The sequence below is a fragment of the Tasmannia lanceolata genome, unplaced genomic scaffold, assembly GCF_043159265.1.
Source record: "Tasmannia lanceolata isolate RefF3 unplaced genomic scaffold, GAP_Taslan_0.1 ptg000002l, whole genome shotgun sequence".
NCBI classification, from domain to species: domain Eukaryota; kingdom Viridiplantae; phylum Streptophyta; class Magnoliopsida; order Canellales; family Winteraceae; genus Tasmannia; species Tasmannia lanceolata.
This window is the reverse complement of record NW_027518679.1, coordinates 48,707,420-48,851,125: the sequence shown is the minus strand read 5'-3', so window position 1 is coordinate 48,851,125 and position 143,706 is coordinate 48,707,420. Positions and strand designations below refer to the sequence as shown.

The 143,706-nt window shown below is 38.0% G+C and overlaps 9 protein-coding genes, 1 long non-coding RNA gene, 1 other non-coding gene and 2 pseudogenes across 14 annotated transcripts in view; 8 read left to right on the top strand and 5 right to left on the bottom strand.

Annotated features, from left to right (window-relative positions):
- The first annotated feature begins 8,825 nt into the window (after window positions 1-8,825).
- On the top strand, window positions 8,826-12,996 carry LOC143876507 (putative metal-nicotianamine transporter YSL9; annotated as a pseudogene). The gene is made up of 6 exons (XR_013250406.1): window positions 8,826-9,202; window positions 9,810-9,907; window positions 10,002-10,136; window positions 10,225-10,414; window positions 10,957-11,071; window positions 11,260-12,996. The product of XR_013250406.1 is annotated as a putative metal-nicotianamine transporter YSL9 (transcript).
- An 8,638-nt stretch (window positions 12,997-21,634) lies between these two features.
- Window positions 21,635-22,552, bottom strand: LOC143876486 (uncharacterized). The gene has a single exon (XM_077378194.1). The coding sequence runs from the start codon at window positions 22,450-22,452 to the stop codon at window positions 21,841-21,843; it is 612 nt and encodes a 203-aa protein (XP_077234309.1). The 5' UTR covers window positions 22,453-22,552; the 3' UTR covers window positions 21,635-21,840.
- Window positions 22,553-31,016: 8,464 nt separating this feature from the next.
- LOC143876418 (serrate RNA effector molecule-like) lies at window positions 31,017-48,939 on the bottom strand. Of its 2 annotated transcripts, none has more exons than XM_077378118.1 (12): window positions 48,424-48,939; window positions 45,037-45,164; window positions 38,411-38,471; window positions 37,852-37,926; window positions 37,646-37,720; window positions 37,507-37,554; window positions 37,207-37,275; window positions 35,822-36,637; window positions 35,676-35,724; window positions 32,587-32,696; window positions 32,135-32,329; window positions 31,017-31,474 (listed from the first exon to the last, which is right to left on the bottom strand). In XM_077378118.1, exons 1-12 carry the CDS (start codon window positions 48,765-48,767, stop codon window positions 31,414-31,416), a joined length of 2,031 nt encoding a protein of 676 aa, XP_077234233.1. In that variant the 5' UTR covers window positions 48,768-48,939; the 3' UTR covers window positions 31,017-31,413. The 2 variants fall into 2 exon arrangements, with proteins under 2 accessions (XP_077234233.1, XP_077234230.1); XM_077378115.1 differs by having other exon boundaries at window positions 32,407-32,696; window positions 48,424-48,937.
- A 4,741-nt stretch (window positions 48,940-53,680) lies between these two features.
- Window positions 53,681-58,850, top strand: LOC143876496 (cytochrome b5-like). Its single transcript, XM_077378202.1, has 4 exons — window positions 53,681-53,743; window positions 53,836-53,924; window positions 58,030-58,096; window positions 58,316-58,850. Exons 2-4 carry the CDS (start codon window positions 53,838-53,840, stop codon window positions 58,564-58,566), a joined length of 405 nt encoding a protein of 134 aa, XP_077234317.1. The 5' UTR covers window positions 53,681-53,743; window positions 53,836-53,837; the 3' UTR covers window positions 58,567-58,850.
- Window positions 58,851-63,317: 4,467 nt separating this feature from the next.
- On the bottom strand, window positions 63,318-65,526 carry LOC143886233 (putative 6-phosphogluconolactonase 4, chloroplastic). The gene is made up of 3 exons (XM_077390183.1): window positions 65,110-65,526; window positions 64,904-65,039; window positions 63,318-64,089 (listed from the first exon to the last, which is right to left on the bottom strand). The coding sequence occupies exons 1-3, from the start codon at window positions 65,466-65,468 to the stop codon at window positions 63,622-63,624; spliced, it is 963 nt and encodes a 320-aa protein (XP_077246298.1). The 5' UTR covers window positions 65,469-65,526; the 3' UTR covers window positions 63,318-63,621.
- A 5,930-nt stretch (window positions 65,527-71,456) lies between these two features.
- Window positions 71,457-81,507, top strand: LOC143876412 (embryogenesis-associated protein EMB8-like). The gene is made up of 8 exons (XM_077378110.1): window positions 71,457-72,100; window positions 73,916-74,044; window positions 75,957-76,088; window positions 76,447-76,589; window positions 76,714-76,811; window positions 76,934-77,028; window positions 78,429-78,482; window positions 80,958-81,507. Exons 1-8 carry the CDS (start codon window positions 71,768-71,770, stop codon window positions 81,102-81,104), a joined length of 1,131 nt encoding a protein of 376 aa, XP_077234225.1. The 5' UTR covers window positions 71,457-71,767; the 3' UTR covers window positions 81,105-81,507.
- A 6,273-nt stretch (window positions 81,508-87,780) lies between these two features.
- On the top strand, window positions 87,781-92,132 carry LOC143876409 (large ribosomal subunit protein eL42). The gene is made up of 5 exons (XM_077378106.1): window positions 87,781-87,936; window positions 90,757-90,868; window positions 91,002-91,069; window positions 91,156-91,230; window positions 91,884-92,132. Exons 1-5 carry the CDS (start codon window positions 87,934-87,936, stop codon window positions 91,941-91,943), a joined length of 318 nt encoding a protein of 105 aa, XP_077234221.1. The 5' UTR covers window positions 87,781-87,933; the 3' UTR covers window positions 91,944-92,132.
- Window positions 92,133-97,997: 5,865 nt separating this feature from the next.
- LOC143876400 (ubiquitin-ribosomal protein eL40 fusion protein) lies at window positions 97,998-101,359 on the top strand. The gene is made up of 5 exons (XM_077378103.1): window positions 97,998-98,177; window positions 98,895-98,981; window positions 99,129-99,231; window positions 100,852-100,918; window positions 101,033-101,359. The coding sequence occupies exons 1-5, from the start codon at window positions 98,075-98,077 to the stop codon at window positions 101,057-101,059; spliced, it is 387 nt and encodes a 128-aa protein (XP_077234218.1). The 5' UTR covers window positions 97,998-98,074; the 3' UTR covers window positions 101,060-101,359.
- Window positions 101,360-104,704: 3,345 nt separating this feature from the next.
- Window positions 104,705-104,784, bottom strand: TRNAL-UAG (transfer RNA leucine (anticodon UAG)). The gene has a single exon. It is a non-coding gene; the product is annotated as a tRNA-Leu (tRNA).
- A 66-nt stretch (window positions 104,785-104,850) lies between these two features.
- LOC143876392 (mediator of RNA polymerase II transcription subunit 10b-like) lies at window positions 104,851-108,413 on the top strand. The gene is made up of 5 exons (XM_077378096.1): window positions 104,851-105,046; window positions 105,175-105,255; window positions 105,348-105,450; window positions 106,418-106,507; window positions 108,119-108,413. The coding sequence occupies exons 1-5, from the start codon at window positions 104,874-104,876 to the stop codon at window positions 108,188-108,190; spliced, it is 519 nt and encodes a 172-aa protein (XP_077234211.1). The 5' UTR covers window positions 104,851-104,873; the 3' UTR covers window positions 108,191-108,413.
- Window positions 108,414-110,387: 1,974 nt separating this feature from the next.
- Window positions 110,388-112,744, bottom strand: LOC143886224 (homeobox-leucine zipper protein ATHB-12-like; annotated as a pseudogene). Its single transcript, XR_013253716.1, has 2 exons — window positions 112,239-112,744; window positions 110,388-112,111 (listed from the first exon to the last, which is right to left on the bottom strand). The product of XR_013253716.1 is annotated as a homeobox-leucine zipper protein ATHB-12-like (transcript).
- A 5,030-nt stretch (window positions 112,745-117,774) lies between these two features.
- On the top strand, window positions 117,775-121,596 carry LOC143876384 (uncharacterized). The gene is made up of 2 exons (XR_013250377.1): window positions 117,775-120,665; window positions 121,219-121,596. It is a non-coding gene; the product is annotated as an uncharacterized LOC143876384 (long non-coding RNA).
- An 11,858-nt stretch (window positions 121,597-133,454) lies between these two features.
- LOC143876376 (CDPK-related kinase 3-like) overlaps window positions 133,455-143,706 on the top strand; it is a 22,108-nt gene continuing 11,856 nt past the window's right edge. The window contains exons 1-5 of the mRNA XM_077378085.1: window positions 133,455-134,231; window positions 140,104-140,234; window positions 142,249-142,290; window positions 142,413-142,521; window positions 142,799-142,877. Coding sequence (XP_077234200.1) covers window positions 133,725-134,231; window positions 140,104-140,234; window positions 142,249-142,290; window positions 142,413-142,521; window positions 142,799-142,877 — 868 coding nt within the window. The 5' untranslated portion in view covers window positions 133,455-133,724. The remainder of the gene's footprint in view (window positions 134,232-140,103; window positions 140,235-142,248; window positions 142,291-142,412; window positions 142,522-142,798; window positions 142,878-143,706) is intronic.

Below are 143,706 nucleotides of genomic sequence, written 5' to 3'. Positions count from 1 at the left end.
CTTGAGGTGGGAGAGATGGAGTTGGCCGAAGGGAGGGTTGACCGGAGATGGTGAAGAATTTGGGAAGAGGAAGAAAATAAGGCCGATCGGAGTTGCAGAGATGATGGCTAAGGTGGTGGCTGGGCGAAAATGGGGTTTGAAATGGGTTTTTGGGAAATCTGCAAAGGATGGTGGATGAAAGGAGAAGAAATGGGGTTGGGGATGATGGCTTGGTGGAAGATGGTGGCTCCGGTGATGGCGGCTTTCTGGAGATGGGTTTGGCCTCGCCGGATTCCGGCTGGCCGTGGTGGTGGAGAGGATGGTGATGGGTTTGAGGTGGTTTAATGGAAGTTGGGTGGTGGAGGCAGTGGTGGTGGTGAATGGTGGAGGTTGTTGTGGTGGAGGTTGTTGTGGTGGAGGAGGAAGAGGGAGAGTGGCTGTGGGTTTCCCTCTCCCCTTCCCCTCTTTTTTTTTTTGGTTTTCCTTTCGTTTTTTTCTACTGGTTTCCCTCCCTCTTCCCACTGTCGTTTTTTTTTTCTTTTCTTTCCTCTGGTTTTTCTTCCCTTGGTTTTCTTCGCGAGAGAGAGATCAGAAGACCCATCATGAGTCATCATGATGGGAGAAAATGAGAATTTTTTTGTCCCCCTCTTGTCCCCCCCAAATTTCATCATATTTGCCAAAAATCATCATTCCATTACAGACATCATCATCATCCCCCCATTTTAATAATCTACCACTCACCAATAGTGGATGGAAACCACGTATTCAAGATACCTTGCACAAATGTCCAAATTGGCAATGATGAGTCCCATTAAAATTTGTCTAAATGCCTTGAGCACATGGTAGGCCCCATCCCATGGCACATGGGCACCCCTTAGTGCAGATAATTCATCCCCCTTCGGATTTATACTGCGCACCCACTCTCAGCTCGTCCTATCTGCCAAATCAAGTTGGATTTTATCGAAATTTTACGGGGACCTCGGTGGGACCATAAGCTGCTTCAGGGTTCAATTTGGGACCCCAACTCACTGATTTGACGAGACTCGCACAGACAACGCAAACTTGGGTCTGGTCAAAATGGGGTGTCTACAATATGCTGATATATTTTCTATCTCTTTTTCAATGTCCCGCCTCGGTTGCTAAACGCATCGAACAAATTCAGAGACGCTTCCTGTGGGGCGGATCAGGGTCTTCCAAGGGGATCTCCCTGATTAAATGGAGTATGGTCTGCTTGCCTACTAAAAATGGAGGTTTGGGTATCAGGAGAGTTCAGAGTTTTAACCAGGCCCTTATGGGCAAGTGGCTGTGGAGATTTGGCGAAGAACAATCCTCTTTGTGGGTCCGGGTCATTGGAAGTAAGTATGGTTCAGATCATGGGCATTGGGACTCTGTTGATAATTTTAAACTCAAAGGTCTCACGGTTTGGAGGGACATCTTCAAGTTGAAGTCGTTATTTGCTCCTGGCGTCTGATTCAGAGTATATAGGGGAGATCGGATTCGGTTCTGGCAGGATCCTTGGTGTTCGGACGATCCTCTTCAAGTGATGTTTCCTGACTTATTCATTGTTTCATCTCAGAAAGAGGCCTGGGTATCGGAATGTTTTGCAAGGGAACATGGGAAGGTGGCTTGGTCTCCTAAGTTTCGCAGAGACTTCTTTGTTAGGGAGTTAAACTCTTACAGCGCCCTCCTCTCCTTATTGGATTCTTGCTTCATCAAGTCTTCGGGGTAGATCGTCGGATTTGGATTTGGAATCCTTCGGGGATATTTTCAGTCAAATCTTTTTATAACCATCTGATCCCTTCTTTAGTGGAGCATGTGTCCTCCTCGGTTTGGAGACAATCTTGCCTTCCGAGAGTTGCTTTCTTTGGGTGGTCGGTTAGCTGGGGCCGCATTCAAACTATGGATTTTTTGAGGAAACGAGGAATGTGATTGGTAGATCACTGTCCTCTATGTTTATCCGATGGGGAATCCATTGATCACCTTTTCATACACTGTAAGGTTGCTCGCCATATTTGGGGTCTTATTTTTTCTCGTTTTGGAATCAGTTGGGTCCCCTCCAACTCTATGGCTGAATTCATTCAGAGTTGGGCCTGGACTCCTTGGAAAAGGAAAGGCAGAACGCTGTGGAAGATGTGTCTCCTGGCCTCATGGTGGTTCTTGTGGAAAGAGAGGAATGCTCGTATCTTTGAAGGGAAGGCTAGATCTCCCTATTGGATTTATATTCAGTTGATAGCTGCGGTCATATCCTGGGCTCGAAGCCTTCCTCTGTTTCGTTTTGTTTCAGCTTTCGACCTCTGGGAAGGATGGTCAATCATATGCTTGGAATCGGCTACCAAAGTGAAAATCCTCCCCTCCTGGATTCCTCCTCCTCCGGGGTCCCTGAAACTTAACTTTGACGGATCGTCTATCGGCAATCCAGGAATGGCAGGAGTAGGGGGGTTATGTAGAAACCACAAAGGGGAAGTCCTCTGGGCCTACTCGGGGCCTATCGGAGTGGCAGACTCAAACGAGGCAGAGGTCCGAGCAGTTCATAGCGGGCTTCTCTCGATGCCTCGTCTAGAGTGCGACAAAATTATCGTCGAAGGGGATTCCTTAAATGTTATTCGCTGGCTTTCGGGTAACGCTTCTCCCCCTTGGCGATTTTTGCCTCTCTTAGAGGAAATAGAGGACAGAGCTAAGGGCTCCTCAATAGTTTTTCGCCATGTCAGGAGATCAGCCAATGCGGAAGCAGACACCCTTGCTAAGAAAGGAGTCTTTCGGGCCGCGTTTGAGTGCTTTGACTATCTACCTCCTTGAATTATTGTACTGCTATCTTTGTATTATCTTTGTTCCTTCAGGACCACCTCGGTTCTGTTTTTACATATATATATATATATATATATATATATATATATATATATATATATATATATATATATTCTGTTGCCCTTTTCAAAAAAAAGAAACCACTAGATGAACACCAAGATTTTACGTGGTTCGGCCAAGCCTACTCCATGGGCGAGAAACACGATCTTCCACTATGAGAAAACAATATACGAGGATTACAATGGATTAATCTCAAACCCACAAACCCGCAACTCTTTCCTTGCTTCTCAAACCCAAGACCGTACAAGAGTAACCCGAGAGAAACCCACAAGTGAAAACCCAAGAAAAACCCAAGAGAAAACCCCGAGAAGAAACCCCCAACAAGAATCCCACGTCCGCTTTCTTCTTCTCTCTCCTTTTCTCTATTTTCTTCTCTTTCTCTTCTCTCAATTCCCCAAGAGGTAGCCGACACACCCAATCACTCTTGCTTTGCCGCAACCCAAGAGAACAACACTTCTCTTTTTATAGTTTAGTGGTATTTTGAAGGGAATCTAACAGGTAGAACTCACCCCTAAAAGCTAGTTGTTAGAGGGAGGGTGCCCATTCCCTTATAACTCATCATCCATTTCACATGTCAGATGTGGGACTATTGCTTTTGCGTGGAACCCCATCAATCTCCTCCTCCACGCGGAAGCAACGTGGACCATCTCGCCCCTCCACGCGGTGGCTACGTGGGAACTACGAGATCTTCTCCGAGAGTTACCACGCCCCAGCTCTGATACCAATTGTAGGGAATTTAACAGGGTGTGGAGGGGCGAGATGGTCCACGTTGCTTCCGCGTGGAGGGGGAGATTATTGGGGTTCCACACAAAAGCAAATAGTCCCACGTCGGAAAAGTGATGGGGATGGGGCTGGGTTATAAGGGAATGGGCACCCTCCCTCTAACAGCTAGCTTTTAGGGGTGAGTTCTACCCGGTTAAATTCCCTACACCAATAATCAGTTTTGGACTCAATCGGTTATCAAAATACAAAACAAGCAGGTCCTTGGAATGCTGAGTTGCTTAAGCTAAAGTTAATTTGCAGCAGTGTTTCAAAATGCAGATGTGGGTCTCAACTCAGCATGACATGGTTGAGTACTCGGTTGATACGGCTGAGTACTAAGTTGATGCAGTCATAAACTGGGAGAGACAATGGAGTTTTGATGACTTTGTAGGCCAAAAAAGACTCAGACAAGAATGCGGCCAAGGGAAAAGGGAGTCCACATTGGAGAGAGTCCACATATATGGGTATTCCCCAAAACTAACAAAATTTTAAACCCAACTAAACCTTCATTCAAAATTTAAAATGAATCCTAATAAATACAAGATGAGACAAAATACCATCACATATATGGTTATTCCCCAATACATGACATACTTCACCCAATCTAAAAAACCCAGAAAACCAGAAGGTAGGAAAAAAAAAGAAGAAAAAAAGAAAGAAATGGAAGGGTTTTGTAAGAATGATATTATTCATCACAGACCTAAGTCTTTTTGCCATAAGCTTGGTTATTATTTTGTATACAAAGTTGCAAAGCAAAATTGGCCTAAATATATCCAGAGAAGATGCGTTTTTACACTTCGGAATGAGGGTAATATGTGTGGCAATTGTTGGAAATGATCTTGGGGTCAAGTAAATTAGTTCAACAAAATTAGTGATATATTTAATTGAACTGAAATAAAGAAAGGATTACCTTTGATGATCCCAAATGTAAACCGCAAATTCGTAAGCAAGGATCAAAGAAAATATGTAAGAGAATGAAAAGAGTTTAGTGGTAGAGGCACGTTACAGAGTAACGCTACCCTTAAGATAGATTATCACCCCCACTATAAACGGTATGCAATTGGGTTCTCTTGCGACCTATCTCCAGGATACAACACCACTATCTTTGTCATTGACGGTGTGCATGCACCGGCTCGGACCTTGCGAACACGAACGATGCCGATCAAATTTGCCCACTTGAAAGAAAGGTTGCAAAACTTAAAACTTGTAAAGTTCTTGAAAGAATAATACAATTTTAAGAAGAAGAAGAAAAATCAAATACATGTGCTATTTAGAATAACATGTAGTGTTGAGCTAAAAAGGTGTGCTCTTGTATACACTAAACAAGTGTGTATGTACTACACCCTCAACGTCTCTTCCCATAAATCAAAAACCGTTTTCAAATGACAACTAAAGGTAAAACATAAATAGCATTAAAAATTAATAAATATCATAAAGAAGGGACGTTGCAACTCTAGAAAATTTGAAATTGATTCATAAAAAGTCAAAGCCTTTAATGCTTTAAATATTAAAATATCCAACAATCCCCCACATGAATCAAAATTCAAATCAAATATGTTAAATCAAATATGGGCAACTTTGAAATATCATGCAATGCGTGAAGGTGTCTTGTGGACTTGAACCTCCACTTAGTGTTTATATATTTGAGTCTATTAAAGTTCTAAGTGAACTACGTCTTGAACTAAGAACCTTGAGTCATAGACCTTCATATATTACACACACGATATCGGCAATGTAACCGTGTTCTATCGGGGTAGCACATTTCGGCCATGCACTGATCCTGTTTCATGAGCGCTCTAGAGAACAAGCCTTAATTCTCATAGGAAGCGGCCCCACTTCCACACTCATATAGGTGAGTCCATCAAGGGTACCTGTAACCACGCACCCCGCTTATAAACCGCTATAGACCCATTCAGAGCAAAGCTCTTCCTCCATATCGTTACAGTTAGCACTATTTACATCTTAGGGATAGGCCAAGAGAAGTCTTTCATTCTCTTGAAAATTTAAATACAGTGTTTTCACCGATCACTCGAATAACTTATTTTTCCCATTGAACCTAGTTCTTTGGATCTCCAATCATATAGGTTGGGTTGCCTTTATTGGTGATTCTATTTGATAGGCTTTAACCCCATCCCTCTTGATGTTTCAGCCACTAGCTTTTTAGCTAATCCTTTGGTCAGTGGATCTGCCAAGTTTCTCTCTGACCTTATAAAGTCAATTGCAATCACTCCATCTAAAAGCAATTGCCTCACATTATTATGCCTCAGACGTATGTATCTGGATTTACCATTATATGTTCTGCTCTTAGCCCTTGCTATTGTAGCTTGGCTATCACAATGAATAGAAATAGCTGGAATTGGCTTGCACCACAGAGGAATATCTGCTAACAGATTCCTAAGCCATTCCGCTTCTTCACCTGCTTTATCTAAAGCAATACATTCAGATTCCATGGTGGAAGGTGCTCTACAGGTCTGCTTGGTAGATTTCCAAGCGACAACACCACCACCCGGAGTGAAAACATATCCACTTGTGGATTTAGTTTCGTCTGAATTTGAAATCCAATTTGCATCGCTATATCCTTCTAATACAGCGGGATAACAACCATAGTGGAGTCCAAACTCCACTATGCCTTTCAGATATCTTAAAATTCTGATAAGTGCATTCCAGTATTCTTGACTAGGGTTACTAGTGTATCTACTTAGCCTACCAACTGCGTAAGCTATATCTGGTCTAGTGCAGTTCATTAGATACATTAAACTGCCTATAATTCTGGAGTTTTAATCTGCCTGTATGTAGATGATATGTTAATCATCAGTACGTGTCTAGATGTTATAAATGACACCAAGAATCTTTTGTCAGAGAATTTTGACATGAAAGATCTTGGATTGGCAGATGTAATCTTCGGGATTAAGATAATTAGAAATTCAGAATGAATTATTTTAACACAATCTCATTATATTGAAAAGATCCTTAGAAAATTTAACAAATTTGATAGTACTCCTTTGAATGTACCATATGATCATAGTTCAAAACTTAAGAAAAATACTGGAAAAAATATTACCTCAGATAGCAGAGTACCTTTTTTTGAAGAAATTCTGCACAGCTTCACTAACATCATCTCCTATGAGATACCAGAATTTCTGGAAGAAGTCCTCTTTGAATCCATCTGGCCCTGGGGTTTGGTTACCATCCATTGAAAAGACAACCATCTTAATTTCCTCATATAAGACTGGCGTGGTAAGCATATCAGCTTCCTCCATATATAGAAATCTTTCTAAGAGGATTTGGCAGGCTATTAGGATCAATCTCCAAACCAGTGTTAAGAATGCAATGGACATCTTCCTCCATAAAAATATTGGACTATACAGTCGTATACCTATGTTTTTTCCCAAGAAAATAAAAATTTTATTTATAGAGGCTATCACAACCAACCCACCACGCCCCCACCCGCGCCCCCCCCCCCCCCCCCCCCCCCTCTCTCTCTCTCTCTCTCTCTCTCCCTCTCTCCTCCCCATGCACGTGCATTGGACGCTCCAATCAGTAGCACTCAGTATCATGAATTTTTATATGGTGTAAGCCCTTACAGTCCCTTATTTTCAAAAAGTACTCCCCAAATATCAATTCCACAGGATAATCCTATCCCTCCGATCTATGAGGTTTTGATAAGATGCGGTTCCTCAATAGATCGGAGGGTTGGGATCATCTAAGGAAATGATTTTTGGGGAACAACCTATTTACCTTGTGGTCCTTCTTATGGACGGTTTGGATCAGTCTATGATGTGGACCGTACAGTACTTTTTGAAAAATAAGGGACTATAAGGGCTTAGGGCTTACACCATATAAAATCTCAGGTCCACAAATGCTAACTTATGAGGATGAATTTACAGGGATTTGCTAGCGTGACTAGCGTCCATCGCAGAAGGCATTTCGTTGGTTGTTGCATGTGAGAGCAGCGACAAAGGCTCACTTTTGCAGCAGATTTTGTCTTCATTCATGAGGTGGCTGCTTTCAAATGCAACAGCCCATCCTCAAAATGTCTTCTGCGTGGTGTCTACCAAATCCTGAATTTTGAGAAAGCAAGGGGATTAAAAACATCAGCATCAACAGAAAATAACTACTATTTCTCTCTCTAGGATTCTCCGTCCGTGTCTGCTCTTTCTTCCAACAAATATTTTTTAATTTCACCTTCCAATAACAACCAATCTTTGCCACAAAACAGCCATTTCTGCAAAAGACATGAGTATTCATTACAAAATTAAAAAAAGATCTCTCACATTAGCTTTGAAAGCTTTCCCTTTTTTTTTTCAACTCAAGTGTTTAATGGTGTACTACAAATGGGCTGTTGTACTTGCACAGGTACATTTGAAAAATTTCCAGTTTTTTCTTTTGTTGGGTAAGTTTTTTTCCTGTGTTTTTAATATAGTATGCAGGTTTGGCCCTGCAAGTGGCAAAATTTCCTTGGAGGATGGAAAAAAGGACTGAAGGTGAATAAATTGAGGAAAAAAGAAGAAGACCATTTGAGATTTGAAGGAGTTTTTATGGTTTATGCACTTGCACTGCTGAAATCAGAAAAAATGAAAAAGACCCATGTGAGATTTTCAATTGAGACACTGAATCATTCAAGTTCTGCAAAAAAATTTGTGATTCCAGTTATAAAATTTGTAATTTCAGAATGAAGAAAGAGAAAGACCCATTTGAGATTTCAATGAGTTTTTATGGCTTCTGCACTTGCTTTACGGAGATTAAAAAAAAAATGAAAAAGACCCAGGTGAGCTTTTCAGTTGAGATACTGCATCATTCAAGTTCTGCAATATTTTTTGTAATTTCAGTTCTAAAATTTGTAATTTCAAGAGTAGATGACTCAGTTTTTTCTTCTTTATGGCTCCTTCATTTCTAATTCAATTATACTTTTAGTTGGAATTCTCAAATGAATGAAGAAGAGGAAGGATCTAACAATCCAAATCATTGACTTTGAAGTCATAGAAGAATAAAAAGAAATGAGTGAAATTGAGGAATTGGATTTAGAAGACAGGAAGGGAATTGAACAAGTTGCTAAGAGAATTCTGCCATGGTCAAAACAGATCACGATTAGAGGATTTGTTGCAAGTTTTGTGATTGGTATTATATACAGTGTGATAGCTATGAAGTTTAACCTCACAACAGGGCTAGTTCCTTCTCTCAATGTCTCCACTGCCCTTCTCGCATTTGTCTTTCTTCGAACGTGGACAAAGTGAATGCAAAAGATCGGTTTTGTATCGAAACTTTTCACTCCTCAGGAGAATACTGTTGTTCAGACTTGTGCAGTGGCTTCTTATAGCATTGCTGTGGGAGGTTGGAGGCTTTGATTTTGTTAATTTGGAAGAATTTTGATTCATTTGGATCTAGCATGCTTTTTTTATGTTTGTTTTTCTCTTGGGTTGTAGGTGGATTTGGATCTTATTTATTGGGGTTGAGTAAGAAGACATATGAACAAGCAGGGGTTAATACAGAGGGTAATATTCCAGGGAGCTATAAGGAGCCTGGGATTGTTTGGATGACTAGCTTTCTTTTTGTTGTTAGTTTTGTTGGGCTTTTGGCTTTGGTTCCTCTCAGAAAGGTAATCTGTTTACTTTCAATGCTTTGCAGTTGGTGAGACAAATGTTTTGAAAATTGGAACAGTTTGGAAAAAACAAATCAGTAAATAAAAACAAAAAATATATTAGAAGTTTCTTTCTTAGCTGAACTTATTCTCAAACTTGTTAAAAATGCATGTGATTCACAAAATCCATATTTACTAAAAAATGTTAATTTTTTGAATTATTTGTTAATCTGAAAAGTTTAATGTTTCTTTTGTACGTGGGGCTTTATTTATTTATGGTAATCTACTGTAAATTGAATGGGACTAGTTTTTCTTAAGCTTTGTATTTGTTATGTTGATTAAGTTAATCTGCCACAATCTGATTTGAAGATTATGCGGGAGATATGCTTCTTAAAGGGGATTTGGTTTGTCTCCAAATTGTTTTTATCTAAAGGTCTCCTCATGTTGTATGGTTTTGATGATCATGGTATAATACTGTAATCTAAAAACCAGATGATTCTTTCACGGAATTAGTTTTTTCTGATCATGGAAATCTTGTTTCCTTTCATGAATTTTTTATCTGTATTTTCAATCATGAAAATGCATTGCATATTGATAATTTTTTATCGAGTCTGTTATTTTGCAGATCATGATAATTGACTACAAGCTAACTTATCCAAGCGGCACAGCCACTGCTGTTCTCATCAATGGATTCCATACTTCTCAAGGAGATAAAATGGCCAGGTACTCATCTGACCTTAGTTATCTTTTTCTTTTCTTTTTTTGAAATGTTCTGACCTTAGTTATCTTCTTCCTGAAATGACCGGCCCATTTGCAGGAAACAAGTCCATGGGTTTGCGAAGTCCTTTACATTAAGTTTTGTTTGGGCTTTCTTCCAATGGTTCTACTCTGAAGGAGATGCGTGTGGGTTCTCACAGTTTCCTATCTTTGGGTTGAAAGCTTGGAAGCAAACGTACTTCTCGGCAACTCTATTTAGTTGAATTTAGTTTCCCACGTGTTTGATTCTTTCTTTTGTACTGATTCAAGTTCCTGGGTTGCAGATTTTACATTAATTTCAGTATGACCTACATTGGAGCAGGGATGATTTGTTCCCATTTGGTGAATCTGTCTCTGCTTCTTGGAGCAGTGATCTCATGGGGGATTATGTGGCCACTAATAAGTGAACTCAAAGGAGACTGGTATTCTGAGAGTTTACCACAAAGCAGTATGAAAAGTTTGCAAGGTTACAAGGTTTGTTTGGCAAGGTTATAGAGTAATTGAAATTAGAATATTATCTGATCTTGGATTGTTGTTTCTCATCCATGTTGTTCCAAGTTTTGAGAATAGAAATATAGATCTTTTAAATACCCAGAATTTATTTAGGAACCCAGGCCGGCACCTTTTCTTGATATTAAATAAAATATAAGAGGGCATGCCCTCTAGCCTCAAAGCACATAGAAAATGAGAACAAATTAACTACAATGGATACTAGGAATACCCAATGAGTCACATCTCATAGCCCCCCTTGTAGATCTAGGGCGATCCTTCCCAGATTGTTAAGGCCCTGTTCATTTTTGGATTTCAAGAACTTATTTTGAGTCCAAAACTGATTATTCAACTGAAAATTGCATTTGATTTTGAGTCCAATAATCAGTTTTGGACTCAAAACCAATTCTCAAAATCCAAACCCTAAATAAAATGAAAATCACTGCATTTTCCATTTCTGAGTGCTGCGGTTGCTTATGTTGGTCTACAGTGGAAAACCAGTCATGGTCTTCTCATGGTTTTTGCAGGTGTTTATCTCCATCGCTCTCATTCTAGGTGATGGGCTCTACAATTTTTTCAAGATACTTTCTTTCACCATTAGAAGCATCCATGTCAGAATGAAACAAAAGGACCACAAAATTGGTAAATGAAAGACCAAAACTCCTCTCAACCCTACAACATCTGAGGATTATGACAACCAATTGTGAGTGCCGAACCTATTATTGGACTGAAAACTAAGTTTAATTTGAGTCCAATAGGTTATCATAATCTTAAACGAACATGGCCTTAAACATCTACTAACTCAGAGATCACCTTTCCTTTTGTTGCAGATCACCACAATCAGCCCCGTGACGATCTCCAGCGAAATGGAACTCTATTAAGAGAGAGCATTCCTATGTGGATGGCATGTTCAGGCTACGCACTCTTCTCCATAATTTCGATAATTGCCATTCCTCGTATGTTCCCCGAAATGAGATGGTACTATGTAGTCATAGCTTACATATTTGCACCAGCCCTTGGATTTTGCAATGCTTATGGCGCTGGTCTAACCAACATGAATATGGCCTATAACTATGGCAAAGTAGCTCTCTTTGTGCTTGCGGCTTGGGCTGGGCAAGACTCCGGTGTTGTCGCCAGTTTAGTCGGCTGTGGCCTAGTAAAATCCATAGTTTCAATCTCAACTGATTTAATGCAAGATTTCAAAACAGGCCATCTCACTCTCACGTCCCCTCGCTCTATGGTCCTTAGCCAAGCTGTTGGGACCGCCATGGGTTGCGTGATTGCTCCTCTCAGTTTCTTTCTTTTCTATAAAGCCTTTGATGTGGGCAACCCAGATGGGGAATTCAAAGCTCCAAATGCTTTGATATATAGAAACATGGCAATTTTGGGTGTTGAAGGGTTCTCGGCCCTGCCTCGTCATTGCTTGCAGCTTTGTTGTGGCTTCTTTATCTTTGCGGTTGGAGCGAATTTGGTGAGAGACTTAACACCGCCGAAATTTGGGAGATGGGTTCCTCTTCCAATGGCCATGGCAGTGCCATTTCTAGTTGGAGCCTACTTTGCTATTGATATGTGTGTTGGGACCTTGGTAGTGTTCATCTGGCACAAGCTTGATAGTAGAAATGCTGCTTTAATGGTCCCTGCGGTTGCATCTGGTTTGATCTGCGGTGACAGGCTATGGATCCTTCCTTCGTCCATTCTTGCTCTATTGAAGATTAATCCTCCCATTTGCATGAGATTCGTATATACTAGTAAGGGAACAACCCAATTCTTGGAAAATTATAGCCCTGAATTTGAAGGCTTCACAAAACGAGGAACTGTTCATGGTGACTTCTGATCTGCTATATTAGATGGGGATACCAAAACTAAGGGCTGCTCTTTGTAAAATAATAATGCAGCCTTAAAGCACAAGGTTGGATATGATTTATTTGAGCTCAGTTGGTAAAAAAGACGGTTACTGGCACGCGAATTATCCACTTTTCTATGTTACTTAGCAATTTCGACGAGGATGGGATGAAGAATCAGATAGTACATGAGAATCAAAGGGGCTGTTTGGATACGCGGATTTTAGAATTCAGGTTTTAGTTTGAAAACAGTGTAAAAGAGGGTTCATGATCAAACTGTTGTATGCTGTCCTGACAGTGTTTCTTGGATTTTAAGTAAGAAATCCAGGTTTTAGAAACCTCTCCCACATCTTGAGATTTCTAAAACCTGGAAACATGAGACGATCTGCTGCTTTCTTGCTGTCGGAAAGAAGGGCGAGAAATCTGAAAACGACCGCCGGTCTCTTTCTTCTCTCATCTTCCATCTAAAATTTTGAGGAAATCCAAGATTCTTAAATCCGCATATCCAAACGGCCCCTAAAATTTTGATGATGGGCTTTGCAGTTCAGATGAGGTTCATATGGCAGCAGAGCTATTCCAGGCATGGGTTTAGATTTCCCTGAACTGAAATATTTCCATTTCCATCCCCACCAAAACAAAATCTACATGAAGTCCTTCCATGTCATTATTTCCGTTGAAATTCTTGAAATTTTGATCAAAATTTCTGAAATTTGACCGAAATTCAAACGAAATGGTAGGAATAATAAAAAATGGAAAGATGTTATGATTTGCTTTTCATTTCATTTCACTAATGTAGATAATGATATTTGGTAGACAATATCATTGAATTGCATAATAAAGTAATTGTATCTTATGCCTTGGATGTCAGTTCGGCACGTGACGACCACATGTCACTAGGTGTTGATGTAATTAAGCCATTATGGACGGCTTTCTTCCTTATGTGCTGGTTTCTAAGTATGTGTCTATACTTATTCTAGCATTTCCTAAAGTCTCATCTTAAAACTTCATCATTTGCATATGCTTCCATATGTTTCCATGATTTTATAAGATTTCCACTGAAACCAACAAAACCGAAACCGAAATTTAAAATCTTGCATATAGGAATAGTGATCTGATTGCTAATGCAGTAGCGACTGTTTACTATGGACCAAATATGAAAGTATGTATGAAATCCCAACTCTTCATTTCTATTTCATATAAGCATCAGTTACATTCCTTTACATGAGTGTTTGCAGAGCTTCTCATGTTTGGTTTCCACACAATCATCAATACATCAAATTCTTAGAAGAGAAGGAATAGTTCAACTACTAATAATCCACCAAGTTATGCAAAAAATTACTCAGCATAAGAGAACCTAAATAAAAAATATATACTTTTTTGGACAACCTGAACTAGAATGGATATAACTCATCTCATCTCAAAGAACATCTTTGATTTGGTCTTTCTCAAGTGGTTTAATTGCAAAATCCCATTACACCAAAGCACAGAGAACCCTCATTTAAGGAATTTAGCTTTCATCAATACCGTGGTAATAGTCATTAACAAAAGATGGTGGTTCAGATATCAGTCCCCGTCCTAAAATTACCATCATTTCCCCAAAATGACTTCAATTTTGTTTCTCCTGTTAGTGCATAGCATCTCCAAGGTGGCCTCATTGCAAGAATGGTCCGATGTAGGTGAGCCCTCATAGTTGCTAGGAAGACACGATCATGTTACCATTTTTTTTTCTTCTTAGTAATAAAATCTGACACACTTGATAACCGATTGTGAGCCCAAAACCGATTAGTGGACCCAAAACGTAAATTTGAGCCTAATTATCACTTTTGGACTCAATCGGTTCTCAAAATCTGTTTAGGCCCTGTTTGCTTAAGATTATGACAACCGATTTTGAGTGCCAAACCGATTATTGGACTCAAAATTATGTTTAAATTGGAGTCCAATGGCACTCACAATCGGTTGTCATAATCTTAAGGTCCCGTTCGTTTAAGATTATGCCAACCGACTGTGGTCCCGTTCGTTTAAGATTATGCCAACCGACTGTGAACAGGGCCTAAATGAACAGAGCCTTAATCTGTTGGATTTTGAGAACCGATTGTGATTCCAAAACTAATTATTGGACTCAAAATTATGTTTGTCTAACGGTGGATAATCGACTATTAAACACCCATGAGATGGGGTGTGGTCATAGATGGGGTTTAGAGTCAGGATGGACATCATAGAGATGGTGGAATATATGACGAACAGGCCATCGAGATTGACTTTCTTCATTTGGAATCTGGGTCCTTCTACTTATTTATTTTCTTTGATTCTTTGTTTTCGATTTTTTTTCCTTCTTTTCTTTTTATTCACTTCCATTGTTCCCTAAGTTACATCAAGTTGATCCAGGAGAATTTGATCCATTTTCTCATCTAGCTAACAATTCATTTCCAATAGAATATTAAAAAAGAAGAGTTCTTAAAAAATTGAAGTAATCAATTATAGAACAACTGATTTCCAATAGATTATTTAAAAAATAAGGGGTTTTAAAATTAAATTAACTTTTTCTAAAAATTTAAGAGCTCTTAGTGGTAAGTTCCATCGTGAAACTGATGAGCCATCCCTGATCGGTATCAAAGCAAATAGAAATAGGAAGGATTGATTTGTTAAATCCAAGAAGTGGCCAGAATGTGAAGGACCATGGTCTTGACGTTAAGTTACACATTTCACCTCAAACTCACAAGGACTAGCAGAGGTAGATGACAATATGAGTTTATGAAAACCTTGCTTCTTCACATCTTCCTGTTATGTTCATTTTCAAAGCAGCATGTAAAAACTGTCTCTTTAGATGATGAATTCTCTACTTACCTCTTGTTGTTGTTGAAGATGATGGTCATTTGATTTTCAGAAGAATGTGGTAATGTGTTCAGGTGATACCAACCAAAGAATTATGATGGAGTCATATAAAAAATCAATCTTTGGCTACCTTTATGTTCATCTTTTTCTTTGTCAGTGTTACACCACTTCTACATCAGGGAATTTGTCTCAGGGCTCATTTTTTGACAGTGATAGAGCAGCAGTAAGTAAGAGAATTATAAGTGTGAAAATGGATAATTTGACAATTAATAATAACGTGTGAGCTAAATTGAAAAGGGAAGTTGTTGGATTGTTCATGTTTAGACAACTCTAATTTTCATTTTTATTTCTAGAAATTTAATTTATTTTATAACATCGTTATCATAGTCCTTAACAAAAGCCTATTAGATTTTTAACCTATCACCAAAAGATAGAAAAATATGTCAGACCTCTGTCCTTGAACCCAATTGTTGGCATCTATTTTCATGAGATTACTAGACAAACCACCAAAATGAAACACTCTACGAGATGTTGTTCAATTTCCATAAGATTTTATTAAGAAAGCAACTACCATTCTCCTAATAAAGCACTCACATCTATCATAACTGCTCCAATAATAGCTCTACTGAAAAATGCTGAAAGAGAAAGTTGTGTAAGACAGAGACTAGCAAAAGCCCAAGGAACAACAAATTTGTTGTCTGAATTCATGCAAATAAAGCAGTGTAAAATTATCTATATGAACATATACTCATAGTACTACTAATCTGAACATGTTGAGCAGTGTCTATACTTTGTCTTGTTTGCTCACCCACATGTAAAGAAGAATCCATGTACATTAAAGAACCTTTCTATTTAACTTGTCATTCCTCCACTACCAGTCAGGATACCCCAGTTAATATCAGAAAACACAAAAACCAAATGAATCTTTAGAGTATAAATGCCTTTTTTTCCCCCTTGGATGATGTATTCAAATCCCCTTATGTCATTCATCCACTACCACTCAGGATAACTCCAATTACTATCCAAACACCAAATTAATCTTTCTAGGAGACTAGGAGAAATGATTTTTTTTTCCTTTGAATGATCTCCACCACACAAAATATGGTGTTTGAAGCCCTCTTTGAGGGATTGGCTTTTGTATGGAAGGCCATGGGAGATAAGAGTCTCATTAGAGGTTTACGTGTAAGGCTTCATATCACTTCCAAGATATGCACTTCTTGGTTTATTTAAAGTATTTTGTGACACATCATCCACAAAGTATCTAGTTGATCGATCTATAGAACATGTAGCATCCTCCAATTGGCAAAGACCTATTTTCAAAGGCATGGTCTATTCCCTTTAATGAAAGAACTTTAACTATGTTTCAAAGTCTTCGCCTTTTAATAGTCATTGAAGAATTGATGGAATGTAGAAGATGCTTCAGCCTTGTCATCTGTGCAATGACTAAGACATTAGAAGTGTTGACCTTTCAAATGTGTAGAGGCATTTCTCTTTAATTTAATAAAGTATAGTTTATTTACAAACTAGAAGAAAACTACAAATTGTATGGAACATGATGCTATGATTTCACCAAGTTTGGATTTCAGCGGAAATAGGTTCTGGCTACGGATTTCACATCAATGTTGTGCACTTGAGTGGGCTAGTGTTTCGAAACGTGGAAGCATGTTAAAATACAGCCAAAGCAAGTCCTAATTGACTCAGCACGATGCGGTCGAGTACTCGGTTGATACGGCTGAGTATTTGGTTGACGCGGTCATAACTCGGGACTTGGGAGAGTGAAAGGATTTTTTGTTAACTTTGTAGGCAAAATGTGGACAAGGTAAAACAGGGTCGACTCCAGGTAGCCGATGATGACACGGAGGAGTTTTGAAACTATGGAGTCGGTTATAAAGGTTTTGACGATGATGCGGAGGAGTTTTGAAACTACTGAATGGGTTTATAAAGGTCAATGTTGAACTCATGACATTTTTTTTTTTACGTAGATGAAAGAATCAACCAAGTTTGAAATTGAGTACATATAGGCTTCCAAAAGGTCTTAGGCAAATATAGTTTAAGATACCGGAGGAAAAATGATTACTGGTAAACTACAAGAAGAATAATTATGACATCATCTCATAACCACTGAAGAAAGCAATTAGAAAGATGGAATTCAGAAACCTTGCTTATAGGGAGTTAGTAAATACACAAACCTAAATACTGCATTAGTTAATAAATAAGCCAAGAAGGTGAAATATACCTCATCAATTGTAAAAAATAAGTCACCAATAAAACCTCCTTGTTTTGGATATTGATAACTGATTGTGAGTCCAAAATCTGATTATTGGCCTCAAATTTACGGTTAATTTTGAGTTCAATAATGAAATGAACAAATGGCTGAAAAAAATAAATCCAAAACAAGCTGGGCCTTGGAATGCTGAGTTGCTGAAACTAAAGTTAATTTGTAGCAGTGTTTCAAAATGCTGATGCGAGTCAAAACGCAGCCAAAGCAAATCTTCGTCGACTTGGCACGACGTGATTGAGAACTCAATTGACACGTCTGAATATTCAGCTGATGCGGTCATAAATTGGGAGAGACAATGGAGTTTTTACTGACTTTGTAGGCCAAAACAGAGTTAGATAAGAACGCGGCCAATGTAAAAGTGAGTCGTCTCGGTGGAGAGTCCACATATATGGAATGGGTATTTCCCAAAACTAGCAAATTTTTAAACCCAACTAAACTTCAATTCCAAATTTAAAATGAACCCTTTTCCTCTTCATCTAAAGCCTAAGAAATACAAGATAAGACAAAATACCATCACATATATGGTTATTCCTCAATACATGACATACTTCACCCAATCTAAAAAACCCAGAAAACCCAAAGCTGGGGAAAAAAAGATGAAGATAATTACAGTTGCATAAGTAAAAAAAACAAATTGAAAGGTTTTACTCAAGAAAACCTGTCTTCTGCCAAACAGCATTCCTTACACGACGAAGATCTCTTCCTTTGAGTGTTCTTCCCACCCCTTCAAAAACAGAAAAAGTCCCCATTTGCGACCTCACTATCATCTCATGAGGTGGAATCATCTCGCCATCCCCTTCATCAAAAAACCCTAATTTCTCCTTCCCCGAATTCCCCTTCAAAAAGACGGGAACATTGACAGGCGCCGACTGGTTAAACTTCACCGGAGACTGGCAGGAAAATTCCTCCGGCCGTGGTACCGGCGGGATTGTCCAAGCCGCGGTGAAGGAAGGGTTTCTCTGAAGGAGAGGGCGTGGTGGTCTTCGGAGAAGACAGTAGAGAGTCCGAATTTCTACGGACGGAATGGGTTCCGGCGAGAATTCGCCGGAGGATTTGAATTGGGGGAATCGGAGGAGGGAGACCAGAATAATTCACTTTCTTCTAATTCGAGGGAATTGGAATCGGAATGGGAATCGGAATCGGGGGGTTATTTTAGAATGCCCATGAATCGAATTGAAGAGAAGGAACGGATGTTTTTGTAGATGGAGGATTGGATTCTCTCTTCTTCCATGGTTGGGCTTGGTATAGGGTTTTCTTTCATTCTAACAGAGAATTAGGGTTAGGGTTAGGGTTAGGGTTAGGGTTTTATGTTTCGGAATCGAATTTGAAACCACGAGGCGTAATGAAAATGATGTCGGTACTCCGTAGATGAACATTAATTGTCAGCCCTATCCAATTAAGTAATCCACGTCACGCTAAACGATAAGATTCCCACGCCACCCTCATTCCCACACGTGTCAAATCCTCTATAAATACAATGTCTCTCCCTTTCCCTAACAGAGAATTATGATGGAGTCATATAAAAAATCAATCTTGGGCTACCTTTAAGTTCATCTTTTTCTTTCTCAGTGTTACACCACTTTTACATCAGGGAATTTGTCTCAGGACTCATTTTTTAACAGTGATAAGAGTAGCAGTAAGTAAGAGAATTATAAGTTTTGCAATGGAGCCATATCCTCATGTCGCAATCAACCTTTCTGACATTATTTATCAGCCTTTGTTAGTGGAACATTTATGGAAAGATATCTACTACGAATATGGATAATTTGACACTTAATAATAATGTGTGAGCTAAATTGAAAAGGGAAGTTGTTGGATACACTTCCACTTGGTGGACAGCTTGTTCATGTTTAGACAACTCTAATTTTCATTTTTATTTCTAGAAATTTAAATTATTTTATAACATCGCTATCATAGTCCTTAACAAAAGCCTATTAGATTTTTCAACTATCACCAAAAGATAGAAAAATATGTCAGACCTCTGTCCTTGAACCCAATTGTTGGCATCTATTTTCATGAGATTACTAGCCAAACCACCAAAATGAAACACTCTACGAGATGTTGTTCAATTTCCATAAGATTTTATTAAGAAAGCAACTACCATTCTCCTAATAAAGCACTCACATCTACCATAACTGCTCCAATAATAGCTCTACTGAAAAATGCTGAAAGAGAAAGTTGTGTAAGACAGAGACTAGCAAAAGCCCAAGGAACAACAAATTTGTTGTCTGAATTCATGCAAATAAAGCAGTGTAAAATTATCTATATGAACACATACTCATAGTACTACTAATCTGAACATGTTGAGCAGTGTGTATACTTTGTCTTGTTTGCCCACCCACATGTAAAGACGAATCCATGTACATTAAAGAACCTTTCTATTTAACTTGTCATTCCTCCACTACCAGTCAGGATACCCCAGTTACTATCAGAAAAGGCAAAAACCAAATGAATCTTTAGAGTATAAATGCCTTTTTTTCCCCCTTGGATGATGTATTCAAATCCCCTTATGTCATTCATCCACTACCACTCAGGATAACTCCAATTACTATCCAAACACCAAATTAATCTTTCTAGGAGACTAGGAGAAATGATTTTTTTTTCCTTTGAATGATCTCCACCACACAAAATATGGTGTTTGAAGCCCTCTTTGAGGGATTGGCTTTTGTATGGAAGGCCATGGGAGATAAAAGTCTCATTAGAGGTTTACGTGTAAGGCTTCATATCACTTCCAAGATATGCACTTCTTGGTTTATTTAAAGTATTTTGTGACACATCATCCACAAAGTTTCTAGTTGATCGATCTATAGAACATGTAGCATCCTACAATTGGCAAAGACCTATTTTCAAAGGCATGGTCTATTCCCTTTCATGAAAGAACTTTAGCTATGTTTCAAAGTCTTCGCCTTTTAATAGTCATTGAAGAATTGATGGAATGTAGAAGATGCTTCAGCCTTGTCATCTGTGCAATGACTAAGACATCAGAAGTGTTGACCTTTCAAATGTGTAGAGGCATTTCTCTTTAATTTAATAAAGTATAGTTTATTTACAAACTAGAAGAAAACTACAAATTGTATGGAACATGATGCTATGATTTCACCAAGTTTATGGATTTCAGCAGAAATAGGTTCTGGCTACGGATTTCACATCAATGTTGTGCACTTGAGTGGGCTAGTGTTTCGAAACGTGGAAGAGGGTTAAAATACAGCCAAAGCAAGTCCTAATTGACTCGGCACGATGCGGTCGAGTACTCGGTTGACACGGCTGAGTATTTGGTTGACGCGGTCATAACTCGGGACTTGGGAGAGTGAAAGGATTTTTTGTTAACTTTGTAGGCAAAATGTGGACAAGGTAAAACAGGGTCGACTCCAGGTAGGCGATGATGACACGGAGGAGTTTTGAAACTATGGAGTCGGTTATAAAGGTTTTGACGATGATGCGGAGGAGTTTTGAAACTACTGAATGGGTTTATAAAGGTCAACATTGAACTCATGACATTTTTTTTTATGTAGATGAAAGAATCAACCAAGTTTGAAATTGAGTACATATAGGCTTCCAAAAGGTCTTAGGCAAATATAGTTTAAGATACCGGAGGAAAAATGATTACTGGTAAACTACAAGAAGAATAATTATGACATCATCTCATAACCACTGAAGAAAGCAATTAGAAAGATGGAATTCAGAAACCTTGCTTATAGGGAGTTAGTAAATACACAAACCTAAATACTGCATTAGTTAATATATAAGCCAAGAAGGTGAAATATACCTCATCAATTGTAAAAAATAAGTCACCAATAAAACCTCCTTGTTTTGGATATTGATAACCGATTGTGAGTCCAAAATCTGATTATTGGACTCAAATTTATGTTTAATTTTGAGTTCAATAATGAAATGAACTAATGGCTGAAAAAAAAAATCCAAAACAAGCAGGGCCTTGGAATGCTGAGTTGCTGAAACTAAAGTTAATTTGTAGCAGTGTTTCAAAATGCTGATGCGAGTCAAAACGCAGCCAAAGCAAATCCTCGTCGACTTGGCACGACGTGATTGAGAACTCAATTGACACGGCTGAGTACTCAGCTGATGCGGTCATAAATTGGGAGAGACAATGGAGTTTTTACTGACTTTGTAGGCCAAAACAGAGTCAGATAAGAACGCGGCCAATGTAAAAGTGAGTCGTCTCGGTGGAGAGTCCACATATATGGAATGGGTATTTCCCAAAACTAGCAAATTTTTAAACCCAACTAAACTTCATTTCCAAATTTAAAATGAACCCTTTTCCTCTTCATCTAAAGCCTAAGAAATACAAGATAAGACAAAATACCATCACATATATGGTTATTCCTCAATACATGACATACTTCACCCAATCTAAAAAACCCAGAAAACCCAAAGCTGGGGAAAAAAAGATGAAGATAATTACAGTTGCATAAGAAGTAAAAGAAACAAATTGAAAGGTTTTACTCAAGAAAACCTGTCTTCTGCCAAACAGTATTCCTTACACGACGTAGATCTCTTCCTTTGAATGTTCTTCCCACCCCTTCAAAAACAGAAAAAGTCCCCATTTGCGACCTCGCTATCATCTCATGAGGTGGAATCATCTCTCCATCCCCTTCATCAAAAAACCCCAATTTCTCCTTCCCCGAATTCCCCTTAAAAAAGACGGGAACATTGACAGGCGCCGACTGGTTAAACTTCACCGGAGACTGGCCGGAAAATTCCTCCGGCCGTGGTACCGGCGGGATTGTCCGAGCCGCGGTGAAGGAAGGGTTTCTCTGAACGAGAGGGTGGTGGTGGTCTTCGGAGAAGACCCCGGAGAGTCCGAATTTCTCCGGACGGAATGTGTTCCGGCGAGAATTCGCCGGAGTATTTGAATTGGGGGAATCAGAGGAGGGAGACCAGAATAATTCACTTTCTTCTAATTCAAGGGAATTGGAATCGGAATCGGAATCGGGAGGTTGTTTTAGAATGCCCATGAATCGAATTGAAGAGAAAGAACGGGTGTTTTTGTAGATGGAGGATTGGATTCTCTCTTCTTCCATGGTTGGGTTTGGTATAGGGTTTTCTTTCATTCTAACAGAGAATTAGGGTTAGGGTTAGGGTTTTATGTTTCGGAATCGAATTTGAAACCACGAGGCGTAATGAAAATGATCACCGACAGTGTTCCTCTTCGTTGGAAGGGAATGGGAGAGACTTTGTATTTATAGAGGATTTGACACGTGTGGGAATGTAGGTGACGTGGGAATCTTATCTTTTAGCGTGACGTGGATTAGATAACTGGATAGTGTTGACAATTAATGTTTATTTTTGGGTAGAGGGGTTGTTTTTAACGGACAAAAATTACGGTTGTATTTTGTTTCCTAGGACAGGCCATTGTAGTGTAAACGAGTCATTATAAATACACTAGAGGCGGCTGTTTCAGGAAAGAGAAGGGGGGGAAATATATCAGCTCAGTCTATTTGGATGCATGAGGGTCGAATAGTGGGCAGGTGAGTTTTTATATGGCGCGAGACCCCACCTTAGGATGATCGAAACCGTGGGCCACAACGTAAATAGGTTTTTTCCGAAAAAAAGAAAAAGAAGAGAGATGATATTTTCACCCCCCCCTGCATTATGCGCAGGCTCCCCTTATAATGTGAGTTATCAGGGGAGCGCATGCGTAATGCAGGGGTGAAAGTATCATCACCTTTTCCATAGGATGATCCTAGCATATGATGGAAACCTCCATAGATCATCCTATGGACATGATTTTTTGGGGCACAACCTATTTACGTTGGTGTGGTTCGTCAGATGGACGCTTTGGATCATCCTATGGTGTGGGCTGTACATCAAGTAGTTTTTGAAAAATATTGGAATATACAGGCTTACACCATTGTAGGATCGTGGTGCCACCGATCGACTATCCCAGAACTAATTGGAGATAGGAAAGGTGCAACCATTATTTTAATAAATAGCACCATCGTGGGGTTGGGAGGGCACACATGCCTACGACCACACGGCCAACCTCCGATTTGGGTCCTAGTGCCCAAGCTAGGACCAAGCAACTAGACTCCAATCTGGGTCCCAAGGGGCAATGCAGACACACAAGCCTAGACCACGAGGCCAGGCTCCGATCAAGGTCCCAAACGGCATTGCCAATACTAGGGTTGCAACTTGTGTCGGGTTTTACCTGACCTACGTTAACCCGTCCCAAAAAAACTATAGGCCAAGTTAAGGAATTTTGGGTTTTTTAAAAAATAAACTGACCTGAGATAAGGCCTCATATCGTTCCATTGGCCCTGGTTCTTCCCCCTGAAGCTGTTGGAAGGCTTGTTCGTGTAGCTGGGAGGCTTGTCAATTGTCTCCTTTCTATTATTGGTGGCATCATCCGCTACGCAATCTAGTAGCTTTTCTGCTGCAGTCATTGCTTCCACAAGATTTTGAACTCCCCTTCTCTTAAGCTCTGTTTGTGCCCAGGGTTTTAGTCCTTCTAGGAATTGAAAGAGTTTATCCTCCTCCAACATGCTTTTTATATCGAGAATGAGCTGAAAACTGCTTCACATAATTCTCTCTCTCTCTCTCTCTCTCTCTCTCTCTCTCTCTCTCTCTCTCTCTCTCTCTCTCTCTCTCCACATATTGATAACGATACTCCCTACTACTACTCTATGTGGTTAACAATCAAACAGTACCTACGGGTGTTCTAATGCTTTTCTCCTCCCTACTGAGTGCTGACTACATGCACTACTACTCTATGAGTAGGGCTGCAAGTTTGGCCCTGACCCGCCTTGAGCCCGAACAGGGTCAGGGCTGGATTTTCCAACCCTGAGGGCGGGTCAGGGTTCATTTTTTTAGACCTTGACACAGGTCGGGTCAGGTTCTGGGTTAATGTCTCGGGTACCCTTACCTGGCCCGACCCTAAGTTTTCTATTATAGAATTGAACCATCTGTGCATGTTTTTTTTGCTAATGTTTTCTATTATCTTGGATTGATATTTCTTTAGATTATTATTAGTATTAATTGTCCATGTTGCCCGTCATGTTGTTGAATTCATATTGTCTTATTTTGTTCTATTTCTCTGTTTATTGATCATTTTGTTCTATATGATAAGTGGTTGCTTTATTTTTGGCACTCTTAACAGGTATTTTTGCACTAGGGTCAATTAGGGCCAGCCCGGCCCGACCCTGCCCAATCATGGTCAATCAGGGCGGCCCAGGGCCAGCACTGAGCCCTGTAGGGCGGGCAATGCAGTGAGGTTTTTCGGCCCTGAGTCAGGGCCGAGATAATGGGTTCCAGGGTTGGGTTAGGGTTTTGAAAAACCCGACCCTGTTGCAGCCCTATCTACGAGGTACGTGAATTTAAATTTAACAAACACTCCATACAATTGGGGGACGCAATCATGGATTGCCCGTTAGTTAATTGATCCAACGATTAGAATGGTTCTATTAAAGCGACTTTAGGCCCATAGGATAGCTAAAGTGGGCCCCACTATGTCCAACTAGGGGCCAGTAGGTCCAACTGCTCAATAGACTAGTGTCACGGGCCAAATATTTGAGCAACAGAATAACCCAGCCAAACTCTATAGGAGGAGTTGACCCGTGACTCTAGCCTTGCATCATTAAACAGGTAAGTAATAATTGATTGGAATCATTTTCATTATTAAAAGTTCATGAAATCTGCCACATATTTATCTATAAGATTCATTTGATGATTTGATTTGATTGAATTGTAGCTTGTTTTATTTAATCGATTTTTTTTTTATTTGAATTGAGTCGTTTTCTTTGATAATAATAATTCACACAAGAACAAACAAGCGGCTATAGCAAACGTCACACTTTCACTAGCTTCTAATTTCATTATGTTCTTTAAGGAGGGTGTTTGGATCTAGTGAAAAAAATATTATGGAATTTTTTCCATGGAAAAAATTAAGTGGACGTTTGGATGTAGGGAAATTATTTTTGGAATTTTTCCCATGATAAATGAATTTTCCAGTGCTTGGCACACTCATTTTCACTGGATTTCTTTTCCAATATAAAAAATTCTCCTTCTTTTTCAAAGAAATCTACAAGCCTACTACACCCTGGAATTTCATTTTCAGTATAATATCTTTTCCATAGAAAATAATATTTTCCATAACTTTCCTTTGATCCCTAGATCCAAACACCTCTAAAGACTCTTAAAGACTCTAGTTGGTTTACCATTTTCCTTGAAACAACAAAGTTTTCAATTTTGGAAAAAAAATCCATGAAAAATGGGATTACCAAACACTGGAAAATTCAATTTCAAAAGAAAAAAAATTTCAATAAAAAATTTCCATTCATCCAAAGAGTCCTTAAAGTTGTCTATAAAAGTATGAAACTAATGTCTCTTTCCAGTAGTCAGTTCCCCTTTTTTTTTGCAATATATTAAGTTTTTAGTCGTATCTTCCCATCAATGAGATGAGTTTGTCATAGTTCCTAACCAAGGATTAGTTAATTTTAATTTTGATTCGTTTTGTTTTTCTTTTCTCTTAAAAAACAACTGCAATCTTCCATGGAAGAACCTTTCACTGGGGGACTGGATTTAAAACTTGGGATTGGGCCCACCCATCAACATAATCCAAAAATTTATATGGTGGGTCTCATGTAGATTGTTCACAAACAATAAAAATTCTCTATGATCAAAGAATCCTACCTACCATGTAGCCTTCATAAGGACAATCATAAGCAATTAGAGTAAAATTGTTTGCTTTGAATGCATAAAGATCCTCTTATCATCTGCTTAAAAATAGTCCCACCAAAGCCATTTTGTTAGGCCATGGAGAATTAATGGACTGGGGTCAATGGTTATAGGAAGAGAAAAGAGTGGCTCAAGACATAATTTCAGATGTCTTGATTAGTTTTCTGAATCCTATCAGAAATAATTTCAGATCCTATCACAGGGCCCAAAATTTATTCAGTGATCTGCGGTGCAAATGTGGTTAGATATTTCAAACTGTTCATTTCTTATCAAGAAAAATCAACGACAGTTGTTAATGAAGACAAATCTAAGTTGTCATAACCATTAACCAACTAGAGGACACCCAATTTAACAAAGCTCGGAAGCTCCCCATGGAAAAAAAATAGTAGAAATTGAATGACCCACCTCAACATTTGTTGCTTTTTTCCCTTTTTTTCTAACAATCACAGGCACTCACTACAAGGCCTTCCCTTCCCAGTAGAAAATTTCCATCTATGTCATGTTGATCATGGTTTAAAATTTCGGTTTCTGTACCGGTTTCGAACCCTGAATTTCGGTCAAAATTTGGTAATAATTTTAAAAGCTTATTTAATTCATTTCGAAATTTCGGACAAAATTTTTGTAACATTTTTTTATTAAAAAAAAATTGTATTTTCTCAAAATTTTGGACCGAAATTCGAAATTTCGCCAAATTTCGGTTTCAGTCCCCGCCGAGATCCGAAATTTCTGTCCGCACCGAAATCCGAAAAAATTTAAAACCATTATGTTGATGTGGACACAAAAACAGCCGACCATTACCTCTTCAATGAGTAAAGGCGACGAAAAATCCCCTTATTTTACTTCACTTGAAACAACAGACAAGGGACCCAACTTAAATTTCAATACAGACATGCAGATAGAATGCTGTAGTGCAATTGGGTCTCTTTTATTTAATTGCTTGTGGTTGGCAGTTTGATTGTAACTTGAAAGACGACATCGTATCTAACTGGATCTTGAAACTTATTGAGGTTCTACATATCATATTATTTTTTTGTCATATTTTATTGGTTTGAGAGTGTAAGGTTTAGCCGTTCCATAGAGGTTTGATTCGGGTGTGGACAATTTTGCTGCTGGTTGCAGATTCGTTTGGAAGTATTTGGATTTTAGTGAGGGGTTGTTAATTTGTCTACAACCTCCACAAGTTTTCAATTATTGTGGAGTAAAAAGTGTCACAACTTTTCTCTTTATCTATGTTTTTTTCTTTTCCTTCTCTTCTTTCTTAGTTCTAATCATTTGGCTCCACAATGAATGGGTCTCTTTCTTCTCTACTTATTGTGGAATTTGTGATTATAGATCTAAACCATTTATTCATGGATAGGCTATGCGCCTAAGATCTCACCTCTTTGGATGGTTCTAACTTTCAAAGATTTCAAGAAATCCATCAGGAAAATCCGATCCGATTGTGTTCAAAAGAAATAGAATGATAAAAATAAAAGGAAACCACAATATGAATGCACAGAGATTTTATGTGGTTCGGCCAGATGCCTATATCCACGGGCGAGAACATGTTCTTATACTAAAACTCTTCTCCTGTGGACACTGAGACATTGCCGAACCATGTAAATCTTATGTTCTTGCTTTTGTGTGATTGTATTTCTTGCATCTCTTCATAACGTTGGTTTTACATCATGATTGATCCTATTTTTTAAGATTATCAATTTTTCGATTTTCTAAATGTCTTTGTACCTCTCAAATGCATCTCTTTTAGAACTTGAAGGACATCTCGCATTTACGGCTGTGAAGCGTTGATATGACATCCCTGAACCCCCTACATTGATCTTGGTAAGAAATCATAAAAATCCATTAGTTGTAGGGTCCAAACACCTTAGTGGGCCCAAAGCGATTAGGATTTAAACACCTCATTGGGCCCAAAGCAATCAGGCCGACCCATTAAGCTTTTTTTGGTCGTTTAGACCATTTCGGTCAAATTTCGGAAATTTTGTTCGAAATTTTAAAATTTCAACAGAAATAATGGAGTGAAACAAATTTGTTGAGATTTCGTTTTGGTGGGATGGCAACGGAAACATTTCGGTTGTTTCGTGTCGGTTTTGACAGAAATTTGAAACAATGATCACTAGCTACCCATGTTGAATAATAAATGGATACAAATGCGTTGTAATCTATGCTGCTACAATGGGCTTACTGGGTCAAATGAGCTACAGTACAAAATTTGAGAGTGACTGTATGTTTGTAGTGCATCACATGGATATCATACATTGAATAGGGCCCAGTTATAGGACCCACTAGACATCATGAGTGATCATGCATATTATAACAATATGACAAGCTATGGAGGGGTGAGTCTTGATTAGAAAACAAAATACAAGGATTAGAACAGGCGCAGTGTCCTCAAAACTGAGATTGTACACAAGAATAATCCGAGAAAACCCCAGAAGAAAAACCAAGAAAACTCTCTCTCTCTCTCTCTCTCTCTCTCTCTCACACACACACACACACACTCACTTTTTTGACATGCCCCATGCAAAGGAGAAAATCTCCCTCACTGTCATCTCTCCCTCTTGCCTCCTCTTTGCTGGCGCCCCACAAAGAGTCTCCTTGGTCGTAGGTTAATGAAAATCACTCTATCTCATTGGTTTCTTTAACTAGCTAGGTTTTTCCAAAGGGAAGTGATATATCCGCCCCTTTTGATCACTAGGAACACCCCCTGTCAGTGTTTGTGGCAATCAGGGGCATTGAATTCTTCCGACATATCAAAAGGGGCGGATATATCATTTCCCTTTTCCAAAACCTAAGTTTTTACAAATAGGCATTAAGGAAAAATTGCCAATGGGAGACACAAAAATACGAGAATTGCCAATGGGGGACGCTCTTTTGAAAAATTATAAATGGGGTCTAAAACGGGGTTATCAAGTAAGTAAACAGTGAAAATCTGACCAATATGCCCCTAGGGGTTATCAAGTCTAAAAAGGTTTATCAAGTACGTAAACAAGGATTATCAAGTTCATAAAGACTTGATAACCCCTATTTATACTTCATAACCCCTGACTCAATAACCCTGTTGAGAACTTGATATCCCGATTTAATAACCCTGTTGAGAACTTGATATCCCGATTTAATAACCCTGTTTAGGTTAGAGTTGTTAGATCATATTAATTTAGACATGTTAACCAATTGATAACCCCTTTTTAAACTTGATACCCTTAGGAGATTTTGGTCAGAGTTTCCCGCAAATTCCGTTTTTGACGCCCTTTTATAATTTTCTCAAAAGAGTGTCCCCCTTTGGCAATTCTCGTATTTTTGTGTCCCCCATTTGGAAGTTTTCCCCATTAAAACTGTGAGAACAACTCCCAACAAAAGAAATGAAAAGCAGCAATCATGTACGCTGCTCTTTTTTCTCTGGTGAGGCCGTTCTCCAGTATTAAAATATTGTGCAAACTTAAATGGGATTTATATTGGGCGATGATATTTTCACCCCCTTCAGTACTCATGCGCCCCCCTTTTAACCGTCAAAAAGCGTCAAAGTTGCCCGCTGTTCACGTTATAAGCAGGGCGAATGCGTACTGCAGGGGGTGAAAATATCATCGCCCTTTATATTTGATTTATTTATTGGGCAGTGATAAATCGGCTCCCCAATTGGATAAATCGACTCCCCATGTGTCTATCTCTCTCCTCTTTCTCTCCCCTATTTATTTTATGTACATAGTTATTTTGGTCATTTGTTATAGGGTTATTTTTATAAATAAGCGGAAGTATTAAAAAAGAGGAATGTGTTCCTGCACTTGAGCTCTAACATCAAATGGTGCGCTTGAGTGCACCAATCACATGGGTCCCACAATTTCTGTGAGGATCCAAACCATTCATTTCCAAGGCCCTATCATAGATAGGGTGTGTACCAAAAATCAGCTCCATTGAATCATCCTAACCCCTCCAAAAGTGGAGGGCAAAAATGGGCAGATTTGTGGTCTGTCCATTTTGACCTCCACAAATGGATGGGTTAGGATGATCCTATGGAGCTGATTTTTTGTACACACCCTATCTATGAAAGGGCCTTTCAAATGAATGCTTTGGATCATCCTAACAATGTGGGCCACATGGGTTTGAGAGCTCAAGCGCACCATTTGATTGGAACGCTCAAGCTCACAATCCTTTTTCTCATTAAAAAAATAGGGAAAAGTGTCATTTTCTAAAAGTCTCTTGAGTAAATGTTTAGAAATAGGTGTAGAAATATCCCCAAGTTCTATGTACAACTAGAGGGTCTTTCATTCAGAATTATAGCTAGAAATTAAGCTCTAAGAGTATACATCTATTTAATTGAAAAGAATTTATTCATATTGGGTTTCTCTATCCTGTGCTTCTTCTTCTTCTTCTTCTTCTTCTTCTTTAAGATATAGGCATTTGTCTTCTACAATCTTGTGCGTGTGATCTAGGATGAGAATAGGCTTGGAAGCTACATACAGATCTTGAGAATAAGCTTGCCTCTATGTTGTAAGAAAGATGATTGTAGCTCAATATTTTTCAAACGTTAAAGAATGCTCGAACTGAGATTTCAAGTTTCTATATGGATATTATTGGACAAACCAATTAGCTAGACAAGTTCAACCTTTGGCTACGCAGATGAAACTTTATGTTTTGAAAACTGAAAGAATATTGATAAAAACCAGAAGTTCAGTAAAGTGAAGAGATCTCGAAAGGAAGATGAATCTCAAGATAAAGATGAATTGATAACCACATCCCCGTATTTTCCACGGTTCTAATTAGCCTTTAAAAAGTCCCCCACATGTGCTTAACAACCAACCAGAAAGTGTTTAACAAGTGTGAAGTGCCATTATCAAAACAAAGGGAGTGCAGATATCATTTCGAAAAAGAAAAGTAGAAGCCCCCCCCGATTGTGCAGTTAGGATAAACCAATAACTACAGTTTCCGGTCCATGACACATCCACAATACTCAAAAACAGTAACACCATCCCTTCAATCCCATTGAATCATTTCCATGTTTATCAATTCTTAATCACTCAGATAATCTTCCCTAAATGTACAAATGTTTTCTCTAAAATACATTTGATACGAGAACAAAGCACAGATGCCCCAAAGCACCATAAAATCAAGACGCTGCCTGCATTTTATCTCTCTTCTAGGCCCAAAGCAACTCTTATGTAACACTCGCAGTTTATACGTGTCTATATTACGAAACAGGAGAGGACTTCTTACAAGAAAACATGGATAGCCCTAAAAACCAGAGGAAGAAGTGCTCACCCTTTCTAACCAGCAAATCCAGTAGGACTTCCATTTGAAACAATTGGTTGGATCCTTTGACCGCTCTTATAGGGGATTGAATTTGTCTACAAACTCCGGTAGTCTATAACAGTGACTTCATCTTCTGGGGCGTCAAGGTCTTGATAACTGCAGCCATGGAGAAGCGGATATCAGAAGACCTGAACAAGGTGAAAAGATGAAGAAATAGCAACAAAGAAGTCTTCTAAATCACCCATCAGTAATCAAACATTGATTTGAAGACTACAAAAGATTTAACAAATCTAGCAAAGATAAACAGGCCAACAAACAGACTACTGAAATACCCATTATCGCAAAAAAAAAAGGGAATACGTAGAAAAGAGAGATTAGCCCAAGTTACCGTATATCCAGACATCAAACTAGTCAAGGAGTTTTTTTTTTTTAATGGTAAACTAGTCAAGGTGTTAAGAACCCGAGTTTGATTTGATCAGGTAATGGCAAGCTCCCATAAATAATGACAAGCCCATCAAGGGAAATGATATCAGCACTACCATATTTTGATATTTCCACTAAAGCTTCTTGCCTTTTAGTACTTAAAGGGCTGTCAAAAGGTTATTCCAGTTCCTCTCACGAGCCAACTAAAAATGAAAAGACAAGCTAGCACCGTGCAACTATAAAAACATGGTTGTGCTGATATCATTTCCCCTCACCCATCATAAAAGACTGGCAATGCAAGGAAAGACTTCTTATAAAATCAGAGCATGGATTCGAAAAGTGTCAAACAGCAGATAAACAGACTTGGGTCATTATATCTTTTGGAAAACTCACCTTCGAATACGTCGAGGATCCTGTTGAAAAGCAGGTGAGAATGAAATGATTGGTCCTGGACCGCCCATCTGAGGGCCGGATCGCCCTTTCCTACCACGTGAGCCCCCATTGGCTTCATAAGGGGAGGGCCCACCCTGATCCCTCAACATGCGCATAGCAACTTCAGGCGGAGCAGGTACAAAAGGTCCCAACGGACTGCAAATTATGCCAACTAAATAAGATACAGTCCTAGCAAATTACTACCTATGGAAATGAACAAACTCTAAACCTACCCAGCACCAGGTACAGGCATCAATACTGGTGGAGGGGGTATATCTGAGGGAAATGGGGCAGCCCCACGCACGCCTTGTCCACCATAAGTATCATACAAGGGTTCATCAGGATTCCCCCCTTCTGGCTCCCCACCGTTGGATTGGAAATCACGAGATGGAGAGTTCTCAGTCCTATCATACCTTTCTTCATCATTAATTCTATCAATCCTGTCAAGCTCTCTGCGGCCTCCACGATCATCTCTCAAACGGATATTATCTGAACTTGGTCTACGCCGTTGTGATTTGTCTTTCTGAGAAAAGGAAGGCAAGAATAAAAATGAGAAAATAACCAAGGCATATGATTTTGTATTGATTTGCTATTAAGCTTTCGAAAACAAGATTTTTTGAGACATGATCATGTTTATCCTGTGCGCTTGATGGCAGATTCTTATGACAAGGCAGAAATGTTCCAAGAGCTTCGAAACAAGTAAACCATTTGGCAAAAATAATCTTACAAACGTAAGTCATTTATCGTCAACTGCTTGTAATAGAAAAATTTAGAAAAAAAAGAGAGCAAAACCCATAAAACATTAGAAAGTAACCAAACTAAGGAAACATTAAAAGAAAAGAAATTAACCATTCTTAATCTTAGGCTTTATAGCAGAGGAATTGTTGTCATGTTATAGGAATCTAACCAAACAAAACCCAAGGCATGACGCCAAGGGGTTCCTACGCATTGCACCTTGGCAAGGAATAGACATCACATCCACACAAGAGAAAAAACTTCAAATCTTTATTCATTCATCATTCCATCCATCTATAAAAGAGAAGTGCTACAAGGATACGTATATATAAGAAAAGAAAGAGAACTAGAATGTTCTAAAACCCTAACAAAAACCTAACACTTTTGGATTCAATTACCCTCCAATTATGTAATACATGCTAATATAGTATACCACTAATATACTTACTTTTTGGTTTTGGTATGCATCTCGGTTTTGTTATGAGTTTCGGAGGGAATAGAAACAGAAACATTTCGGCCATTTTGTGTCAATTTCATCTGAAATTTAAAATTATGTTATTAAGCCCAACAACACCATTGTTGTTATTAACCCTTGATGATGAAACATCGTCGGTACTACTTGTCGACATGATTTTCAAAGAAATTTGAGGTAAAAACAGGCCCACACTAGCACAACTTCACCAACACGGTTGATCCACACACAAGCCATGATAAATTGATGAAACAACAACTAATACAAGTGATCTCCACAATTCACCCTTACAATAACAAGACAACTACCATGTCATCCCCAAGGTGTAGAAGGTGTTTCTAAATTAATGTGAGCACCTCCAAACACACATTAAAGTGCACCAACATAAAAAAAAACGTGTTAACCCTCGAACAGAAAGAATATGACAACAAAAAAGGGTTTCACCGAGAGATGAAAGTTGGTGAAGACCCCTCTCTATCGGTCCTTTTTAAAAAAAAACCCTTGATCCGATACCTAGTAGAAAACTAGGGTTAGGGTTTGTGGAGAAAAGGAGAGAAAGAAATGGGTGGGGAAGAATTTTTGTATGGGTTGGTTCTCACCCCATGAAAATCTTCATAATTACAAAGAGGTCACTGGTAACTTGGTAAGTGACAAACATATTTACATAGAGATCCCTGATAAGTGACAAACATAATTACAAATAGGTGCTTCCAATGAAAAGACTGTACATGGTAAGACAATGTATGAGACTATCAGTGGCTCCCATCACAACAATAGAAAGAGGTCTCATAGGTTCGGTTGTAGATCTAGTAGATACAAGTGCAGATCTAGAGATTAGGAATGTAGATCTAGAAGTTTGGGTTTCAAAACTAGAAAGTAGGGTTGTAGATCTAGAGGTGTGATACATAGATCTAGGGATATAATTGAGGGTATAAAAGGAAACTCGTATTCCTAAACATATATACAAAGCCCACGTTATACACTTCCAAGTGAATACAACTCAACTAAGCTTTTGTCCCAAACTAGTTGGGGTCGGCTAATGAATCCTCTAGAAAATTTTCATGAAGAAGGTGAAAGAATCTACCCGGCTCAAATTGACTAAGCCTGACACTGGTTGGGTTCATCTACATGTATAATTTTCCTCCATTCTCCTATCCAAGGTCATTTTCTCTGTTATATTCCTAGCCATCAAGTCTTTCCTCACTGTTTCTACCCAAGTTCAATATGTAGAAGAAAAAAAAGCATGGCATGAGCTGGTCGGAAGTATGATTCTTAGGTTTGATAAACTTTGCATATGGATCTATCGAGAAAAAAATAAAGAAATATGGTCAAATGCGACTGGAATCAACTGCACTTAAAATGTCAACAAATTCCCCCTGAAAAATATGGACATAGATCTAGGGATATAATTTTTTTTTTGTCACAATTAGTCATCTATCACATACTGAGTTACATATAAATTAAAATTGTCTACAAATTCCCCCTGAAAAATATGGAAAACAACTCCAATAAGACACTGTCTGCTTTTATTCCAGGTCAACAGATACCACCAAAAACATATAACAGATTGATAATTATAACTGTATTAGAAGGGGCAGAAACCACAAATTAATACGAGGAAAGGAACAACTCACAGCAAGTATACCTAGTCTGGCTCAAGGCACATGCCCGCAAACACGCAATGCCCAAAATGCAACTCACTCACTGTCTCCCACTTACTGCAGCGAGAAGATGACCACAGGACCCTAGAATGGTGCTTCGTGATGAGGTGTAGACCTAAGTCACAAATATCATTTTCGGGAATTTCTCGGCAAGGGAAAATCTCGGGATATATTAATTTTTTTTTATTTTTTTGGGTTTATATTGTGAAAAAATGATAAAAATAAAATTATTTAAAAATATTTAAAAGTATTTAAATTTAACAATATATATATAATTAAAAAATACTGTTAAAGTATCGTGATATTATCACAACAAATGAAAATATCGCTATATATTTTAAACTCTCGGGATTATATCGGTATTTTTGTTGTTTTATAAAAAAGTCGCGATAAAAACGCTGTATTTTGAAAATCTCAGAGATATTTGTGACATAGGTGTAGACAATGCCATCAAATTGAATTATATGGCCTCAATCGTCAATTGCGTGTGTATGCATGCATATGCAAATAAAAGGACAACTAATTGTATACAAACATTTAAAAGTTAGCTTATACATTCAAAGAAAAGCACATATGGGTCTTTGTGTGGGCATTTGTAAAAACCAGATATTGTTGTCAGTCAGGTTAACCCTACCAGTACAGGTTGCTGCATGACAGGCGTCCCGCCAGGTGCATCTGGATCACTACAATACAAGGACAACAAGATGAATTAGTAAACTGATAAAACCCCAGCACCTATACACACATAATTCAAAGGAAGCCATCAAAATATATGCGTACTTCATGTAGTTTTCGAAATACAGATCCTCACGCACTTTCGAAGTCAGCTCCAAGATAAGCTCTGGGTGTTTTAGTTTCAAATGCTTATGCACAAACTCGGCAGCATGGAATAGCTTTGTGCAGCCCTTGGCCCCACAGCCATACTTCCACCCATATTTTTCATCCCTTATTTTCCTGACATGAGGATCTAAAGCCTCGGCGGCGGCAGCATCTATCTTCTCCTTGGCAGTCATTTTTTCCAAGGGATCCTGACCGTGCAATCTCCCTTGCCAGAATGAATCTACCTTTTTCTCCCAATCGGCCCCACCAGCATTTGTTTCATCATGGCTCTTACCCTCCGCCCTCACATGCCGAAGACCCTTACCCTTAACTTCATTTGTCTCGGATGTGCCATAGTAATCTAATCCATGGATGCGCCACAGATAAGTCATAAGTGTATCCAACAGCTCAATGCCTTCAAGACCCTTAACAGTGGTTAAACCTCGTATAATTATAATTGGCCCCATAGATCCACTATGAGGTTTCCCCCCCTCTAATTTGTCTTGACCGACACTATATAGGATATTTTCTTCAATTCCCTTCTCTTTGTCGAGCTTACGTACAAGTGCCTGTGCTTGTTCAACGTCGACTTGGATTCGTCTAGGTGCGGAACTGACTGGATGAGCCTTGGGAGCAGCTGAAAGTAGATCATTTTCTTTTGCGGGTCCCCTGCCATGTCTTCTTCTTTTGCCACCTGTATCTGCGTCATCCTCGGAGTTTGGATCACTGCCCTGCCCTAATTTCAATGATGATGATGATGCAGTGACACCAGGACCGCTGCAACTCAAAAATGGAAATGAGCTCCGAGCTAAGTAACAAATATTGTTCTCGGGAATTTCTCGGCAAAGGAAAATCTCAAGGTATATTAATTTTTTTTAGGGTTTATATCAGGAAAAACGATAAAATAATATTTTTTTTAAATATATAAACATATATAAATTAAGAAAAAAATTATAGTGATATTATTGTGTTATTATCATATTATCGTGATATTATTGTGGTAACTGAAAATGTGGCTATATTTTTTAAAGGGAAATGATATATCCGCCCCTTTTAATCACCAGGAACACCTCCTGTCAGTGTATCAATGACTAGAGAGGGGCTGTTGTACTTATGTCAAAAGAATTGAATGCCCCTTATTGCTAGAAAGACTGACAGGGGGTGTTCCCGGTGATCAAAAGGGGCGGATATATCACTTCCCCTTTTTAAATTCTCGGGATTTTGTCATGATATCAAAATGTCGAGATATAATCTCTATATTTTGAAAATATCAGATATTTGTGACATAGGTTCATAGAACCTCACTGGATGTTAAGGCATGAGATCTATAAAAGAACACATCTTACAGGTCTAACTTTCCACTCTGTAGATCCAGCAAAAACTCCTTTGCAAGTGCTCGAGCCTGTTCATTCCTTCTGAAAATGTGAAGCACAATACAGATACAAATAAATATAAGTACAAAAGAAACATAAAGCATACAAGAATAACTGGTTTATCCATGAAATCTCATTCCACAGCAGGAGAATTGATGTCTTGAGTCAGAAAGACATTCACCAAACCATTTACCAAGGTACATGGACAGATGGAGTAATTCGTTTATTTTTATTTTTCATTTTTCCCCAAAAATATGTAACCACCAAACTCACCTTTCTATAACCCCTATCAAGTTTGTTGGATGATATTTGTCTTTCAGCCTACGCACGGAAAACAAGTCAGTTACTATAGAAAGCACATGACAAGATGCATGAATTGACCAAATATAGGAGAGAAGAGAATAAAAAGTACCACTCTTCATCCTTATGAGCTTCAAAATATGCGCGTTTCTGGGTTGAAATATATTCCGACCGGTATTCTTGATACCTACGGAATGGCATACACCTCTTAGTCTATGCCTAACATTGTGGTTCTTGTTGCCATTCAAAAATAAATAAATTTTGTGGTTCTTGTTGGCAGTATTAGTTAGGGGAATTAAATTATTTTATACTAAATACCTGCGTTCAGCTTCAGCTGGCAGTATATCATCTTCAAGCACTTGAATGAATTGCTTATACGACATCAGGCCTTCCCTGAAAGGATTTACATAGTCATATTGCCATACAAAGGAATTTATGTAGGCACTTCTATCTGGTACAAATACACTGAAAGTAATAACAGGGGAAGACAACATAGGTATTTGCACTTCATAATAAAATGGAAGCTTCATGCACGCACACACACACACAAACACAAACAAAAGAAGAAGAAACAAAGAAAAAGAATTCAATCAAATTAAAAAGGTCACCACTTAGTACTTTCATTTATCTTTCCGTCACTCTCGAGTTAACAACTACAATTATATGAGTCAAGGTTTCAGCTCAAACAAGTCGCCCATTTCCTTACCATGTTGTGAACCAAATAACATCAAAGTTTCAATAGTTTGGAGATAATTAACGGAAGTGGTAAATGATTAAAATGGTCATATTGGTTACCAAGACAAATTTCAAATTAAGCCACTCGACAGAAAAATGATGTTGGACAAGTCTTGCCAAAGAAAACATGATGAAATGCTACCTTTGTGTTGGCCCTGTGTTTGAAATATCACCAAAACCAGCACGCCCTGAATCCGGCCAATCTGCAGAAAGATATTTATGCAGTAAATCCAAGGTTAGGGAAAAATTGAAGAAAAAACAGAAACCATCATTATACTAGTTACTATGTTGACCTAGCTGGGAAACAAAGAAACCAAAGGGTACCTTACTTAAATACCTCTCACATAACTCTCACCACCACTCCTAGAAGCCCATGCAAATTATAATACATATGACAACTAAGAGTTTTTTTTTTTTGAAAGGTATATGACAACTAAGAGTAAGATGTTTATTATACCAATTATACTAATAATTGGTATAATAAAACTGTATGCATCAAAAGAAACAAGAGAGTGAAATTTCTATTTGACGCTTTTTTTTTTTGTTCTTTCAAAAGATGATACTAATCATATATATAGACTTCATACAAACAAATGCATCAAACCATACATACAAATATATAATTATTATGCACACATGAAGACATAAGTAAAAGCAACCATGAAGACAAGAATACCACATATAATGGTTACTAAATGGAAGATTAAAGCTTCAATAGATTAGATTTTTCTAACTTATAAAGTTTCCAGTGGGATGAGGATTTCTGTCCTTTCTCATCTATGTATTGAAATTATATCTGTAAGCATGCATAAATGCATGCACAAAAATACACACAAAAGCATGTGTGGTGGTTATTGAAATAATCTTGTTAAAGGAAAGGAAAATACAACTTATTGTAGGGGTAGAAATGGTCCAGTGCGTAACTCTTGCCTAAAAACATCTCTCGCTAAAGCATCCACTATCCCATTCGCTTTGTGTAGGTATATTTTTTAATTTGCACTGAAACTGACACAAAACGGTTGAAATGTTTCCATTTCCATCCCTACCAAAACCCATAAAGATACCGAAACGCTTACTGAAACTAAATTTATAACTGTATTAGTGTTATACATGGTATTAAGGGTGCGTTCTTTAACCATTCTTGTAATTTTCATTTTAAAAATTAGAATGAATTGTTATCTTTTGAATCGGAATTACATTCTCTAAAATTCAGAAATCCCTGTATTCTTGGTTTTGTGCAGTAAGCTAGAAAACGTGGTTTGCTTCTATAGGGGAAGGCATAAAGTAGGAAAGCGGGGCTCTCGATTTTGTGTGGAAGGTGAGGTGGAAAATGTGGTTTCCTTCTATTTGGTAAGATGCAAAAAAATAGCAGAGTTGAGAGAAGGGAAGATCGTGAGATATCGAATCTTTTGGATTGAATTCTCCAGAGCGAGAAACTTTAGCTCTAGAAAATAAAGCCTAAAAATTAGGATGAATCCTTAGGCATGTTGTGGAAATCATTAAGGAACATAATTCACAATATTTTTAGGCTAAAAAAACGAAAAAGCACTCTTTTGGGAGGTTAAAGAACGCACCCTAAATTTCTACTAAAACCGACACGAAACGACCGAAATGTTTCCATTTCCATCCCACTGAAACTTATTGAAATGACCGAAATATATAAACCAAAATCACAAGTGTAATAGTGGTATGCTATATCAGTATGTATTACATAATTAGATTTATATGAATTGCATGCAAAATGTGGTGCGTGTATTATTTATAAATATTTATATGAATTACATGTGAAATTTGGCATTTACTAAATTATTAGACATGCACGACAGTAAATGTCACTAGGTGTTCCATGTTTTTAAACCATTATGGATTGTAGTCTTTCTTATGTGATGGTTTCTAGGTTTGTATTTGTGTTTGTTCTAGAATTTATTAAGTCTCATCTTTAAATTCACTCATTTGCATGGGTTTCCATATGTTTCTGTGATTTTACAGGATTTCCACTTAAATTTACAACCGAAACCGAAACATTTCTGTTTACGTGGCGACCGAAATTGAAATCGAAACCAAAATTTAAAACCTGGTCGCTATATTCTACGAATATGTGTTATATAATTATATTTATATGAATTGCTTGTGAAATGATGTATGTATTATGTATAAATAGTTATATGAATTACATGTGAAATGAGATACTAAGAGAATTATCAGACATGCGCAACAATGCATGTCATTAGGTGTTCGATGTTGTTAAACCATCATGGATGGGATTTTTACTAATGTCATAATTGTTTTAGTGCGTATTTGTGCTTATTCTAGCACTTCATGAGTTCTCATCTTAAATGTCTATCATTTTCGTACTTTTAAAGAATTTTCACCAAAATTTCCATCCAAATCCAAACCCAACATGTTTATATTTCTGTCACGATCAAAACACATACCGAAACCAAAAGATGAAACTCTGTACACAGGGTATGACTGAAATAAATTATCAATGTCATTCGCTACACCTCGACCTCTAAGGTCCAATGCTCCTCCTTGATGCCCAATTAACTGTATACGGAGTCTCCTTCAACGTGCAACCTACTCGATCATTTAAAAATTTTGGAGTATTCGAATATCGAATATGGAAATATCAAATATGGAAACATGAACAAAGGTACAAAATACACCTTGACTACTCATAGCCCTTGTCGTACATTACTTTCCTTTTATGACTGGCATAAGGAGGCTCGATTTGTCGCACGCAATCCTTTCGCATTTATTTATTTAGTCACAAGCAACCTTTCACCTCTTTTTTTTTTTTTCTAAAGCCTAAGAAATTGCTTTTTATTTAGTCTTAAGATGGTTAGAAATTACTGCTTCTTGACATACTTCAGTTTTGAAAGATATATATGAAGATGATTAGAAGTTATTATTTTTTGATGTAAATGAATTTTGAAAAATATATAAAGAAAATATTACATACGCACTAACATGGTGCTCCCAAACTTAGACTTTTCTAGACCCCCATGCTTCCCTGCGCCCGCATCCACCCCTGCCCTCGTACCCTCGTACCTGAGCCTGCTTCGTGCTTCTTAGCTTGAACTTAAAACTTCACTTATTATTAAGTTCGGCACTATAATGTTTATAAAAAAAAACTAAACAAAAAAATAATGTAATTTAGAAATATTGGCCTTTTTATTAGACAATAGAATTGTGTGCTCATGTCACACATGCTTAGTTAGATTAATTTATTTTTGCTCTTTGGACTATCGGGGCACATACTTTGCGGCTTTCGGAGAAGTGGCGGTCCGAATCAACTATGAACTGTGAGAATAACAATCGTCTTTTCGTTAGAGTTTGGTAGATCAAAATCTGAAATAGGAATTAATGTTAAATTTATCCATTGCATCCTACGCTTGAAGGATGCTTGCATGCATCCAACAAAAGTATATCGGATCCTTCCTGTACTAGTATCACAAGAATTTGGGATTAACCCATGTACCCAATCAATTATCATGGCGGATAAAACAACCTTATTTTAGTAACATAGCATGCAACTTCCATCCCACTCTCAAATTAAAGAGCGCTAAAACTTCCATGAGAGTTTGAGCCTCCCTAATCGTGCCTAGGGCATATCAGTAAAGTAGATCCTTCTTTTTCATCAATAAAAACCTCTTCTCAAACTGTACAAGCTTATTCCAGAGCACAGAAATCAGTGGATTCATGGCAAGTTCCTCGCACCAAAATAAAGAAATGGTCAATGATACAATTATTAAATTATGACTTATTATTCCATCACTAAGATTCATCCCACCGAAGTATCTAAGAACTCTGGATCGAATTGATGGTATAACTAAATCATCATTACTACTCCTCCCTCCCTGGTCATACCTAAGGGCACATAGGTAGAAGTAGATTCCTTTTTTAAACCAATAAAAACATTACTTAATTTCCATCACTAAGATCCATTTGGTCAAAGTCACTAAAAACTCTAAATTGAAGTGATGATATTATTGAATCGTCATATAACTACTCCCTCTCTGGATCTCCCTATAAAGCAACCAATGCATCTCATCCACTACCCAATGTTAGTGGAGTAACGTACAAGGCCATTCTTTGGAACGCCAATCAGTATCCTTATTACATTAGCTAAAGCTTATTTTTTTCTTTTTCATTCCTATCACAACAGGATGGATTTACATTAGCTAAAGCTTATTTGTTCATGTTCATTCCTATCACAACAAGATGGACTTTACGCAGGATGAGAATGGACCAGCTATGAAATCTTGGATGGAAATTTCTTTAACGTATTTTTTGTAATCTATTATTAACTACTTCTTCCCAAGTCCTTCCACATTAACAGTATACAAGACTCTAGTTCATAACCTCTCTTGAGTAGGAAAAAGAAACATCAAATATTATCCACGGATAACAACGAGATGTTTGGAAGAACAAGTCTGCAAGGAGGTATGTGGTTTCAAAAAAACTTGAAAATCTTGGGCTACTAATTAGCACCCAAAATCCCAGCCCCCCCTCCCCCCCCCCCCCCCCCCCCCTCTACGCACTTCACAGGCATAATCACAAATATTTGCCTTGGCAATTTGGCGGGAAGCGTATATCTCAGAAGATTTTATTTTTTTTGTTACTTTCAGGTTTATATCACAAAAAAAAAGGAAAAAGAGAACATTTAATATTATGTAAAACATAAATTTAAGAAAAATATAAAACAAAATATCATAAAAATTTTGCGATATTGTTGGTGTATTTTTCATAGTAAATGATAAAAATGGAAATATCACAATATCTTTTAAAATCCCGAGATTATTTCAGGTTTTTTTGTCATTTTATCAAAAGTTACGATAAAATCATGATATTTTGATAAGGTCTGAGATATTTGTGACCATGTTTACAGGTTGTTAAGCCCAAAACTATTAAACTTTTCCATATGCCTCTTTACCAGTTGTGATGCCCACAACTAGTAAACTTTTACATATGCCCTCTATACCAATTGTGAAGCCCACAACTAGTAAACTCCTCTATTTTTTGCACTCACCCTTTTTCTTCTCCCTTGACAAGCATGGTTCTCTCTACCTTCCTTTTCTCCGCCCACCCTCTCCTCGAACATCCACCAGCATAATAGATTATAAGCACGGTTTGTAGGCTTCTAGAATATCAAGGACATTTTAATCCCACAGAGACCTTTCTCAGTAGAATCATCATGTTTCATCCTTATATAACACTTCTTTCCCCAATCAGCAACTCATGAATTTGAAAAAAAATGAAGATAAAAGAACATTACATAACCATGGTAATTTTGAGTCCTTGGTAAATTCATGAAGCCCGCACACCCCGCTTCTTGGGGTTGCGGCAGGAGGTAGGCTTCTGGAAGGACTATAATCGGTGTCAGTAATCTTGCTACTGTAATAGACAAACGACGAGAGCGAAGGCGGAGCAGAGACCATAGTTGCGGCGGAGATAGGAGTGCTGCTTGTCGGGAGAGGGTAAAAAGAGTGCCCGAATCAAGACGGGAGAGAGAGAGAGAGAGAGAGAGAGAGAGAGTAAAGGCTATCGGTTGTGGCTTTTGGGCCTTCAAACATGTATAGGAAGAGGATGGGGAAATTTTAGGGGCAAATTTATCATATCCCTAATAAAAAAATAGGTAAAACACTAACTCAAGTACATAAAGTGGCACAACCTAAACACATGCTAGGTCAAAGAAAGTAGAATATCGGACATTTAGAAAGATAATTATAAAACATTGAAATTTCATGGGGAAAAAAAGCAAAAAGTAACACATGAAAAAGAAAAGAATCAAAATGTAAGGAAAACGAATAACAATAAAACATGTGTCACTGTCGAATAAAAATTGAAAAGAAATAAAAATGTAAGGAAATAGAATGAAAAAGAAAAGAATCAAAGGTGTTCATAACTTGACAGATCTAGCCTCATAAACACATCAAATGATCAAAAAATCATAGAACATATAAAAGATACAATACAATACACAATAGAATATAAGAAAATTATATAAATAACCACCAAATCTTATAAAAACATGTAAAAACATGCACATTCCAGGGATCGTGCAAGTTTTCGATGCACTAGAACTAATTCATAACAACAAATTGAAAAGAACTAGGGATTTTATAACTTGATACATCTAACCGCATAAGCATATTAACCAATCACAAAACTCATGAAACTGATATTTCTGTCGAGCCAAATTAGAACTTAGGCAAATGGTATTGCCAACCACTTGTGTCAGTACTTCCCAGCCATCACTTTAAATAATTATCAAAACAAGCTGATGTCAACTAGAGGCCACATGAAAACATAAATATAACAATCTAAAACTGGACCATATAGCATACAGAATAAATACGCAATCTACATATGAATATAAATAACAAAAAAATCATAAAAAATGAAGAAATGTTGAATTGGTCCATAAAGCAAGTTAATATTGTAGCTATCCAAGCATATAAGGAAACAAGCTCTTCAAACTAAGTGTATTAGCAACACAAATAATTTCATGCTATAAACCAAACCTTATGAACCATGTTCAAAATTCAACATAGATTGGCCTTTGGGACAGAGGGAGAAAGGGGGAAGAACATAAAAGTAAAATACTCAAATACTAAAGAAGACGAATTAACATGACAGGATCATGGGATGCTCTCGAGCTTGATTGTAAAACCAAGAAGACATGCCGGATCAAGACATGCATTGAGTGGCATCAGAATTAAATAAACCTATTCAACATAAGTCCCAAGTTAATCAAATAATTACCAGAAGGCCCACTTTGATAACCACCAGATGGGCGATTCATATACCGACTATGAGGCCTTTCATCAGGATATCCAAGTCGACCCGCCATTGGACCGCGGTCATATCCTCCAGCATAATCATAACCAAACCTGAAACAGTCTTACTCATGAGTTAATCTACTCAAATGGAACTGCACACAAAGAGCACAAACTCATAACATGATAATCTCCAGTTTAAAAGTTTGGTTGTACACAAAACAGATCTATAACAGTCATATCTGATGCAGGGCAACATATGTATCAGAAGATGGGAGTAGCAATTTGCTCCAATAGATTGAGAATGGAAACAACCGAGAAATAAAAGTAAATAAATAGGCTATCCATCCGTTTTGTATGTTAAGGAAAGAGAAACTCTGAATTGCAATCGGTCAGATGGATCCATAGCAGAAGATATTCCATGTGCAACTGCTTTCATAAACCCCACAAGGTATAATTGCACACATATATACATTTAAAATAAACCATCCATAAACAAATAAACCATCTAAGGATACAATCTATCAAGATGGAATAAAATAATACATGTCTACATTCAAAATGTCTCTACAATCACATCCAAAAACAAAAATACACTGTCTGCATCAAGCCTTTGGGGCTGGAGGATCCGCTGCTGGATCTGCTGGATCTAGAGGCGATCGATCGTCGCTCGCTGCAGGAGGGATCGTTGACTCGGTGGATGCGGACTGGGTTGCTGGCTCTATAGTACTCGGAAGACCGAGGTCTCTCCTCGTTCGCCTGTATCTCCAGGGTGTGCCTCCCCAAGTGCATCCCTGATGACGCGGCTCAAAGAAGAGTTGAATCGTACGATTCAAATCAAAACGAAGGTAGAATGATGAATCGGAAGGAAGAATCGTTTTCGTAAAACTCGCATGATTTTTATAATTTTTACGATTTTTTTATTTTGCTTATTTTTCTGTGGCGGGCCGTCCACAATTAGAAATAAGTTGCATATAAACCCCTCGCTTCAACTTATAACCTAAAAACAAGTAAAGAAAATCCTAGCTCTATTCTTCTCCTCCTTCCTTCTTTTTTCCTCTTTTTTAATTATCGTTTCTTCCTCATCCTTCCTACTACTTACCAATACCAGCCGCAGGTTTTTTTTCCTGTTGCAGGGTTTCTTCTCTCTGTTTCAACAATGATTTAGGTCATATTTGTTATGTATTATGAGAACTGATTTGAATCACAATCGGTTCTCAAAATCCAAAACAAACAGGTACATTTGATGGTTCCTTCATAATATTATTGCCAAGTTATTTTTGTCTATTCCAAGGGGTTTTCTCTCCATGTTTCAATGATTTTTTCTGTTTATTTTGAATTTTGAGAACTGATTGTGATTCAATAATTTAGGCCATGTTTCTTTTGGATCTTGAGAACTATAATCGTCATACAATTAATATACTTAATATGGAGTATGGGCATTGATCCAAAACAAACAGAGCCTTAATATGGAAATCTATTAAATGATTTAGCCCATGTTTGTTTTTCCCCATATTTCAATTATTTAGGTTCTGAATGTTTTGGATTTTGAGAACAACATGAAAATCATTTCAATATGCTTTGTTTACTGTTGGCACTTCTTTGTATGGTGATTATAGAATTGAGTATGTGTTTTGTTTATTGTTGTGATAATTTATATGATGATTTATAGTTTGATGAACATAGTTTGTGCTTTGATTAGTGATTTATTATATGATGAATATAGTTAGTGATTTGGTTTACTAATTATAGAATTTTATATTTCATTTTACTGGTTTTGAATGAAAACTAGATAATTACTAATTTTATTCTTCTTTGAACTTTTTATATTTTTTAATATTTTTTTGAATGGTAAATAGTATTAATAAAACCGGGTAGATCCTTTCACCTTCTTCGTGAAAATTTTCTAAAGGATTCATTAGCCGACCCCAACTAGTTTGGGACAAAGGCTTAGTTGAGTTGAGTTGAGTTTATATATAAATCTAAAAAAAAATCAATTTACGATTCGATTCAAACCTTGTTACGATTTACGATTCGATTCGATTTTCAGAATACATTATTACATATTATGTTTGTACATATATGCACATGCATACATACATATAAGCCCATGCAGCCCAGATGCAACTTGTTCCCAAGCTTCCTAGGTACCATATAAGTGTGGAGCCGACCACAAAACATGGCAGTGAGAGTAATAGAAAAGAGTGTGTACGGTTTTGGTTTTCTTTTCATATAATATCCAAAGAGAAAGCTCTCTCTCTCTCTCTCTCTCTCTCTCTCTCTCTCTCTCTCTCTCTCTCTCTCTCTCTCTCTCTCTCTCCTTGGTTTGTCTTTTGTGATTTGCATGTGGGTTTTGCTTCCTGTTGTGATCTTTGTGAGAACAAGTGGCATCAAAGCTTTGTTTCTTTGATCCCACGCTCATTTAAATAGCAAACATGTAGTTACGAGTTACAAAAACCACTCCCATTATAACCACACGAGTAAGACCCCTCACACAATAACTACATAATAATCAGTCTCTATAACTACTCTCTTTTAAACCATACACATAAAAACAAATACTTAACTAACAATGACACATCATATACCTAATTAATTAACTATTTATTTAATAAAATAATAACACTAAATGCCACTTATCAAGGTCATCCACCAGGCCTAGCCTAAATTCAGTAAATTATGGTAGCCTTTACGAACTAAAAACGAATTCAATTTCTTTTAGCAGACTATAAATGTTGTTAAGTGCCTAATAGGCCGTAACACAAATAAACAAAGAAAATATATAAAAGAGAGGAGAAAGGTTGATTCGAGGCAACTGGACCTCCTAATGGTTCAATTTGAGAGGAACTATGACTCTCCTAAACAAGATTTCTGTCTTTATTGTAAACCTCTCTGCATTTTCATTAAGATACAACTTCTTAAATACAAGCACAGAGGTGTACCACATCACTACCCTATTAACCCACTTATATGAAATATAAGCAATAACTAACACCCATAACCCTAAAACAAATACCCACAACTACATTACAACTACTCCAGAGAAAAATCTAAGCCCCAAAGGAATAAAAAATCAGAAACACGATACCCTAATTCCTCAGAATTACCCCATTTTCTTTCAGATTCTTTCCAGTTCGATATCACGAATCAACATAAAACAAAATAATCAAAACAAAAGCACAGACCCTCTCATTCAGGTTCTTGCCAGGTAGATATCACTAGAAGAAAAAAAAGTAAGCCCTCTAGAAATCAAAAATCAGAAACAAGAAACCCTAATTCCGCAAAATGACCCCATTTTCTTTCAGATTCTTTCCAATTAAACATCCCAAATCAACATAAAACAAAATAAACAAAACAAAACAAAACAACAGACCTTCTATCATCAGATCCAAATCCACCTCTAGGGCTTCCACGACGATTATCATAACCACCATCATCCCTACGAGATCGCTTGAAAGGCGGTGGAGACCGGCGAGGAGGGGAGTGGCGGCGCTTGTAATCCCTATCCCTTCCCGGAGAACGGTGATAATCTGCTCGGCGATTTATAGGACGATCGTCTCTCTCGTCTCGTCTTTCTCTCGAATCCCTATCTCTCCTTCTCGGTGGAATTGGAGGTGGATGTGGAGGTGGTGATGATTCTGTTTTTTCTCTTCTCTCTGATTGTCGATCTCGACTTCGATCTAGGGTTTCTAAGGGCATATCCATGACCTCCGCCATTGAAATGAAGAGAACAGTGTTGTGAAAACCTTAGAATTATTATTTCAGGGGAAGATAGTGGATTTCCTGGTTTTGTATGAATGCCTAATCACTATCTTGATTCTTGAGTAGGGCTCAACTCGGGAGATGATTTTTCCGCCTCCCTGTAGGAAAATGCGGCCCTTTATAACGTGAACGCTTTTTGACGTCAAATCAAGTTTACAGGGGGGGCGCATTATCCTACAGGGGGCGAAAAATCATGGACCCTTAACTATACCTCGTCGGAATACCGACTGGGGCCTGCTCCCTATTTATTGAGTTTTTATATGCACTAAGCTCTAAACCTGTGAAGCCCAGTATTTTAAAAAATGATCAATTACTGTTGCATACTTGCATGCTGGAGAGTTGAAAAAATGACGAGAAAATGTTGAGTTTTGAAAAAACACTAACAAATGCTACTTTATTAAAAGAAATGTTGCTAGGGACGAAAATACCCCTCAACTTACTTTAATCTTTCTCTTCTTGGTTTTACCATTTTACTCTTTTACTTGCAGGTTTTACACTCTTTCATTTCTAGGTTTTACTCCAACGCATTTTGCGTGAAACAACGAGATTTTCCGGCGATAGAAGCTTTCTTCTCCGGCGAAACATCTCATTTCTCTGGCAGCAGATGCTCCTTTGTCCTGAGGGATTCTGAAGATCAACAACTATGCCTTTCGTGAAAGCCAAGAGCACCAATCTATCAGTGTTTATATCGTCATGTGAGCAGAGGAATAAAATAGAATGGGAAGATGAGAAGGAGAAATTGGATTATGGACATGTTGAGAAACCCCATTTGATAATTTTTTATTGTGTTACTGTGGCTAATGGGCTAATGGAAAACTCCACTACCTCTCTTAACTTCTAAACTTGTAAAAGATATGCTATGGCAAAGTCATATGTTCATCATTTTCGTGCTATCCAATGGACATCAAATGATTAGTTATTTTTCAGAGATCTCCCCATCTTCTTCTCAACGCAAAAACAGGTACTCGAAGCCAAAATTTACTTGATCGAAGCCAAAAATTACTTGGTCGAAGTGAAAAATGTATTTCCTGTAACATTCGCCGTTGTGTTTTTCGCTTCGACTAAAGTTTTTTAGGCTTCGAATAACTGGTTTTTTTGCTTCGACTAACATGTTTTTGGTTGCGACTAAAACTTTTAAATTCCAGTAACATTTGGAACTTTTTTCGTCTTTAACTAATATATTTTAGCTTCGAGAAATATTTGTTGGCTTCGACTATCATTTTTTTTTGCTTCGACTATCATTTTTGGCTTGGAGTAACTTTTTTTTGGATTCAACTAGCATTTTTTTGGCTTCGACTATCATTTTTGCCTAACTTACATTTTGCTTCGAGTACCATTTTGGCTTCCACTACCCTTTTGCCTAGTGAAAGCTCTTTGGGCAACTGATTTTGGCTACAGCCACTAGAAAAGGAGAAATACTTACAAAGATAATGAGATTTTGGATATTTGGAGGAAGAAAAAGAAAATGAGAAAGGGGCGTCTCTAGATAACTCCTTCTAACCTCTCAAAACAAATGAGCATATGCCGGAGAAATGAAGATGTTTTGCCGGAGAAGAAGGCTTTTATCGCCGGAGAAGATAAAGTGTAAAAACAAAAAAGATAAAGATAAAGTAAGGTTAGGGGTATTTTCGTCCTAAAAAGTTCTTTTTTAATAAAGTAGCATTTGATAGTATTTTTTCAAAACTCAACATTTTCTCGTCATTTTTTCAACTCTCCAGCATGCAACAGTAATTGATCCTTTAAAAAATGTGCAGTACGGCTTACACGATACGATGATACAAACCGTTCAATTTATGGGCCACAAGTTAAATAGGTTGTGCCTCCAAAATCATATCCATTGGATAATCCTGACCATCCAATCTATAGAGGATTCCCATAATCTACAGTTCCTCTATAGATCGGTGGGCTACTATCATGCTATGTGCAACATGTTGGAAAAAATTGAGGGTACTTGATAGAAAACAAAAACTTGTTGCTTCAAGGCGTGATATCACTTTCCTTAAGACAAGATTCGCCCCCACTAGTAGTGTGCAAAGGGGATCCGCGAATTGCCTCTAAGATACAATGAAGTCTAGTAGGGAAGCCCTACTAATGTTTGATGACGCGTAGCACTAGCAGATTCAAACCCGAAATGCCCTTCCGAAATTTCAAGCCTTACAGAAAAACAATATCTAGAATAGTAAACAAAAGAAAAACAGTATGTAGAAATACTTGGGAATTTTATAGGAGTGTAGAAGAGAGTGTAAAGTTTGTCAGAATTGCCAATTCGTTTTCCTGTTATGAAATGACTGAATTCTGCACATTTTGTAGACCACCCGGTGTCATTTCCTAGAGGTGGCTGTTGGTTTGAGTAAACCGAAGTGCAAAGTGCGCCTAAAAAAGCGCCTCTATGCGCCCTATAGCCCATTGCCCACGTCGCGCGCTCGCGTGTGCGAACGGTGCGTTGTACCGTCTCGCGGGTCCAACCATGGGTTCAATCCAATGTGCAATCAACAAGTATTAGATAAGTGCAGTGCTTTATAAGCCCTTCTCTTTCCTTTCTCTCATCCGGTACGGGACTATCTTTTCAACTACACTTCTCCATCCTTTTGTAAAAGCAAATCTTTCCAAGAAAACATTTTCTTTTTTCCAAACGCTTTTGATAAAATATTTTCCAAAACACTAAAACATGCAAAATACATGATTTTGAAAATCCAAAATCACTAACACAACATGTTGTGGCCTATCAAATGAACGGTTTGGATCATCCTATGCTGTAAACTGTACGGTACATTTTGATAAATACTGGACCATACGGCTCACATCATGTAAAAACATCTATTTATATGAAATTTTATATGATGTGTTATATGAGATTTTATATGATGTGTGGCTGTATAAACCCATGTTTTTCAAAACGTAGGGTACGGCACACACCATAGGATGATCCAAACCCTCCACTTGATCAGCTACGATGTAAATAGTTTGTGCCCCCAAAATGTGCAGTCCCTTTATAGATCCTAACCGTCCGATCTAAGGGGGTTTAGATCATCCTATGGAGGGAAATGATTTCTGGGTGGCCGAATAAATGGACAGTTTGGATCATCTTGTGGCATGGACCTTACCGTAAATTTGAAATTATATGGGCACACATCATATAAAATCTACTGTTTATATAGTGGGACTAACCTTTGATTGATTGCCGGGATCAGCAAGAAGGCAAGAATGGTGGAAATGTGGTACAGAGAGAGAGAGAGAGGACGAGGACTGTTTTATCGTCTGTTAGCTTAGACCGATAAAAGGGGACGAAACTGTGATAGACAAGGGGGGCGAATTTATCACCACCCTCCAAATTTTGGCATCTGCAAAATATGGGATTTGCTAGGCAATTTCATGGAAAGCCATTCCACAGCTGGCTTTTGCGTGTGAGAACAGCCATGCAGTTGACTTTTAGGCAACTCTGTCTTATTCATTTGCGTGTGAGAACAGTCCACGCAGTTGGAAGTGGATGTGTCGGAAACTAGAGGGGGTGTAAATGTAATTATCCCATTTTTTTTTTAAAGCAGGTTGGGTTTTTGCAAAAGAAGTCTTCTGCTTTGCTTTATTTGCAAAAAGATTCTTCTAGTTTGACAATTTGCAAAACAGTCATCACGTTTCACGTCAGAGTGAATTTTGCCAATCAATTCATGCCATCAATTTCTGACGAAAATACCCATGGTAGATTTTTATTTTATTTTGACTCGACCCATGGTTGAAAATACCCAAATGCCCTTATACTTGAAAAGAAAAAAAATTACCACACAAAAGACCGAAATACCCATGACACTCAATGATTAAGTCTTGTTTTGAATAGGGTGTGGGAATATAATTTCCACATGTACTAGCTTTCTTATCCATAGCCCATAGGTGTAGAAAATGGCCAGCGCTTGTAAAATTGTGGGCCCCACCATACACATGGGTTCGGGTTGAGATTGTGGGACCTATCCCTTTCGAGGCAAAATGGTGGGGCTCGTCCGATGCATGGAGTTTAAATTGAGTTGGTGGGCCCTACCCATCATATAAATCACGTATTTTGGTCTTTTATAATGTAATTTTTATCTTTTCACGTAGAAGGATATTTTGGTCTTTCGCACGTCAAAAAGGATCTACCATGAGTATTTTGGTAACATATTGATGCTACTAACCTGTTTGCAAAATTCTTTACAAGTCTATTTCCAAATTGTCAAACTTGAAGACAGGAATTGCAAATTAAGCAAAGTAGAGGACTTCGTCTGCAAAAACCCCAAATAGGTTTTAAATGTTTCCTCTTCCCAAGGTAGCTAAAGTGAGGCGGGGTACCCTTGCAAAAATGAGGTGATAGTGTGAAACAACCCATTACTCCAAAAGCTTAAGCGGTTAGAGTTGATGTTATTTAACCATTTATACTTTAACACTCCCATCATGTGTGACCCCTCGTTTTTCTAGGGTGGGCTTACATGCGGCACATGTGACCTTTGGGTTGGCCATTACATGTGGGTTTTTTATATCAAGGAATTCTGATTCCATACCATACGAAACAACCAATAACTCGAAAAGCTTAAGCTTTTAGAGTAGCTATTTAATCATTTATACTTTAACCGAAAGCGCGCCCCCATTGGATGCATGGTGACATTCAGCCAATTCGGGTACCCTTTCACCTCACTTTTGCAAGGGCCCCCTCAATATAGCATTCCTCTTCCCTCCTACGGCAACTTGAAGTTGTTTTTCAGTTTCCATCAAGTCTGCATTCTTTGTACTCCAATCTCGATGCCATTTTCGTGAGATTCCACACAATGGATTCAAAGTTTACAACCGAAATGAGGGTATTTTAGTACTTTCATATTTCCAAGGACATAAAAGCCCTTGGCTTCGATTATTTTGCAATAAATACAAAGAAACAGCTATAGACGAGTATCTGCCGAGTGAAGATTCTGGTAACGATTTTTCTCTTCTTTTATTCGCTAATTCTAATTTTCTCTTTGATTTCAATTTGATCTTGGTATGTTCTGATGCTTGTGTTGAATAGACATGGATTCGGATCCCAAAACCCATTTATTTGAGGAGGTTTCGAAGCACAACCAAACCAAAGATTGCTGGCTTATTATCTCTGGAAAGGTCCTTTCTCTATCCCAATCTAAGAAATTGTGTTTTTACTTTTTAAATTTGAAGATCTGGAATGCATTTCAGAAGTCCCTAAAATTAATAACTCCAACCCGGCTAGTGTCAGGATTAGACTTAGTCAATTTGAGCCGGGTAGATCCTTTCACCTTCTTCATGAAAATTTTCTAAAGGAGAATTAGAAGATTTAACTTTCACTTCAAGTAAGAGTTCGTAATGATTTCTTGAGCCCAATAAAATGTTCTAGGGGTTGGTGTTATGGAGTACAGGAAATAAGATTAGTATGATATTTATCTTCTTTTGGTGGTTTTCAACACTTTTAGATATTCATGAAAAGTACTTGTTCTCTTTTATTACCTAGCTATGTGTTCAAGAGTCATGAGTTTTTTTTTCCCAATATTTGACTGACCAATCTCTTATTATAATTTATAAGTAATTCTTTAGAAGAGTAATTAACTAATAATCCAAAAAACATGAATACTTTTGGATACTGTTGGTGTCAAAACCGAACACCAATCGATTGCCATAGGCTAATGTGGATGTAAGAGAGGAGAAAGAAAGAGAAAGAACAAGGAATGAAAGTACAGAGGTGAAGTAAGGAGAGAAAGGGATGAAAAGATGTGAGGAAAGAAATATAGGAAATATAACATTCAAAACAAAAAGAAAGATAGGAATATAAGAGCAAGGGACTCAATCAGAGAGAGGAGGAGATCGAAGGAAGAAAGAGAGTGTGAAGGAGAGAAGTTGAAGATGGGTGGAGAAATCGAGGGTTTTTTTTTTTGGGGGCGCCGAGGGGGGGGGGGGGGGGGGGGGAGAGAGAGAGAGAGTCTTCAACGGAGGTTCTCTTTTACATTTTTTACAAGAGTCTACTTTTGGTGGGGTTCATGGATATGTGTGTGTGAGGTATTTTCAGGTTAAACAGTGGGTCCTAGCCTAATCAATACTTCAATAGAATGGACGGAAATAGGTATAGGGGGTTCATGGGTTTCAACCAAGAGGATAAAAGGTTAAGTGGGCCATAGGCTGATGTGGACATCCCCACATCTAGGCTAAATAAAATTAAATATTATCTAAAGAAAAAATAGCGCATGTCTAATATTCCAATAAAAAACTAAATCTAATCGTTTAGATGATGATTGGATCACATCATATTCACTCTTAATTCATCACCTGCTTTGATCGAACGATGGAGGCTAGAACAATCGAAACAAAGAAGTTTTTTGAATTGAAGAGGAGAAGTGGGGTTTAAAGATATGAAATGAAATAAATCTTGGGCGAGGAGTCTTCCGGCATTTCGGTTTGTATCGGCTTTTGACTTTTGGGAGGGTTGGAGGGTTGTATGCTTTAGTAGGGAGGATCGCCCTAATGTTGTTTAAAGATGGGAAGCTCCGCCTTGTGGAATGTTCAAAGTTAATTTTGATGCCTTGTGGAATGTTCAAAGTTAATTTTGATGGCTCGAGTCTAGGAAATCCGGGACCAGTCGGGATTGGTGCCTTGTGTCGGGATGTTGATGGTATTGTTGTATGGGCTTATTCTGGCCCCCTTGGAGTATGTGATGCCAATGAGGCCGAAGTGAAAGCGGCATATCAAGGCATAAAAAGGATTGATGGAGAAAAAAATGGATCATACTATTGTGGAGGGTGATTCTCTAAACGTGATTCGTTGGTTGAAAGGTTTGGGAGAGCCTCCTTGGAGATTTTCTCATTTTTTTGATGAAATAGATGATTTAATTGCAGGGTCTTCTATTGTCTTCAACCATGTGCGGAGATCAACAAATAGGGAGGCAGACTATTTGGCTAGGGGTGGGGTTAGTCGGGTGAAGTTGGAGTGGTTCGATTTCCTTCCTCCATGAGTGTTTTCTTGTTTTTGTTTTGTTATTCTGTCCTCTGTAATTTGGGGGTGGTCCATCTTGGTTGGCTTTCTTCTTTAATGAAATCATCTTGCCATTTCAAAAGAGAGAGAGAGAGAGAGAGAGAGAGAGAGAGAGAGATGAAATGAAATGAATCTGTTTCTGAAGATGAATAAGAAGGGATAAAATGGAGATTTTCGGAGGATGAAAAGAAGTGTAGAAGGAATAGAATGAAGAGATGACAAGTAAAGAAGAGATTGGAATCAAATGCCTCCTTTGGATAGTAGATCTTGACCCTAAGATTCACTTTTGATTCATCAAATGCTCTGATACGATATAAAATCAGATCTAAAGATGTGGAGTGCGGAAGAGAGATAAGAGATTAAGACAACTACATGTGGGGAAAGAATGATTTCAACTCAACTCAACAAAGCCTTTGTCCCAAACTAGTTGGGGTCGGCTAAATGAATCCTTTAGAAAAATTTCATGAAGAAGGTGAAAGGAATCTATCCGGCTCTAATCCTGGCTCTAGTTGGGTTCGAGTACGAGGAGAAAGAATGATTTCAAGTAACTCGAAAATGAGAGTACAATGGTATTCATACTATGATAGATTAAATGACGAAAATACCCATGTGTGGGAATTTGAAACTAAGTTGAGGTCTTAATCCCTATCAAGATTTTGGTCTTAATCCCTTCCATGCTTTAGATTTATCTCCAACTTTGATTTATTGCAGAGATGGAGTGATATGTCTTAGTGAGGAGATAAGAAAATCCCTTACCCCTCGTGAACTCCACCCGCCTCCAAACTATTTAAGTTGAATTTTGATAGATCGAGCCTTGGAAACCCGGTGCAGCTGGGGTAGGAGTTAGAGATGAGTGGTGTGGGCATTTTCTGGCACTATAGGGATAACTGATTCTAATGAGGCGGAGCTCAGGGCAGTTTTTCAGGGCATTTGATTTACAGAGGAGAGGATGTTGGCTTCTTTGGTGATGAAGGGTGACTCCCTAAACGTCATAAGGTGGATGCTTGGGAGCCATTATCACCCATGGAGATTTGCTCATTTGGTAGATGAGATTCAGGATTGTGGGGTGGACTTTCCCGTTTTCTTCTAGCATGTGAAAAGATCTGCTAATAGTAATGCAGATAGGCTAACTCGGTCAATGGTTGGTAGGCCCCAATTGGAGGTTTTTGACTTTTTTCCTCGGGAGAGTTTGAACTTCTTTATTATCTTATTATTTCTTTGAGCTTTTATGTTTGGAGGGGGGGAAACCTGATAGGGTAAAAAGAAAGAACCATGCTTATCCTCCTTATAAGAGCTATTCAGGCCGTCCTCGTCACCCTGATGGTGGGATGATGTCTTGGTCCCGTCATAGAGGCAACCTGTTTCCTTCAGCCTCCCATGCGCTCGCAAGCTTCTTTCTTTCTTTTGTTCTTGGATTCTTTCTTTATATATATTCGGAATGAATTTACTTAGCACGGAATTTCTTATTTATGTATGGACCATCTTGGTTGTCCATTTGATATCTTTTAATGAAATGCTTTACCATTCAAAAAAAAATGGTAACAAATGATGCTTCCTGAAATTTCTCACATGTAGTGTTTTCCAAGTTCGTATATTCCGTAGGATCCCCAACTCTTGATTTTGCAAAACATGTGCGTATTATCTCTCTTTTCTCGCAATAAGTATGGTCCACTTCTTGAATTCTAGCTGTGTCCTTATCCTTCTCAAAATCACTTACTTCTTAATGGGGTTGTTTGATTGTAGGATAGGTTTTCATGGATGAAGCCTTATCTTGGGCTGCATTGTATCTCAGGATGGGTTGTTTTGAATAAGTTCTATGATCTGATTATATGATTTAATAGCCCTAAAGACAGTTTATATTAAAAAAATAGGGATAATTACAATCCCGCCGCTTGGTAAGAGGCACGTAGTAACTCTTTGACCCGTAATGTATATGATCCACGACAATCTATCGTTCAATCAAATTGTCCCAACATTTCAACATCATTGTCCCAATTCTTTTTGCTTGGATTTCCCTATACATTGGTGGAACTAACATGCTCAATGTTGATAAATGAATATGGAATTAACTAGGGTTCTTGGCTTGGGTTTGGCCAATATGTTAACCATGTTGAGCAAATCTCAAATCTCTCATGGTGTCTCTGAACAAATATTGTTACGTATATCGTAGTCTATAACATCTTATAGCTTTAACTATTATTGATTTTTACTTAATGAATTACAATCTTAGGTGTATGATGTAACCCCATTCATGGATGAACATCCGGGAGGCGATGAGGTTTTGCTAGCAGCAACTGGTAAAGATTTTAATCTAAGATTTCAGAAAACCTGTTTGTTAGCATTCTCCTTCATTTCATTTTGCTTCACCTAGGCTTCATTTAAAAAAAAAAAAACAGAGAGCTTGATCCGGGCTTCCATATCAACTTCTTTATAGTTTGTGAAAGCCATCGTCATTTGAGCAATTGATACATGCCACATCTATGAACATTCCATTATTCATCTGATATTTTTTTCAGGAAAAGATGCCACAAATGACTTCGAAGATATTGGCCATAGCACTTCTGCTAGAGAAATGATGACAAACTACTATATAGGCGAAATTGACGCTTCAACTATTCCCGCAAAACGCAGCCACATTCCTCCCCACACAGTGCCTCACAATCCTGATAATACTAATAATTTCGTGTTAAAGATTTTACAGTTCCTTGTACCCCTTCTGATTTTGGGTCTAGCTTTCACCTATCGACATTGGACCAAAACAGACTAGATGAACCTATGGGCGCACTTTATTTTTCTTTCCCATTTAGACCAGTCCATGGCTGTTTTCTGAAACAATAGACTTGATAGTTTCAAATATCTCGTATGCCAGAATATGAATCCCCATATTTCAGAACTTCTTTACATTGTTGTTGTGTCTGCTGAGTTACCTGAGTAGAATTTTAGTTTGGCTTGTGGTCTTTGAAAGTACATTCCCTTTCAGGGTTTCTTGTTTCAAGGCAGTGATACTTGTGATATCTGGATGGAAATAAAGCATTTGGGTATATGTTGGTATGATAGTAGCAAGGGAACTGCTAAAAAAAATTTAGTGACTTGCATCTAAATTGATGTAGTTTTCTTCATTTGTTAATTGGCAGCATAGAGATGCTGGTATTATAAAATGCCTTCTATATTCTGCAAGGAGCTCTGCTCTGTTATGTTGCTTGCAACAGTACCCAGAACTATTCAGAGTAGAACTTGGGAATGTATTGCAAAGCCATGTCCCACTTCTCCATATTTATAATTGGAAAATACGAAAAAGACTCACTGTTGGATCTTTCCTAACTGCCACTTTCTGGCCCCAGTTGTGTGATGTGGATGTGATCGAGTCCGCTGAAACAACGGGTCCCACTGGTCCACCCTATTGCCGTTCGCCCCATCCTAATTTGATACCCTAGTCTTATGATCTACTGGGCATCATTTAGGGTTTTGCAAAGAGAAGTTAAAAGTGTTAAGTGTTTATCATTAGAATTGATGTAAACAGTGATCATCTGTATAAAAGGATATTTCTTTTGACATAAAATGGGCGCGAAACAAAAGGTTTACACCATTTTCCCACTTGAAAATGGTCATAAAATTTGAGAAAGATCGAAAATTACCAATTGTTTTGAATTTTGAGAACCGATTGCGAGTCCAAACAAGCATGACCACTTTTCCTCTTCCACTCCTAAACACACCTATAGGCCTGGTTTGGATGCAGAAAAATATTTCTTAGGAAGTTATTTAAATACATTTTTAATGTTTTCTTCAAAAAGAAGAAGAAGAAGACATTTTTAGCTATTAAACATTTTAAACAGCGGATTAAATGCTCCCAAAAAATGTAGTTTAAACAGCGTTTGATAACAGTGGATTGTCCAACACATCGGAATTATTCTAATCATTCGTATGATCTTTGATTTTAAATAGAAGAAGGTAAAATCATAGATGTAGGATTTAAGATCATTTCTACAATTTAAATCAAAGTTCAAATAATTTTGAAGGAATGCCAGTGGATCGCACTATACCATCTATACTCAGTCCAAAGCCCAGATGGGTTCTGCTTTGCGCGGAATAAATTAGATATTTGTAACCCAGTGGAGTATGCTATTTGAAATGGGGGTAGATGAGTTTTAGAGGGAGTGGTCAAGTTGCTGCCAACTGGGGTTTCCATTCGGTATAAATAACATGTGAGTAGCCATTTTCAAAGTCCAGTCAAAGAGCCATGTTAAATGCTTAAAGAGAGAAAGCTCACGGACTAATAACAATAAGAAAAAATATGGCCAAGAAGACCTCCAAGTTTGAAAGTACACAAATTCTTTTACAACTATTTGCAGCATCATAGTTGAATCTCAATAGAATCACAATGACTTGGTCAAGACTCCTGAATAGCTGTGGGAGAAGAAAGTTAATTCCTCTTACAATTTCAGACCCAATAGGACATTGGACGGTTAATGAATAAAATTGTCAACCATTGCTTTAAAGGACCATTTGCAAAGCCTATGGATGAATAAAATCCTCAACCATTTCCTTACTCATACTGACTAAGTGCCCAAGAATCAGTTGCCAACTTGTCACCTATATTGACAACAGAATCCATAGCCCCCACATTACACGGATTACTGAAGAATAAACAATGAGTGATGGCATCAGACCATTCAAATGCACCAACACATCCCAACAGTGAAAAATACTGGAAAGCTCCTTGATTGATTTGGAGAATTAGACAGTATGGAGCTACATATCCAGAATAAAGCCAGGTCCAACTGATTCAAGAGTTGAAAACAAGGCTTCATAGTGATCATTAGTAAACATGACGGATTATTGAATAAAATAGGAGATATAAGATTTAGTGGCTATGGTGTATACAAAGCCAACTCATTTCAGTTCCATTTGGTGCTTCCTAAGACTTCCCGAGTTGACCAAGGAGAGTTTGATCAGAGGGTGTTCTTTGACTTGCAATTAGAAAAATAAATGACTCAGAGCCTGATTGTAATGAAAACAAAGATATTTCGAAGTCTATGGATAGCTCCATTACGTATGGTAAAGTCCTATACTTGCAATACTTGCATTACAGAAGCAACCCCTAAAGTCCTATACTTGCAATACCTGCATTACAGAAGCAACACCTAAAGTCAGCTATGTACTAACCATAGTAGCTGGAAACTCCAAGAGCAGGAGGGAAACATGTTTCCCCTAAAACGTATTTCGGAAATGTTTCCGAAACGTGATGAAAATAAATAAATAGGGGAAACGTTTCTGAAATGCATGGGAAATATGAGAAGCTTATGTGAAACATGTGTGAAACGTGTGAGAAACTCATAGAAAACATATTGAAACGTGTGGGAAACACGTGTGAAACTTGTGAAAATCATTTCGAGAAAAAAAAAAACCCAAAAAATTGTGGAATTGATATTAAAAAGAAAATAGTAGCATATATTGTAATAAAAAAATAAATAAGAAATATCCAAATAGAAACATGAAATTAACAAATTTTAAATCTACAAAACCATATATTTCATGTTTTCCTAGTCCTTCATATGTCGTTTCTGAAACGTTAATAATGCATTTCTCATACGATTTTCTATCATTTCTCCGTTTCTCATTTCCCCTCTATTTTTCCTTGTGTTTCCTGTTTCCGTTTTAACGTTTCACTTGTGACATATGGCTAGGTAGAAGAACCTCTAAACTCCTTCCTCAATCTAGCCCAAAGTAAGATTAAACTTTTAATATCCCTATTGATCCGTACCACATGTTTCTTTTTAACCTCAAGCATTCTCCGGATACTCTCCAGCCAAAGGATCCAGGCCACCGCAAAGGGGTCATACGCTAAATGGTTGCCAAGATGGTGACAATTCCTCTCCTCCAAAACATAGAATAAAGAGGAAGAGGAGTGGGGGATTAGGAAGAATCCCAAGAGATCCCAAGGATTGTGCTCCATAGATTTCTCGCTGCCCCGCAATGAATAGGAATATGGTCGCTAGACCCTTCGTTCATTTTGTAAAATGCACCCTATTCACCACAAAGCAGTGCTTTCTCTTAAGGATGTCAAGACTCAAGAGAATTAATTTTTTCATGGACTGCCGTCCAACAAGAACTTTGAAGCATGCGAGGGGTACTCGTCAATACTTATGCAAAGGTTGGACTTAGAGACCACTAACCAGGTAACGAAAGAAAGAGCAAACAAAGAACTCACCTTTAGGGCCCAATGCCCAAAGCCTTCTATCACCAGCATACACACACTCTCAAGACTACCTAGGAGGAGTGATTCCTCGAACATCGAATACTTGGCGTACGATGACAAATCCACCACCAAACCACCATCCCCCCTAATCTCCTATAGCAATCTGCAACTCTAACCCATTCTCACAAACTACGCTATAGAAGCTCAAATAAGTACGACAAAAAGGATCATTACTCAACCACACATCCTCCCAAAACCTTTCCCACGCTAATCCTAGTGAAGGATAAAAACTCATCTTTAAAACTTCATACATACCTCCTCCACACACTTGAGCCTCTAATACTACCTATCCCTCTTCCTCACTGACCCACCACATCCCTCCCCGTATTTTCCCATTTTGATTCTTCTCCAAAGAGCATCACATTCCTCTCCCAACCTCCACACCCACTTGACTAGAGAGGGCATTGTTCCTTGGGAAGTTTTTTCCAAGCTCAAGGCCCCCTTTCAACTTTGGCCTACATTTGGTCTCTCATATGACCAAGTGCTCCATCCACTTCTTTTCATCCTTCCCTTACCGAAGTAAGTCTCTTTGGAGCTTTTCAATTCTCTTCCACAATTGTCCTTTTTTGTTTGTTTTTGAGTTCACTTCATTTACACAATTGTCTCAAAAAACATATCAACGAAAGCAATCCTGCATGGAAAATCAGCAACAAATCCCTTCAATCTAGGGGGAGTTGATCAATGAAGAGATTCAAATTGAATGCCGCAAAATAATGGTTCCTACTTTCTAGGAAAGAGTACAGGAACTCTGAATCAAATTTCTCCAACTACTTTCTCATAGCCATCTTAATCCAAACATTTCTAGTAACAAAACCATCCATGATACTTAAGGAAAACACCCTAGCACTAATCCAATGGTTCTTTGGAAGAAGATGGATACTTATTCACATGAAATTCATACAAACAATAGTAACTAGAATAACAAAACTGAACAGCATTATAGCTTGCATTGCTAACTAACCATAAACTGTCTCATACAGACTTCATCAAATGGAAAAATAATTAGAGACATAAACATGTAAATAAGGTGTAAAAAATACAAGGATATAGAATTCTAATAACAAAAGCTGTCTGAAACATCCTATGATAAATAAAATTATCCCCAATGCACCAACATTGACACAATTGTACACAACATCAAATGTTTCTTTGGAAGCAGACAGTCTACTTCATTCAAAGGAGGCATAAAAAGAAAACAATAAACTACAAAGCATAATAGCTTAACCTTTAAAAAATGAAAGCATAATATGTTACAGTGCTACTTGATGGAGACGACTAAGTTTTATTCGTATTCAAGAAAAGCACATAATATATCTATATGGAATTTCAATTCACTGATATCCCTCTTCAATGCCAGCACCGATACATGATGACTTTACCTAGCCACAGCTTTAGCTCACATAAGATTACAAAACCAACTACCATTCAAAAAAAAAAAAAAAGATTACAAAATCAACTACTATGCCCATAGAATATTTGACTAAGAGACCCATTACAGAACACGCTTATTTAGATAATTTAGTATCCAAAACACCCAAACTTGCACAATTATAGCCATGTCTGACCCTAAAGTTTCGAAGTTGCCTCTTTGTCGGTGAACCAAGCTGTTTCCCCATCTTCAGCTGAAACCATTTGAATAGGCAGAGAAATGGAACTTTGATCAGTACCTAAAGCTTTATGGAGTGCATCAGCTTTACCAGCTCCAGTCGCCACGATAGCGATATTTGCAGCAGAGTTGATGACAGGAAAAGTAAAAGTTATTCGTTCAGGGGGTGGTTTTGGAGAGTCCTTTATAAAGGTAATCCATCGCTTATTCTCCTTGATGAGAGGATGGCCAGGGAAGAGGGAAGCTATGTGACCATCTGGTCCCATCCCCAACAGTATGAGGTCAAATTTAGGGAACCCATTAGTCGGTGAAAAGTCCACCACCTTCGTCTTAACCAACTGCTTTATACAGGTCTCATAATCATCGGCAGCACCCTCGGCAGAAAGTGACTCATTGATGGCGTAAATATGACCAGGAAGAATTGGGACCTGCAATTCCATAGTAAAATGAATAATTGTAGATCTTGATGTCCATGGACTGCATAAAATCAGTGTACCAGCTATAGTAAGAAACTAAAAACAGAAACATTGCGTAACACAACAATCTCAGATGCAATCCTTTCATGAAAGAAACTATAATGATTTAAAAGAAAGAACCAAATAACTTATTCTTGTAAAGAATTAAAATGGGTCTGCGAATTTTAATTTTCATATAAAAAATATGAGATATTTCTCTGCTGTCCGAGTCACTCCTGGGAAAGGAAAAATGATATAATTTTAAGTCCAATAACACGTTAAAATCAAGTTCACCAGCTAGAATAACAATAAGAGCATGCTCTAAGGTCACATTTTCAAATGTAATTCTGAGCGATGCATCTACTGTTGTTCTAAAAGAACCAAGCATTTTATTCCCCTAAAAGATTAAATTTTGTTGGTCCAATATAGCCGCTAATTTCTATATCCACGAATAAAAAAATACAAGATTGTCCCTAAGTTTCTGTCAACAAAAATGACTTCCTTGAATTCTAAATAAACAACATTGCAAGACGACATGGAAGTGGCTACAATGATTAATTTAGTAGCCAGTGGAGATACTAACATGACCACACCCTCAAAAGAATCACAAGATAATATGCTCACAATAAAACAACTCCAGTAGTTTTAAGTACAATCATGGCAAAGCAGGTATATTTTCCAACAATGGGGCTTTCAAAAATAATAAATAAGTTAAAATTCAGCTATAATCATCAAATAAATTGAAACAAAATGAATGGGATTTAAAACCATAAAGGGTTTTTTCTACCTTGGAGAGAAAACCATCATAGGCAAGCTTATAATTGCTATCTGCATGATCTTTGGGAACAACCCTCTCATCTGCCCAAAAAACATGCCATTTCGCCCATTCGATTGAATCAAAATAAGGAGATTCCACCAATTTCCTGATATTCCAACAAAAAAAATCTAAATTCCACATTCGAAAATCCAAGAAAAATCCTATTTTTATTATACCTCAGGGCTTTAACCAGAGAACCACCGGATAAAACTACGGTAAACGCGCCTCTTTCTCTGACGAATTTCTCAGATAAATCGGTAATGTATTTAGCCAAAGACACTGTCAAATCTTCATCTCCATCAAAAACCAGCAATTTCCCTTTCCCTGAGGTAATCGCAGTATCCGCCATTGAGGATTGGGATTTAGAGTGGAATCTGATTCTGAGATTTGACTTGGTTAGGGTTAGGGCTAGGGTTTTGGGTTTTAAGAAATGGTGGTGGGTTTTGGCGGGAACCAACGGAAAGGAGATAGGAAGGTATCGATGTAGGGATCGGAGTGGGGAGGAAAATGAAGGTGAGAAGGTCAAAGACTCCATTTTATTGCTCTTCTTGTTTTTGGGGTTTAAAGCGTGGTTTTAACTTTTAAAGCACCGAAACGGTAACTCGGCGTTAAACCCGAGATTAGTAGCGACTCTTTTCAAGGAAACGTACATGACAACGCGCTGCCGTCAGGGTTGTCCCAACTGCCGTCGAATTATTGCCATGTTTTTTTAAGAGATTTTATATGGTGTAAGCCCTTATATAGTCTCGTATTTTTAGGGCTGGCAACGGGGCAGGGCCGGATGTTGGGGTCCCAACCCCTTCCTCTGCTGCAGGAATTCCCCCCTCCACACTCCCGCGGGGAATATCTGTTAACTTACCAACTTCTCCAAAAGCTTAAAGGCGTTGTTTATCTTTTATACTTTAACACTCCCCCGCACATGTGGCCTGCTTAGCAAACACGTGGCACATGTGGTCTCGTTTTGGGCTGACCATCGCATGTGGATTTTTGCTATCTGGAAGGTTTGAACTCGAGACCTTTGGCTTTGATACCATGTTAACTTACCAACTTCTCCAAAAGCTTAAGCTGTTGGAGAAAGGCGTAGTTTATTTTTTATACTTTAACAATATCTAATCCCCATCCCCTTCGCCGCCCCAACATCAGCCTCTCTCTAGTCATTGATACACTACTGCTAGGTGTCCCTAATCAAAAGAGGTGGATATATTACTTCCCTTAGACATTGGTGCCGAGTGTTACTAATCTATGGATGTTTCTCTCCCTAATCCAACAAATAAAATTTAAATGAAAACATAACCATGAGATGCATGAACATCATTGATACAAAAGGAGAATTTCCAATATAATAAAAAAGTCCAGAATATAATGCAATGCCCTATATTCAGCAAGTGACCAAGCTAAAATGCCCTAAGATGATGTTGGCACTCCCATGTTTTGATATCTTCCCCTAACTCATCTTGTCTAGTTGTTTATTAAGTTTTAATTTTTAATCAGACAAATTTTGTTTGTGCAATTATCAAAATATGGTAGTTCCAAAATCACTTGCAAGAAAGAAATGCAAATGTGAAAATGAAATGTTTAATATTATATTCGAAGAAAGTTCTCACCAAAAATTAGAAAAAACACACTTAAAAAATACTAAAATAAATGGCATTGATTAATGGGGTCGGGGCTTGGGGGGCCAACTGCATCCCCTGCACCGGGGAATTTTTTAAACCCCCGTCTCCATCCCAGTCCCCGCTCAAATTGGGGAATCCCCTCCCCAAGCGGGAAGGGGCGGATCCCCACTTTCACGGGTGGAATTGCCAGCCCTACGTATTTTCCAAAAAGTACTGTACCGACCACATCATAGGATGATCCAAACCGTCCATCTGATGTAACACAACGTAAATAGGTTGTTCCCAAAATAGTCATTTCCAGAGGATGATCCTAACCCTTCGGTCTAAATGTGGAAATGATTTTTTTGGGAACAACCTATTTACGGTGTGTTACATCACATGGACGGTTTGGATCATCCTATGATGTGGTCGGTACAATACTTTTTGGAAAATACGGGACTATAAGGGCTTACACCATAGCATGATCATAACCATCCAAGTGATGGGCCACACCGTAAACAGGTTGTGCCCCCATTCAAATGGTTATTAAATGGGTTTGATGGCTGTTAGGAAGCTCCCTCTCACAGGCATGTCTTCCAAAAAGCTATGTTCAAGCCCACTTCTTTGAGGCTTCGACCCCAAAAGAAATCGGCGTGATCTGAGCCATTCATCTAAAGGGCTGCATCACACAAATAACTAATGATGAAATTCACCTTCATTTGGGCACTTCTCACCCTTTGATAGGACGAGATTAGTAAGAAACTTCATTTCTCACTTTCAATAAAGTTTGAAAAAAAAAGCTAAAAATAGTTATATACTGTTGCGCTACCTCCTAGCTAAAAGACGTTTATTGGGCCCCACTTCTTTATGTCATCAGAGGTCATTGAGAATACCTTGATCAGATGATCCTGGCCATTGATCCATCAAGAGCTTGTTTAGGGTTCCTCTCACAAATCCAACATGATCGATCACCAATTCACAAGCGACATGTTTAAGGGTCATATTTTTGGGGAGGGCATATCCTATCAACTGTGGGAACGAACAAGTGAAAGGTTTGGATCATTGAACATGTGGTTCTCATATATACTTGCCATTTCAACCAAACAACACCATATTAATAAGAGAAAAGTACGGAATGTGGGCTCATGTTTCGAGGAATTACGGAGGGCACATTTTAAAACTAGCATCAAACACATGTGACTCTTCAAAAATGGGTGGTAAAAAGACCCCAATACCTTTCTGACATTATCTTTAAAGTAATATTTTAGTATTTCTCACTTATCTTTTGGGCGAAAACGGCTACGTTGTTGAATACTAGTGGACAACCCGTGCGATGCGGGCAAAATATAACTAATTCGCTAAAATTTTGCTAATACAAGTAGGATATTGAGAGATAAAAACAATTTTGCTAAAATCATGAGACATAGTGGAGATTTTTTCTCCAATAAATAGACACAATATTTGGGATATTGAGTAATAGAAACAATTTTGCTAAAAACGTGGGATATGGTGAGATTTTTTCTGCAATCCAAATATATCACCATATAGAGAGAGTTTTACATTTTTTGAGGAAGGGTGCTACGTGGCGCACCCACATCCTCCAGATTATGTTTTACACATATCTTTTGATTGAGAACGACGACGTTATTAAATATTTTATTATTTCTCATGTCTCTTTTGGCTTAGAATGGCGACATTATTAATATTTTATTATTTCTCACGTCTCTTTTGGCTAATCACGCTGCCAGATTCTAGAGTACGCAGCCGGAATATAAAGTACGCCGCCAGATTCAAGGAACATCCACTGTTTAAAGATATCAAGTACGCCGCTCGATTCTAGAATACGCCGCCGGGATATCAAGTACGCTGCTGGATTTTCTAGGCTCAAACATGTGTTCTAAACGTATCGAGTACGCCCCCAGATTATAGAGTATGCCCCTGAAATACCGAGTACGCTGCCGAATTTTCTGGGTTCAAACATGTGTTCCAAACGTATCGAGTACGCCGCCGGAATATCAAGGAGTACGCCGCCGGAAATAGGGTGTAAGCGGAAATAGAGTGTTCGCCGGAGGAATCTCATACAGAGAGGAGGTATTATTAAAAGACAGCCACCGTTCCATATTTATGTCCACGTATCGTGGATCCGACCGTCTATGCATATTGGCGACGGCCAAGATTTAAAAGAACCCAAAGAACTCTAGGTTCAAAGAAAATTTTCAAATCCAAACCAAACCGGTTGTGTATAGAGGCGTCAGCGTTCTAAAAAGTTTTTCAACATGTGTCAAGCATCCATCTGTCTCTAGTTATTTCCGAAGGCTAAGATCGAAAAAGAACCCAAGGTTCTATCGGTTCAAATACACATTTACACTGACCAAAAGAAGCCTTGTGAAGCGCGCCAATTTAATAGGCAGTAATGAAAAATGAGATTTCTGCTGATGTCAGAAAGGTATCAGGGTCTTTTTCCCATCCGATTTTGAAGAATAGCCCGTGTTTCATTCTTGTTTTAAAAGGTGCAGAAATCCGTAATTCCTCCAAACATGAACCTGCATTCCGTACTTTTCTCTATTAATAACCTGTTTTTCAGGTTCGAGATACTACTATCTTCTTTTGATAAAATGATAAGCTTGTCTCTATTTTGATAATGTTTGGGACAATGCTAAAACAAGTGTGTTTCCGTATCATTTTTTTTATATAAAAAAGGAGTGTGGCTAAAGCATATTGATTAAAGAGTGAAAATCAATTGAACTACGCAAATTCTTACACCTCTTCTACCAACCAGTTTCAATCAATGTACATTGTAATCTTTTTGGGTGTGTCATAAAGTAGGAATTTTTAGAAAAAAATTTCCTTTCCAAACTTTTCAAAAAAAAATTCTACAATCCAAGAAAATCATTTTTGAAGGAAATTTTTTTCTTGGGAATTTTTTATTTCTACGATGTAGAGCTGAATGATATGATTATAGTTAATTTAAAGATCGAGATGTCATCTTAAATTGAAAGCCCTTGAAAAGGGATGTTCAGGTCATCTTTTTCAAGGGGTAAAACAAGTTGGAACTTTCAAAAATATTTTTCTTGTTTGAACTTTTCCATAAAACTCCTTCAATCCAAACAGGGCCTAAGGTATCAAAATGCCGAAATTGTACAGTCTTAAAATTAGAGGTCGCTTTAAATTCCTTCCATTACTATTCTATAAAACCTTAAATGGCGAGAACCTCCAATTTACCATTCTCAACAACTCCTCTTCGTTCAGATACCGCCCACCTACATCATTTTTCATTAGTAATAAGAATATAAGGGCGATGATATTCCCCCCTCCCCCGCGCGCGCGCGAAGTATGAATTCTTCCCCCTTTTAACGTGATTTGACGTCAAAAATCGTTAAAGTTATCCCCTGTTCATGATATAAGGGGGCGAATGCGTACTGCAGAGGGGGTGAAAATATCATCTCCCAACTTGTTCAAACACGCAGAAACTAATCCCCATCAACTAGGTTTTCTCTACGGTATCCCATGCACTCAATCATAATAACAAGATAATGAACTAATCATGTTGAAACATATGCAAATATTCATTCAACACTAAAATGCTTAATATATTCATTTCCATGCATGTGTATATAATGCTAATATGTAATCACATGAACAATTTGTGACCGTTAGAGTAAAACCGTGTGAGAAAGGGGTGTGACAATCGGCCATTGTGAAAGGTCGTTATGGCCGAAAGGCCATGTTTTTTCATTGAGTTATTCATTTATGAATGCCGTTTTAACATCCATTTGGCATAGCTCAAATCAAGATGTGATACCATTGACATAATGATCCTAATGGATGTAAATTTGACTACTAGTGAATATGTCTCCTCATAATCTATTCCTCTCTTTGTGTGAATCCTTTTGCTACCGATCTAGCATGTTTGGTTACATCATGAGCAGTCATATATAGGTGATGCACGATCTTGGTGTAGTTAGCCTTCGATTGAAAATCAGCAATGATTGTACAAATAACTTTCGTTGTAAGGCAAATCTCATAATGGAAGGGTAGATATAACCCTCATTGTAGGTTAAATTTATATGGAGGATCATATTACGATCGGAAAAGCACAATGCATTTGGCAAGTTAGCCTTTGATCGGTAAGAAATAATGACTGGACAAATGACCTTCGTTGGGATCCAAAGAGTAACGAATGGGCAAATAACCTTCGCTAGGGGATCCAAAGTTTGACAAGCCATTCTAGACTTCTTTAGCACTTTTTGTAAGTATCTTTCTTATAACAAGCTAAGAAGTTTGGACTTTTTTATCCCTAGTTATTTTAATACCTAAGACAAATGAGGCTTCACCCAGGTCTTTCATTTCTAACTGGGATTTAACCATGCTTTGTCTTTCTCATTTGAAGAAATCACAACCCATTCCTCTTTTTTCTCTCATTTTCTCATTTTGTTGTGCATTTCATCTATTTCATCTCTGTAAAATCCCATCAACATGTGCACTAAGAATTATGCAACTATTAAGCATACAAAGTAAAAATAAATTCATTGTTGTTCCCCTATGTTTGTGTAGGTAAGTTAGGATTGAACCTCTGAACTTAAGGTTGCATAACGAAGCCTTATATTGACAACTAAGCTTGAAAAGACCGAACATAACCAATCTACTAATAATGGTAATAGAAATAAAGTTTTGAATATGAAAAACAAGAAATAATTCTCTCGTTGCAACGTGGATGTTCCTTTGTGAGCCGCCATGATAACTATTGCTATCTCGATTGTCCATCTGTGGTGGCTCGCCATCTTCTCCCTAGGTTGGATAACACTTGTCCTCGAGTCTAGACTCTCATCATCTAATTTCTTAAAATCTCATTTGCCGAAATTTTGAGAAAATGACTATTTTATTAAAATAAAGAAAGTGTTACAAAATTTTCAAGAAGAGAACTGCCAAAGCTTTTGTTTGCAACTTCAGGTCAACGGACGACCGAACGAACGTCAGGGCACTACTAGAACCGTGACGGCAACGGCCCCTTGACTAAGAAAAAGGCTTAAAAAATGCCCGCTTTTAGATTTTTGATATGAAAACATGCACAAAGAATCCAAAAGTAGGGCGAGACTTTCCCGTCTGTTCGTCCATTGACTCCCCCCAAAGAAAAACTCAAAAACAATGGAGAGACCCTCAAATCTCCAACTTTCAGCCCCTTCTCCCTTCTTCCTCATTCCTTCATTTCTAACGACAACTCAATTCTCCCCTTCACGTCATGGACACCAACGATTCAACTCCCGAGGGTGGGAATACTAAATCCTGCTCCTCTTCCTCCTCTCCCTATTCTTTATCCTCTCTCGAGATAATTGGTTCTCGAGAATCGATTCTGACTCGGTTTGAGAGCTTGAATCGCCCGTACAACCCGTATCCGATTCTGGGATGGAACCGGCACGTGGAGACCATCTTCGCCTCATTCTTCCGGTCGACCCCCGACGTTACTCTCCGGAGAGAGTGTTTGAGGACTAAGGATGATGGGTCCATTGCCCTTGATTGGGTTTCTGGGGATGACCTACGATTGCCTTTCCAATCCCCTCTTCTTATTCTACTGGTCCCATTCTAACTCAATCTTGTTTATTTATTGTTTGATAAATTTTGGGTTTCTTTACTATGATAGGAGTAGATTATTTCTCTGCTTGGTGAAATGGACAAATTTGAGAAGAAAATAAGTAGTAGTAGTTTTTTTTTTTTGAATCACGTTTTGTTAACTATAGTCATAACTGAGGAGAGTCAAAGGAGTTTTGATTGACTTTATCGGGCAAATGTGGATTCACACAAGAATGCGGCCAAGATAAAAGGGAGTAGATTCGGGGGAGTCCATGATGACGCGGGGGAGTTTTGAAACTATGCTATGATCTTCCCATTACTTTCTTCTTGAATCAAATTTAGGAAGGTAGAGTGGTATAACTCGAACGAGAGCAATGCCAGGATTTGGGTTCAATTTGCCTTTGATATGGGGGATATGAGGGACTCAACTCAACTCAACTAAGCCTTTGTCCCAAACTAGTTGGGGTCGGCTAATGAATCCTTTAGAAAATTTTTATGAAGAAGGTGAAAGGATCTACCCGGCTCAAATTGACTAAGTCTAATCCTGACACTAGCTGGGTTCATCGACATGCCTGGATATTTGTAACTGTAGTCAATTTGTTCAGAGGTCATTTCTGGTCTGTTGCAATGAACTCATCTCAGTTCATCGTGCATGAATACTGTAAATGTCGCTGTGTGGTTCAGTGATTGTAACTCCCCAAGGATCCATCTCATGGGTCATGGTAAAAAAATTCAAACCGTTGGACAATTCTAGTCATCCAGTCGATGGATGTTTAAAGACCAATGTGATGCATGCAGTAATAAAAGGAGTGCCAATTTTTTAAGTAACATGCATTCTTCTTGGGAATATAGGGACTCTCATAAAAGAAGATGCTGTAATGCTGATACGAGTAGGTGTTAGTAATGCTAAAATATTTGGGCAGTTTTACAATGTTGCCAAGTGCCATGCTTATAGATACTGTTTTATTGGCTTTCTAAGAAGGGTTTTCATCAGACCTTTTGGCAATCATTGGAACACAATTGATTAATTTTGTTAATATAAAAACACACCGCTCCATAAATATAGGAATTATGGCCAAACACTCCTCTCTTTAGACCTCCATTACCATATATGGATTCCTTCTCCCAACCATTTTAGATCATTTTTGTATAGTTCCTCAGAATTTATGATGATTGTTCCCATCGGTCTTAGCTTGCATCTGGCTTTTGTATTCTTAGGCCCTGTTCGTGTAAAATTATGCCTACTGATTGTGAGTCCAAAACCAATTATTGTACTCAAATTTACGTTTAATTTTGAGTCCAATAATTGGTTTTGGACTAGCAATAGGTTGGCATAATCTCAAACGAACAACGCCTTAATCTGTAAGTTTTATCCCTCTTTCCCTGAATATATCTACTCTGTTGCTTGAAATGAACACCTTCTTTTCTCCCATACACATGATAGATGTACATGGTTTTGCTGCTTCAACATTGACGGTACCCTTTGATTACTCTTCTTATTCCTTTATAGAGCAATAACTTTTTTGCTGCTTCAACATTGACAGTACCCTTGGATTACTCTTCTTATTCCTTTATAGAGCAAAAACTTCATATGTGAAGGCTTGGATAATTGAGACATTAGGTGATTTTCTTGAAAAGTTTTTACTTTTGTTTTCATGGGTAGAGTTTTAATGGTAGCTTTTTCATTCATATGTGAAGGCTTGGATAATTGAGACATACGGTTATTTTCTTGGATGGTTTTTACTTTTGTTTATATGGGTAGAGTTTTAATGATAATCTTTTTTCTTCAATGCCTTATATCTAATATTAATGTCTACAGCCAGGTCTTACCGGAGGGAGTGGTGATTCTTATGTTAGGCATATGCTTATACGAGCCAGAAGTAGTGGATGGCGTGTTGTAGTGTTCAATAGCCGTGGCTGTGCGAATAGCCCTGTTACTACACCTCAGGTATCCTTTCGGAATCTAATATTTGAGCATAGCACCCCCCCACCCACCCACCACCACCACCACCACCACCACCCACACACCACCCCCACTACACACACACACACACAAGATTTCTTGCTAGTCTGAAGCATAATCCTCTGGGTTTAATCCGGTCTCAAAAAAGAGGAAGCTTTTACTCTATCCGTTAAATTGCCCATTAAAAATTGTACACTGGAACTATTGTCAGATGAAGTTTATGTCACCCAACTGTTATCAGATTTAACTGAGGTCTTTCTAGTGGAAGCTAATATGAACTGAACCATCCTCAATGTGAAACCGTCTCCCATAACTAGTTGGAGACTTGGAGAGCTGAGTGACTTCTTCCACTACCATCTAAATTAAGCTTAAGAAATTAGATAAGATGCAATACATGAGTATTTAGAAGGGTCCAAGGAGGCTGGAATCTCGACAATCTTGGATCCATTTGGTAAGTAGATCTAAATGAATAGTTTGATGAAGCTAGGGAGTAAAATAGTTCTGTCCATCATATCTAGTTCTGTCCTCTGATTAATCCAACAGGTGCATCCCTTGATCTCTAAATTGTTGTGAAGAAGATAAGGGGATGTTTAGGTGCATTGGTTTTGCTTTCTTTTAAAGTTTCAAATTCACTGCCTTTAAAAGCATGGATTTTAAAAACCTTGGATTATAAAATATGCTGTTTGGGTGACATTCTGCATTTTCTAAGGATGCAATTTTACACTGTGTGGATGAAATCATGTATTTCACTGGAAATTATATTTGCGTTATGTTCATAATTTCATGAACACTATCAGTTCGCAAAATCAGCTGGAAATTCCAATGACTACTCTAGTATGTTCATGTTGAACTCAAAATTTTATCAAAGAAAAAGGGTAAAAGCAAGATGCCTCTGTAAAAAGAAAAGTGGTTGCACATTATGCCTATTCCTAAATTCAAGGAAGAGTTAGAAAGAGAAAAGTAAAATAAAAAAAGCTTTAGTCAAAAGAAAGAAGAAGAAACCTACAACTAAAGAAAAGAAAATGATTGCGTGCAAGAGGGAGGATTGTTGGGGTTGCATGAGAGAGAAAGAGAGGAGAGGATAAAAAAATGGCGAAGGCCATATTGATTTCTCAATCAATGTTTTATAAATCAGTGTTGGGCAAACCTGGATTTTTCAAAAAATCAATGCCCATGGAAGGTAAAACCCAGGTTTTGATACATCCAAATGCTGCAATTCATAAAAAAAAGAACATGATTTAAAAAACTCTTGATGCGAAACACCGCATCCAAATGACCCCTAAGGTTCCATGGAAATTGATACCTCTCATTTCCTCATAGTAGCTTCCATCTCCGTCATAACTTGACTCGGACAAAAGAGGAGCTTGAGGCCTAAAATACATGCTACCAGTTCCATGACTCATCTCCTTAGATTTCATTTTTACTATTCGCATTAATTTGACATTTATTATTTATGTTTCCCAAACTCAACCTTTTTTGGACTGCTAGTGTTTGGAACAAAATTTTTTGTCATTTATAAATACGGAGTTATCTTTTTTAAAAACTTTTATGTAGACTTCCTAATCAGCACTTTTTTAATTATTTAGGACCATGACATTCCCTGCTTTAGCTCTTGGTCTAGCTAGCTCCTGCTTGGTGATACATGGGTTCTGTAAACATCAACAGAGACAAATTTGACATGCACATTAAAAGAAGACCCCTACTGAAAGAAATAAGGTTCTCGGTTGTCTCACCTGCAATTACTAATTACTAATTAATAATTTACTATAATGTCATAATCATAAATTTTAAGTTTTTATAAAGTGTTCTAAGGTTACTCTATAGGCCCTACTTTTGTTTCATGCCTATCAATGTACCCCCATCATATGATTTTGACGAGTCATTGGTTGATATGCAGTTTTATTCAGCTTCATTTACAGATGACCTTTGCCAAGTGGTGAAACATGTTGGAACTCTTTATTCTAAATCAAATCTATATGCAATTGGTTGGTCTCTTGGAGCAAATATTCTTGTTCGATATTTGGGTCAGGTATGATCAGATCACATATTTGCTTTATTTCTGTTTGGGTCTGTTTCTCATTACATTCAGGTGGGAAAGGAGTGTCATTCTCAATTATAAAGGAATCACAGTTCATTTACTTTCATATAGATGACTTAAAATTAGTTTTGAATTTAGCCAACCCCAACTAGTTTGGGACAAAGGCTTAGTTGAGTTGAGTTGCATAGATGACTTAAAATTGAATCATTGGTCATAGAGTGGAACTTTAGTGAAAGGAAAAGCTTTGTACATATTGAAACTCTGGTGTTTAGGTTGTTTTCATGTATTTTATACTGTTTTTTTTCATTGTTATATTACTAATCTATGGTGCTGGTTTCTCTTTTTACAGGAATCCCTTAATTGTCCTCTCTCTGGGGCAGTGTCCTTGGGTAATCCTTTCGATTTGGTCATTGCAAATGAGAATTTTCGCAAGGGATTCAATATCATTTATGACAAAGCTCTTGCAAGGGCTCTGTGCAAAATTTTCAAGAAGTAATCTTACATTGATTTAATTTTTTCATTATGTTTTGATTATTTCCCATATGAAGTTATGAACCCATTTAATAAACATTATCTCATGAGTCTCTTCTTTTTGTGCTGCTGCTATTATCCGCAGGCATGCTCTCCTATTTGAAGGTATAACTGGTGAATATAATATCCCATTGGCAACTACGGCCAAGTCTCTCCGGGAATTGGATGAGGCATTAACACGGGGTATGCATTCTATCTGGGATGAAGTCGTGTGTTTTTTGGTACCATTAAAAAAAAGAAGAAAGTCTAGTCTTTTGTGTGAAATGGATGCCATTGCTAAGTGCACCTTTAGTGACTCCTTGCAGTTTCCTTTGGCTTCAAGTCAGCGGACGACTATTACTTTAACTCAAGCAGTTCACGTTCCATAAAACATGTACAGACACCTTTATTGTGCATCCAGGTAATATTTCTCCACACTAATTTGAAATATTAGGGAAACTTATATTCCTAGACCCCTCAATCTGCGCACAGTTTCCGTTTATACTCTCATATATACCCCTCATTTGAAATATTAGGTGCATAACTCCCTAATATTTAGGTGTGTCGAGAAATGAGGGGTATATATGGGAGTATAAACGGAAACTTATATTCCTAGACATATATACACCTCTAATGCACAATAAGTATCTTATGTTCCACTTCGACACTATGTAATGCCCGTTGGGACTCCTGGTCCCCAATGTATTCTTCATGGTATCAATGAAAATTTGTGACTTTTCAAAAAAAAAAAGTATCTTATGTTCCACACAGTGGACAATGAAAAGGCAAGTGCAAGAGAGGGCTGCAAGGAACATCCTCAATCAGCCAAGTGTATCATGAGATATTGGAGGGGTACCCTTCATCGTGGTCTATACTACATAGCACCCTCTGATAGGTCTGTTGAGATGTTTGGGGTACTTTGGATTGATTAGACAGGAGATCCCCCCTTGTGCTGATCTATGATGAGATATCACGTTTTTTGAGTGAATATCTAATCTCATGCATGGATTCAACTTTCAAGTTTCCACCCAAACATACACGTTTCCACCAAAATAGTCGAAACACAACAAAAAAGCTTTGGTTTTCAATGCCCGTGATAATCACCCTATTGATTTTTAAATTGTGACAGAACATATTGAAATAGACTGTGACAATCAGAGTACCATTAAATTGTCACAGAACCCCTTTGTCATGCTAGAACAGAGCATGTTGAAATATACTACTGTTTTGTTCACGAGAAGGTAGAAGATAAAGTGGTTTATATGTCCTATATCACTAATCGAGAGCAGGTTGCTGATACTTAGTAGTTCGACCATTTAGGAGTATTTTGATCATTTGACAAACATGTATATAACTTAAACATGGTGCTCTATTTCCATTAACTTAATGAAGGAACTGAGATAAGACTACCTAAACCTTTCTCCCCATCCTCTCTATTCTCCTTTTCACATTCATAGAGGATTGTGTATATATTCTTTACATAAATATGCATAGGAAATTAACATAATGATTGAATGTTACAAAGTGCTACCATACTACATTAATCGAGTATTTAGTCATTGGTTACTGAATACGTTTAAACGTGAAAACGACATGTATCTGTTAAAATATGATTATTTAGGGATTACATGCCAATATAATCTATTTTATATGTTTTCAGTTCCATTAGTTTACATGGATTCTGTATTTCTTTTGGGGCATTATCGAGTGTTTAAAAATTCGCTGTTAGTAGACTGCCATATATGCTTGCAAGGAAGGCCTCTATGAATAGGATAAGTGTTTGTCGGTAAATTTTTCATGCTTTCTGTGCTCTTTGTGCAGGCTGCCAATGATCCAATTGCACCATCAAGGGGAATTCCTCGTCAAGAAATCGAGGTGCATGCTGTTCCCCAAGATTTTAATAATATGACCCCAAAGCTCCCCATATGCAATCTTGGTTAACTTTTGACTTTACAATTCTAGTGTATTTTATTTTTAATTAAGTATGGTTTGAACTTATATAAAATATATTCTGATCATATATTAGAATGAGTATTCTGCTGATTATGGATTGTATATCCCTTCTTTAAATGTTTGGGGTTTTATCCCTGGTGTACCCATTTTTCATCCTTTCTCCGCATCTTGATTTTATTGCTAACCAGCTGCATACCCACATATATTTCTGTGTGCAAGCATTGGCATTGTCTTTGCCAGTGTCTCCTCTTGTTGCGTAGAATGTTTTAATTACATGAATTTCATGTTGCGATTGTGGTGTTGATACCTAATTGATACTATGTGGCCTTCCACAAATTTTGAGATCCAAATTGGGAAACTTTTATGTGCTCTTTTAATATCAATTTTTTTCCTGATTCGGCTCCTGATTATGAACACTTGGTAAGAGGATTTTTGAAGAGTAAATGGTATCACTACTATAAAGAGATGGTGATTCTGTCAGTATCCACTATTTCATTTTAATCCTGGTCCCGAAGTTTCATGTTCCACTGTGAATCTTTTTTCTCTGTCCATCTGTGGAAAACTACACACTATTTAATATTGTAAGCCTCTACAGCTGACATTCAAAAATTATTGAAGGGCAATGTAGAATAATGAAAACAGACTGCTATAAAGAAGTTGCCCACAACAAGCAAGCAAAACCCTCCTACTCTGCTTCTGAAACATGTCCACTTAGTGATCAGTTTCATTGCTACAATGCTTTTAAATAAAGAAAGTTGATTATATTTACAGTTTCCAAGAAATGGGAATTTAGCTTTGGGTCTTATAAAACCCCAAAGCATTAAAATGGTAGTGATCTTGTTTGAGTGCTTTATGCGACAGGAGGAAATTATCCTGTTTTTTTAATATAGGAGGAAATTATCTGGTTAGTGGATTTCTTTAAGAAAAATGACAGTAACAAAATCTTTTAGGTGCTTCTTGCAGTAGAAACACAAAGAATTGGTCAGGAGCACATATGCTTCTACTGAAAGTCTGAAACATCTCTACAGTGTGGATTTTACGAAAGGAAAAATTGGGGCTCCAGATATGCCTTTTGGTTAGCATGCTTTTGCCCCATGGCACCAACCCCATATCATCCATATAGATGAGCAACCTCTTGGAAGCCCAATTTAAGAATATCCTGCTGCTTAGTTCTACTTCTTACCAACAGTGTCTGCAAGTAGACATCCAAAAATTTTATGTTCTACGAGTGGTTATGGCCAAATTGGTTTCATAATGGCCATTCTCTCTTAATGTCCACATAAAACCCTCAATAATGGTGTTGAAGTTGTAACACTCGTGATTCGAATTGTGTGGTTCACGTTGACTTGCAATCTTCCTACTATTTGTTAGGCAGTGGGCTCAAGGATTGGAGTCATTTCTGGACCACAAAAGTGCCTAAGATTTCAATCATTATTATCTCTAGTTTTTCTTTTTTCATCTGCACATAGAGTATGGACCGTCCTTTATGCCTTTAGAATAACATTTTCATTCATTATGGAAAATTTCTTGCTAAGCAGCTAACACATGCAATAGGAACAAATTGAGTTGAAAAAATCCCTGATGTCCAATATAGGTTGACTGGATTTTGCATGGTTGAAACTTCCACGATGATCTGATCTGGGTCCAACTTGCATGTGGAATTAAGTTCAAGTCATTTTGTGTGTCGAAGAGCCTTATGTGTCATGAAGTTGCGAGAAGTGCTGTCATCTATAGAAGTTGTGAGAATTGCAGCCATGCCCCGCGTTGGCATGTGATAACTTATTTTCCATTGTGTACTCCTAGATTAAGCATTTCGACGTTGGTGTAAACTTCAGTTTGATATTCCTTATGTTGAATGTTGAACGTTTTTTTGGAAAGTGTACAATGCTAGTTTCATATTTGTATGATTGCCTACTAAATTGACAGGTTAACTAGATTTTTAGGCCCTGTTAGTTTTAGATTCTGACAACCAATTGTGAGTCCAAAACCGATTATTGGAATCACTTATAAATATTCTATATCTTTCATGAATTAGTCTTTACATAACTATTCCCTTTCATGTGGTTATGCTATTTTCAAGACTTATGGGTTGCTGCACTTTCATGAGTTGGTAACAGGTCTTGATGCCCTAAATCAGTTTCTTCTTATCTTTGTTTTCCATGATTAGCATATCCCCGATCGCCTACTTTCATGCCTACTACTAAGATAACATGTAACACACAGATTTTACCTACTATTTGATATCAAGTTTACTTTCCATTCATCATCCATGGCTATTATCTGATATCAAGTTTACCTCCCATTCATCAACGATGGCTACTATTTGATATCAAGTGTACTTTTCATTCATCAATGATGATAAATCAATCCCTGAAGTACAGAAACTTTGTTTTTCAGGAAAATCCATTCTGTTTGTTGATAGTTACTCCAACAGGTGGCCATCTTGGCTGGGTGGCAGGGGAGGGAGCACCATTTGGAGCTCCTTGGACTGATCCTGTAGTCATGGAATTCCTGAACCATCTTGAGAAAGAAAAGAAAGACTGAAGTTGCATCTTGAGAAAACAAAAAAGACAAGTTGCATGTTGTTGTCAATTGGATGGTATCTAGCAATCTCAAGAAGGCTTGCTCAAGCTATCAGTGTAGTAAGAAGATGGGCTCCACTTATTTATTATTCATATTCTAATAATTCATGGTAGATTATGATTTATGATTACACTGTAGGCAAGCTGAAATCTAAACTGCCAAACTTTGCAACATGCTAAGTAATTAGTTAGCTGGTGAGAGTGGCTTTGTACTGAGCTTAATAAGATTAATAAGAACTGATTTCAGCATTCCTCTAATAATTATTTAGCTTTTTGGAGTTTAACTGCTATCAACCCAGAAAAAATAACTTGAAACTATTGTGTGAAGTGGGTTTCTTAAGTAATATGATATTTGACTTGTGGAAGATGGAAATGTCCTCTTGATGTGAAAAGGGAGAAATTCATGTATTGTCATTGGAATGAACCCCAAGATATTGCATCCATGGCTGAAGAAATGAACTTCATGTTTGAGAGATGGACCCACTCAGTGCATACATGGCACATTTTCTTGGTGATCAGGACCGTTGATCTGATGAACCATCGCAGTGTGGCCAAGTGGGCCCATGTCTCACTTTTCAGAGGGAGAACAGATTGAAGACATCTTAAAGGAGATATTTTTTCTTCAGGATTGATTAAAGCTCTAGAATCATCTCCTGAGAGTGGGACCAAGGGCAATAATCCAAATTTGAAATGGCCAACCGTGGTCATGGACCTGATCATCGTACATGAATGGTTATTTTCCTTGAACAAAAACTAACAAAAAATGGCGGATTGATCTTAAATAATAAAAGATTCGCTATAAGCGATTTGCTAGCGACAATTGCAGAAGGCATTTCGCGGAATGGCTGTTGCATGAGAGTGCAGCCACCTCATATGAATTAATTAAATAAGACAAAATCTGAGCCTATGTGGATGCACTCTCATGCAACAGCTGTTCGGCGAAATGTCTTCTGCGATGGTCCCTAGCAAATCCCTAGTTATGAGACTTATTTTTCATGAAAAAATGCTAAAGACAATCCCTAGGCTCCACTCGCCACGTCCATAGATCGGATCTGTTGGTCCAACCGGTAAGGTTGCAACTTGGGTCAGGTCAGGTCAGGTTGAGCATTTGCTATAAAATGAATTGGAATCAACTTGAACCCGACCCAATTTTATGGTAAAAGCTCAACCAAAAATCCAAAAAATCGACCCAAGTTGCACCCATACGGATCGGCGCCAAATTCCATTGTGAAACCTCTACAAATCGAAGGGTTAGGATCATCCTACAGAAAAGATTTTACCACATGTGGACAAATAATTCATCTCGTGTATAAAATCTTCTCCATATGATGATCCTAACCATTCGATATGTTTGGTGTATGATGGACAGCTCAAAAAGTCAAAACAACAAAACCTCCACTAATCGAAGGGTTAGGATCATCATATGGAGGATTTTCTAGGCACAGGGGACTAACAAATGAATGGTTTTGATCATCTAAATAAGTGGGCCCACACTGTGAAACTTAAGAGCATGCTTGTCTCCTCTCAATCTGCCCTCTCAAATCTCTCTCCTTCTCCCATCGGCCCTACCCTTCTTTCACCACTTGAGACTAGGGGTGCAACTTTGGTCGGGTTCAACCCCAAAAAAATTCGTGTCGAGTCGGGTTGGACCCAACGAATTCCTAATGGGAATCATGGGATCCTCTTTAATCTGAATTGATTCTTTTGTCACACTGTGAGATTTAGAACCATTGAATGGACCAATTCAAGAACAATTGGATAATGACAAAATTAGAAAAGATTGGCCTAGCCACTTCTATCGCCGCCAGGTTAGCTTCGGACAGTGCGTTAGGATTGACTATCTCAGTACCGTTTGGAGCAAAACCAAGCACTTCGCTTACCCAACCGTTGTCTAGGGTACCCGTATGGACATGCAAATCCAAAAGCTGCAGGAACGGTTTTGTTTGACCTTGCCGCGACAGGGCCCATTACCTGAACGACTAGCGCTTTCGGAGTAGCGTGAAATGATCTCTTACGACCATGGTTTTAAATTTCGACCGAAATCCAAAATTTCGGTGGAGACTGAAACCGAAATTTGGCGAAATTTCGGATTTTGGCCTTTACCGAAATTTCTAGAAAAAGTAAATTTAAGGAAAAAAAAAAATTACAAAATTTCGGCCGAAATTTCAAAATTTATTAAATACACTCTTTTAATTTAGGAAAATTTGTTATGAAAATACAAAGTTATAGTTATATTGTTAAGTAAGGGTAGAGTTGCCGAATTTGTAAAAGAGGGGTTGTAAGATTTTTAAAAGACTGAAATACCCCTCTTTAGTTTTACTTTTACTGACCCATTATTTTTACTTTTTAAAAGTCAGGTTTGAGAGGAATTTGCTAGTCACCTTCGCCGATTCCACTTGCTCGGCCTGTGGCCCGTCCTGATGCAAAGATTTGAAGAAGTAAATCGGTGAAAAGGTCGCTAGCAAAAGTAGAAAAAACTATAGTAATCATTACGGTTTATTAGACCCGCTATAGGAGTGGTAAGTTTTAAATGAAAAATTACCGAAAAATGGTAATAAAGAAGGAAAATTACAAACAAAATATGACAATTACCAAAAAAACTAATCATGAAAAGTTATAAACTTATGACAATTACAGAAAAATTAAAACAATACTGTATTTGTGTTTTGATGGGGGCACTCTCGCTTTATGAAAAGTACGGTATGTCCCGCGGATGATCCAAACTGTCCATTAGATGGGCTACAGCCTAAATAGGTTGTGCCCCAAAAATTCATTTCCATAGGTTGATCCTAACCCTCTGATCTGAATGCTAGAGGGTTGATCCTAACCCTCTATAGATCGGAGGGTTAGGATCAACCTATATAAATAACTTTTGGGGTATAATCCATTTAGGCTGTGGTCCATCTAATGGACGGTTTGGATCATCATACGACGTGGGCCACACCGTACTTTTAATAAAGTGAGAGTGCCCTCATCAAAATACAGTAGTGCTGATAACATTTCCCAAATTAAATTTGCCGAGAATTTCTCCCCTTTTTCCTTCAAATTGGAGAAATTTCTCTGGCGAGTTTTGAGGCTGCTACGTCACCGACAAGCGACAAAAATCCACGGCGGTCAAACACCCCATTTTGTTTAAATATCCTACCAAACACACTCGGGCGAATTACTAGAATTACATTCGCTGCTATTTCTCTCAAAATAAGAGAACCAAACAGAGCATTAGGGAACCACATTTTTCACCCCGCAACTACTAGGGAATCACATATTATAAGCCGAAACCACTACGGAACCACATTTTCTATGGCGGAACCATTACGGAACCACATTTTATACCTCGAAACCATTAGGGAACCACATTTTTCAACCCGGAACCACTAGGGAACCACATTTTTCACAACGGAACCAGTAGGGAACCACATTTTATAAGCCGAAACCACTACGGAACCACATTTTCTACGTCGGAACCATTACAGAACCACATTTTTCACCCCGAAACCATTAGGGAACCACAGTTTTCACCCCGGAACCACTTGGGAACCACATTTTATAAGCCGTAACCACTACGGAACCACATTTTCTACGTCGGAACCATTACGGAACCACATTTTTCACCCCGAAATCATTACTGAACCACCTTTTTCACCCCGGAACCCCGAAGGATGCCTATTTTATAAGCCGAAACTACTACGGAACCACATTTTCTACGTCGGAACCATTACGGAACCACATTTTTCACCCCGAAACCATTACTGAACCACTTTTTTCACCCCGGAACCCCGAAGGATGCCTATTTTATAAGCCGAAACCACTACAGAACCACATTTTCTACGTCGGAACCATTACGGAAACACATTTTTCACCTCGAAACCATTAGGGAACCACATTTTTCACCCCGCAACCACTAGGGAAGCACATTTTATAAGCCGAAACCACTAGGGAACCACATTTTCTATGGCGGAACCATTACGGAACCACATTTTATACCTCGAAACCATTAGGGAACCACATTTTTCAACCCGGAACCAGTAGGGATGCCCATTTTATAAGTCGAAACCACTACGGAACCACATTTTCTAAGTCGGAACCATCACGGAACCACATTTTTCACCCCGAAACCATTAGGGAACCACATTTTTCACAACGGAACCGGTAGGTAAGCACATTTTATAAGCCGAAACCACTAGGGAACCACATTTTCTATGGCGGAACCATTACGGAACCACAGTTTATACCTCGAAACCATTAGAGAACCACATTTTTCAACCCGGAACCAGTAGGGATGCCCATTTTATAAGCCGAAACCACTACGGAACCACATTTTCTAACTCGGAACCATTACGGAAACACATTTTTCACCCCGAAACCATTACGGAACCACATTTTTCACCCCGCAACCATTAGGGAAGCACATTTTATAAGCCGAAACCACTACGGAACCACATTTTCTATGGCGAAACCATTACGGAACCACATTTTATACCTCGAAACCATTAGGGAACCACATTTTTCAACCCGAGACCACTAGGGAACCACATTTTTCACCCCGAAACCATTAGGGAACCACATGTTTCACAACGGAACCAGTAGGGAACCACATTTTGTAAGCCGAAACCAATACGAAACCACATTTTCTATGTCGGAACCATTACATTACTACATTTTTCCCCCGAAACCATTAGGGAACCACATTTTCACCCCGGAACCACTAGGGAACCACATTTTATAAGCCGAAACCAGTACGGAACCACATATTGTACGTCGGAACCATTACAGAACTACATTTTTCACCCGAAACCATTAGGGAACCACAGTTTTCACCTTGGAACCACTAGGGAACCACATTTTATAAGCCGAAACCAGTACGGAACCACATTTTCTACATCGGAACCATTACAAAACTACATTTTTCACCCCGAAACCATTAGGGAACCACAGTTTTCACCCCATTAGGGAACCACATTTTATACCTCGAACCCATTAGGGAACCACATTTTTCAGCCCGGAACCAATAGGGAACCACATTTTATAAGCCCAAACCACTACGGAAGCACATTTTCTAAGGCGGAACCATTACGGAACCACATTTTTCACCCCGAAACCATTACGGAACCACATTATTCACAACGGAACCAGTAGGGAACCACATTTTATAAGCCGAAACCACTACGGAACCACATTTTCTATGGCGGAACCATTACGGAACCACATTTTATATGGCGGAACCATTACGGAACCAAGGCCTAAGTAATAGTTCCAATAAGTTTTAAACACAAATGATAGGTCTATGATGACTTTTAAAACCACTAAAATACTGTAATAATATATCAAACACTAGTTCGACTATTGGAACTACAATTTTCAGTCTTGGAACCACTATGTAACCTCTCGAAACCACTAAATTGTGGTTCCAAGGCCTATGTAATGGTTCCAATATGTTCCAAACACTAATGATACAGTCATGATCCCTTTCACAACTAATAAAGTACTCATACAATATACCAACCACTTGGGAACCATAATTTACAGTAATGAAACCACTATTTAACGTCCGAGAAACCACTAAATTGTGGTTCCGAAGCCTAACTATTGGTTCCAAGAGTCCAACTATACATACGAATCCAATCAGGCTTCTCTCTACACACACACAGAGAGAGAGAGAGTTATAGAGAGAGAGAGAGTTACAGAGAGAGAGTTACAGAGAGAGAGAGAGAGAGAGAGAGAGAGAGAGAGAGATAAACATGGTAATATCCAAACAAATAAGCTGCTAGACCATGAGAATATGAAAAAACCTCACAAATAACATGAAAAAAATGAAAACCCAAGAAATCATGAAAACATGAAAACAAAAGAATATGTAAACCCTTTTCAACTAGAGGAGAATGGCCATACTTGGAGTTTGATTATCAACCAAGAAGAAATAATGGTGTTTTCTTCCCAAACGACTGTCTGTTATTCACGTTGGACGAGCTACCAAGGTTTCTAACAATGGTGGTATTTCACGTTGGAACTTCATTTGGGAAGAAGAAAGAAAAAGAGAAGGTGGTAGGTGAAATAGCATAGGGAAAATGGTGTTTTCTTCCCAAATGACTTTCTGTTATTCACGTTCTCAACCTACCAAGGTATCCAATAATGGTGGTATTTCACGTTGGAACTCCATTTGGGAAGAAGAAAGAAAAAGAGAAGGTGGTATGTGAAATAGCATAGGGAAAAGAGCTTCTCAAAAGGGTGGGAAAAACCAAGGGGTATATATGTCCTAAAGACAAAATTTCGTACCCTGACAGCCCCTTTCCTATAATTTTGAAAACTCTACCCTTACTTCACAATATTTTGAAATCTTTGCATTTTCGTCAGAAATTTTCCTTTAATTTATTACCAAATTTCGGAATTTTGGTCGAAATTTTGGAAATTCCAAGTACCGAAACCGGTACTGAAACCGAAAATTTAAACAGTGCTTATGACTAGGTTCACCACATTCGCAAGGGCTACTCACATGATGTGGGGTTGAGTTCGGGTCCGGTTCGGGTTGGCTTTTCCCAACCTGGGTTGAGGGTCTGGGCAACCAGACCCGAGTGAAGCCAGACATTTTTTATGATAAGCTTAAAAAACTGGGGTTGCGTAGGGTTGAACTTGGGTCGGGTCAGGTCAGGTCGGGTTGAACTTGGGCCGACCCGTGTTGCACCACTATGTTAAGACACTAAAAACGTATAAATTCTCATATAAAAGCTTCGCTTTGGTACGAACCCTAGTTTGCTTCATTTTACTCCTTGGAGGCGATTCTCAGCTAAGGAAAAATGGTATTCATCTGAAACTGTTGCTCCTTTTTTCTCCTCTAATGGAAAATCCTCTTTTTGTTTCGCTGATTTCATTCTTCATCCCTTTTCCCCCTTTTGATGTATTTACTTGTATGTATTTCTGACCATGAAATCTTGTAGAGAATACTTTACTGAGAATGATTTTGTGAATTGATGGATTTATCTTTTGATATGGATGTTTATAGGTCTGGATTTATGTTTAACTTCTTGTTTATGATTTCTACTATCATTGTCACCAGAGACTAACCAAATTAAGAACAAAAGCCACTAAATGATGAACTAAATCAGCCACTATAAAAGCTGAATACCTGCTTCTTTCTTGTGTGTGAGAAATAGGAGAGAAAACATTTAAAACAGTCTAATTATAATCACCACATATCATAGTTTTGTATTTGTTGATCCAAAAATGGTTCCCATGTGCTCATAAAACTTAGTGTCAGCTCAATATTCATTTCACCTTTTTAGTATAACTTGGTCTTTTTTGAAACCTAGAAGAAACCCATTTTCTACCCAAAAAACCTGTCTAGATTCATTAAAAAAAAAGGTTTCATTTGTTTTGGATCATTTTTTGCATACATTTCTATATTATTCAAGAATCTTGCTAACAGGAAGGCATACATTGGATCCATTTCTCTGCCATAATCTAATTATAAAGCAATAAGGGATCTAGTAGTATCTCAAACTTCCATTTCAGTTAAAGTCTTGTCGCCCCCGAGTCAATGATAGGAGCTGATCATTGGCTGCAATTTCACATAAAGAGGAGATACCCTTTGTGTGAAGCCGGTTGAAAATTTAAACGTCATTTTATGATAATTACTTCTGCAAAGCTATTCGTTCTCTTTCTCCACTATAACATAGAGTGTTATAGATAAGTTGAAACCTTGAAATAGCCAATTGGAAATTACAAGCACACAACTCATAGGATACTTAGAGGTTTAGGAGAACTACATGGTTTGAAGCATAGTAGTTAAAAAAAAAAATGGTTTCAAAGCTCCCCTATGTCGAAAGAATCTTTGGGCCTTTTCAACTCTCTTCCCCCTTAATTTCTTTTTCTTTCTTTTATCTTTCTCTTTGTATTTCTCTTTCTTTGTATTTTGACCATCTCGGTCCCTTTTCTCAATAAAATCAGTGAACATTAAAAAAAAAACTCCCCTGCGTCGTTGAAGGCTCGCTCGAGTCAAGTCCCCTTTACCTGAATCGGTGAACATTTAAAAAAAAAAAAAAAAACTCCCCTGCGTCATTGAAGGCTCGCTCGAGTCAACTCCCCTTTACCTTACTCGAGTTCTTCTCCAAGTCCGCATGTTGCCATACAAAGTCAACCAAAACTCATTTTGATCTAGTTATGACCGCGTCAACCTAGTACTTGATCACGTCGCATCAAATCAACTAGGTTTGCTTTGGCAGCGTTTTGACCCGCATCTGCATTTTGAAACATTGGTTCAAAGGGTTGTTGTTTATAATATAGGCGTCATAAATGTAACCAATGATTTTAATCTTATTTTTATTATGATAACAAGTCTTTTTTGCAAGTAATATCAGTTCAAACCGTCATGCATGCCCTGTCATACTTGTGTCATTGTCTCTAATGTTTTAAAATTCGGAATCGAATTGTAAATTGTAATAGGGGTCATGCATACCCTGACATACTTGTGTCATTGTCTCTGATGTTTTAAAAATGGGAATCGGATTGTAAATCGTAACAGGGGTCAAATTGTCTTGGATCATTAATTGTATTGTAAATCGTAAGATTCATTAATATTTATATGTATATATACCAAAATATAAACAAATTATGGACAAATTAGAGAATAATAAATAGTCTGTTATTCATTTTTCATACAAATCCATTGATTTAAGTAGAAACTATCATGATTAGTTAGTCAATATTATTATACGAATTGTTTGCTAACAAATTTGTTACATATTAATCATCTCTTTCTCATTCAAAGGTTCAAACCCATGCATATTGGATTCTAATCTTAAAAATAATAAAAGATCCATGATCATACCAATTCTCTAAGTCTCAAATATCAGTTATGAAGAAACCAGTATGGGGCTGATGTTGTCCTCGTTAAAGTCATCTCCCTTCTCAATGTAAGTAATGCCGTCAAGCATATGCATTTTGCTTGACTGGTTCAAACTGGTTCTATTCGCTTGAACTCCGCTTCTTCCTATGTCTCCTTCTCATGAAATAGTTTTCAAAGGCTCTTTCTAACTCCGAAGGGGAAGGGGACCTTTATGAAGAAAGTCTCAATTCTAAGTATAGTATTCTTGATTCATTATAATTTACTTGTAATCTCAACCCTTTGTGATTATATATGATAAATTGGATAGTTTTGTGAGTTTATTCTGGCTTTCTTGGGTCACATTTTTACTGGGGTACAGGATAGAATAATGAGACTCCAATAGTAGCAACTTCTCCTTTTTATTGAAATTTATCACTGGCGATCAAAACCTTTTGCAAGTGCTCTTCTTAGACAATATGATTCCTTGTCAGTACAAGAAGAAAAATCGAAACAATAGAGGCAGTTGGGAGAGATGCCATTAATGTCTGGTATATCTGTCATGTGGGTACTTTGCTAGAGAAGTTTCCATGTCATTTTTAAGGCGTTCATCGTGTTAAGTTCTGTGATAAAAAAAACAAAAATTTTCTGTTTCCTGATTTATTTGTAAATAAAAGACATCTTATCAGTACCATTTGAGAATGACTGAGAGTCGCCACATCTCCAGTAATTATTAGTGCTTTATATTTTCTTTGCTGCAACTGGATTCCTTTTGTAATGCTCATTATTCATGATGAAGGTGAACGTTCCTAAAACAAAGAAAACATATTGCAAGAACAAAGAATGTCGGAAACACACATTACATAAGGTCACTCAGTATAAGAAAGGAAAGGATAGAGTTGCCGCTCAAGGTGAATAGTGCAAGCATTCCACAACTCTTCTTGTCCTTTTTTCTTTTCAGATTTAGCCTTTTTTTTAATGGTAGCCTTCAGATTTAGCCTTTTTTGTGTTCAATTTTGTTATACTTGCAATTTCTCCATGCAGGGAAGCGACGCTACGATCGTAAGCAATCTGGTTATGGAGGGCAAACAAAGCCTGTTTTTCACAAAAAGGCAAGTATAATATTTAGATACCATCAACTTATTAGTCAAGATGAATGTAGATTGAATGGGTTTTATTATGATTTGCGATTTTGTAGGCCAAAACTACAAAAAAGATTGTGCTAAGGCTACAGTGCCAAAGCTGTAAACATGTCTCCCAGCATCCAATCAAGGTGAGGTGTACTGGTGAAGTGTCTATCTGCTGCATTTTATCTTCTCCTAAAAAGTGCAAGTGCATCAATTTGTCGTCATTTTTCTATTGCATATGTTTCTGAAAATAAAAATATTTTGAAAAATTGGGTTCAAATGTCTACTTGTTCAAAGTTACTGGAAAAAAATGTTAATTCATGTACTTGCGCTTGGCTAATAGTCAACCCATTTGTAGTTGGCGAGGCAGTCGGGCTCGCTCGTAGTGGGGTGGATAGGCCATTTGTAGAGTTCTTTGATTTTCTCCCTCCTCGCCTCTTTTAATAAAAGGCTGCAAATTGAAAAAAAAAAAAAAAAAAAAACAAAAATGTTCATGTGCTTTTCTATTTAATTTGTAACACTGTATTGGCTTTATGCAATATGGTAATTGACCTTAGTTTGCAAACTCCCACACCTCATCTTCTACTTGCCCAAGTTGACTCCCTTTTATCTCAGCCGCATTATTGTCCGAGTCCGCATTTTGCCTTACAAAGTCAATCAAAACTCCTTTTGACTCCCCCAATTGTGATTGTGTTCACCGAGTACCCAGCCCCGTCAACTACGATTTGCTTTGACCGCATTTTAATGTGCATCAGCATTTTAAACACTGTGACTGATGCTTATATGATTACACTTTCAGCGATGCAAACACTTTGAAATCGGAGGGGACAAGAAAGGAAAGGGGACTTCTCTTTTCTAGGGGTATGCATCTGATTTTTGGCACACTTAGTTTCTATTCTCTGTTCTTTTTAGAAAACCCATTTCAGTTCTTTCTAGTAGTGGATTTCTGGTATTTGGTATTTATTTTGTGTGATTTGCAGTACATTATTGAATTGTAGGAGTAGTGGCAAGAATTTGTTGCTTTGGAAAGGCAGTATCTTTTGAATTATTGATTTGTTTTAGTATTGGAAAGGCGGTATCTTGTTACTTTGGAAAGGCAGTTGTTGCGGCCTTTCGGCCCTCCTTCGGTCCGTGTGTGTGTGTGTGTAGGTGCGGGTTTGCCAGCCTCTCCCAAGGCAAGGATCAGAAATTAAAATAGAAGGGGGTGGTCTGAGGACTGAAACCTCTTCGTCCCCTGGGATTGGATTTCAAGCGATTGAGAAGAAGGGAGCGTCACTTCTTCCTTGGGTTCCATTGCCTTTACACAGATGGAAAGGACTTTTCATGTGGGAAGCGCGGCGTTTGCCTTACCAGCGCAAAACAAAAGGAATTCAAGAGTGAGGAGGGGGCGTCCCCCACACGCGCATAGCGTGGAAGACCCTCAGATTCGGTAGACCGTCCGACTCAAAGCAAATGACATAACAAGCACCGACCCTACGCCAATGCGAGGGATATAAACGACTAAAGAGAGAGACTCACCGGGGAAGATGAATCCATTGCTTCTTAAATCCTAGTTACAGCTACAGAAAAGTAAAAGGTACAGGTACTGGAAAGTATAGAGATAAAGATAAAATGCTAATATATGATTTTGGATTTGGTTCTGGGAACTCTTCTTTGGAGACGGATGCCTCATTATATAGCTTTATTCGGGTAACAACTCATCATTACCCCACGTTCTGCTTGGAGGGAAGCTTTTTTATAATTACCCATGATGGATCACCTTATTTTCACATCCTCCATAGTCTAGGTGGCCATTCTCCACCTTTCCACGACCGGCAATAGACATGCCACATCTTTAAGCCATTTCCCTATATATCTATTAAGTGCCATCGTGGCACGTGATTGAGTTGACCCAGTCTGCGTGAACTGTCACTCGTTTATTTGGTCATCTACGACCGATAAAACCCAGTGTAAACAGCAGTATCTTTTGAATGGGTGATAAGAAAATCAAACTGGGTTTTGGGCAATTTAATGATAATTAAAGGCAGGCAATCTTTTAGGGCAATTTGGGTACAATTTTTGCAGAAATTTAGAGTCTAATCCATGATTGTGTTTATAGGTGTTTGTCAATTGGGTTAAATTAGAGATATAATGGGTGCTTCTAGTTTCCTAACTAATGGCATGGGATTGTATTAGTCGAAATATTAGAGGTGGTGTGAAATGCACAGGACCAAGTACAAGAATAAACGGCCGAAACTTCAGTTGTTTGGTAACTGGGATTGTTCAAACAGTGTGGTCCTGTTACACCCATTTTGGGTTTAGTTGGTCATGAAAGACCGAATTCTTAAGTTGCAATTCATTTGGACTGGGTCGATAATGTTATTTGGACAGGCATAGGGGAACATGGATGTACCGGGACCCAAAAGGTTGGGCATTTATTCAAAGGTTTCCCCAAGAGCGTGTTTACCTTTAAAGCCAATCAGTCAGGTGGGATTAAATTATCAAGACACCATTTGGATAGACTGATTCAAAGATGTTGCACCACAATTGCCAATTGTGAGAAGGTGGAGGATAACCACCTAGAAAATGGAGGCCGTGAGAGTAAGGGAACCCAACATGGGCAATTACCAAAAAGTTCCCTCCAAGAGAACGTGGGGTAATGATGAGTGGTTACCTGAAAAAAGCTATGTAAGGAGAGGTCTGTCTCCAAGGAAGAGGTCCCAGAACTAAATCCAAACATGTTTTAGCATTTTATTCTTTTAGCGTTGTACTTTTTTCTTTTCTGTAGCATCTGGATTAAGGAAGCAATGAATTCATCTTTCCAGGTAAGTGTTTCTCTTTAATTCAACTATCCCTCGCATTGGTGTCCTGTCTGTGTCGTTCCAACATTTAGCTTGAATCAGACGGCATGTTGGCCATGACAGTCGTTTGCATTCGCGTGCATCGATGGCGTCATTTGCGTTCTGCACGCATTGACATTTGGCCAATCGTGACACGTTTACGTTTTGCGCGTGTCGACGTGTCGTTCATCTTCTGCGCGTGTCGACATCCCCACATCTGGTGTTGCTTATGCACTTAGAAAGTCTTTTCTGTTTATGTAAAGGCAGAGGAGCCCAAGGAAGAAGTGTCGTTCCCCTCTTCTTAATCACCTGAAATCCAATCCCAAGGGATGGAAACGTTTCAGTTGTCGAACCCCTCGAATTGAGATTTTTGATTTTTTTGCCTCGATTGAGGCTGGCACGCCCGCGCACCAATCACACACACAGCTCCGCACACGGTTGCACGGGCCGTGCCATAGCATCTCCAGACCAAACAATTCCCCATCATTGTATTCCCCACCCAAGAAGTCTTTCATTGTAAATCTAAATGAACTGCGAAATGATATATTGTCCCCCTTTCATCGGCGACCTCCTGTAGTGTAAAAAGTGTTGTCATATTACACTAATTGGGGTGGCCCGGGGAAAGGATGGCCCCATTGTATCCACTTCACCATAATGCATTTAACACTGCCCCTCAGTTTAGCATAACTCGTGAAAATATTAAAATCATCAATGAATGAAGCATGATTATGGTCTTAACTGTGTGAAACAAAAAGGGAATGTTGTAAACAACAATCTAATGTCTTTAGGGTGAAATAATATTTATAGAGTATAGCTTGTTTTTCTTTTTGTTTTGTTTTTTTAATCTTGTTTATTTGTCATCAATACTAAGGGGCTGTTTGGATGCCTAGATTTTACAAGCTAAAACTTCGATTTTACAGTCCTAAGAATGTACAATCCAGGTTTTACCTTATAAAATCCAGGTTTTAGCTTGTAAAATTCAAGATTTTATAATTCTGGATTATATAGTACTTGTATCCAAGAGACCCCTTCTCTTGTCCTTATCTCCCTCAGCACTTCCTGTCCTGTCCTTCCTCACCATTGGAGGCTAATATTCTATGGAAAAAATTATGACTGCTAAACATGGCCTTTAGGCCCGCTTTGTATTGCAGTAAAAAACATTTTTAATGGTGATTTGTCTTCCTTGGTAAATTTTTTCTTTCCATAATTTAGAGGAAATGAATGATTATGGCTAATTTACAGGGATGTCATCATAGATCAAAGGCCACTAAAAGTAAAATTTGAAAAGGATTTATTCTAGTTATATTTTTTGTGTATAAAATAGAAGGAAATTTTAGAAATATTTTTCCTTTCCAAACTTTTCTAGAAAATTCATGCATGCTTCGATTCAGGGGGTGTGGTTATTTTCGATATTGACTCCCATTTTATATGTTGCCATTGCTGCCGCTAGTGAAGCTCGAATTTCGTTGGTATTCGAGTTTGTCTGGTTTTGTAGAAAATGAAAAAGGGAGAAGAAGTAATTGCAAACTTCTCTACTCAACTAAGCCTTTGTCTCAAACTAGTTGGGTCGGCTAAATGAATTCTTTAGACAATTTTTATGAAAATAGAAGAAAATGATCCATGTAGACGAATCCAACTAGTGTCCGGATTAGACTTAGTCACTTTGAGCCGGGTAAACTACTCAAAACATAGAAAATTTTCAATTACAATCCAACCTACCCAAAACATAATTGAAAAGAATATGCGTAGCTGGGGAATATAGAATTTTTTTGAGAAATTTTTTCCCTACAGTATGAATTTCCACCGTTTGGTAAACTTCTCATTGAAAATTTCTTCCGAAATTAAAAAATTTCTCCATTTTCAAGGAAAATAAAAAACCCACTAGATCCCATAATTTCCCCCATGGAATTCTACTTTCAACAACAAAAAATTCAATTATTTTTTCCTCGATCCAAACACTCAGGGTGCAAAAAACGAAAGGAAAAAAGGCTAATAAAAAGTTGAAGTTGTGGGCCAACATGTTGGATCGAGAACATAGACCATTTGGTCGGGAGCATGGTTTTAACTTTCGGACTGAAATTTCATTAATTTTGGCCGAAATTTCGAGAAAGATTACGAAATAAAGATTATAATTTTTTTTAATAAATATTTTAAAAAATATAAAATTAAAGATTACAAAATTTAGCCCAAAATTTTGGAATTTTGGTCCGAAAATTTTAAATTAATTAAATAATATTTTTTAACTATTACCAAATTTCGGATTTTGCCAAAATTTTTGATTTCGGTGGGTCCGAAATCAGTACCGAAACCGAAATTTAAAACCTTGGTCGGGGGTTAGAAATTCACATGATCTAAAAGGAGGCCAACATCATTGGTTCATCGGACTTAGAATCCACTCTCCCCCTTGATGGTACATCGATGTGTCTATGTGTATTGTTGTAGGAAAAAAAATTATGGAAACAAAAATATTTCCATTGACAATAATATTTCATGGAAAAAAAATTCCAGGGCCTGGTTTGTTTGTAATTTAGGCACTGTTTAGATTTTAAGAATTTTTAGAAATGCATGGAAAGGAAAAATGTTACTAAAATTTCCCTGTTTTTTTTTTTCTGCACAAGAGATAACATGAACCAACCCTATTCAATTTTTATTTAGAGGTACCATCATTTCTCTCTAAAATGTGAGAAGAGAAAATTTTCTAGGGAGACAAAATTTTGACAGTAAAAATTTTCTTGCAATCCAAATTGGGCTTAGTGTTTGTAATTTCCCATAAAAATAGGTAAAAAGATTATTTTAGAAAAAAAATCTATTGTGACAAAGGTCACCAAACACTGAAAATTTATTTCCCATGGAAATGTTTTTCTTAGCAAAAGTTTTTCATATAAAAAGTGTTGGACAACGGATACCGACTCCCATGAGACTCCACCGTTTAAAATCTCTGGTCGGAGATTGAGGTAAAATGGTGGGAGTCGCCATCGGAAGTTGACCTCGCAAACGGGTGGGCCTGGCCTGGTTTCACCCAACCCATACGGTCTGGGTGGTATGGGCCGGGTCATAGACGACGTCGAATTTTACGGGTCACAATTTGGTGAACCCGGACCCCACCCGTACTGGCAGGGTGGACCTGTGGGTCGCATGGTTTTTTTGCCCTTTTTATACTCACACTATAATAGGATGATCCAACCCATCCATGTGATGGGCCGTAACGTAGATAAGTTGTGCCATAAAAATCATTTCCATAGGATGATCCTAGCGCTCTGATCTATGGGTTATTGAAACCTCTATAGATCGGTGTGGTAGGATCATCCTATGGAAATGAATTTTGGGGCACAACCTATTTACGTTGTGTTTCATCACATGGATGGTTTAGATCATCCTATGATGTGGAATGCGGGACTATAAAGGCTTACACCATATAAAATCTCGATCGTTTGGGTCTTTCCGGGCACCCGCAGGTCCACCCGGCTCAGCCCAGTTTTGAAGGGACCCCTACGGGCCGGGTCAAATCTCAACGGGTCACTAATTTAGTGACCCGGACCCGTAAATTACGGGTGGGCTGGGTGGACCCGTGGGTTCGGGTCACTGTTTGCTGGGTCTAATTGGAAGTGGGAGAAACTATATTGTGAAACTGTGAAAGGCCGTGCATGCACATGCAAACACCCCCCTAAGCAGGGGAGGCCATTTTTTTGAGTGATCTAAACCGTTCATCTGTTGGGCTCTGATATAGATAGGGTGTGCCCAGAAAATTTTCTCTAGAGGATGTTCCTAACCCTCCGATTTGTGGAGGTTTAAATGGACATCACCATGTAAAAACCTCCACATTTTGGAGGGTTAGGATCATCCTTTTGAGAAGATTTTCTAGGCACACCCTATCTAAATCGGGGGCCCAACAATTGAACGGTTTAGATTACCTAAGAAAGGGGGCCCCACTGTTTTTATTGTAGGATTGTCTGTTTGTCCCACTAGATCATCTCACCCGATCACCAATAATAACGTACCACGTGTACGGTGATGACAGCCTAACCCTTGACCAAAAGCAAACCCTAACCCTAGTCGGAAGTTGGATGGAAAACCCTATCTCCAACCCAGCTGATATAAATAGAACCAGAGAAACGAAGACACAGGAAAAAAAAAAGGGGGTGCGGAGTAGAGAAGAGAGGGGTGGAAAAGGATGCAGATCTTTGTGAAAACCCTAACGGGAAAGACCATAACCCTAGAAGTCGAATCCAGCGATACCATCGACAATGTCAAAGCCAAGATTCAGGACAAGGAAGGTTTGCATTTTCTCTCCATTTTCTGAACCCATAACCCTAACCCTAACTTTCGATCTTCTCCGCGTATGCAGTTTCTCTCCATTTCCTAAAACCCTAACCCTAACTTTCGACTCTTCGCCACATATGTAGATTGTCTCCATTTCCTAAAACCCTAACCCTAACTTTCATCTCTTCGCTTTTATACTTCTTCCTTATCTTCGATGTTACCAGATTATAGTGACTCCATTTCCTTCTCGTTAAAACCCTAACCCTAGTTTCATTCCATCCCTTATTTTCTTCTTCTTTCTTGAGAATACATCTAACGGTATCATAGAAATAAAAAACCGACTAATGGATGATTTTCATGATAAAACCCTAACCTTATATTCATTGGATTCTTTAGGCCCTGTTTGGATTGTAAGGAAAAAATTTTGGACGGAAAATTACTTTGGGCATTTTTTTCTTTCTATAATTTACAGGGAAATGATGTGATTAGAGTTCATTTTAGGGTAAAAAAATCACAAATTGAAGGGCCCTTTAGGTAAAATTTGAATAGGATTGGTTATAGAAATCATTTTTAGTATTGAAAAAAGTTGGAACATTTAGAAATAATTTTCCTTTCCAAACTTTTTCTGAAATTTCTTGCAATCCAAACAGGGCCTTATTTTCTTCTTCTTTCTAATCTGAAACTGACTAAAGGTATCATAGAAAAGAAATTGACTAACGGATGATTTTCAGGAATTCCTCCTGACCAGCAGCGCCTAATCTTCGCGGGTAAACAGCTTGAGGATGGCCGTACTCTCGCCGACTACAATATCCAGAAAGGTTCCTAGATTCTCACCTTTTTTTTTTAACTTGAATTTCTTGCCTTATAGACCGATATATGTTTAATTTTCTGATGCTGCTTCTTTTTTTGCTATCCTTAACAATTTTTTGACCTTTGATTGATTGGAATCATGGAATTCATTGCAGAATCGACGCTGCATCTTGTTCTAAGACTTCGCGGTGGGATTATTGAACCCTCTCTGATGGCGTTGGCCAGGAAGTATAACCAAGACAAGATGATATGCCGAAAGTAAGTATTATTTCTCTTTCTGTCTCTCGTTTTGTTTCTTTGGGAATTGGAAGGTGTAAGGGGTTCCTTTCCGTGATTTTTGCTTGTAATTGTATCCCTTTTATGCAAAATTTGATGCGTATAAGTAAGTTTTCTTTACGATTTTCTCATGAAGAAGCAATGTCACTTGCGGGGCAGTCTCTCTGTAGTAGAATTGAGGATCATGTTACATTTTTTCAAAGTAGGAATTTTAATTTTTAATATGAACTAGATATTTTTACAGAAATCACTTTGATGTCCAATGGGTTACTAGAATCAAGTGGTGGGTGTTGTGTTGTCATTCTCTTTGAACTTATTTTAATAAAGCTCACAAACCGCAGTATTTTGGTGGTAGAATTGAGGATCTTGTTACATTTTTTCAAAGTTGGAATTTTTAATATGAGATAGATCTTTTTAAAGAAATCACTTTGATGCCCAATGGGTCACTAGAATCAAGTGGTGGGTGTTGTGTTGTCATTCTCTTTGAACTTATTTTAATAAAGCTCACAAACCGCAGTATCTTGGTAGTAGAATTGAGGATCTTGTTACATTTTTTCAAAGTTGGAATTTTTAATATGAAATAGATCTTTTTAAAGAAATCACTTTGATACCATGTGGGTCACTAGAATCAAGTGGTGGGTGTTGTGTTGTCATTCTCTTTGAACTTATTTTAATAAAGCTCGCAAACCGCAGTATCAACACTCACCCACGTATATGTATGTGTGTCTATATATATATATATATATATATATATATATATATATATATATATATGCATTCTACAAATAATTCTCCTTGAATTGGTCGGGATTTAGCCACCAATCAAATTCTCTCATTTTGTACTCTAATGTACATCATGTGATTGGAATCTTGAAAAATCCATTTAGCTGATTTGGGCTTATATTTCCACTGTGAGCGGGGTGTCAGGAAAGTGGACAGACTAATTAGTGTCGAGACAACACCGCAGAATACATCGGACAATGATGATAGGACTATGGGACCTGCCGATGGAATTAAGCCCTTGAGCGCGGTACTTTGAATGTTCCGCTAGGGTTTGTCTGACGGGATCGACTCCAAAAGATTGGTGGCCCTATGTATTTGAAGAAACGTGTGGATCGTAAGTTGGTGTGAAAATATGTCGCGTGGGATTTAATATAATAATTCAATAGAATTTGGCCATTTAAATTTTCCAAAATGTGTTTGAATTACGTGCACGGTAATACGATTGTGTGTACGCAATATACTTAACTAGACAATTCGTTTTAGTGAACTTATTGGTATGGGACATAGGGCACTATATTGTTAAGATTGGCAAATGCCCATGATGGGACTCATAAGTTTTAGAGGTACGCAAAGAGGCCCCAAGTCTAGGCATGCAGCGTACCTTTGTGGCTTTCACTATAATATTGCTAATTGAATTCTTTCAAAGAATTGAGTACAAAGTAAACAATTTGAGATGTTTTAATATCATTAAAAAAAAAACATTTTAATTTTGCAGCTTAATGTTTGTTCATTTCATCATATTTTCTGAAATAGCTGCCATTGTCCGAGGTGCCGTATCTAGTTCTGAAATACATCTGATGGTGTCTTCTGTTTTTTCAGATGCTATGCGCGCCTACATCCTCGGGCTGTAAACTGCAGGAAAAAGAAATGTGGCCACAGCAATCAGGTGTGAATTTAGTGTTCTCTCATTCACATTTCAAACTATGTTTCTATAATTCAATATGATGCATTACTGAAAGACTCCTATTGCTTATTTTTCTGTTGGGATTTTGGATTTCAGTTGAGGCCAAAGAAGAAGATCAAGTAAATTTAACTTAATGGGGGTTAAGAGGTGACGCGGTAGGCCCAAAGAAGACACACACCTTGTTTGTTTTATGCCCTTCTTACGTACTAAAGAGGAGGAATTAAAGTTGGGGAACTTGAGCACTGGTTGCTATTTCTTTCTTATCTTCTGGACTTTTAGTTGAGACCTTATCCTGCTGTTTTACCTTTTAGATTCGTTGTGTCTATCATGGGATTGTGATGCTAAGATTGTTGGTAGTGTTATTCGGAAACCAAAAATCATGTGATTGTGTGATTGCTGCTTATGGATTTTCTGTTTATCTCACTTTTGTCTTATTCTGAATGCCAATCTGTTCTATTATTTAGGTCTATGCCCTTTTTCAACTCTTTTGCTTAAGAGTGTTCATCACCAACCGAATGTTCCTCATTTCTAACAGACTTGCTCAGAATCATTGCAGTGGCAAAAATGCAAAAATCTTAGAGTAAGTCTTTTAGAATTTGAAATACAAGTTTATAAACGAAAAGCTGATTGTCAATATTTCAACTGAGTTAATTTTTGTTACAGATTTCGGTAATATTTCCTACACATGTGTAGAGAGTTCTCTACACACTAGCTTAAAATACAGTGGGGCCCACATTGTTTTGGGTGATCCAAGCCATCCATTTTAAAGGCCCTCACATAGATAGGGTGTCTACAAAAAATCAGATCCATAGGATCATCCCAACCCTACCATTTGTGAAAATAAAATGGATGTCTTTAAACCTTCACAAATTAGTTCATTTTTTGCCTCCAAAGTTCGAATGGTTAGGATGATCCTATGTATCTGATTTTTTGTGGACACCCTATCTATGAGAGGGCCTTAAAAATGAATGGTTTGGATCACCCAAATAATGTGGCCCCCACTGTATTTTAAGCTAGCGTGTAGATAACTTATCTAGGATGATCTGGCCACAGCCTAAATAGTTTGTGCCCCAAAAATCATTTCCGTAGTTTGATCCTAACCCTTTGATCTGTAGAGGGTTAGGATCAACTCTCTCTCTCTCTCTCTCTCTCTCTGTGGGTACTTTACATGAAGACTACTGGGATACTGCTAAGTGACTAACCCAACCTTGACAGCCAAACACGCTATGGGTTCACCGCTGCTCTACTAGAAGACTACTACCCTATTATTCCTTGCCTCAACTGGTTTCATTTCCTTCATTGGTTCGTTGACCCAAAGGGCATCCCTACTCCCTAGTAGGTGCCGTCAAATTTCTTGAAGGTCCTGTCCGCCAAACAGCCCTGTTAGATCTCCTGCAAAATGAAGACTTCATGATGAAAACCGCGGCAAAAAAATGCCAGGAATTGTGTGGTTTACCTCCCACAAGTTCTAACAATTTTTATGTCCTTTCCTGTTCGTCCGTTTTTTTACCAGGAAGCCTCAGAAATCTGAAAATATTGGTGGGTTTTGCAGGGCATAATGAGCTTAGCTAAGACTTAAATGAGAGGGAAAATGGCTATTGAGAAGATTGATAGGTTTAGCAGGGGATGGTTTTTCTTTTGCAGCTTTAAGCGAACTAATGAAGAGGATGATGGTCCCCATTCTCCACAATTTCAATTTCTAATGCTTACCCAAACATTAGAATCAGAATTGAAAGAGATTACGTTTAGCAGGAGAATAGGAATATGAATGTAACGTGATGTCCATTCCAATTAGTGATTCGGACAATCCAAACACACCACCCTAAGAAGGAACAGAATAAAAATATTAAAACACCAAACAAGAAAAATTCTACAAAAGAAGCACAGTAGCATGGAAGAAAGAATTTCCTACAAAAGAAATGAAACTCAAAAAAGCATACAAATGAGGGATGTGGGTGTATCACATTGCTTTGCAACAGAATTAAAAGGATATAATTTTACACTTACTTTCTAAAAAATCTTCAGTAGGGCGTATCACATTGCTTTGCAACAGAAGACCTTAATATCCAACAAAAATTATGAATTTTTGCACACCATCACCTCAGGATTGAGGTGATTGAGATGTTTGTAAGAGATCACCTCATGTTGGAGGTATTTTTAAAATGAGAAGTGATATATCCGCCCCTTTTGATTATTTGATTACTGTTTTATTTACAGATCAGATTAGTTGCACTGTTTTCAGATTCATGTTCTACCATGTCATCAGATTTAGATTTATTAAAGGTAGAATACGAATTTTCTGATATCCCTATATAACGGATGAAGAAGAAGAAAGAGAGATGGGTTTGCCAACGTGAATCTATTGTTGCAAAAAGGAGTAAGATGCCGTCGTTTCTATATGAAATAGAGTCAGGCTAACTAAGTATTATTAATAATCAAGAGTAAAACATGGAAGCGCGAAGAGGGTGATTAGTGGCCAGGAAGGCATTGTAATCACTGTCTTCGCCGTAATTAATAATAAGATAAAAGACTTTATTGGGTCGATTCAATAGAATCAATACCCAATCCCATGACTTGGTTTCAGAATTTTTAAGGTTTAGGCGCTGTTTGTTTCAGATTGTGACAACTGATGGGTAGAACCCTACTGATGGTTAGGGCCCTAACCGATATTTGGCCCAGAGCCCAAATATGTTTAATTTTGGGCCAATGATCGGTTGGAGCCCTCCATCGGTCGTCACAATCTGAAATGAATAGGGCCTTATCAGGTAGATGGGAATTATTAATAGGATTGTAGTTTTGAAGGAAAAACTAGGGAAAAATGTTTGGAAAAGGGAGGAAGAAGCCTGATTTTTTATGTGATGGGGGAGAGATAGAGAGAGACATCCCTTCTTTGTGTGGTACTGTATCTCTAACTACTTAATGAGAAATTAACATTTATATGTTAAAGGAGGTGAATGTAGGTTTTCGGATGGCAGGTTGCTTTTGCAAAATACAGATGAAGGGAAGATGGTCTTTGGAAAAAAATTGAAAATTTTAGTGGGCTTTTGAAAAATATACATAAAGGAGACGTGGTCTTCGGAAATATCTTAAAAATTTAAAAGATGAATAAATAACGGATGACAGATGTAGTTTTTCTTGCAAGATATAAGGTAGACAGATGTGGTTTTTCCTGCAAGATATAAGGTAGGGGTGCAACTCGGGTCGGGTGGGTCGGGTTTTGAAGAACCCTACCCGACCCGAGAAATATCTCAGGTCGGTTCGGGTTGGTTTTTTTTCCGGAAAACCCACAATACCCAAACCCGGCCCACCCATGATAATTCTCAGGTTGGGTCGAGTCGGGTCGGGTTTTTTCACGTTGACGCGTTGCAGAAAAAACTACAATCCGACCCTACCCTACCTTATATCGGGTCGGGTTTATTAAAAATGTCATAGTACACTTACATAAGTCAGGTCGGGTTTCAGATTTTTCTTCTTCTTTAAATCCGACCCTACCCAAGATTGAGCCGTGTTTTTAAACTAAAACCCGACCCTACCTAAGACCCATGATTTCTAAACCCGACCCATGCTATTTTCGGGTCGGGTGAAACCTTTACTCTACCCAAGTTGCACCCCTAAATATACGGGAAAAAAGATGAATTAAAAAAGGAAAATAATTTTAGCACTCCCATGTTTTGATATGTCACCAAAGAAGCATGCCTTCTTGTTTTTAATTGGCCTTGAAGGAGTGCCAAAAATAATTACCCCTTAAAAAAAAAAGAAAAAAAGAACTGACAGCTGTGGGATTTGAACCCACGCCCTTTCGGACCAGAGCCTAAATCTGGCGCCTTAGACCACTCGGCCAAACTGTCATTCAAGTGTCATATTTCCTACTTGAAACTATCTTATTTATAAACAAACCATATTGTTCTTATACCGTAGCACCCAAAAAAGAAAAACCATGATGGAGTCTTCTTCTCAGAACTCCTCGTCTGGTAATGGTGGAATCGATCCTCAAGAGAATTTGAAGGAGGTTATAAATTCAATACAGAAGAACCTCGGCCTTCTTCACCAGCTCCACCTCACCGTCTCCTCCTTCAATGTCGCTTCTCAACTCCCCCTCCTCCAACGCATGTAAAAAAAAAACCTAGGGTTTCAAATAAAAAAACCCCCTAGGGTTTCAATCTTTACTCATTCCTCTTTTTCTTGTTTGTCGTCCTTCGGATTCTAGGGTTTTCTGATTCTAGGGTTTGGTCTTGCAGTAATGATGTCGTTTCAGAGCTCGACATGATGCAGAGATTGGCGGATAATTGCAACATTCAGGTTCCCATGGAGGTTGTAAAGTGAGTCTCTGTTGTGTTTTTGTATTTAATTGTTGTTTTCTCCTACATAATTCTCCTCATATTTAAATGTTTTCTTGTTCTTGTTTTTTTAGTTTGATCGATGACGGGAAAAATCCGGACGAATTCACGAGGGATGTGATCAATAGCTGCATCTCCAGGAATCAGATCACCAAAGGCAAGACCGATTCTTTCAAGGTGCGCTTTTCTTTCTCTTTCTTTCTTGCATTTTTTAAAAAAAATAATAATTTTGTGGCATTTGTTTTTGCATTTCTTTAGGGTCTGTTTGGACACACGTAGTTATCTTGTAGATTAGTGGTATAAGTAGTCAACAGGGAGAGACAAACATTTGATTTACCTTGAATTTACCTTGTAGAATGGTGAAAAGCAGTGTTTGGTTGCCAACCCCGTAGAGCGATGGGAGGGGGTGTCATTACCAATATAGAAAGAGGAGAGAGAAAGAGAAAACGCGTAATTTTCCTTTCCCCTTTGAAGAGCTTTTGCCTTCCATAACTCTTCCATTCTTGTTCAGCTTTCTCTGATTAACCCTCTCATAGTGAAAGGCCTGCACCTTGGCACTTTTTTTTTTCACTCCTTTGCCCCTGGGACATTCGCCTTTATGACATTGCATTTTAAGGCTTTTTGGTGTACCTCGCCTTGAGGCATGCCTCAAGGCGTACGCCGTGACCGCCTTTGAAAGCGCTGGGCATTAGACTCACATAGGTTTCTGGGTTTCAATATGGTACCAGCTGGAGCTTGTCTCGCTTTGGTTAGTTTGTAAAGAGACCTGGGATTTGCTTATGCGGAACTCCTTTCCCTGTATTTGAGGTTGGCCCTGTCTTTGAGTTTGTTTGGACATTGTATTTTTTCCCTTTCTCTAGTGTGAAATAGGTATCTACCTCAAACACTCAGGAAAGGCAATGCTGTAACTCCTTTTCGTTTATAATTTCTATGAAACACGCCAATCTTTATCTACTAGTATACAATTATTTCAGTTCATTGTTTGCTTGCTAACATCCAGCTTATTCTGGGATTGCTCTTTGTAACATGGAGGATTCTGACTCTGAATGGAGCTTCAACTCATTACGATTCCTTTTTCACCACTGATGGTATCTGGTAATTTTGTGCTCAATACGATGGCTTCATTTCCTTGTTATGGTTGTAGGGTCTGCGTAAGCACCTATTGGAAGAACTTGAACAAGCATTTCCTGATGAAGTGGAGGCGTATAGGGAGATCCGTGCGACTTCCGCTGCTGTAAGTTGCAGGGAACTACCACAATTGTGATGTTAATATTGTATTATTCTACTAATCAAGCTGCATTTATATTGGTGCTATCTATTGCACTGATATACCTGTTTTGATGATATGATATAGTGGAGAGGAACCGCAAACAGTTTATTTGTTGTTTTTTTTTTTTGAAATTTTTTATTTGTTGTTATACCTCATTTTTATTGTGCTTAATGGTGTTGATCTGTTGACTGTGGATTTCATTAAACAATATCCATTGCAAGCAATTGTTATTAGCTTTTTAGATAATACAATAGATCACTTCGTACAAATTGTGTTTGTTCTCTCATGTTCTTATGTGAAAAGGAGTATTGTATTTTTTTCCTAAATGGATGAAACTGTTGTTCTACGGTGGAGCCTGTAGCTCAGTTGGTCAAGGCTTTATGCCTCAATCTTTACGTTGCATGTTCAATCCCAGATTCCTTGCCCTGCACCTTCGTCCTTTTCCAAAAAAAAAAAAAACCATTGTTTTGGATTTTTTTGTTGTAAATACAATCATTGCAGTTGACTTTAAAGTTTAACCCTCACAGGCTTATAACATACTTAGCAATCAAGGATGTGCTCTCGTACCTTTTGGTTTGAGTCCGATAGGATAACCTCATGTATTCAGTCAGTCATTGAATGAATCTTTATGTGAACATGCTATAAAAAAAGTTGTCAGTTGCTGAGGCTTTCTGGTTAAAAAACAGATAACATGATTAAGCTACCTCTGATAAATATATAGCGGCATGTCACTTGAGCTATTTAGGAATTGGCTTGACACTGCAGACAGGATCCATACTCCAGAGTCTTCACTGTTCACTGTTCTCCAAAATGTATCTTTCATTTTAGTTATTTTAACTTTGTAAGGTGAATCGATTTTTATGAAGGTCCCGATTATGTCAACATTTGTGTTACTAGGAATACATATTAGCATTCCACATTATCAAATATCATTGAAATGGGTTTACAATGATAGTTAGTGCACTTGTATTTGATTTGTGTGAATTTTTGTACAAGCTAGAAGTTTGGGAATTTTTGTACAACCGATTCCATCTCGAGTTGCCATAACCGAGGCTTCAACAAATTCATAATATGCCAATTTGGAACTTAGTAGCGGTGCTTCTGTAAGTTCTCAATTACCTATGAATACATATTAGCACTCCGCACAATCAAATGCCAATGAAATTGGTTTTGAATGATAAATTAGGGCACTTGTATTTAATTCAAGGCTTCAACAAATTCATAATACGCCGATTTTGAACTTAGTTGCTGTGCTTCTGTAATTTCTCAATCACCATTGCAATATGCAAGTAGTGTTCCAAAGCTGTAGGCAGTGTAGGGGCTATTCAGATTGATGTGTGGAAAACCTTGATATTAAGTATTGACATTCTGTCGATGTTCTTTACACAAGTTATTGGTTAACTCATATGCTATACTTCTATGAATGGAAGAGTATCGGTTATTCCTTGATATGTACTCATATACTAGTAGTTCTTTTTTTTTTTTTGGAAACTAAGATATACTAGTCGTTCTTTATAAGGGTCATTTGCTTATTATTGGTCAGATTGGCGTCATTATTCATGCCATTTGATGCAGGAATTGAAACGTCTAGCACAAGCACAGAGTATTTTACCTAATGGAGATGTGAAGGTCAAGACCGAGCACTGAAGACCGAGTTGGTGATAATTACAGTTCTCTTAGTTCATGATGCTTTGATGTTGTTGGATGTTTATGCCCTATTTGTGCTGTAATGCCACATTTTAGGAAATCTCGCATGGATATCTTTTGTAGCACTTTTATAATGATGTAATTCCATTTTATTTTATGTCGATTGTAAATTTAAGATTATGGAAGTTCTCGTGAAGGTGTTAATTGGTTTTATTTAGACTCACTGTACATGTATATCTTCTAGAAAAGGAGTTAAATTTTGTCATCAATTTTGGATGTTACATAATGTTGTCTTTCCTCAAAAGAAGATATTGAGAATTCCATTGGCCCCACACTAGTTGCTCAAATGCAATTTCCTTGTGCTTTCTTTGAGGTAGTGCTACATTGCATACATCCTTTAATTGTCACGCCACTTTTTATTTTTGTTTATTGTGAACTAAGCTATTTTTGTCCTTGAAGTGTCTTTTCTTACCTCTCCTCAAATGGATATTGTTAATATTACCATGGATCATAAAATGGTCGCTGACGTTGATCTGCTATGGAAGGGTATACTAATTATATGCTTTCCCTTGACACCATCCAACTAATCCCTACTTTTTGTTAAATTCAAAATAATAAAAATTCCAGAAAAAGAAAAATAGAAGAGTAGGAAACTCGGGACGAAAGAGGGCAGTTACATTATTCAGTAAAACAATTTTAAAAAGGAAGGGAAAATTCTTTCGTAATAGTGAATAGAAGTAATGTCCTAGCCTTACCATTAAAAAAAGAAGTAATGTCCTAGTCTTCCCTTCGAGCTCAAATCCACTTGTAGACGTTTATTCTTGGAGAGGAAGGGAAATTAAGGAGCAAATGCAAGTATGTTGTCTTAATTCTCCGGGCAGTGATGTTATTCTGTGGTTCGCTTTTATGCTTAGAAACCTCGTATGGATTTCATTGGGAGAATTAGGAAGATAGTTTTGGTGTTTTATTAGGTTTGTGGGGGGAATATAAGGGTGGAGCATATCCATTGGTGGTGGGATCATTATATGGTCATCGAGGGTGACTTATTATCTTGCATGTTCGACTCATCAAAGTTATAGGGATTTGGTTATCATCTCGTGGATTCTAAGGGATTCATGATGGATAGTTCGAAGAGATGATGGACCCCACTTGTACTTGGGGAGGAATGCCTGAAAAGAGAGGAGCTTTGATGATTTTCTATTTAGTGAGTTGAATCACTAATTGGATCTCATGAAGATATTGGAAATGGACATTGGATGATGGGTGGGAATAAACATGGGGGGCACTGGTTAAAAACTCCCAATCTAGTGTCAACTTGCCCAAGTTGACTCAATTCGACTACTTTTTACTTGAACCAAGTTTTACTCTATCCCGAGTTTTAAACAATTGTTTCAGGACAATTTTATTTGTGTTTCCCTTGGAGAATGAGAATCATGCCTGGCGATGGGTCGCAAAAAAGAATGTTTATACTAATTATCAAATCAGAGAACCCCCACGCCACCCCCGCATCATGGTCTGCGACATCAACAACCCTCTCTCCTCTCTCTTTCACTTCCAAAACCCTATCCCTAAACCAAATATCAAGTTTTCATTTGATGCCTTCTACATAATTTCTTGCGATCAAATCTCCGTCTCCTAATTCTTTGACTGATTTCACCTGTAAGTTGATGTGGCTAATGGAAGTTGGTGGAGACACAACTTTGACGAGAATGAAGTTGGTAGTGTTTATGTTTATAAGATGTCGATGAAATTCACCTATTATTTGTTGTGGTTGTTTCGGAGTACATGTATAGAGACGATGAATTTGACATTGAATGGAAGCCCCGTGACCTCTTTCTCTTTCTTTCTCCTCCTCTTCCTTGACGATAAATTTGACATTGAATGGAAGTCCCATGATCTCTTTCTTTCTTTCTCTTTCTCCACTTCCTCTTCCTCTTTTCCTTTTTCCTTTGGATCTCTTCTCTCCTTACTTCTTCCCCTTTCTCTTCTCAATTCATCAGCATGCATCTGCTTTTCTTTTCAGTTAGTATGAGCAAAGAACCCACTAATGGAAAAGTTAGTTTTGTCCTTTAAGGAATCAGAATTTTAAATATTATAAAAAACAGATGATGGGGGTGGAATGGATAGAAAAGGTGGCAGAAACAGAAATATCATACCCCTCTCCCCCCCTCCCAAAACGCTCGCGCGCACACACAAAATGTAGGGGGAACACCAGAACTCACTTTGACTAGGTTGCGCCTGGCCGAAGAAACGCACACTGCTATTCTGCATCTCCAAACTCATACAAACCATTTAACTGAGCCATTTTAGAGCCATTTTTGGTTTGACATCAACAATGATGGTGGCCTTTGGCTTGAGGTCATTATGCAAAATCTTCAACTACACACGAGGTTGGCGACAGCTCCAAAGTTCTTCAAGAAATTTGTATCTTGGCCGTCCTTGGACTTTGCTAATTACTTTCCTTAGCCCTTCGTCGCCTAAAACAATGCTGCAACTCTTTTATGCTATACTTTCTCGATGCCCAAGTTTTTCTATTTGATTCTGGTACAAAAGAAAAATAAAATTCGCGCGATCTTGTTTGGCAACGTAAGTTCAAGGTGATTCCCTATTCATGTTTGTAGCCAAACAAAGACCAACTTACAGGTAGTAGAAAAACAAAATTAAAATTTACATTTGCAGCTGGTGATAGCTTCATGGATTGAGTTACCTTTGATTGTAATATCCATTCCAGCAACTCTTCATGCCCCAATTGTTGAGTTTTTTAGGATCTGGCGATATCCATGACAGTTTTTCTCAAATCTTGCAAGTTGCCTATTTTTTTTCCTGGATTTATAGTTAAAATTCTTTCATTTCTGGTGGTGAATGTTTTCTGATTTTGGGTTTTTACTACTGAAAATTCCACTTTCTCATTCTAGTCTTGTCCCCTGCAATTATTCATTCATCTATTTCTGTAATGCCTACAATCGAAGGAAAATTGCAAGGAAAACCAATCAGGTGAGAGGTTGGCTTTCGTTTCTCCAAATACAATACAGATTTTACAATTACCATAAACATATTTTTTGGGTGAGTGCAATTACCATAAACATGGCATGGGCCTCTTTTTAATTTTGGTTCTGGGCATGTCCATGACACTGCTGGCAGGTACGCATCTGCGCTCCAATTCATACAAACACACTAGTACACAGTCTCTTTTCCTATTTCTCCCTTGTTGCTTCCTCTTTCTTTCCTTGCTCTCTTCCTTCAATTTCTTCATTTCTTTGTGTGTCAATTCCAGCTCTCTTTTTCCTTGTAATTTACTAGATGCAAAAATGCATCTAGCGTGCTACTCTTCCACGGGGAGAACAAATCTGAAGCTCGCCGTATAGATATACTTTCTGTACACTATGAATTCCTAGATTTATTGTTTTTTATTGCAAGGGCATTTAGAGAAGAAAGGGTTGAAGATTCTAAAAAGTTGCTGACATCCTCAAGATCTTATATTCATGGGCAATCAGAGTTATTGGGCGTGCTTCAGCATGCCAAAAGAGCCATACTTCCCTTTAGTTTCCTATCAACACAACAAAATCAGACCACAATTTCCTTTCAATAAGATTTCATTCAGTTCCAGAACTCCCACCACTGGAAATAGCTACAAGACTGGTTGGAAAAATAACCAGAATCGAAGTCACAGCACCTGTCTGTGAATGTTAAGGAGGCATCCCCAGGCTGTGCTATCTTATTCAGGTCTGGTTCTTCCTGCCCAGAGACCTTATTGTTTTTGTTGTTCTCACCGTCTGAACACACAAACAGTCCAACATCTGCCCCCTCTTCCACCGACAAGTTGGGTTTCTCTTCACATTCACCACACTTGGCTTCTCCATTATTTGATTCACCATCCATGCTCACCTCGGGTTTTTCCAGCCGATCACGCAGGCTCTGCAACTGTAAAATCACAGCAAAATCTTAGTAAACTCTCTACTTTAGATGGTCTATTGAGAGGAAGCAACCCCCTCGAAAAAGCTCAATTGGGGTAAATGAGTGAGAATGGAATGGAAAGGAGTCTGTAGACCTGTTTCTGTAGGCATTGTTTGTCTCTCTTGAGAGAATCAAAACTAGATGCCAGAGCATCATAACTGTCTTTCAGCACGTTGTAGTACCGCTTGAGCTGCTTCGACTTCCACCTGGCTCTCCTGTTCTGGAACCATATCTCGACCTGAAGAGCTGCAGCCCGAGATCTCTCGCTACCTGCAGCTTCCTCCCTGGCTCGAGCTTCGTCTCGTCTTTGAACAGACACTCCAGAGACTTGATCTGTGCATCACTGAACCTCTTATGCTTCTTTTTCATCTTGAGAGATGAATCTCCTGTTCTTGCTGGTGGAGAGTCCTCCACTCTCCATACTCCAGTTACAGTTCTTCCAGTTCTTGCAGGTGCGCTTGCTTATGTAGAAATATGATAAACCTCCTTACTATAGAGTCTCCTAGTGGTTTTAGATTGACGGTCTAACCAACCAAATGAAATCAGATGTCGTGGGGATTTGGCAACTCTTTCCGTGGCCCTTCTACTTGTATAAAATCCCATCTCTCTTTCTTGGAGCTGGGTGCTTTAGCTGCTTAGCACCCTTTTCAATCAGCTGCTTCTTTTGAAATAAGAAAGCTACTTCATTGTATTTTGGGATTTTTGCCAGTTAAGTAAAGTTTCTTCCAATACTGGAAACTACGAATTGACTAAAAGGTTAGGATTTTATAAATTAAACTTTAAAACATCTCTAAAGTCAATGTCTGTTGGTTTTCATTACCTGTTATATTTTTAAGTTCCAATTTTACTCTTTTAGTAGGGTAAGACCTAAAAAGAGGGGATAGACAGTCAACAACTCAACATGATCACCACTTTCTAATACGGCATCTTCTCCTTGTCGTAGGTATCTAACCAGCTAAAAGCTCCAGAGTTGATGGAACATTTTAGGCTAGGCCCTTTTAACCTCTACTGTACAGGCTGGGTCCCACCTAGTCCCTTACCTAAGCAAGCCCCCACTTAGGACCGTAACATTCCACCACCCTTTCGCATCTGTTGTCGTGGCCTTTGTAGCTCTTTCTACAGTTCGCCCCTTCTGTGGTGGCCCACTCTGTGGTAACTTCACTTCGGGGACATTCGCTATAGCTTTTTACTAAATAGCCCTCTCCACAAGTCACCCCTCCCGTGACTCGAACACGTGATGTGGTGTCTGCGAAAAGCTCTAGATATTATGAAACACTTGAGCATGTCTCGTATCAAGCTGTGTCGCACCTAGTCTCATACGTAGGCAAGCCCCCATTTAGGGACTGTAACACATGCCGTTGTTTCTTTTGACTTCTCATGTTCCCCTGTTCGGGCAGAAAAACTACTGAAAATTTGTAAGTGTAAAATTGTAATTTGGATGGTAGTGATGAATAGTAGTGCAACTTGGGTGTGGCTCAACCCGAACACGGCGGTTTCAACCCCATTTTGGCTCGGGTTCGGTTGGCATTTCCTTGGGTTGGGTTGGGAAAAGCCAACCTGATTTAATTTCACTCTGAAATTATCACTTTTTGGATAATACCTTGAACAAATCAGAAAATGTTGGTAAAAGTAGGGATGTATTGGTAAAAATCCCCCGTATTTTTGTCGAAAAAATGAGCGTACATATACCAAGGTGTCGGTTTACGAGTGCTTTGAATTGTTATCTACACACAGGACACGTCACACAATCAGAAACAAACTTTGGCACGGTGGCCCCTATTTGGACATCCTGGATCAATGACCCTGGCCTTTGATCTGGTCCCACACCAAACAGTTGATCCTTGGTTTACTCGATTAAGATGAAAAGGGATTTTCAATCTTTTGATGGCCCACCAGATCAACCGCTCTGATCATGTAGGTAAGATTGCCAAGGGTCCACGATTCTTAGAACACGAGGTGGTGGGCCACCATGTCGATTGGCCATAGCCCAGCCACGAGGGTTAGGATTGTTTGCTAGTAGCTGCAAACAATTTATCATAATGTCCCTCTAAATTAACCACAACCATATCATTTTTCTCTACATCATGGAAAGAAAAATTTTCCCAGGAAAATATTTTCCCAGTAATTTTATTCTTGCAATCTAAACAGGGCCTTTTATCGCTCAAGGGTAGCGTGAGATGAGTAGTATGTATCTCCTTATAAGGTAGTATATGTCTCCTTTTAGGGCATCCCACACTTCCTCTTAGAGAATACTATACTGAAAGGATACACACTACCCTAAATACCCTAAGGCCACGTTTGGATACCTCATGATTTTGAATTTGGATTTGGTTTTGAGTTTTGGATACAAAATACATCAATCATCCTCATGCTCATGTTGTACGAGAGAGGGAGGGGGACACCCAGCTACAGTGTATCTATGACTGAAAAGGTGCTGATGTACTTCACACTTGAAGGAATGAAGTGACCTGATTGCCACATACAATGCAGTAGGGTGTCCCAAGTGATGAAAAAGGGGCGCATTTATCATTTCCCATATTGATTTCCTAATAATGTCCTGCAGAACAGATTTGAAAAACGGATTTTTTTTTCCCACCGTAGCTGATTTGGAAATTTAAGGATCTGATTCAGCCCCAAATCTCAACTACAAATGTGTGAAATCCAAATCTAAATCTTGTGGGTATCCAAACGTGGCCTAAATGACACATGCACTAAGCCATGTTCATGCCAGGCAACAATGCCTACTATGTGTGTTATTTAATCACAACAATTGCCCAATTTGTTTAAGTGGGTAGGCATCAAATGCATGCGACAAGAAACCTTTAAGAAGCACTTAGAATTACTTAAGGTATATTATATGGTGTACGTCCGTAGTTGTGCTAACTATATAAACACTCACTTAGACCCCGTTTGGATTGCAAGAAAAACATTTCTAACAGAAATTTTTCTTGAGAATTTTTTTTCTTTCCACAATTTAGAGGGAAATGATATGATTATGATTAATTTAGATAGATAATATCATAAATTGAAGGTTCCCGAGTAAAAATTGAATAGGATTACTTCAATTTATCTTTTTTAGTGCGTAAAAGGGTTGGGACTTTTAAAAATAATTTTCCTTTTCCAAACTATTCCAGAAAATTCCTGGAATCCAAACCGGGCCTTAAAGTCACCTGAGGTAAATATAGTAATATCTTGTTTCGTCATATAAAAATTAAATTAAAGTCATCTGAGGTAAATATAGTTAGAGGAAGTCTAAACTGAAGGGATCCCTTGCAAAAAAGAGGTGAAAGGGCTCCCCCATTGGCTGCACATCACCATCATGTTTAACTTTTCAGCCGTTATTAATGCATGATGTGATGTGCAGCCAATAAGAGAGCCCTTTCACCTCTTTTTTGCAAGGGCTCCCTTCAGTCTAGAATTCCTCATATTTTTTTGTTGCTCTTTGTTATTTGTTGGAAACATAATCTGTTTATGAACCGGCTAGTATGTACATGTGTTATTTGGTTATTAAGAACTTGATAACTAAACAAGCTGAGTTGTCTTTGTTATATCCTCCATTACAACAGGCATTGTTAAGCTCCATGGCAAAAGGCTTTTCGCGGCTGGTCTGTCGCAATTCAGACCAGCCACGTTGGGTTCATATAGAACCAGTACTTTCCTATCCTAGCTAAAATTACGTCTAAGCCCAAGATTCAATCAAACGGCCACCTATTTCAACTCAACTAAACTTCTAAATCTTGCTGGACTCTAAATAGATAAACATTAAATAATACAAGCTATGCTATGACTCACTGTTTTAAGAAAGCAAAACAAATAAAAACGTAAAAGCATGCTAAAATATAGGGATTGTTAGCTTTTTAGACTTTTCAAAACACTTATTCTTTGACCGATCTATTACCTTGGTGTAGCCGGATGCGTGAAGAACAAGTCGAGGTTGATTAATTTCAACACCGATCGGAATAAACCTTTGAATCCACGAAGGGGTGTTCGACGAATCCTCGAAAAACAAAAGTAGAACTAAGAAGAAACAACTTCTTTCTTCAGTGTTCCTTTAAATAAAATTTATTCAAATAGTCAAAAGTGTGCTACAAGCCATACACGTTAGGTGCTTTTATGAGAGGAAAAAGTTTCCTTTTCCTACAATAACACAAATACCAATTCCTATTTTAACTCTACCTACTATCGTAAACTTCTGAAAAACAGAAAATAACTAAATAAACAAGTATACTGTACTCAAATAGGAAATATAATATTTTGGGGAAACGTGTTGCCTTCTTTATCTCTCGACTTTAGAAAGAGATGTGGGCTACGTCATTCCCCTCCACTTGAGGAGAACTCGGCCTCGGGTTCATTAGTGGTGTCTTCGTAGCTTCCCCAACCTCAAAGACTTTGGCACATCGATGCTTGGCTTTTTCCACATTGTACTTAACTTTAGGTGGAGTAGGCTTCTTTTGCTTCTTTTTGACACCATCACGTATCTCTTTCTTCTTGGATTTGAAAAGTGATTCATTTATCGTCAAACATGATTGCCCCTCCACTTGAGAAGCTTTTGCGTCTTTCTCTTCCGCTAAAGGTTGAAGTGCATAACTCTTGTTGTTTTGACGAACAACGAAGATGTTATCTCTTCCCTTATGAGTAGAATCCCTGTTAAATTGCCAAGGCCTTCCCAACAAAAGATGACATGTATCCATGTTGATAACATCACATAAAATTTCATCCTTGTAAGCACCAATTTCAAAAGGAATACGATAATTTTTCCCTCCAATCAAAGTTGGAGGGGAAAATGGACAGACACTATTTCTGCCAATTTTTTCCCTCCACAAATGGCAGGGTTAGGAGGATCCTATAGGGCTGATTTTTGGTACACACCCTATCCATGGAAGGGCCTTCCAAATGAATGCTTGAGATCCCTCCAAAAATGTGCCCCCCCATGGTTTGTGGCAGCCATGCACAGATAAGCTATATGTGCAGCTGCACACAAACCATTTCCTCTATATATATAGTTAGTTTATTTTTAACGTTTTGCTTTGTAGACGAGTATATGAGTCCATATACGAATAAGAGTTGAGTTTAAAAGCCCAGGTAGTTGGGTTTAAGTATGGTTAGGATAGCTAACTTTTAGGAGTAGAAGTTTTTCTATAAAACATGTACGTGCAAGGCTTGTTGCACGCTTGACTATTCTTATTGAAATTGAATATACTGTTTTCTTCTTGGAAGAAAATCTAGTTCTTTTGTGGATTCAAAGAACAGCTCCTTGTAGATTCAAGGGTTTATTCGATCGGAGGTCGACGGCAATCAACCTCCGACTCGTTCTTCGCCCTTCCGGCTACGCCACAACAACTTTTGGGAAACTCACGCCCAAGCCCTTAAGTATATTCTCCACCAAGAATAAAACTATTTTCTCACGAATTTCATCTCTTTCCTCTTTCCTAATAATACTGGGAAACTCTTTCCTTTTGCGTCTCCCCCACACCACACAATCCTAGCTATATTAGGAAATATGTACGGGAAACAAGGCAACTTTCTCAACACCCTCTAAAATTATTTGTCTTTTTTGGATAAAATCTTACATCTTGAAAATAATTGTTATAACATTTCATTATAATCATTATAGTAAGTAATGACTTCGAAAGTGCTTCTATCGCCTGATTTACAAATCAGATTATTTCAAGAGGCCCAAACTAGAGCAAAATATTGCCAAAGTTTCTTCTTACAATATGCAGCTCTATCAATATCATACCGTAAAAATGGTGATTTACTCTTTCATCAATGGAGCCCACTAACAATCACCCTAGTTTAGAACCTAAACAACCTACAGTTCAGATGAATTTTCATGGGAAAACATCAGTTATTTCAAGTCTTCTCTTGACCAAAACGTTTAAAAAAAGTTGGGATTTGGACCAAAAGCACTCAATAAAAAAAGGAGTGGTGAATAAGACAGTCATTGTACAGAAGTGTGAAAGTTAGAGAAATAGAAAGGAGCACCCATGAGAATCGGCAGGTAGAGAGACCTGGCTCTATCACACTAGGTCTTCTTCTCGATTTCCTCGCCAGAGTTAAAAGGACGCGGTAAACTAGGGTCCCTTTCCATAATCAAATGGACGTAGAAAAGCTATACTAACTTTAATCAATCAAATTAATTTATTGGTTCTTTTGTTATCGGGCAGCTCATTAGCTCAACCACTCTTGTCTCACTAGAGGTTTTTTTTTCCTCTTTCTTTTCATTCCAGAATTTCCAAGATCGGACGGTTGACATTGGGATTCAATTTCTAGGGTTCTAGATATATATAAAGAGAAAGAAAAGGAAGTTTGTATGTGGGGCAAGTCCCGTATAGTCTAGTATTTTTCAAAAAGTACTGTCTGGTCGACAACATAAGATGATCGAAGCCACCCATTTGATAGTTTGGATCAAAAAGTACTCTGTGTGCTTGAATATGTTAGATCTATGGTATTGGGTTGAGATCTCCAGACGAAATGTATTGGTGGTAAATTAAGCAGGTAGATCAGAAGAGATAACATGTGATTAGAAAAGTAAGTTAAATTAGGAAGAGTCTATCTTTATCTCTTTCTACAATTAGTCCTTACTTTCTATGTTTATCTTTTGGGTGTTCTATATAAACACTCCTTAAGCTATGTGAGATCACACCGTCGGATTGGGTTGAGATCTCAAATTGTCTTGGTGGTAAAATAGGCAAGTAGATTAGAAGAGGCAATCTTAAGTAATTAGAAAAGTAAGTTGAATTATTAAGATTCTATCTTTATCTCTTTCTACAATTAGTCCTTACTTTCTATGCTTATCTTTTGGGTGTTCTATATAAACACTCCTTAAACTATGTGAGATCCCACCGTCGGATTGGGTTGAGATCTCAAATTGTCTTGGTGGTAAATTAGGCAAGTAGATTAGAAGAGGCAATCTTAAGTAATTAGAAAAGTAAGTTGAATTAGGAAGATTCTATCTTTATCCCTTTCTACAATTAGTCCTTACTTTCTATGCTTATCTTTTTGGTGTTCTATATAAACACTCGTTCGGCTATGTGTGTGTAATTCATCCAAGATGTAGTCAAATTCTCAATTTTATCGTGAGGTGAATGCATGCAGTCGTGGTCATTTCTGCATCCCATTTGTAGGGTCAGCTCTGTTGCTCTCTTTTGTCTTTACCTCCTCTTTTCCCCTCCTTTTCATCTCTCTGTTCTCTCTCTCTCTCTCTCTCTTTCTTTCTTCCTCATATAATCATTCACTTCATCATAGTTATCATCATAGAGTCCTTGCACAAAGACGAGAGACTCTTGGGGGAGAGTAAGAGAAATTAAGGGGAAGCTTTTCATTTGTGGGGAATGTTGTCTGGCTCGAGGCCACCATAAAAACTTGCACAATTTTTTTGTTATTTGGTTTTCTTATCTTTTGATCACGATCTCTTACTTGATCAAATAAATATGTGATTCTTCGGACCAGGCTTCATTCCCCTCAATTGTAGCTTCCATATATTCAAATCAGCTTCTTCTATTAACTCTTTTCATGGATCCGAAGGTAACTATTTTTTGTTACTTTTTTCAGGTTTTGGGTTTTTTTTTTTCATGTAAAATTTTTCTTGGTTTTGAGGGGTAAAGTCCGAAAATTGGTGTGAGAGTTGCAGATTGGTGTAATGATGATGCGTTTTGATTTTTTTTTCATTTAAAAGTTTTCTTGGGTTTGAGGGGTAAAGTCCAAAAAATCGTGTGAGGGTTGAAGATTGGTGCAATGATGATGGATTTTTTACTGTGATTTAATTTTATTTTGCTCTGTCAGTGTATCTGACGATAACGAAAAAGAGAAAAGTTTTTCATCATTACTTTTTTTTTCTTATAATTTTGTTATCATGGATTTTTTTTGTCAGTCTAACCCTTTTGTGGTTTTATCATTGAGCAGTAGATCTTCATGATGGCTTACAGGATCCGATATGTCGGTTTCTGCTATTATCAGATCCGGGCTCTATACATTCAGGGTTTCATTTTCTTTCATCTCTTCTTTTTTTCTCTTTTATTTTTCAGGGTTTCATTTTCTTTCATCTCTTCTTTTTTTCTCTTTTATTTTTCAGGGTTTCTTGGTAGAGATCTGCTCTTTCCCCTTGATGGGTCTTTGAACATGCCACAATTTTGATTTTTTGGTCATGTCCTATTGATACTACTTTTTTTTTTAATTAAAACGCTGGATTTAGTTTGAAGAAAGACCCATTTTCATGGGGTATATCAAATGATATTTGGTGATTATTTTTCCCTTTATCTATTTTTTGAATGGTAAGAAAAGACTTAGGGGTACAACACCGCGCTTAACTTCAGAGTTCTGATGGGATCTAGTGCGTTTATGCTGGTATGATCGCTCCAAAATTTTCCCTTTATCTATTCTGTGGATGTTATTGTATTATGCCTTTTCCTTCTACCTTCTTTTATCTGCAATATTTTTTAAAATTCATTTTATAATCTGGTTAACTCAAACACATTTTCAGGGTATATTCTTGCATTGATGAAAATGATGGATTGGAGAGGTATTTTTTTAAATTCATTTTATAATCTGGTTAATTCAAACACATTTTCAGGGTATATTCTTGCATTGATGAAAATGAGGGATTGGAGAGGTATTGATGTTGAAAGGCTTTGCTGATAAGCTAAATGGAATTTGTTCTCCTGATTTCCCAATCCAAAGTTGTACTTTTCCCTCTTTTTTTGTTGAAATAGAATCTCAAGATTTGAGCTTTTCTGAAGAGTGTTGGTCACAAAACAAATCTCCTTTCCATTGCTTACAAGAAAAGTGGACAACAGTCTTCTTGGCAAAGCCAACATGCATACCCCAGTTCATCTCACTATAACCCTAATCTTCTAATGGTGTCCTTTAAGTTACCTTTTGAATCATTCTATTTCTATTGTTTGAGCAAAAATTAATAAAAAACCCCAAAATGGGGTCTTAACTACTACATCTAAGCACATCCAGAGCCAGCCATGTGATATTTAGTACTGGTCACTGAAATGGGTTTTAATTCTTTCCTTTCTTCTTTACTTTAGACCTCCATTTCCTCACTCCTTTCCATTGCACTGTTTCAGGTTTCAGTAACAGTGCAAAGATAGAAAGAGCCAAACAAGGAGCGATAGATGGAAACTATTTTACAGATAGAGTTTAGGGCTTTGACTGTGCAACCACTACCACTTGTCTCCTCTCAACGTCAGCATTTACTCCATGGATTCCTTCACCCCTCCAACTACTGACTATCATTTAATGCACATTGGTTTCCCTGAACATTTCACGAGACCCCATGTAATGTTTTCTCATTTCAAATTTTAAATCTAGTCAGGAATCTAAATAATGTGTGTTTGACTGAATTTATTTAACAAACTTAAGTGCAGATTATGTAACATTACTATTATAGCATTGGGAAACTGCCATTGGAAATTGAAATTCTTTTTGAGTTTTGAGACACAAAATTCAAGTCTTGTTTGATGCTTCAGGGAATGGTTTTTCGTGTTCACAACTTTTCCATGAGTGTTCTTTTAATTTTCACATGAGCGTAGAAGCCAACGGGTGTGTCAATCCCTTTGTCTCTCCCTCTTTCATGGCTTTCATGCTATCCTTCTAAAATTAATTTACAAAGGCAATGTCTGGCTCCCAGGATTTTTTTAATGATAAATGGGTGTTTCAGGGTTGTGAGAAGTGGCTAAAAATCAGAAAAAAAATTCGATATTCCAATTTTTTGTTTCTTGATTTTTAGTCACTTCACCCTCATCTCCACTTAGAGACACTGATTTATCATGAAGAAAAAGAATCATTGTCGGCAAACGTGCCCTAAGTTTTGGGTGTGGGAGAGTTGCCTGCTCAGTTTTCGAAGCTAGATTGAAATGTAAATGTGGTTGGTTTGCATTAGATTTGGGTATTATCCATGAATGATTGTGATCTTTTGTCACATGAGCTTAGAACCAAGTGGGTGCGCGAATACCTTTGTCTCCCTCTTTCAGGGTTTTTATGCTATCCTGTGAAAATTGCTTTACTAGTTTTCCATATGTGTTGCAACCTCATCAGATGATCTCTTCTGATGTCGCTAAATTGGTCCTTATTTTGCAATTATGATTATTTTAACTTAATGTTATATTAGGTATTTAACTAATACGCCCTGGCCCCGTATTCTTGTTAGATTAAGCCCTTAGTGCAGCTGCATCTGAAGCTGTATGGATCAGACACTTCATTGAAGATCTAAAGCTAGAGCAAATACCAAGTGATCTAATTCACATACATTGTGATAATGAAGCGGGCAATCACAACCATAAAGAATGGTGAGGTTGATTTAAAAGAAAAGCACATAGAACATCATTATTATTTTACATATGATGTAAATGAAAAGAAAGAGATTTCAGTGAGTTATCTACCCACGAGAGAAATGATCGCTGACCCACTAACAAAACCCATTGGTAATGATGTCTTTATGAGGCATGTGGCATCCATGGGGTTGAGACGCAATTGAAACGTCTCGGGCTTGATGTCTAAGAATCAAGTTGAAGATCACTGAAGCCAAAAGATGGAAATGAAGGTCCATGAAGAAGGAGCTTGAAGACTTGAAGAAGAATCATGTTGAAGACTAGCCTTAGATTGTAAAATCTAAATCCCCACTTAGTCTCCACTTAGAGGCACTAACAAGGCTTCAAAATAAGTAAAAGAACAAAAAAAACAACTGAACCAAACCCCAATTGTCGAAGAGAGCTTAAAATTGAAAAAGAACCAAATTAACACTTGCTTGGTTTACCAAAGGTCATTATCTTATGGATAATGGCTCCCGGTAATTTTCAAATAATTTTAGAATTATGTTTGTGAGAACGTAGATTCCCTTAGATTTCTGAAGAGCATAAGATCATCCGATAACAAATGAGGGAGATACGATTTTTTGGAGATAACTGGGCAAAACAGAAAAAGCTTAGTAGGATGACTTCACTTGACCGAACCCCAATTTTGGGGTTCTTAAAATAGCCGTAACGGCTAGTTCTTAGGTCAACCGAAGTTTAACCAAACTAGCTGTTAGAGCTTAGAAATGGTTAGTTTTGGCTTGGTTCTTTTATAAAAATGGGTTCTACCCCCTTCAACCAAAAAATAACACTCTTACACCCTACCTGAACATATATTTGAGTGTAAAACACCCTTATTCCTCTAATTGGTTATTATTTGAGGGATTTGAGTAGGATTTCACGTGTTCATCTTTGAGAGAGATTTGTAGTGAGCTTTCTTGTTGTAATTGTGAAGGCTTTATTTTTCATCTTTCTTCATCTTTGTACTCGACGAAGGGTGCCTGGAAGACGCTTGAAGACGAGGTTGGGGATAAAGCTCAGGATCGTGGACGAGGCACATAATCAACCACGGGAAGTAGCTTTTGGGGATAAAATGCTTATAAACGGCTTGGACTATGCTCATAAGGAGTCCAGTTAGTAGAAGCCTCAAAGGTGAAATTCGAGAAGTGGATGTAGGTCCGGGTTTGTACCGAACCACTATAAAATCTCTGGTCCACTTCTTCTATCTCTTCCCTCTAGCTTTATTCTTTACATGCATTGGGTTTTCATTTTATTTTTAATTTGTTTTTTGCTTTTGCTTTTAATTTATCTCTTTGAAAATAAAATAAAAAGTTTTTAAAACCTAGTTCACCCCCTCTGGGGTTGCCTACTTGAGCCTCACATTTTTAATAGTGCATGTGATTGGTCTTTTGGGGCCCACTGAGTGGAGTAGAGGAGTCTCTCCTTTTTGTTGTCTTGGCCCCCTGATTGATGAAAGAACGGATCTAATTGATAGGCTATGTTGGAAATGGAGTAGCATCTCCTGAGTGAAGATGGAAAAGCTATTCAGGGAAAAAATTGTTGGAAATGAAGAAACCTCTCCCCAGTGGAGATGGAAAAGCTTTTCAAGAAAAGTTCTAGAAAATCAGCAACCACCACCTTACAGGAGTATAAAAGCTACCCGTTAATCAAGGAAAGCAATCTTATGTGCTGAAAAGATTTGAAAGTCCACACCCTCCTGAGAGAACAAGAGTGTCAAGAAACAGTGCCTTAGGTTCTCTTCCAATCTACTATTCTCATATCCATTCCAATTCATTTTGAGCACCCAAGTTTTGCAGGATTCTCTAGGATCAATTGAAGGTGTTTACAAAGGTATTGCAGAGGAGCTGGCTCGATTTAGATTGATTCCGCTGTGGTCTTTGTCGATTTTAGAACCCATTAACTATATCATTTCTAAAACTATTATAACCATTAATTGAAAATGATTATATTTAACTTCAAAACCATTTTCATATTTGAGCATGTTTAAAGAGTTTTTAAAGGTATCCAAAGTGACCCTACAATCTGGCTATTCCATTGATTCGTTGTGAACATAGACACTGATCCTAACCTGGGCAAATGACCTTTTGGGCGTGGTTGGCAGATTTCAATAGAGTGAGGGGGTGATTTGTTTGGTGACTTGATCTAGGAATTTAGATTTCCATGGCAAGGGTTTTCATGAAGAAATTAAACATATCAAAACTCTTGCAACTGTTTCTTTGAAAAGGCATTCATAATAGAATTACACACTCTAGGGCTTGTATGACTGTTATATTGCATCAGTAACTAATTAGAGAATGACAATTTGTAGTTTCTTACAAATATGAAACCTGCCCAAATTAGAAATCTACCTAAAATCATCAATAATGCTTTAAAGGTTGCCCTTGAACAAGGGAATGTCAAACTATGTCCCTATGCACGACTCACCATGCAGTATGGGCATCATAGGGCCTGAAATGTCCTCTAAAATGACTACTCATGTGTCCCAAAAGTAGGGCTCCAACTCGGGTCGGGCTGGTCGGGTTTTGACGAACCCAACCCTACCCGAGAAATATCTCGGGTCGGGTCAGGTCGGGTTTTTTTCCGGAAAACCCACAATTCCCAAATTCAGTCCTACCCATGATAAATCTCGGGTCAGGTCGGTTTTTTTTATGTTGATGCAATTTTTTAAGGAAAACTCTTGTTTGGCAAGGCAACTCAACTCAACTGATAGAAGTAGAGAAACTCAAGCATGGCATACTCTTTAGTGCATTAACTAATAACTAGTCCAAAGAGAATAAATTGATGCATTACCAAATGAAAATGATTATTCTCATATGAGATAAACAACAGACTATTTAGTGCATTAACTATTTAGTTGAAACTTGAAATAAAGGAGGGAAACGAACAAAAGATGGAAAGAGTCCCTGTGATTTGCGTGCGTGAGTTTTACTTTTAAGTTTTCACTTTTAAAGTAACAAAGTTTTAGAAAAAAAAAATACATACTATAACTTAAGTAGCTCGGGTCGGATCGGGCTGGGCCCCTTCAAACCCGGCTCGACCCGAAACCCGAGAAATATGAACCCAATCCAAGCTATTTTCGGGTAGGGAACCCGACCCAATTTGCAGCCCTACCCAAAAGGACACATGTGGGTTAAGTTACATGGATTTTTAATCGGGGTGCATGTGTTTGCACCAGTGTTATAGATTCTTCAGTTTGGGTTTCAGAAAAAAAGTTCCAACTACTTGGGCACAGCCTATAGAAACTCATTAACTATAATACACTAGGATTTAACAATTAAGAATGTCCACTCGCCTACCACTTTCCTTGTTAATAGACCTCAATACCATTACTGGATGATCCAAACCATTCACTATCATCGGATGATCCAAACCGCTGCGCCAGAATGTCATGAACATAGGTGATCATATATAAACCTTTGATCTATAGATGTTTAAAAAGATGGGCAAACTTCGAAAGGGACCAACAGATGAACGGTTTTGATCATCCAATAATGTGAGCCCACAAAGGGGTGTTTTTGTGGTTTCAACGAACTAAGATAGATGAATCAATCTTCGGCCAAACTGGGCCCACCATTTCATAGAACAATGTGAGGGCACCCCACCAAATCCGATCTGGGAAATTTGGTTAGCTGGACAGGGTTAGGGTTAGGGTTGAACCCCCTCGACCTGATGCTCGGGTTGAGTCAGGTTAGGGTTGATCCTCCTCAACTCGAGGCTCGGGTTAGCATTGAGGTAATGTTCTCCCGGATTTTCGAATTTTGATAAACTTGGCCCAAGTTGCAATCCCAACTTTGATCTGCACACCCTTGTTTTGATAACAACACATCTGTTTGGATTGAAGGTCTTCTCAATTTTTATATGGATACCATCGAAAATTGAAGGTCTTCTCAATTTTTATGTAGATGGACCTTCAATTTGAGGGATTATCGTAGAAGAGAAATGAACACATCGTAAATTGACAAACAAAGGTGACTTCATCTTAGGGCTGCCAACGGGGCGAGGTGGGGTCAAATGTTGGGGTCCCCGACCCCTTCCCGCTGCGGGGAATTTCCCCCTCCCCCCTATGGGGGAATATCTGATCCCCATCCCCGCCCACTCGGGGATAAAACCCCCGCCCCGCCTCAACCCAACATCAGCCCCTTTTTAGTCATTGGGTGTCCCTAATCAAAAGGGGCAGATATATCACTTCCCTTAGACACTGCTGCTGAGTGTCCTTAATCTATGGATGTTTCTCTTTCTAAGCCAACAAAAGAAATTTAAGTGAAAACATAACCATGAGATGCATGAACATCAATGAAACAAAAGGAGAGTTTCCGGCCAATACAACAAAAAAGTTCAAAAAAATAATGCAATGCCACATATTAAGCAAGTGACCTAGCTAACATTCTATAGCACAAAGTATTGACTCTAAAGAGCTAAAATGTTAAAACCCAATCCTTGTTACTTGTTAGCTATAAAACTTAAAAGGTAAAGTTAAAAAGCTCTAAGATAATGTTGGCACTCCCATGTTTTGATATCTTCCCCTAACTCATCTTGTCTTATTGCCTGTTAAGTTTTAATTTTTAATCAGACTTTTTTTGTGCAATTATCAAAATATGGTGGTTCCAAAATCACTTACCTAAAAGAAAAAAATGCAAATGTGAAAATGGAATGTTTAATATTATATTCCCAAGAAAGTTCTCACCAAAACAACAAAAAAAACACTTTAAAAATACTAAAATAAATAATATTGATTAATGGGGCGGGGACAACTATATCCCTTCCTCTACCTGTCCCGGCACTGGAGAATTTTTTAAACCCCCGTCCCCATCCCCATCCCCTTTCAAACCAGGAATCCCCGCCCCCAAGCGGGGCAGGGGCGGGGTGGATCCCCGCTTTCTCGGCCCTACTTCATCTTTGTTTGAAGTGTGATGACAACACACGCATTGATATTTACAGGGTCGAAGAGAGCTGTACGTAGCAATTAGATTTTGTCAAATCCCCGAATTTCTTTAGCAATTAGATTATGTCAAATCCCGAACTTCACCCGCTGATACCATATAAAATTTCAACATGATTTTACTAAATCTCAACTAGATTTTACAAAATCTCAATTAGATTTTACATGTTCCTGCTTCAAGTCCATTATTTTTCATAAAATACAGTGGGCCCACTTCAAAGGATTATCCAAACAGTTCATTGGTTAGACCACAACATAAATAGGCTGTATCCCGCAAATCATCTCTATTGGATGATCGTAACCCTCCGATCCGTATAGGGACTGCACATTATAGAAACCTATATAGATCAGAGGTTTAGAATCATCCTATGGGGATGATCTACGATGCAGAGCCAATCAACATTTTTGGCCCAACAAATGAATGGTCTGGATCAATATTCGAAGTGCGCCCCACCGTACATTTCAGAAAAAACTACACAACTCGGGCACTCACTGGATAAAACATCGTAACTTCTCAATGCCACTTGAAATAGTAAACAAAAAGGCACAAGAGACGAACAAAATCTCATGCTCACTTCATTACAGAGATGCAACTCGGGTCAGGTAGGGTTGAGGCCAACCCGAACCCAACCCGAGGAACTATTTTCTCAATATGAACCCAACCCAACCTGAGTTCCAAACTTGATGAGGTTCAAACCGATCCAACCTGAGGAGCCACTTTTTTCTACCTGAACCCGATCCAATCCGAGTTCCAACCTGACCCAACCTGAGTTTTTAAGCTTTAAATGTACAAACTAAAAACTAAAAAAATGAAAAAATAAAATAAAAAAAATGTCGGATTTCACTCGGGTTGGGTTGCCCGAGCCCTCAACCCGAACTCAACCCGTGTTAGTAAAACTCAACTTGAACCCGAACCCTACGCAAAAGATACCAAATCCAACCTAATTTTTTTTTTTTTTTTCCGGGTTGAACCTGATCACCCGAGTTGCACCCCTACTTGAGTCATTAGGCTATTTTTTGGCTGGTTTCTTTCTAAATCTGGGTTTGAATTGGGCCACGCATGCAAAATGCAAATCTTGAAAATATAACCAACGTAGAAACACTGAAATTGGAGCAAAAAGGGTTGGTGATAGTCTTATAATAGACGCGCTCATTTGAATGCTCCAATTGGCCCCTAACATCAAATGTTCGGAATGATATATGAGTATATGAGTGATGGTAAATCTCAATCAAGGGCTCAAAATCTCTTAAAATCACGCATCAACTGGTGAATCCAACCATCCCAATGCGTCCAATTTCAGTATCTAAGGCCCCTGAAGTAATGAACAACCAAAAAATGAATGGAAATCATTTTCCCAGAATTTTTTTTTCCTTAAAGGCAATTCGAGACAATCCAACCAATCTGATAGTCCCACTATATACATAATACATCAACATCACATGCCTTTAAAAGAAATACCTTATAATATAATGTAAGCGTAGGTATGACATATCCCCTCAACCAAAAAACTAATTGACTCGAATTAAGAACAGCTTCAATAGCATAAGCAGTCGTATTAAAGCTAGTTATGGCTTGGGCTCTTGACATCTTTTAATCTTATTCTAATTTCATGACTCACACCATTCAGCCACTGTTTGGATTATTGCTGGAATTTTTCGGAAATGTTTGGAAAGGAAAAATATTTCTAAAATTCCCTACTCTTAATTTACACACGAAAAAAGGATAAGTTGAACAAACCCTATTTAATTTGGTCTCCACAATCGGTTGGGAGACCAAATTGTAGGTCCAATAATCAATATGGGACCCACAATCGGTTATCACAGTCTAAAATAAACAGGGTCTTAGAGGGAGCTTCCTTTTATGATACTATCCTTATAAATTAACCACAGTCATATCATTTCCATCTACATTGTGCCTAAGAGATAACCATCACAATTCTACACATATAGGTCACCATCTGCCAAACTGTTAGGTGATATCAAACTATAATTAATATACTCATTTATCACGAGAGCTTAGCTATTTTCTAACCTATATGAATAAGAACTTTCGTCACCTCCGCCCCGATTAAATGTGCGGCCCGAAATCAAAACGGAAACCCTTTCTGAAGATAAACAGGAAAGTGGAAATGACAGTCAATTTGGTCATTTTCATGGTTTTTTTTTTTTTTATGGATTCCAACTCTTTTCTATGTCTTTGTTCTTGTTTTCTTATGCACAAGTCACTAATGAGGATCTCATCTAGTTTTAAGAAAAGGATTTTCAGCACTTTGTATACATGTTCATTTCTCGTTCCTTCTTTATAATGCATTAAGATTAAAAATTCCCATAATTACCGCTCAAGGCATTCGTTTAAGCAGATAAATCTATTGAAATAATAGTTTTAGAGATATTATATGATGAGAGGACATACAAATTAACACATATTCATCATCCCATCCTTGATATTTGATCCAACAGCTCGATCATTTTTTTACAAGTTGCTGTCGGATCAAATTTCAAAGGTGGTACTTCCATCATACCATACGCCCTTTCATCATATAATTTCTCATATTTTTTATATAAGCAAGTTCTGCATTGATTTCTTCTTTACATACAGTAAAGAGAAATAAAAATAAAAATAAACCTAAGTTCTAAAACCTAGAGTCTTCTTTAGAATCAGTCAAAATTCGGCTGAAATTTTGTTTCCACATATTAAAAGTCAGCTTACTAGTAGCAGTAGGTTTTGATATTCGGTAATGACTTGAGCAACTCTCCTTCTTACCATTTTATTTATATTGCATTCATTTTCTATAGAAATCAAAACCAATTTTTTATGTTATTGTGGCAGATAACTTGAAAACATTTAGAAGAATCCATTCCAAGTTTCCTTCTTTATTTTAATCAATATGATACTTAACCTAACTATTGTTAGGACAATTTAGTGGGTATTTTTAAATCTATTTTCCTAGAAATTTGGTTTTCTAGCTCCTGTCATGGGAATTATCGTCCTCTTTTAATTTTTCTCTGACCTTTGACCATGAGTGCCATCTTTGTTTACCATAATGCATGTGTTAAATGGACCCAGACCATCCCATAGATCCTAAGGATCCAATCATTAGTGGACATTATTTGGGAATAGGAGATGGATCCGAACTGTATCCGTAGGATCTATGTTCTAACGTCCAAGATTATTCGGCATTGCGACTCAAATCTAGTCACAAAATCTGATGGAGCGTCCTAGATCCGAATGTCGGGCGCCAGTATTTAAAACCGTTATGCAGAATGACCAACAATATTTCATTTTGCTATTTTTTCCGCAGAGTTGAAGGTTCTCTTATCTCTCGTGTTTCTTCCCTTTTACCCCCTCTAACCCTAAGCCGTCCTAAAAGGCGTTTTTCTTAAAATAAATTTTTTTTTATTGATTGGTCATTTGATACTCCGTTTAAAACTTTTATGGTGAAAAAATTTTCATTTTTTTGTGGAAAAGTTTTAAACACGTTTTAGACATTAAATGCGTTTTTTGGCCAAGCTTCTAATTTTACCCTCACTATATTTTGAAAAAGGGCGGCCCAGTGCACGAGGCTCTCGCCATTGCGGGGTCAGAGGTGGGCTAAATGTACTATATTTTGAAAATGCCACAATTTTAAACGCATTTTTTTGTGCTTCCAATTTTTTTTTACTACGCTTTTTTGAACCAATACCATATTAAACTTGAAAATTTTCCCTTTTCATTTTTCACCGTGTCACGTATTTCTAACTATGGTTTGCCAAAATAGAACCTAGGACACTCCTATCCATGGAGGGTCCGATTCGAAATAGGTTGTGACCAAGACTTATAGAGTAATCTCTGAAAAGTACTCCAAACAGGATCAAACCGATAAATGATCTGAACATATCATGACCAAGACACCGGTGGAACTGTTGATATACTAGGAATTACCATCATTCAGAGTAATAAATAATTGAGATTTGTGTAACAAATGTAATAATTTTACTATATATATGCAATGGTAAATCTGAAATTTAATAACTAAAATTTAAATATACCTTTTTTGTTTCACCCCTTGATCATGACTGTATATGGCATAATCTGTGAATGTTGGTTCCTTATCTCAGCATTAATTTTCAACTACTTGTTTTTCCTTTTCTTTTTGGGCATGTTTGGATACCATGATTTTTTTTTTCCTGGAATATTAGCTATTTAGCTTACCTGATGGTGATTAAAGGAGGGTGAGATAGAGATAGATGCGAGAGGTACTGAGTGAGGTCAGGGGTAAGAAAAGCATGAAAAACAAGGAAACAAAACTACGAGTGCAACTAGGGTCAGGTCAGGTTGAACTTTTGCCAAAAAATGAATTGGAATCAACCTGAGCCTGATCCCATTCTAACGTAAAAGGCCAACCAAAATTCCCAAAAATCGACCAGAGTTGCACCCCAAAAAAAACCCTACCCAAAATATGATTGATTTTTTCCTTGTTTTTTAGCCACTTCTCCCCATCTACTCATTCATGATCCCGAGTCTCTCCTCCCATCCTCTCTACCCCTCTTTCACCACTTAAGAAACTAATTTATCATGATTTTTTTTTATAATTACCAAACATGGGCTTTTTATCTCCTTTATTTCTTATTTATGTCAGTCCTTAATGATTTTTCACATTTCACTTTTTTTCTTTAAATTGTTTTGCTAAGTAACATAATATCTGATATTTTTGAATAAAAATTGGTGCAGATAATATGAAAATTGAGATTTTACGTGATGAGTGCACATGAAGTCCAGTATTTTTTTCTAAGGTACAGAGAGTTCCACATCTCAGGACGATCCGAACCGTTCATTTTGGCCGTACCCTGTAAATCATCTTCCTTGGATGATACTAAACCTCAGGTTCGGTAGAGGTTTCTACTGTGTGCATTCCCTTTAATTAGGATCATCCATGGAGATGATTTACATTGTGTCCTATAAAATGAAAGGCTTGGATCATCCTAAGAAGTGGGACCCTCTGTACCTTGTAAAAAATATTGAATTTCATGGGCAGTCATCATATACAACGGTCCTTATAATTTACACATTATCTGCTCTTATTCCTAATGGGCTCGTGTACGAACCTTCCTATTTCGTTGTTTCGGTCTCTTTTGCAAAATGGCTGGCATCTCTCTGTTGAATCAGAAAGTCGACAACTCTAGCCGTCCATTAGCTCAAATCCTGACCGTTGAATGTGGGCTGTTGCTCTTTTTTAGCTATAACTCACTTTAAAAAGGGAGGATTGTGTGTGTGTGAGAGAGAGAGAGAGAGTCATCTGATACTAATAAGCTAGCCATTAAGAGGAGAGGTTGCCAAGTCCACATGACTTGTACATTACTTTTCTAATGTTTAATACGTTGCTTTCAAGTGGAAGTCCCAGCAGGCAGATGGATGGTCGGTTTCGAAATGGACCGTGACCCATGTAGTGAAAGTAGGATCCGAATAACACTGATAGGACCTGACTAATAAGAGATTCTAACATTTCATCATCTCAACACATAGGTGAATCCCGTTCACACCCCTACTAATAATCAACGGTTGACTTCTCTATGTGTAACCTTGATGCCGTTTAGATTGAACGTCTACTCTCATTGGATCAAAATTACACTAACAAGAACGATTCATACACACAACACATGCCGCAACACATGCCGCATTCTTATGAAATATCATAATATCCATTTTCCACAAGAAAAACTGGGGCCACCCCCTCTGCAGTACGCCTTCGCCCCCTTATTAACGTGATTTTGACGTCAAAAAGCGTTAAAGTTGCCCCTTGTTCACGTTACCAAGGGAGCGACCCAAATATGAAAGAAACCGAAGCTGAGAAGAAAGAACATCAGACAGTGTTAAATAGAACAAAGGAGATATAATTTCGCACCACCCTATAGGATGATTCGCACCTTTTAATGTGAATTACGTGGCAGACATTAACGCTTTTTCTTTTTACGACAGAGGGGTGCGAATTATCCTAAAGAGGGTGCGAATCTATCATATCCCTATGACAAAGACAAAAAAAAAACCAAGGAGTATTAAAACAATGAGAAAAAAAAAAAAGCACGCTCAGATTCTGGATCGGTATCTTCAGGACCCGAAAATCTCGCGCGCCACTTCTCTCTTGTATTTAGAATTCCAAATCACACTAATAAATCCCCCAAAATCTTTCTCTTCTTCTCTCATTCTAAAAATCCATTTTTTCCTTGTCTCCTTCTCAACTCCTCTTTTGTTTTTTTTTTTTTATTACCACTCTCCTTTTCCTCTTCATTTAATTCATTCTCTAAGCCTATGCTTTCTTATTGACCGTCCGATCATCTCGATCCGATGGGGCTCTGCTACGGTAAGAACATTTCCGTCGCGGAAGATTCTGATCCCCGTCAAACTCCGTCGACGGCCGTTAACGGCGCCGTTAATGTTCCGTCAGTAAAAAATACTCCGGCACACTCATCTTCAAACAGTCCTTTTCCAAGCCCTTACCCTCATGGCTCTAGCCCTTTCCCGGCCGGAATCCCACCGTCTCCGGCGAGATCGACTCCCCGGAGATTTTTCCGGCGGCCTTTTCCGCCGCCGTCTCCGGCCAAGCATATTAAGGCTTCGCTTGCGAAACGGCAGGGTCCGGTTAAGCCCAAGGAGGGTCCGATACCCGAGGATGGGTCCGAAGTGGAAAGGCCTCTTGATAAGAGTTTTGGGTATGGGAAGAATTTTGGGGCAAAGTATGAATTGGGGAAGGAGGTTGGGCGAGGGCATTTTGGTCATACTTGTTCTGCCAAAGCTAAGAAGGGTGAGATCAAGGGTCAGTCTGTTGCTGTTAAGATTATATCCAAAGCTAAGGTGAGTTGGTATTTTTTTTTTTTTTTTTGAATTCAGTATTCTGTTATTGGTAAGAGATGATATGTCTTAGAAAATACTCTATTGGAATTAAATTAGTACTTTTTTTTTTTTGAATGGTGATGCTTTTATGATGTTATTGCTAATAGCTGATATGTCTTACAAAATACTCTATTTGAATCAAATTAGTAATTTTTTTAATTAAGTTCTGTTTATGTTTATTTTTGGTTAGTTGAATTCAGTGTTTTGTTATTGGTAACAGATGATATGTTTTACGCAGTATTCTATTTGAATTCAATTTTTTTTTTTTTTTGAATGGTGGAGCTTTTATGATGTTATTGTTAATAGCTGATATGTCATACAAAATACTCTATTTGAATAAAATTAGTACTTTTTTTTTTAATGGTGAAGCTTGTATTGAGGGGATAGAAAAGGAGAAATACGGCTGAGGATTGAGATGGTCAATACAAGGCGAGAAGCAACATAAGAAAAAAAGGAACCAAAAAGGAAATAACAGCTAACGATTTCCACAAGGAATCAAATTAGTAATTTGGGTTTATAGTATCTCTTAGCTTCATTCAGTTGAATGCCCTAATTTTTGCGCCATTTTAGTTGCTGTAATTCTTTGTGTATTGTCGATCACAGTTCTTGCTCATTTCTATAATGTCCGAAGCACTTTGACTACCTCTGGGTATGTTTGGTTGTACGGGGATAGCTTGGAGAGTAGTAGAATAAGAAGTCAAAAGGGAGGAGACAAGCATTTGATTTGTCTAGAAGAATAGTGGAATAGTGGTAAGTAGTATTTTGGTTGCGCGACAGTTCTCTCGGAGAGTAGTGGAAAAAGTAGGGGTGTCATTACCAAAAGAAAGAGAGTAAAGAGAAAGATAGTGAAGGGAGAGAGAGAGAGATAAAAAAGGCAAGACTTTTTCCACTATTCGTCGATGAAAATTTTACTATTTTGGTAGAATTTAGTTGGACGATGAGTAGAGGGGATATTAGTGCCACATGGGCGCCACATGTGCAAAAAAGCAATAATGATGTTGGGAGCATGTTGGGGAGTCAAATGGAACTTCAATGCAATACTGGGAACCAAACCAGGAATCGGCATTCATTGGAATTTCGACGGTTTGTGCAACGAAACATACCCAATATCTGTTTTTGTATGAGACCACTGGATCCTAGGAACTCTACCTGCCCTATTTAGAACACTACCGTTTCAGACCGAAATTTCGGATTTCGCCGAAATTTCGGTTTTCGGTGGGGTTCGAAACGGTTACCGAAACCGAAATTTTAAACCATGGTTGGAACCACTAATTGATGCTTGGGTGTTGGTATACCAAAAGTGATCTTGAATTTATTTATTTATTTATTTTTGGAATTGTCAATGTGTAGTTATGTATATATCCCTCATCATGATTGGTTGACCTCAAGGTGTGAGTGCCTTCGGGGAATCCTTGTTGCCTAATCCTTCTCTTCCTCATCGTGGCTATCATTGTCTGTATTACCTATTCTATTTCAAGTGGCTATGGGCTTAATGATCAACAACTTACCTCTCAAAACATGTAGCATGTGCTCCTAGGAAAATGATCATCATTTGCTCTCCCAACAATATGCCTGGAGTGTTTCATCAAGTTGTGCAGTTGGAGCAAATTCTCTTTTGCTTAACATGGGTGCAAAACTTGTAGTTCCTAAGGAGGAGCATGCCATTAAGTCCCATTAGGAATTTGGTTCCATCCTAGAGGGAGAGTAGGTTTTCTATCTATTAGATTTTTAAAATGAATAATTATTATATTTGCCTACGTGGACACATTATTTTCATTTTGTAACAGGGTTACATGGATACTTTGAACAACTTCATGATGTTTAGCATTGCTTGAATCCTGAATCATGGAGTGTTTATAGGCACTCTATAGCTTGGGTTTGTGCCATTTCCTTGGCGTCACAAGCTCCTTTGTGACCTAATGTATAAGGGTTTTTTTTTTCTTTGGGAGGAGGGGGGGATGGTGACCTAATGTAGACGTTATTTGAAGTATGGAGTTTAATTAGAAGCAGTCCCAAGGAAACTATTGATCTCGGTTTCCTTAATAATCAAAAGGAATGAGGGGAATGTATTTTTAGATCACAATTGCCGAAATCAGTTGTTGCTATCCAAATTGCGAACTGGTATGCCATATTTGGAGAATTACACCCACATGTGCGTTTGTTATTTCAGCTACAACTAAGAGAGGTACTTGCATTTGATTTGTGGTACCTGTACTTGATTTGCATTCTCTTTCAAAAGAAAAGATAGAAACAAAGAGAGTTTAAGGACTCAAATGATTTCTTCTCCTGCACATTTTCAAATAACTTGGTGAATTTAAGGATCAATGCCACCCCCCCGGCCCGCAATCTTTCTCTAAAAAAATTCAGTCAGCAGCCATGCAATTAACTGCTATCTAGTTCTCTAATGGTCCCCTCTAACTCCAGACCAAATGAAATGCATGACTGTTTTGTCACTGAAGTGCATATAAAATCCTATTAAGTATCTGGGTCTACCTCTTGGGGTTGGTAGACCTGGAAAAAACTTATGGGACCCAGTGGTGGAGAGAATCGAAAGGAGACTGGATACTTGGAAGAGGAATTTAATTTCAAAAGGTGGGAGATTGGTGCTTGTGAAGGCAGTATTGGCCAATATTCCCACGTATTTCCTTTCTCTTTTCAAATGCCCAGTTAGTGTGGGCTTGAGGATTGAACAAATCCAGCGTAGATTTCTGTGGGGTGGTTCCGGGGACTCTGCGGGTATACCCCTTGTAAAATGGAAGGAGGTCTGCTATCCTTTTAAAAATGGGGGGTTGGGGATTCGAAGAATTAAAGAATTCAACCAGGCTCTGCTTGGAAAATGGCTTTGGAGGTTTGGTATCGAGAAAGATCAGTTATGGGTTAAAGTTATTAGTAGCAAGTACGGTTCTAAGGTAGGTAAGTGGGATTCAGGGAATTTGTTTTCTTCTAAAGGGTTAACTGTTTGGAGGGATATTTTGAAAATTTGGTCTAAATTTGTAAAGGGTACCGGATTCAAGGTTTACTCAGGGGATCGAGTTAGATTTTGGTTGGACACCTGGTGCGCCTCTGAGCCTTTGAGTTTACTGTTTCCAAAATTATGTAGGGTGGCTCTTAATCAGGAGGTACTGGTCAAAAGATTGCTTTGTGCGGGAGAATGGGAGAGTGGTGTGGATGCCAGCCTTCCGCAGAAATTTCTTCGAGAGAGAATTGGAGGCGCTGACTCAACTCTTTCAAACTATTGAGTCGTGTTATTTAAAGATATCTGGGGCTGATATGAGAATTTGGATATGAGACAAGTCCGGATTCTTTTCTGTTAAGTCTTTCTATTCACACCTTCTTAGTTGTCATAATCGTTCTATCTTGGCCAAGGTTTGGAAATCTCTTTGCCCCCCTAGGGTTTGTTTTTTTGGATGGGCGGTATGTAGGGAATGGATTCAAACCATAAACTTCCTTAGGAGAAGGGGGATGATGCTGATTGATCACTGTCCTTTATGCCTTTTGGACGGGGAATCGGCTAGTCACATTTTCATGCATTGCAGTTTTGCTAGATCTGTGTGGAGTCTGATTCTGGCCAGATTCGGTTTGAGCTGGGTATTTCCCTCCTCAATCTTGGATTTACTTGAAGCTTGGGAAAGAGTGCCGTGGAAGAAAAAAGGGAGAATTTTGTGGAGTTTGTACTTGTTTTCTTCGTTTTGGGAGATCTGGAAGGAAAGGAATGCTAGAGTTTTTGAAGGTGTTCACAAGTCTGCACATAGAGTTTATGTTAACATTATTGCCTCTGTTATTGCTAGGGCCAGGTGTTTACCCTCTTTTCAGTTTGTGTCTGCCTATGATTTATGGGAAGGTTGAAGCATCATCTGCTTGGAGAAGTTATCTTGTCACAAGGTGGTGCAAAAGTGGATCCCACCTCCATCTGGTTGTCTGAAAGTTAACTTTGATGGGTCTAGCTTCGGAAATCCGGGACCGGCGGGTATTGGTAGCCTGTGCCGCAATTCTTTCAGTACGCCTCTTTGGGCTTTTTCTGGCCCTCTTGGTGTATGCGATTCCAGTGAAGCTGAGGTTAGAGCAGCTTATGAGGGCATCAAGCATTTGGATAGGGGGGTCCTGGATATATCCATTGTGGAGGGAGATTCTTAAAATGTTATTAGATGGCTTCGGGATCAGCTAAGCCCCCATGGAGATTTTGGTCTCTGTTCGATGAGATTGATGACATTGTTGGTGGATCATACATTGTCTTTCAGCACGTGCGCAGATCAGCAAACAGTGAAGCGGATTGTTTCGCTAGGGAGGGTGTTGAGAATGACGGGTTGGAATTCTTTGATTTCCTCCCCCCTTGAGGGTGCTTGTATTTTTTGCTTTTCTGTTGCTTTTTCTTTTCTCCTTGTTCCTCTCTTTGGGTGACCTCCTTGGTCCTCCCTTTTCATATTTTCGATTGCCTTTCAAAAAAAAAAAAATCCTATTAAGTAGTTGCAGGATATTGGGACAGTCCTCTGTTTGTGATCCAGGATAAATTCCACTACAAATTGTAGCCACTTCACTGTGATCTGTCCTCCAGAAGCCTCAGGTTTGAGTCCAAAGCTACTATGGAAGCTGGTCTTGGCTGAAATCCACCCTAGTCAGTCAGCTGCATCATATATGGAATCATAGGAGGTTGGTGGACCTATCAGTTTCTGCAATCTTGGGACTTTTAGGAATTGGCTTGTTGAAATAACAGGTTGGGTACTGCTTGTGGCTACTATATTATGTTTTACATAACAAATCCGGTTGTGTAGAATGCCAATCACTGATACCGTTTGAGGGTGCATGTTAGAGTGTGAGATATCTAAACTGTTGGATTGATTAAGTATCAGATGAGGTAGGTAGCTAGATTAGGCAAGTAGTTTAGATTAGGATTATATGTTCCTAATCAAATCCTTATCTCTCATGTTTATCCGCAATTGCCTTATATAAGCACTGATTAATGTTGATTGTAATCAAGCGAGATTAATTGAATTTCATTCTCTATCACAACTCATGTAAAGCTTCTGTGAGGATGAACTATATTTCACTGAACTTCCTGTCCAGAACTGCCGGGATTTTGAACAAACGTTTGCCGAAACGTCACTAAAACTGGAATAACTATCTGAAATTGTCTCTCTTATATCAAATTCTGCATTAGGAATCTTATACACACACACACAGGCTCACTTTTCAACTGTTCTTGTCTTATTGATTTAATTCATCTGAGCTGTCTACTTTCTCATGCAACAGCCGGCCCGTGAAATGCCTTCTGCGATGGTCCCTAGCAAATCCCTAGATATTTATATTCTTTTTTCTTACAAATTTATTTTTGGATATTTCTAGAAACTTATTTTATAAAATTCTTTCAATGATGCATTGTTCGGTACTAATTCCCTTATACATTGAATATGTTTAAAGGCTAATAATATTTCCGCTACCATGTTTTAATAATTGCACAAACTCAGCTTGTCTTTTCTTTTTTTAATTGGCTTCTGAGAGCTTTTTGGGAACTTTAATAACCTTAGATGGCTGTTTAAATAATAATAGACAAGATTGGTTAAACATAGTAGTGCCAACATCAGTAGCCTATTTGAAATATGATTAGATAAGGTGGATGGGCTTGTGCTTAGGATTAGAACTCAATATCCTCTGAGGCATACCTATTAGAATTCTTTACTGCTCTTTCTTTTTCAACATTTGTTTTCCTTCTTTTTTTATTTTACAATGTTTCACTAACTTGCGACTGGATCTGTGCAAACTATGAACTACGCTCACTGTTTTTTTGTAATCAATGTTCATATGAGCAATGCGTTATTAAATGACCTTTATTTGGCAGATGACAACAGCAATATCAATTGAAGATGTTCGTAGGGAGGTGAAAATCCTGAAAGCTTTATCTGTGCATAAAAATCTGATCAAGTTCTACGATGCATGTGAGGATGCGAATAATGTCTACATAATCATGGAGTACGTATTTCTTGGGGCTTGTTATGGTTAATGTTTCTTGACCATTGATAAATTTGGTTGTACTATGCACACTTTTCAGTTTTATTAGGTGATCTAAATCCTTTACTTGCTCCTATTTTCAGTAAGATTTTGGAAGTTGATGCCTTTTTTATCTTTGAATGTTCAGAATGCATCTCAGAACATTCACACTGTTCCTTAATTTGCTTTATTTTTTTAATTAGATTCTTCTGAATGAGCAAACAATAAGAAGTCTCATGTCATTGGCACTATTGCTTACATGTCAGCAAAATTTCTTGCTCATCTATAAAAGGGAAAATTATCAAAATCTACTTATTTTTAAAACCATTTGCCGAAACCAACTGTCCCCTTCATAGATTTCTCACCATTTTTATCAATAATTAGAAAATAAAAAATTAAAAGATTAAATTGATAAATCTCATTATATTTGGCCAACCCTCTCTCTCTCCTCCCTTATGCATTCTTCTCCTTTTTCAAAGCTTTTACTTCTCAGATGTTGTCCCTTCTCTTTTCCATATTTTGATTTTCCCCTCAGTTTGGATCTAACTTATAAATTCCGTTTCGTTTTGGCTTCCGGAACGGAACGTTTTGGTTTTTCGTCCGTTTTGTTCGGCGTTTCATTCCGCTACGACGAGGGGAATTTTTTTTTAATAGTTAAAAATATAAAAAAAAATCCAAAAAAAATCAGAAATTGTGAGAAAAATAGAAGAAACAATTAATTGAACAAAATATGTAGAAGATCCAACATTTACTTAAAGGAAAATCACTATCAGCTGAAATGCCTGCGTTGACCAACATGTTGACTAGTGTGTTGACCAGTGCGTTGACCAGTGTCCGACAAGATGAAAATTTTTTAGAGAACAAATTATGAGACTTTTTTTACCGGACTTTTGGGATTTAATAATGTTTGGACATGATAGATTTTATGAATTTTTAAAATTAGAAAAATACCCCATCGTTTGGAAGTTAGGATTTTGACCCGACCCATTTTTTCGCATTTTGTACTAGAACTGGAAAGTTGACTTTTTATCCTTTTAGATTTGGGTCTTGAAACTATTTTTAATAGATCCAAATGGGGGGTATTTCCTTATTTACATGAAAATCTTAAGTAAATGGACATTTACATAAATGACTTTACATGTAAATAGAACCAGGAAGCAGAAACAAGAAGCAAAACCAAGAAGCAGAAACAAGAAGAGAAAAAAAACAGGAATTGTGGAATTCCAGACAAAACAACACATTCCGCCTGTTTCGTCCGGAATTCCACCGGAATTCCGGCCAGAACGGAACGGAATTTTTAACTATGGTTTGGATTTTTGTTTTGGGTCCCAAGAGAGGCATTGGGAATAACCAATCTATGCAATCATTTTTTTTCTTTTACCTGCCCAGGTGCCACAACTACCTCACCTTTTTTTATTTGGAAAAATTCATCCATTTTTTTGTTGGAAATTCTCCATATTCTTGGAGTATAGATGGAGATTTGGGGGGAAGCTTCAGTGAGGTAGAGAATGGTATTTGTTAGACATTATCATTAGTTCACCTGACGCTGCCGAGCAAAATCATCTAGAACATTACTGCAAGTGACATGTGTCTGTTCTTAGTAGGCTTTCGTAAATACTTATAATAACCAATTAGATTTCGGTTACCATGATATTCTTGAGTAGGTTTAAGAATTTTGTTTCAAAATTATGTAGGCTTTCAAAAAAAAGTGCATAACCACTTGAACCTTATTTTTGTCCTTTTTTTCACTCAGATGGCTTTGATAATATCATCTCTCATTAAATCATTGAAATATGTTTATATTTCCACAAACAGTTTTCCTTGTCAAGTAAAATTAAAACTTGTGGGTCAATTTGGTGATTATGAGCTTGATTTTGAGCTTGTTATTTAAGTTTGTGATAGTAACATTGTGTAATCTAATCACGCGCAAATCGAAAAACATTGTGTAATCTAATGCCAATTTTCCGAGTTTGCTAAATGTTTGTTCCTTCATCAGACTCTGTGAAGGTGGAGAGCTGTTAGATCGAATTCTATCTAGGTAACTATGCATTTCCTTTTGTATTTGTTGTTTTGTCGCACATGTGTAGAGATTGTTATATTTGTTGTTAAATTAAGCAAGAATTTCATTTGATGTCACTGTATTCTTTTCCTTTGTTGTAGAGGTGGAAGATACACAGAGGAAGATGCAAAATCTATTATTGTGCAAATTTTAAGCGTAGCTTCCTTTTGTCATCTTCAAGGCGTTGTGCATCGTGATTTAAAGCCAGAGGTCCGCATCTTGGACTCATTTAAATGTAAATGATTTTCTGTATCGGTGAAGCCATTGTTTTAAATTTCGGCCGAAATCTGAAATTCAATTTTGACCGGAATTCCGCGATGACCGAAATTTGAAAAGACAATTCAGTTTCAGCAGGGAGCGAAACTGAAACCGAAACTGAAATTAAAATCCATGGGTGACACTTGGCAAAAACAATTCAATTTTGTTATTTCCGCTTCACCAAAAACTAGTATTAACTGTTGCACTATTTTTTCTACACCTTTAACAGAATTTTCTCTTCACAACTAGAGAAGAAGATGCACCCATGAAGCTTATTGACTTTGGTCTTTCTGACTTTATCAGACCAGGTAACAGTTTATTTTTGGTGTTTTGTTCTTTGAGTCTTTAGCTATTAGTGGATTATTAACATTATCGAATATCTTGAAGCAATACAAACCATGTAGAAAATCAACTAGAACTCCTACTTGATCTTAGTATCATTCTCCTTGAGAGGCTCTCATTTCATAATTTTACTTTTACATTTTGAAGTCTGATGATAGTTTTAATTAATTGGAGTTCAATATTGGCACAATATTTCTCGCACAAAATATTAACCTCCTTGGGGTGGATTGCATGCAACATGTTAGATGAAATAAGAAGGATTTTGTTTATGGTGTTACGAATATGTTAAACTGTGTGCTGACATTACCCATCTCTAGTGAGTGGCATACTTGTCCTAAACCTCTTAAGAGTTCTTGAAGCAACCTTTTGGTGTACCATTGATGAAGTGAAAAGTGAAAGCCAAGCCGATTAAACACAAGTTCTCATCCACCACCTTCCACCAATCTCCTAAGTTGATCCTTCCTAGCATGTAGTTTAAGAAGTCCCACCCTACGCAATCATTTGCCTTGCTCCATATTTATTTTACAAATGATTTCTCTTCTTCCATTCTTATAAATTATAGCGAGCATCAATACATTCATGTGCTATCATGGAACAATCTAGGATTTGCCTTCCATCGATGATGTTGTTAGACCATTATGGATGGTTGGTTGTCTTACTTATGTGATAATATCTAAGTGTGTATCTGTGCTTATTCTAGCATTTCTTGAAGTTTCATTTTAAAATTCTATCATTTGCATACGTTTCAATGTTGTTACACCATTATAAATAGTCGTCTTAAGTGATAGTTTCCAA

Excerpts from the sequence above, each read along its gene's own strand:
- LOC143876486 (XM_077378194.1), bottom strand. The coding sequence starts at position 22,452 with ATGAAAGAAAACCCTATACCAAACCCAACCATGGAAGAAGAGAGAATC.
- LOC143876418 (XM_077378115.1), bottom strand. The coding sequence starts at position 48,767 with ATGGCGGAGGTCATGGATATGCCCTTAGAAACCCTAGATCGAAGTCGA. Across the intron at positions 45,165-48,423 it reads TTTGGATCTGATGATAGAAG|GTTTGGTTATGATTATGCTG; the intron begins GTCTGTTGTTTT and ends AGACTGTTTCAG. Across the intron at positions 38,472-45,036 it reads TTATCAAAGTGGGCCTTCTG|ATTGGCCGGATTCAGGGCGT; the intron begins GTAATTATTTGA and ends ATCTTTCTGCAG.
- LOC143876496 (XM_077378202.1), top strand. The coding sequence starts at position 53,838 with ATGGATTCGGATCCCAAAACCCATTTATTTGAGGAGGTTTCGAAGCAC. Across the intron at positions 53,925-58,029 it reads GGCTTATTATCTCTGGAAAG|GTGTATGATGTAACCCCATT; the intron begins GTCCTTTCTCTA and ends TTACAATCTTAG. Across the intron at positions 58,097-58,315 it reads GGTTTTGCTAGCAGCAACTG|GAAAAGATGCCACAAATGAC; the intron begins GTAAAGATTTTA and ends TATTTTTTTCAG.
- LOC143886233 (XM_077390183.1), bottom strand. The coding sequence starts at position 65,468 with ATGGAGTCTTTGACCTTCTCACCTTCATTTTCCTCCCCACTCCGATCC. Across the intron at positions 65,040-65,109 it reads TCTCTGGTTAAAGCCCTGAG|GAAATTGGTGGAATCTCCTT; the intron begins GTATAATAAAAA and ends TTGGAATATCAG. Across the intron at positions 64,090-64,903 it reads ATGATGGTTTTCTCTCCAAG|GTCCCAATTCTTCCTGGTCA; the intron begins GTAGAAAAAACC and ends ATGGAATTGCAG.
- LOC143876412 (XM_077378110.1), top strand. The coding sequence starts at position 71,768 with ATGGACACCAACGATTCAACTCCCGAGGGTGGGAATACTAAATCCTGC. Across the intron at positions 74,045-75,956 it reads GCCCTGTTACTACACCTCAG|TTTTATTCAGCTTCATTTAC; the intron begins GTATCCTTTCGG and ends GTTGATATGCAG. Across the intron at positions 76,089-76,446 it reads TTGTTCGATATTTGGGTCAG|GAATCCCTTAATTGTCCTCT; the intron begins GTATGATCAGAT and ends CTCTTTTTACAG.
- LOC143876409 (XM_077378106.1), top strand. Across the intron at positions 90,869-91,001 it reads GGATAGAGTTGCCGCTCAAG|GGAAGCGACGCTACGATCGT; the intron begins GTGAATAGTGCA and ends TTCTCCATGCAG. Across the intron at positions 91,231-91,883 it reads TCTCCCAGCATCCAATCAAG|CGATGCAAACACTTTGAAAT; the intron begins GTGAGGTGTACT and ends TTACACTTTCAG.
- LOC143876400 (XM_077378103.1), top strand. The coding sequence starts at position 98,075 with ATGCAGATCTTTGTGAAAACCCTAACGGGAAAGACCATAACCCTAGAA. Across the intron at positions 98,178-98,894 it reads CAAGATTCAGGACAAGGAAG|GAATTCCTCCTGACCAGCAG; the intron begins GTTTGCATTTTC and ends GATGATTTTCAG. Across the intron at positions 98,982-99,128 it reads CGACTACAATATCCAGAAAG|AATCGACGCTGCATCTTGTT; the intron begins GTTCCTAGATTC and ends AATTCATTGCAG.
- LOC143876392 (XM_077378096.1), top strand. The coding sequence starts at position 104,874 with ATGATGGAGTCTTCTTCTCAGAACTCCTCGTCTGGTAATGGTGGAATC. Across the intron at positions 105,047-105,174 it reads CTCCCCCTCCTCCAACGCAT|TAATGATGTCGTTTCAGAGC; the intron begins GTAAAAAAAAAA and ends TTGGTCTTGCAG. Across the intron at positions 106,508-108,118 it reads TCCGTGCGACTTCCGCTGCT|GAATTGAAACGTCTAGCACA; the intron begins GTAAGTTGCAGG and ends CATTTGATGCAG.